We start from the raw sequence: 137,061 nt of genomic DNA, 5'->3' as shown, positions 1-137,061 counted from the left end.
TTTGTCTTGTCAGTTTTCTTGTATAGCACCTACTCTTCCTCCATGCTCCCTTTGACAACTGAAACATAATAAGTTAGTGACCCAGTAAGGCTGCACATATTAGACAGATGTCCAATAGCTGCACTTTTGAAAGACAAGCAGGAAAGTAATTTTAAAAAACAAATAACAAGTTTGCATGCTTCTGAAGCACTGAGTTTTTCTAAAGTGCTGAACAAAAAGGGCTTGCAATCAGAGTGGAGAGGGATGAGATGCCTAAACAAGTTCTGCCACACAGGTATCTGGGATACAGATTGGAGCTGACTGGAGGATTGAGGAGGGAGGAGAAGAACAAGCCCAATTACCTATTGGGCATACCATGAGTTCTTCAATGAACAACCAACCCACTGTTGCTTACTCACAAGATGGCTTAGAATGATCTGCAAACCCACCCTAAATATCTCCACTTTCAAACACACGTAAAATTTCAAGATTTTTCCCCTTTGTGTTGGAGAAGCCCCCTGTCTGTGAAGCATTAATTAGATCTGGGCAGATTACTTTTTTATTTCTATGCAGAAACTAATTTAATGTGTAGATTTAATATGGAAATACTTTATTTTACTGCAGAAGTTCCAAAGGAAGAATTAGTGGTAAAAACAAATGGTGAAATGAGAGCAGCAACTCCAGTTGGAGAAGAATCATCAGGTGAAATTGACAGTACTGAAAAAATTACACCAGAAAAGCTTTCTGCACCTAAGTTTATCCAGTTATTGCCCAAGCCTGATTTGATAAATGGTAAGATGTTCCAATTCAAAATTCAAAACACATTCTCCTATTTGGAGCAGAGCATAAAATAGTTTTAATTGAAGTCTGTTAAAGGTTTGTGAGAGTATACCAACATAATGACAAAGATGATGCACACAGAGAATGTGTATGCAAGAGTTTTAATGAAGTCCCAAAGTTGGTTTTTAATTAGTCATGACTTGCTGCTGCTTCCCAGTTGTACACTAAGCACAGCTTAACTATGAGAATTAAAGGGTTCCTTGAATGTCTTCTCATAAGACCTATCCATAAGCATGTTTATCCATAACAATTAAAAACAGGTTTTACCAGCTCCTGCTGAATATTACTAAACATATAGAAATTAACACTGATTCAAGTAAATGAGTTCAACATTACATTTGCAACTTGTTTTCACAGAGCCTGAAGACCTGGAAACAGAATTGTTAGAAGAAACTAAAGAAAATAAATGCAAAACAAATGAATTTCCTGTTACAACTGATGTTTGGATTAAAGAAGGAAAAGTAAAGGAACCAGTGTAAGTTATCCTTCTCCTATACTTTAGAAATCCATTTTTGAGAGTCTGATGCACACATATCCTATATAATTGTTCCTGGTTGTGATGATCTTTAACAGGTCACAAGATCATACTGACAGTAGCCAGTGTGACAACAAGGAAGATCATGCTGAAGGAGATGGAAATTCAAAGAAAACATCACTCAGTGATGAAGCAGCAGTAGGTCAGCAATTTAAAATGGAATTAGAAGTGTCTGGTGATTTTTTCCCCTTTTACTAATTTAGGAATATTTTGGCTGCATTCCTATACCCCACTGAAACCAAATGGAAGTAAACAATCTCAACACCAGTGAGACTTTAATGGCTGAGCTGATCTTTGAGAAAAATTATTACTTGCAGAAAACTTGACAAATTGCTATGAAACAAAAGTGTAACTTTCATGCCTAAAATACACATGATGGTGATAAATTTGTGTTCAAACCTGAATCTGCCCAAGTTCAAAAAAGGATGCAGGGTAAGGGCAAAAGAAGCGTAGGTTGGTTGCCTGCCACAATAGGTAACAGAATAAATGTGTTCGGATTTCTGTCATTTGGAACTGTGGATTCCACAGTGGGCCAACTTTTTATATGCATAGTCACACAGATTCTATAGATTTTCAGAGCATTTTTAATTTGAGGAGGGTGTTGGGTGAATTCAAATTTGCACAAAAATGTGCCTTAGTGCAAGTGTACACTTGTGATAATGTGTACTTCTGAGTAGAAGAAAGTCCATACATCCCGACTATAAATATGAGCCTTTACTGATTGTCTGTATTCCACTTGACACAAAGTCTGTACCTCAAATAGTAATGAAATTGATTTCTTTTTGTCCTCTCTGAAGCCCTGCTGCATCTTTGGAGAAGGAGCTAGCATGGCTCTTTCTGTAGCTCCTGCAAGGCAGGAGCTACAAGAAATCCAAAGTCCCCCAGTCAGTGTTCACAGGACAGTGTCCCTACTGTTGTGTGTATATTACAATCAATTTGATCCTTGTCACATATCTAGTAACACACAATGTGCTAGAAGGGTAAATAAGTTGGGTTTCATTGAAACAAATTGTGATATCTGCTCCCTTCTGCTTTTCACAGAGTTTGGGCTTCCAAAAAAGGCATTCTGAATCAATGCTATCTCTTCCAATGATCCTACTATATCTGAGGTCCTCCTTTTTCCCATCAGAAGTTGCTATCTCTGAGTGTGTGTGTTTAAATACACACCATACTATATGTACCACATACAGTATAGCCTACTGCCAGTATATTCTTTACATATCTATTCTGACCCCTTTCATAGATTTAAACAGTCCTGCAGTGCAAGCAAGGAAGGAAGGAGAGGCAGGTTTGTTCCAACAATATTTCCAGTTCTTCTGCCTCAGGAAGGTTAAGTTCCCAGTTGCTAGACTTGCCTTCTCTAAAAGGAGAAGCTGTATTGGTGCTTCTTGCAGTTTTTTAGTAATGCCTTGAACTTGAAGAGATGGCACACAACTGAACAAGAACCTGGAGAGAGAATGAATGAGAACACACACACACACACACACACACACACACACAGAGGCAGGTGAGCCTATTCAGAAAACTTTCAAATCTGCTTTAAGAACTGACACTTGATAGCAGTTAGATAACATTGCTAATATAATCCAAAACATTAAGTAATTTCTTTGATAATTTTTCAAATAATGTTTTCTATATTGATGACTTTATCAATAAAATTATTCTTTTTCATGCCAGAAATGAATGATTCTATGCAACCTGAGCCCTTTTTCCAAAAGGTAGGGCAGCATCAACCAAGATTAACAGCTTTTCCAGTTCTGTCAGCCCAGTCTTCTCTTGATGATTCTCTTCCAACAAGATCTCGCTCTGTATCACCAGAAAAAACAAAAGGCAAAAATTCACTGTTGATAGGTCTTTCTACTGGTCTCTTTGATGCAAACAATCCAAAGGCAAGTATACAAAACCTTCAGTGCAGTTTATAGATTAGCGGACAATAGAAATCTTAAGTTGGAAATGTAAACTTTTTGTTTTATGCATTTGACAAGTTATGCCACACACAATGCAACAAAAGTGTGGCTTCAATTATTGCTGTATACTGGCATGAAAAATGTTTCTAAGAAAGAAATGGTGCGCAGCCTATGTATAGATGATCACATATGATTATAATACCTGGATGTATTTGCTCTGCAAACTTGTAGTACTTAAGTAACTGTTGTATTCAACTGTCTACATAAGGATTATGTATTTGAACCTACATAGACTGCTCTTTGTACAAACATTTTTTAGGCTGAAAATGGACTAAAAATTTGGGATGTGCTAGTCTAGCAATAACTTTTATCAAGATGTAGGTTGTGAGCAGTCTGAAGATGTGTATGGTGTTAGTACTGTTATTGTTTGGAATGTGCACTGCAGTACATTTTATATCTTGAGGAAAATTTCATTATTTGAGCACAATGATTTATGAAAATTCTATCTATTCTTGTGCTTTTGTGTTCTAATTTCTTCTCCATCCCTCCACCTTAAATAATTAACAAACTGTTCCTTCTTGCAAGACTAAAAAATATTGCTTTTATTAGTATAGTTATGTGAAAATTAATTCCTTTAGTTAAAATATTTTAACTGGTTATGTAATTTAACATTTCTTTGCAGTTACTGAGAACCTGTTCACTCCCAGATCTTTCCAAGCTCTATAGAACATTAGTTGATGTTCCCAGTGTTGCTGATGTACAGAATCAACAGAATCTTGAAATAGAGGATATGGAAGATGAACCTGTCAAAGGAGAACAGTCTGATTCTGAAGACATGTGAGCAAACAAACAAACAAGCATTTTTTTTCAGTCTGATGCTCTCCAGATGGTTTTAGACTTCAACTTCTTTCAGTTCCAGCTCATCAGGAACCCTGGGCATTTTCATCCAAAACATCTGAAACAGAAAGGCTACCACAAATGCATTCTTTTATAAAATAAAATGCAGGGCAGTATCCCATACTGCTTCTGTGTATCCACTTAATGCCATTGTGCTAACAGAACCCATCACCAGTGTAACAGAGAGCTAGGTCTTTATAGGAACCCCAGAAATGAGTGGATAAGCAAAACACCTTTCTGCAAGTTCTGCTGACCTGTTCTGTTATGAAGCACTAACCCTAGGAGTACTTAAATCTTGTTGCTAAGCAATTCATATTTGCTTTGATACTTTCAACCCATTATCCTAGCCACAGACCCCTCAGAAAGTAGGTATTGGTCTCTAAGCTATTTTGCCACTGACAACTCTTTTCCTCCTCTGGTCTCTTTTAATGGCTTGTAAAGCAGTGGGACAAAGAACCCCTGTTTCACTTCTCCTTATCTGGTGCCTTGAAGTACTTCGTTGGGTTATCATTTCTAGCTTAAAAATGTATTAAGATTCTTTCTTCCAGTTGTCTCTTCATTTCCATCCTAACAGGCTAAAAATCCACTTCAGACCTGAAAACTAGTAGTTTCATATGCTCTGCAGAACAGATATCAAAATTGTTCCTTCTTACATGTTTTTTGAAAGAATATCACTCCATCAGACTGGACTCATAACTCTAGCGTGAAAAGTATGAATTAGTGCATGAAAAGCATGAAACAAAAGCATCAAAAGCATGAAACAAAAGCATGAATTAGTGAATTTTATTACCTGTAAAATGTTTAATATTTACCACAATAAAAGTACATCCAATCTGGATGTTATCTTCTGCAGTAAAGTTACTACTACAAAGCTGTTTGCTGCACATTAGCTCCCAGGTTGCGCTGGCAATTTATGTTTTAATTGCTTGGATAATTTGCATCCCAGTATAGTAGTGCTGACAGAGAGCAGTATTCTTGTGGCAAGTACACATATGATCAAAGCATCAGTGAGTTTCCTATACAACATGGTAACAGCCCATGGAGTATTTTGCTGCAGCAGCCACATGGGAAAGGGCCAACTCATGGTTCAGCCCTTGGAATATTTGGGTGATTTTGACCAGTGCTGAACTATTGTCCTTGGTAAAGATATGTTTTGCAATTTTAGTCTGGCCTTCTAAAGAACAGCCTCTCCTGTATTTGACCATGGCACACAAATGTTTTCTGTTGCAGTATGTTCGAAGAGGCAGATACTGATTTGCAGGAGCTTCAGGCTTCAATGGAGCAATTGCTTAGAGAGCAGCCCAGTGATGAGTTCAGTGAAGAGGAAGAAGCAACTTTAAAAGCTGAATGCCTAGCAAATGGTACTGAGGTGGATGACGATGATAACAATCCCAGTAGCGAAAGTGCTCTTAATGAAGAATGGCATTCAGGTATACTTCCATTCCAGTTAATAATTTGTTCTTATAAAGTGATGGCTCTAAATTGTTTTTGATCAGAGTTTATCTTGGCCTGTGGAGATTGAAACTGTAACACTGGCTTCCCAAAGGTTGGAAATAAAAACTACAGCAGGACCCCTGCATTCACTGGTTTGAGTTACTGCATTTTTACTTAACCACAGTCGACCCGAGTCCTAAAGAGAAGTCATAAAGTGCCAAAGAGAAATTGTAAACTGCTGTAAATTGCCAAAGAGCATAAAGTGCTTCCTTTAAGTGAAAATTCTTGATTGCATATGGAAAGAAAAAAAAAGTATTCTGAGGGTGCTAGGATGTGTGGTAAGAACAAATCATCTGTCTATGCAATTGTGAAAAAAGAAATGTGTATGTATAGTGTCCACTACTATCTGTGGTTTCAGGCATCTACTGAGGGGCTTGGAACCCAACCTCATGGAAACGGGTCCTGCTGTATATAAACAATGCAGTTACTGTCATATTAATTTAGTTTAAGCAAATCCAGTTAGCTTATATCTAATGTACAGTCATAGTTAATTTGCTTATGACATATCTAACTACAAAGCGTATGTTAAAAAGAAAGTAGGAACTGTGCTTTTGCAGATATAATATATGAATATGAGCATTCCTAAGCTAGATCAAGTCAAAGCTCTGTCTAAGCCTGTCCCTACATCTCCAAGATTTGCTGATTCCCCGGACTCTTGAAACAGTGTTTGCTAATTTTGCACATGTGCAATGCACTAGTCTACAGGCAGAGGGTAGCTTTGTACAATTTCTTCTTGAAAGCAGTAAGAAGGTGGAATCCCTAACATTGTATAAAATGTGGGAGGTTGAGGAGGAATTTCCAGGTTTTATAGTTTTAGCTTTTCATAGTTTATAGGATAACACAAACTTTTAATGAAATACTTATATTTCTGAAGCTTCCCTCATGCCATTTTTGTTAGGGCATTCTGTTAGAGATGTCTGCTTTATAGAGAGCTGCCCAGAAAAAAACGCCTTGCTTCTTACATGCTGCCATAGGCTCGCTCACTCACTTAGATTTCTGTGTCACCAAATTTCTTCCATGCAATTGTAGGTGAGCATGAGCTTGATACAAACACATGGAGGGCCTTTGGTAGCACTACTTGAAGCATGTCTTAACTAGCTGAAAAATTCTAGTTTACAGTAAAGCTTTTCTTTTACTTCTTATTTAAAAACAAATCCAGTATATTTTTCTGTTCCTTGGAATCTTTTGACTATTCAGGATGGGTTACAATGAACACCAGTGATACAAACCTAAGGTAGTTGCACGTGAATGAGCTATTTAATGAGATATAAAGCTACATTGATTTTTAAAGTTATACACTGCTTTGGGTTCTGTTGTATGAGTATGTATCAATGCCCTATTTCAAGTACATTTTTGGTTTGGAATTTATATGGATACTCTTGGAAATGCTCTTTATGTGCCTTCTGAGGGATGTTTCTGACAAATTGATGTGTACACAAGCAATTTCAGTTGCTAACAGAGCAATCCTAGGTTAGGTTTCCCTCCTAAAGCTGTACACACCCCATAACTTCAGAAAGAAAACTTCCTTCCAGTCCCTTCCCATACAACCGCCATGGAATGAACTGTGGCAGTAGCCCAGAAGCCTCCAGCGTCAGAGGCAGAACTGGGCTTCAGTTCCCATAAGCCCCTGTCAAGATGATCAATGGTCAGGAATGCTTCAAGTTGGAGTGCAAAACCTTTGGTTATCTATACTCTGCCCACTATTAGTCTAGCTGGTGGCAATCCAGTGAAATTGCTCCCTTACTATAGATAGCAAACTTAGAGGAATCTTACTTGAAATCTTGTTTTTTTTAAAAAAAATAGCTACAAGTGCAGGAGAAATGAATTTATATTTTCACCAGCAGTCCTCAGAAATAACTTAAATTAATGGAAGTATACTGAACCCAATAGATCTCCATAGTGCATTCTTTCCAAAACAGTGAGTTGGAACTAGTTGGAAACTCTCTGTATTGTATTATTTTAGCATCTAAGTACACAGTAAAAATGCACTGTCTCAGCACTAAAGTAGCATTTATAAGTAAAAATAATAGAGTAATAGGTATTAATATGAAAGAGAGACAATGCTAAAATGTATTCCTCTATTTCTTTTGTAGACAACAGTGATGGTGACAGTGCTAGTGAATGTGAAGAGTATGATAGTGTTTTTAATCATTTGGAAGAGCTGAGATGTAATCTGGAGCAGGAAATAGGCTTTGAAAAATTCATTGAAGTTTATGAGAAAATAAAGGTTGGTGAAATGTTTTATTTGAACACAATGGAAGGCTAATTATGAATTATGATCCATATTGACTGTGGGGGTGGGTTTCTGCTTTCCACCAAATTAGTTGTCCTTGTACAGTTTTACAGAAGATCACAACTAGTAAAAATAAGGAGGCAGGGGTTTTATTTCTTGGTAACTTTTGAATTGAATTGGTAACTTTTTATTATTTCAAATGGCATATCTCTATGCCTTTTATCTTAGGCTATACATGAAGATGAAGATGAAAACATTGATATTTGTTCAACAATAGTGCAGAATATTTTAGGAAATGAACACAAGCATCAATATGCCAAAATTCTCCATTTAGTAATGGCAGATGGAGCTTATCAGGAAGGTAAACTGTCTTATCCTCCCCCTCTTCTGTTTGTGTGTGTGAAGTGCTAACTTTTATAACTGCAAGTTGTCACTCTTTTGTTTGTGATTGTGGTTGATGGTTCCCATATGCATTGGGAAGTTACAACAGGAACTTCTATTTGCTAAAGAAATCCTTAAACAGGTGGAAACACTTGTTGCCAGAATAGGTCGATGGAGCTTCCTTCTGCAAATTCTTTTGACCTTCTCTGTTCTGGAAACAAGCATTTCTCCTTGTTTTAAATTACATCAGGATTAAGTTCCCATTGTTAATGTTGCCTGCATGCTAAAAATAGATCCAGTTAGTGTGCAGGCACCATTGAATACTGTCCACCTTATGTAATATAAATTTTATAATATGAATGGTTATGGTTGTTTATAAAAATGTAGTTATAATTTGACTTGTTGAAAACCTGTTGAAAAAAGTCTCTAGAGTTGAAGGACTTCACCTTACCTCTTCAAATTGTAAATTCCTTTCAAAACTAACCATGGTGCAATGTTTCACCTATATAACATTAATGCTAACTTTGTTATTTTTTACTGCCTTTAATACTGGTTTCAAATTCCAGCCTAAATCTGACCATAGTTATCATCAGTTTTAGATGGGTGCCACACTACATTATGGCTAGCTTCAAAAAAAGAAACTGAGAGGGAAATTTTCAAGAGGAAAGGGGAGGAGGTATGTGAGTGTGTTAAAATGTTGAGCCGTCTCCTAGAACTAGACCATTATCCATACATTAGTCTTCTTTCAGCACATAAAAGTATAAATCTCTGTAGCTTTAACACTAGAAAACCACATCATTTATAGCAGTTTATCATGTAAGGTTAAACTGAAGAAGCATTAACTGAAATGTAAATAGAAGATTTACTGTTAACTGAAAAGATACTCACACACTACTCGTATACGCTTAGTAAATTGTCATTACTTTGAGGGGAGATTTTCTTCTCTCTCTCACTCTCTCTCTCTCTCTCACATACACTCCCTGTTGAATCACTTGCTTTTAGAGTAGATATGTTTAATAAATTATTTCCATTATCCTAGTAAACATTTCTACATCTTCTTTCTTTGCAGACAATGATGAATAACATACCTTGGTGACATTCTGAGCAAAATGTAGGTGTATGGGTTCTGTTGAGCAGAATAACAAGGCACAAATGAAAAACAACAGTTTACCGAGGCAAGCTTTAAATCTTGTTGATTGTTTGGAGGTGGAAAAATTTACCCATCCCACTGAAAGGCTTTTTATAGATTCCCTTTGCCCTATAGGTTCATTTGTTCAAATGATAACTGTACATTTTGTTTAAAATGAATAGCAAAGAATAGAAGGGCTGACTCAGAAATTACTTTCTATTTGAGATCATGTGTGTGAATAAGCCCATGTCATATTAGCTACTGTTTGTATAAATCTAAGCAGTGAAAAAGAACAACCCAAACTAAAAAGAACTTTTAAAGTTATTTACATCAGTGGTTTAAAACACCCTAACTGATTTTACTGTTGGAAATGTTGGAGACTTGACTTTTTTTTTCTTCAAAGTACTTTGTCATTTCTCAGTAACAGTCTTCTTGATCTTCAACACACATTATGTGGAAGCACTTCTCATTAAAATCAGTGGTATATTTCCATAGGATGTATTTTTTTTTTTTTTTGCTCAAGGCACTTGAGTATTTCGTGTATATGTTTGTGTAAAAGAATAATCTTCAGAATTTGCAGTATTTTTGCCATGATCAATTACCATTTGTTCTGCCAATCAAAGCCACAGTGTATCATTTTCAAGACCTAATTTGATTTCTTTCAGTTCAGTTAAAGAATGAGCTTGCTGAGATTCTGCTGTTTTCTACTGTAAATCACAGCAGTTTTCAATGTGAATGCTTCTTTTACAGTACTGCGATGTACACGGTTAGTTTACTGCTCATTTTGGGCCTGTAATTGGGACCATCCTAGCAGTGATGGAGATCAGAGTTAATGTAAATATTGTACTGCTACTCTTTTGAAAACAAGATATGTATCTTGCAGCCAGATTGTCCAAAGGAAACAAGTATTTTATGCTTTCTGCCTCTTCCCTCTAAGAGAGGAAGGGGTACTTTATGGGGAATTAGACAAATTCCTATAAGATGTTGACTTAAAATATTTCTAGAGTGCAACAGGTAATATCAGCAAGCTAGCTGAATCAGCTGTATGTTTAACATCCAGTTTTTCTATTGAAAAAGTAGCTCTGTGTTCCCTGGCTAATAGCATGTCAGGCAGAAAATACATATGTGAACTCACAATTATTCTAACACTAAATTTTAAAGTTATGTTTCACTTCTAACAACACAAAATAAATGCTTGGCTTTTCTGTATGATTCTTTGGAATTCTTTTTATTTGACAAATACATTTCTTCCCACGGTCACCTTGAGAAAAAAGGAAGCAAACCTAAAACACTGTTCATATTTTGTTACACGTTAAACTAAGTTCAAAAAGTTGGTGCTTGCATGTTACCAAGTTGGGATATATACCTTGTTAAAAATTCCATTCTGTTCCGTAGCCCTTTTCATTCTCAGTGGTATATGTACAAGATGTATTACAGTCCATCTGAAAGACCCATAGCAAGTAATGCTATTATGCAAAATAAAATGCACTGTTCTTTTTCTTTGCCCGAATATAAGCTTTAAAAACAGGCCCCAGACAAACTGACAAATCACATGTAGCACTAGAGCTCAAAAGTAGTCAACCACTTGCTGGTTTTGGGGTTGGACCTTCTGGAAAACTCTGGAGGACCTGAGTTTCTATAAACCTGTTGTAAGGTCCGTCACAGAGAACAAGATGAAATAAACCTGTTCCTGAACTGAACCATTTAATACTGAAGGGAAGGCTCACATAATTGAATACTTCTCTGTGGAGAAAAAAGAAAACCTGTCAATCTGGTTTACACACTGATGCTTGTAGCATGCCCTGTGATTGTTATGTTGCTTAGTTAGAAAGGGGTTTCTTGGAGATAGCTTGTTCACTCCTCTGCTTTTGTCTGTATGTTGGACTTTTATGTCATCTTAGGACAAACATAGTTTTTAAGAGTTCAGTAAGACCAGAAATCTGTGGTTACATTTCTGTCTGAAAGATGCTGTCACTCTTTACCTACTGACACCACATTCCTCTGTCTTCTGGCACAGAACAGTTATTAATCAATTCCTAACTGCCTTCATATCTTAAGGAAAGAAGTGAAATTCATAATTTCTTTCTCTTCATTTAGACCACTTTCTGCACAGATCATTTTTCCCAGCGCAAGAAAAATGACTAAAAATATTGGGACATAGTTTATGCAAAAAGTTGAGAAGGTCTGTTAGGAGGAGCATAGCAATTCATATACCATCCTACATTTCTTATTGCTCCCAGATTAATCCTTACTCCCTTATCTGTTGCCTCTCAGAACAGTAGTCATCTTCTTCCTCACAAGCTGCTATCAACATTTCTGATAACTGTAATTTCTGGTTGCAGAATTTGAGAGCAGAGGATTATTTTAACAACTCCAAAATCTGATCTAAATACAGAAAGCAATCATTCAACTCTTTTGACTTTTAATAAAACATATTGACATGATTATTAATCAGTAAAATTGTGGCAATGCTAAAGTTGTAAAATCTGTTACATATATTAAGAAGGAATCATAATAGTTGAATTCTATTTTTAATTTAAACCAAAATATGTTTTATACTGCAAGGAATTCAGAGACTTGAGATATAGTGTCTTAAATTGTTCTTTGGAGAGGTGGAAATACTGTGGATAAATAAGGAACATGATAACATTTCTTTTGCTGTTTGCACTGTATACTGCAGAAAGCAAACTGAAATTGACTTGGTGTTATCAATTGTACTTTCATGGTCTGTTCCACATGCTAGTAGAGCAGCAAAGTGAAGCTAAAAGGTTGAATCAATTTTAATTTACTCTGTCCAGGAATATGTTCTTGTAACATGCCTGGGCAGGAATATATTGGACAGTTGTAGGTTTTTGCACTTGAGACTTCTTAAATGCTGCATAATAGCATGACATTAAAATTAATTCTAAAACTATTTCTACAGTCAAGTATTCTAAAAGTGAAGACAAGATATTCAAGCACCTTTTGCCCCCTTTGAACACACAGTGTAATGTTTGTAATCAGTCTGTTTGTGAAGAATATGAATATTATATTCAACATAGTTGAAATGGCAAATTTCCCCAGTATAAATAATAATGTGACATATTTGTTACTTAGTTTGTGGAAACTGGCCAGCTAAGGAGAACCATTATTTTTCCCATGCTATTCAAAACTGCCCTGGGCCACATGTATGCTTCATAATGAGAGTGCAGGATTCCTAATATAAATAAACCCTAACATATTCCTAATATGAATAAACCCTGTCTTGCTGTATGTAGCATATAATTTAAGTGATACAGTAAATATCTTTATGAAAAAGACTATACTGTCATTAGAATAAGAGAACCTTTGCCCCATTGTGGTGGTGGGGGGTCATTTGAGAGAATGAAATTACCACTGTAAAGCACAAGTGTCTGTTCTAGAGTTTCTCCCTTCAATGATTGCTTGTTGTGTTATGCAGCACAACCCATCATGCCTATCTTATGCAGACTACATTGGCTGCCACATGCCATGTGGGCCCAAGTGCTCATGATAACATAGAAAGCCCTAAGAGGTTTGGGGCCAGGCTTTCTGAGGGAGCACTTTCTCCATAGGTACATGCCTGATCACTGCAGTCATCATCTGAGGCCCTCCTCTGTGTTTCTCCCCATAGTGAGGTGAGCAGAGAGATAGCGAGGGCCTTTTCCATTAATAACACCCCGATTATGGAACCCTATCCTGCTAGAGATCAGGTTGGCGTCTTTATATTCTTTTAGATGCCAACTGAAGATGTTCCTGTTCCACAGTTATTTTGGTGGGTGAATCTGTTGGTTTGTGATTCCTGCAAAATCCACTGGATACTGCCTGGAGGAATGACAGGAAAGCAGGTTGGGGAGTGAGGAAAGTCACTATAGTGAGCCCAATCATCTGTCAGGCTTATCATGGCTGCTTGGCACTTCATGGCAACCTGCTGTGGTGATTTACCTTAATGGGTTGTGACATGCAGCCATCCCCAACCCCGACCCTCCCATATAGCAGAGATGGGAAACCCCTGGCCTTAGATCTGATTCACCATTATCCTAATGTAATTAGGTTTAGAACAAAAGTTCCATTCATGCTAATGGGAAGCTTTCTTCAAAGCCTAACTGTTGCATATGGGGGGACTGGCAATTCTCAGGTGGGGTGGCAAGTGGAGAGCCAGGCCTTAACCATTTTTCTCCCCCCATGTTATGATCACACAAATTCTTCCAATTACCAGTCATAAAGGCCTTTTCAGGGGACAGTGCGGGGTTTAACCTTCTAGCCCCAATATCATCACTACGCAAAATCCTCACCTTAGGGGTGTTTTTTAAGTCCCGTTAGCACTTTTTCCAAACCTACTTTTCATGTAGAGGGCAGGGGAGGATTCTCAGAGCAGCTGAAAAAGAAAATGTCACTTTTTTCTTCCCCATTTGCTACTGCTACCCCTAATAAGCAACACCCAAGAGATTTGCCCTGAGGGGATGTATCTCTCAAAATGCAACAAATAGGGCTAGTTTAATGTGTAAATGTCTAGAATGGTGGGCTCAGGAGCACCTGTCATGGGTTCTATGCTCAACTATTCATTCAACAGCTGAAACAAATGGAACAAATAATTTTCTCTTGTACAGTTGACAACACTGACCCGCGTGACCAGCAGGGTGTTAGCTTCTTTTTAAAATTATTAGTTGTGGGAAATTGCACATCAGTGCCTGTTCAGCAAATGGTGTGCATATGAGTGATTGCAATCACCATGTGTGGGTGATTGCAATCAGATCCATAGATGCAAATTTATCTTCTAGGACTCAAATGATCCATACAGTTAATGTATCAAAATCATGAAAGGGCTACAAATGTAATTCAAATAAGGTATTCAGTACATGGAGAGAGCAACAAAGATGGTCCTCAACTGAGGCGTCATTTGATTTAGACCTATCCCAGAGCCCATAATTGTAGAATAGAGAGAAGCATAGCCTAGTTCTAGAAAACAGGACTGGCACCTGTTAAAAGGCAACTACAATCTTAGCAAGTAAGTAATGCAAGGAACAGCAACAATAGCTTTATGAAAAGAGTTACGTTTATCAGTGAGGCCTGACAAGTAAGAAACCAGAAAACAGATTTTGGCTATGAAAAGAAATGACTATCAAATATCTCACTTGGAGAAGTAACGGTATGTTAATGATACTTGATTGTATCCTCCCAAAACACACACCCTGCTGCCTAGCAAACCACTTCTAGAATTTAGGGGAAGGTGGCTAGTACAGATTGTTGAGCAGCATGGGGGACTGCTTAAATAGCAAAAGTCCCACGGGATGTACATACTCTGCCATGTAGTTGTCTGGATTGTGGCCAAAGCTGACTTCTAAATTATACTGACAATCAGTACTCTGATTCCCCTAAGAGATGTTGCAAACTAAATATCACTGTTTTACCCAGTTTTTGCAGAAAACTACTAGAGTTTGCTAGAGTGTGACTTCCCTTCTTAGGCCAATTATGGAAATTAAGTATTCCACCCTTTTAGCCTGCTTAAGACATACTGTGTCCTTATCAAATGGTTTGCCATGATTTGAGGCCTGTTGCAACTTTTATTAAAGATAATGAAGAATAAAGAATAAAATTGCATTGACTTTGTGCTGCATAATTTCAGTATTACATCCTTAATTAATGCAGTCTATTTTTAAATGGTTAACATCACACTTCTATGCAGTTACACTAATATTATAACTGGAATAAAGATCTGTCTTTGAAGAGGGAAAGAAACACACACAAAAAAACTTCCTACAAGGATTTTTGCTTTCAACTGTATACTCTGATTAACCCAATATGTCATGCTATTCAGCAGTGAAATTTGAGAGGTTATGAAAATATTTTCCAAAAGTTAAAACTGGAAGCTTCTGTTGAAATCAAACTATATAAACAAACATGGGATTATTTTTATTTTTGTAAGATACTTTGCATTGTGGTATTAGATACTTGGTGATTTTAAATCTTATATATCACAATATGTACACTTCAACTTCGACATTATTTCTTCCTACTGCAATAGAAGTTATGATTATTTTGTGCTCATAAAAGGTACATTTGGTCAAGCATTGGCTACAGTGCTCCCTCCTGGAGTTTGTCCCACTCAATAAAGCTCTGCAGTATGCACTCACAAGATGTGCATGTATTGACACTAAACAAGTAGAAAACTCCAGGGCAAAGAAATCTGCTTTTCATAGGAGCAGTTGGATATGTCACAGAATGAAACATGATGATGATGTTCATGATCTTTTGCAAGTCATCTTTTTTGTTTCCAAGGTTAGTTTAATCTAAGGATTGCATTATCTTTCAGAGCAATAGGTCTATTAGCCACCACAGCCACTTTCACCCTTTTCTATTACTGCCCAGCTGGGCATACCTGGTAATTAAGCAGCAGATGAGTTGTGTTGAGTCTGGTTACAATTTTTCTTGTTCTCTGCTTATGCAATTTTTGCATAAGGTGATCATTAAAGGATTAAAATAAACTTCAGTACGAATGTATAAAAATTTATACATGATAATAACAACAACAACAATTGTCTTTTATCAGATTGGGCCAATAAAACTGTGAAGGAAGAGAAGGTTTATTTAAATATATACTTTAGCAGGGTTCAAAAATGAAACTATGTTGGTGCTTGCCTGACAAGAATGGTCAGAAATGGAGTTGATAACTTTAAAGCTCTATTCCAGGTTAACTCTAAACAGACTGCAGGTCGTTGAGGAAGCATTAAGAGTGCTACATCTGATGACTTCAGTAGCCAAACAGGCAGGTAAGGAAGAAGGCTCTCTCTCAGATATTCTGGTCCCAAGTTGTTTGGGGCCTTTTACAACAAAACCTTAAACCTAACCATGTAGCAAATAGCCACTGTAGTTCCCATGGTAGGGGTTTGAGACAGGGTCGAACGCGAATGCAATCCTGGCCATCCCCCCACTCGGGGGTGGAGAGATGGCCGCGATCATGCTGGTTGGGGGAGGGGGGATGGCCGAGATTGCACCCGTCTTTCCTGCAGGAGTGCGGCCATACCAGGATTTCTTTGAGAAGCACTGCCCCAACATAAATGTAACTAACAGAGTGTTGAATCTGATGAACAATAACGTGGTCTCTCATTTCCAGAGAGTTATGCAGCGCAGGAAAAAACAAGTGCCTATAGACAGATTTTTCACCAAAATTGACCCTGCAGCTATGACACAGAGAGAGGAAACCCCTGCAAGAGATCTCCCCAATGTCCTTGTGGAGGGGGACTCTCCCTCACAACAATAATCTCCCCTCCCCCACCTAGGTTAGTGTTCTCCACTGTATTGTATGTGGACCTCACCAAGGCTTTTGACACTGTGAGTCACGAAGGTCTGTGGCGCATCATGTCGAAGTTTGGGTGCCCTGACAGATTCATCCTTGATGGTACGTCAGTTCCACAACGACATGACAGCTCGTGTTTTGGATGACGGAGAAGCTTCAGAGGCCTTTCCTGTCACAAATGGCGTCAAGCAAGGGTGCATGCTTGCACCGAGCCTGTTCAGCATAATGTTTTCAGCCATGCTGACAGACACCTTTCAGAACAACTCCTTGGGAGTCAGCCTGAAATACAGGACCGATGGGAAGCTGTTCAACCTGCGAAGACTCCAGGCTGTCACCAAGAAAAAGGAGACTGCTACGAGACCTCCTTTTTGCTGACGACTGTGCCCTGAATGCTGGATCAGAGCAGGAAATGCAAGCCAGCATGGACAAATTTGCAGTAGCGTGCGACAACTTCGGCCTCCTCATCAACACAGAGAAAACCAAAGTGATGCATCAGCCAGCTCTGAAAGCCCAATACCAAGAGCCCACCATCACAGTGGAGGGATAAAAGCTGCAAGCAGTGGACCAATTTATATACCTGGGCAGCACCCTTTCCCACGCAGTGACAATTGACATCGAGGTCAACTGCAGAATCGCCAAGGCAAGCTCTGCATTCGGCAGACTGCAGACCAAAGTGTGGGACCGCCATGGAATAAGCCTTGTTACAAAGCTTAAAGTCTACCAAGCAGTAGTGTTAACTACCCTGATGTATGCCAGTGAGACTTGGACAGTATACAGGAGGCAAGCTAGGCAACTGAACCACTTCCACACGACTTGTCTTTGCAGACTTTTGAGGATCCGGTGGCAAGATAAGGTGCCAGACACAGAGGTCCTCTCCAGAGCAGGCCTGCCATCAGTACACACCCTGCTGATGAAAGCCCAGGCATGCTGGGCAGGCCATGTTGCAAGGATGCCAGATCACTGCATCCCCAGACAGCTCTTCTATGGTGGGCTGTCTCAAGGAAAGCGATCGCACAGGGGACAAAAGAAGCGATACAAAGACACGTTTAAAGCCTCTCTCAAGTCCCTGGTTATTGACACCACCTCCTGGGAGACCCTGGCACAAGACAGATCGACATGGCACACGCTGATCCACCAAGGCTGCTAAACTTCTGAAGCCAGAAGGACAACCATAACACAAGAGAAACAAGCACTCTGTAAAGCCAGATGTTGCAACAGTGGTGCCCACACATCTGCCTGACATGTGGCAGAACACTCCGTGCCCGTATTGGCCTTATCAGCCACCTGCGGACACACTGTGGACAACTCTCACCCCATTAGATGTCAAGGTCCTCATCGAAAAATGATGGACGAACATCACATTGTACAGTACTTTGTTACTTTGTTGTTCTTTGTCACTTTGTTTCAAAATTTCTGATTAAAAAATAAAGTTACAGAATGCATTAACCTTATTTACATTGAACCTTATGGGGAAATTTGACTTGGGTCACAACCAATTTGGGTCACAACCAGAGTCATGGAACGGATTCAGTTCGTGAACCAAGGTACTGGAAGTGGTTTCTGAAAACCCTAAATGAAAGAAGAAAAGAGAGAAGAACCCACTGAGAGAATAAAATAAATAATGGGATCAGTATGGTGAGTAAACAGCATAAAACCAGCACTTCTTAATGGACATTGGGTTTTTTGTCAGAACGAGACAGAACTGAATAGAACTACAACATGCAGTAGAATGGGTTTGTTCGTCAAAAATGCAACAATTCTGTTTGGCTCTTGATAGTCAACTAGTTTGGACTTCATTTCTTTCTACAGGTTACATACAGGATTAGAAATTTTTTAAAAAGTGCTTCTATTTTTGGATACTCTTTGTCATTTAGCATGATTTCAAATGGTTGCAACAGAAATTGTGATTTAGAGAACGATCTGATGGACTCTAAGACATTGGCTGGGGCAGTGTGATAATTCAGATTGAAAGCTCTGAGGTCGGACGCAAGAAACCTCAGAAAGGGGTTAAAGGAGGCAGTATTCCAGTCTTCCTGCCTCTTCGAAAGCATCCCAGCTAATGCAGAGTGGAGTGAGTGCGAGGCAACCAATGCCTCCACCACTACTCCTGCTCAGCATTGTATGCTCATTCTTCTAAATTCAGTAGTTTATGGACAACTGGATTATGACCTTAAGCACTGTACCTGCTTTAATGTCAGTTATAGATACACCGCCAGAGAAAGTATTAAACCTGCTAAAGCTCTTATAAGATACAGTGACTATAATACAATAGAGCAGCAAAGAAAGCAAAGTCAGTTCATATATTGACTAGAACAATTTGAACAAGGATAAGGAAATATTATTCAAGAATTGATGAGCTGCCATGTGAAATTCTATGTTCACGCACTGCGGGTTAAACATTTTCCATGTTTGAAAAAGAATGGCTTTAAATTGGACCTGGTTCAAAGAGCATTTGAAGTAGAAGAAGTACTGATATAACTGTCTAAGAGCAAAGGTTAAGAATCTAACTTTGTTCAGGCATCCAAGGTCTCACAAGACTTAGAGGGGGGACCCAGAATATACTAGCTGGCATCTCCTTCACTGCAAGCTATGCATATACAATACAGTAGGTTCATTGCAGATGTTCATTCTCTGATGCAGAGGGCAACAGGATTGGGTGGTACAAGTTGAGGCCACTTAGCACATCCCCCCTCTTCATCATGTGGAGTTTTGAACACCTACTTCTCTTCTGTTAGTTCAGAGGATTATCTAATAGAAACTTTGAGGCAGAAGAACAGCTTGGTCACACAGCCCAAAAAATCATAATTTGTACATTCACAATTAGAACTGAGCATTCTTTTCAACAGAGGGAACCACCTCATATGCAGATTGGAAAGTGTGCATAGGTTGGCTTTTTCCACTGAAATCAAGAAAAGCCATTCTTGAGTTCTGAGCAGGAAACCTCATAGGAATGGGAACCCTCCTAGAACAGGTGTGTGTGTGTGTGTGTACTTGTCTGTGTAATAGGATTTCAAATGAGGTTTACAGCTCTGGAACAGCTTCCTTTGAAACGTATTAAAATTATGGTCAGTTCAAATGTGCTGGAGAGGGGACCTATGGTTTGTATAATTAGTATTGTATTTGAATATTTCCACACAAGCTGCATTAGAAAAGAATGTATTTCAGAAAGATTGAGTGGTTAATATACTTTTTATGGTTAATACACTTTTGGTAATTTTGCATGTAACAAAATAACTGTCCAGGTTTCAGTCAAAGCTACATTGCATTATAAACCCATGTATATGGAAACAGCAGGTCATGTATTCTTCTAGAAACTTGTTACAATTTTATATTCTGAAGAGACTTACATTGTTGGAGGTGTGACATATAACGGTAAATCTGTTAATGTAGTGAATGTTAGCCTCATGGATTTTGATAACATTGCTAGCCAGGAATTAGATTTGTCATCTCTTGATATGCTTTCCCATAACATTTTGTGTATCCAGTATCATATGCTACACATGCCCTCACTTCCTGCTGCTACTATCAGTGTTTTGACATCTCATGTGCTTTTTTTGTTATCTAGTTAGTGATGTTAATCTTGCTGCAGATATTCAGTAAGATGAGTACTGCCAGATTTCAATCCAAGCTCTCAAGCTTTATAATTCTCTGAAAGACCAAAAACATTACCTTTTGTTTTTGTCAGTTTTAATGTACTAGTTTCATCCTTTACTTTAGATGGGAGTCGTTTTGATTAAGTAGTTACCTATATATATTGCTGTAATCTGAACCAGAGATTCATATGATCACATTTGCTGTGCACCAGTTTTTTAATATTTTATTAGGAAGAGTTTCCCTTTTATATAATACTCCATGCAACTGCATAATATTACAGAGCACCTTCTATCTTCTGTGAGACGAAACTCCTAGGAGGATTAAGATCTTATATCCCATTACAAAATCTGAGAGATGCAAATCCAATTCAGAACCTAAAAACCACACCACTGGGACTTAACTTCACTGGAAGGGCAAAAACAAACCAAAATCTTCCTTAAAGGAAAGGGGAGAGTGAGTGTGTGCATAGTCCTATCTTCCCAGCCCACCACACCATCAGTCCCTTCAGGATTCCACTCAGAGAGGTTGCCCGCCCTGCCTAATGTAGGGGTAAGTTCATATAGAGAGTTCCCATTAGTTATGGAGGTCTGAAACTTTGTAGAGCCTATACAAGTACAAACCTGCACTTTGATTAGCTCCCCCCATGGGTCTTATCACCATCTCTCATCAATTGATGCTTTCAGCTAAATGAACTGACTCCTCTGAAATGTGTTGTATCTGAGAGGAACCAGGATGGAATACCAAATTCTGTATGTGGAGCTTAATCCTTGCTTGCTTCACAGACATATATGCAGTCAACTGATGCAACTGTGAGAAGCAGCCACAGATTGGCAACGCACCCAGAGTTGTGACAACTCCAGGGAACTGTTCCTCAAATGAACAAATCACAACCTGAAATGATTAAACTCAGTTGTTTTAACTAACATTATCCATGGCTAACTAAATGAAGGGATGAACACTGGTTAAGCTTAATGCCAGGGCAGAAAGACCACTGTGCAAACTAACAATCACTCTCAGATGCATGCCAGTGGCCTTTCAAATACGCAGTGTATTCTCATGGCCATTTCAGTGGAAGTAGTGCAATTTCCAGTGGCCATTCAGGGGCATGTTTTTAAGCGTGTTTGGTCTCTTCAATTGCTTGCTATGCGTAGCAACGCAGTTCTTATGAGCACGATAAAGTCCTCTTCAGTCTTGGCTTTTTTTTTTTTTTACTGCGCTGTCTCTTTTTCCCAGGCTAAAAGAGCCGCCCAGAGTGCAGCTGCATTTTACCTGTCATTCCCTGCTTTGCTGTGCACCAGCAAGGGTCTTCGTTCCTGGGGCCTGTGCATTTCAAACTCTTCGCCGTTGTCAGCTGCTTGCTTATACTCATTCGCCCTGCTGCTAGTGCCTGTGGTGAGGGTGAAACATGCAAGTATCTGGCGATGGCGGTGGCGCTTTGCTTGGAGAAGAAGGCAGTGATTAAAGGTTTAGATGGTTCCAAACTAAAGGGACTCTGTGAAGGCTGGGAAGGAGAGCCGAGCCGGGGTGCCCGAGGGGAAAGAGTGGGCGGGTGGAGGGGCTGGATCCAGGCACCAGGCTGGAGTGGGATTATGGGCGGGAGCGAGGATGTTCTAAGGGGAGGGAGAGGCGGCTGGAAAGGCTGGTCTGCTCCTAAAGGGCGGGGAACGGAGCTCTTTAGGGAAGGCTGCCTGCGTGCTCTGCCATAAAAATCCCCCTCAGGGGCAGCGTGCGAGCGAGACAGCGAGCGCTCCGCCCGCCCGCCCGGGGAGGCCAGGAGTTCCAGGAAGCGACGGCTGGGCGTGCGTGCCTGCCCGCTCGCCCGAGCCTCCTGCTCGCAGCCCGCTCCTCCACCTCCGAGCCGGGCTCCTTCCTTGAGGCGGGGCGGCTTCCCGCGTCAGCCCCCTTTTGGCGAGGGAGGGAAGAACGGACGGAAGGAAGGAAGGAAGGAAGTGGGATGGGGGGAAGAGCAGGCGCGTAGCGAGGAGCGCCCTGGTGCCGCGTTGGGCGAGACTGAGCGCCGTGGCGGACGCGGCTCCTCCTCGCGGGAACAAAGAGGCGCGAAAGCGAGGTCTGCGCGGCAGAGGAGGGGCGCCCTTCCCGGCTCCGACGGACGCTGCGGAGATGGTGAGTTGAGGCGGTGGAGCGGGGCGGCGAGTGCCTGCTCCCGGCTCCAGCTGCGCTGCCTTCTTGCCCGGGGCCGCGGAGAGGGGAGGGAAGGGAAGGGAAGGGGAATGCTCCCGCTGATGGAACCTTGCCTCCCCGTATCAGCAGCCGCCGAGCCTCCGTGAGGAGGGTTCAGGCGAGCCCTCTGTTTGTCCACCTTTGGTAACGAGACACCGCCGGTGAAATCTCCATAGAGACCGCACTCGCCCTCCAGTGGTCTGCCGGTTAAGGGAACTGATGGCTTATGTACACAATGCATGTTTCCCAAGGCCAGCGACTGTCTTCTGTCTTCTCGTGTTTATGTGTTTGCGGATGGGCTTTTCTCTTCGTTGCATGGGCATCGCTATAACGTATCCCATGCACGTACTGGAAGCCATAATGCTTAATTTACGCCATCTAGATCTCCCAGGGAAGGCGTTGTGTCTGTCAAGTTCCGTTCCAGGGCTTTTTCCTCTCCACTCACTCACAACAAGAATCTTAAAGCCTTTCCCGTATTTCTTGGAAGCAAGCTGCCGTACTCCCCTCTGCTTCCCTTTCCCCCGCCTTGGAATTAACTTTTACTAAAGTCTCTTGTTTCTAATCAAATTAGATATCTTCTCATATTCTAATAGTTGGCCACTATAGTAGTCTTCTACTGGCTGCTTATTCAGACTTATTCTGAATGAAAATAGTTATGTAATATGTGTCAGTGCAATAAATATTGAAAAACCATATCTTGCTTGAAGAATAACCTTGCTTATAAGATTTTTTCCCCAACTCTTTTTGCTAGACTGCTGCAGAATTGAAACAATTTCAATGTTGCGTTTGTTCTTCCTGGCAAATAGATTGAATTTCAGGTCTTTGGAAGGCTGTTGATATATAAGATGTGGTCAGAACTGTCTTAAGAAATATATTTATGGTATCCATGATCATAAGATCTGCTGTAGTTCATCTTTTTTTCCCCCTGTGAAACACTTTAAAAGTTTGATGTCAAAGGATAGTTTTGAAGAGTATGAACTCTTAAAATATTTTATTGTACTCCAAAGAGCTGGTTAAGATGCACCCAGGGGTTTGGGCACACCCAGTGAGACTGAGTGTTTGAACAGCAGATACTACAGTGCTTTTTGTTTTGAAAGTTCCATCTTTTTTTTTTTAAAGGATTCTCCATCTTATAGGGTGAGGACTACTGTTCACAAAAACACAGACCTAGAGATCTCTTTTGGACAATAAATTAGTAGTACAGTTTGGGATCCTATCCATTGGGTCTTTGATTTTAAAAATGTTCAGGATAAAGCTTGAATTTTTACTGATAATTATTAACTGTTACATAGTAAGATACTTTTGAATACTTAGATCTCATTTTGTTTAGTATCATATATTGTTTACCTCCTGGAATTGTATTTCCTATCTAAATAAGATGACTTTCATTAATAAAGATTAACATTTGGAGACTTTTAAATCATTTGTTTATTTATTTATTTGCTTCCATCTGTCAATGGAAATGAAAGTGTCTTACATTTTGAAGTATCTTGAAAATGTTTTCAGGTTTATGGCAGCAGTAATTAAAGTGGACTATTTGTATTCTGTAACACTGGAAGTTTGAGGATTCTCTTAAGTTTAATAGTACTCTGCTCTTGGCCATGAGGGCTGACTTTCACCAGTGAAAGGCAATAAAGTTAGGGCAACTTCACCTAATAACTAGTACAATTATGTTGAACAATTCACTCAGAAGAAAGACCAGTTATCCTTGGAAGATAGAATTTTAAATTTTGGTTGCAGAAGCTGCTTTGATAAGGTCAGTTAATTTAATAAGTCCTGTCACATGCGACACTTCCTAACGTATTAAAAACAAAGGGAACTGGATTACATAATAAACATGAGCACTTCTAAGGGATTCATGTTTAGCAATTTTTTTAAGTGTTATTGATTTGTAAGAATTATGACATATGCAACTAACAAGAATTCTGCTGTTGAATCACCCTTATTCCATTTCCCATTATAACTAATGCAGCTCTCTTTCTTATGTCACAAATTTCAGAGAGAAGAGTGACAAGGCATGGATATAACATGAATCTCTTAATATGTTCAGAAAGGATGTACATTTTGTGAAATCTTATTCCTTATTCCTTATTCCTCAAAGATGGACGAGTCAGCCTTGTTGGATCTGTTGGAGTGTCCTGTCTGTTTAGAACGCCTTGATGCTTCTGCAAAAGTCCTGCCTTGTCAACATACATTTTGCAAACGGTGTCTATTAGGCATTGTAAGCTCCCGAAATGAGCTTCGATGTCCAGAATGCAGGACGTTAGTAGACTGTGGTGTTGAAGAACTTCCCAGTAATATTTTGCTGGTTCGACTACTGGACGGCATCAAACAGAGGCCTCGGAAACCTGGTAGTTTGGTGAGTTGCGCAAATTCATTAAGGGCCCAGACTAGCACTGTTGCTAACTGCATTCCAAAAGACCTTCAGAATGCTCAAAGTGGACAGCAGCAAAGAGTACAAGCACGGAGTCCTCCTGTTAGGGTAAGTGTCTAATATGCTAATTATATAAAAGACAAATGCTCATTCTGTTGCTAGCAGCCAGTTTGCTTTGATAATTCAAGAAAATTGGGTTTATTGTGTGATGAGTCAGCTGGAGATAATTTAAGTGGCTCAGCTGGGAAACACAGCAGTATGTTTAGCCTGGAAAAGAGAAAATGAATGGGAGACATAGTAGTAGTCTTCAAAAATCTGAAGGGCTGCCACACAGAAGATAGAGCAGACTTGATCTTTGTTGTTCCAAAAGGCGGGACTAGAACTAGTTGGTTGAAATTGCATGGAAGCAGATTCTTGCTAAGCTTTAGAAGACACTTTCTAATAGTATGAGCTATTCAAGAATAAAGTGGACTGCCTTGGGAGATGGTGAAGTGTCCTTCACTGGAGATATTTAAGCAAAGTCTGGACATCCATCTATCAGATGTTGCTGCTGTATCCTGTATTGTAGAACCTGTGCCGACAGAGGGTTTGCTTAGATGATAACTAAGGCTGTTTTCAGTGTCCAAACAGTGACCAGCCTTCTTTCAGAAGTTGCAGCTGGGGATCACTGCACTGCTGGGATGATCCCTATCCCAGCAGTTCAGCTTCAGGGTTGTCAAGAAGACTGGTTACTTGTTATTCTAACTAAAGGGTGGTGACACAGTTGCCATGATGAGCAAAAATGTGAAAGCCTGAGTATGATTAACATGAAACCTTTCAAGATTAATCATGAAGGGCTTACTTATTGAATGTATCTTTTGTTGTTCAAGGAAATGTTCTACTTTTTTCAATCTAAGGTTTTAATTGTTCAGTTCTTTGCATCTAGGTCATCAACATTCACTTTCTTATTCTCTATCAAGAGTGAGCAGATTTCCTGTATGCTAGATCTACTAGGGTTGTTTGTTTGCTTGTTTAACTTGAACTTTGGGATCTACCAGGTACAAAATAGTTGTGGGGTGGAACAAATTGAGGAACAAGATGTATCTGAGCAAATGCTCAAACCAAGATATTGTTTTAGTATGAGAAATGATCTCGTATCCTTTACAGACAAGTCAACCAATTTTATCAATTTCAGCAGCCTAAGGTTTTGGACTTTTGGTGGTGGTTGTGGGAAACCCTTGTCAATCTATTGCAGATGATCCGGAGATCTGTTAGTAGAGCCTAATCTAACTGCTGCCCACCCTTGCAGTAAATTGCAGATTAGTCCTAATCATTTTCTGAGTTTGGATATTTTCAAAACTTCCTCAACATTGTCAGTTGAACTGGTATCTCTCTTTAAAGGCACTGCTTTTTATTTGTTTTCTTGGCATTGATTCATTTTGTTAAATGTAGTAGTTACCAATCCTAGTAGTTAAATTTTAATTTTAATCCAGAACCTATAATTGAAAAGATAACTTTATAAAATGACTGACCTAATTTTGCTTTTGCCTAGTGGCAGGTCAGATTAGACTCCTTTAAAAGGCTTTGCTTCTGATCTAGTAATACTTCCATGTGCACTGCCTCTGGGTAAGGTTTGAATTTGTTGTGCAGTGATTAAGTGCTTCATCAGTTCTGAAGAATGCATTGTATTTAGACAGAGTAATAGTTCAGGCAATGTGGAGGAGTGAACAGAGGCTTTGAGGCATGCAAGCATTTAAAGTATTTTTTCATTTGATTACTTTCTGATATTCAGAATAAACAAAAGTATATCCTTTAGCCAAGATGGACTTCCCATGGAGACGTAACCAATTGCTGAGGGAAGTGTGTACTGTTCTATGCACCAGAAGCTAGCTACAGATTCTTTGTAATATTACAGAGACACTTATAATATAATTTACTTCTAATACATGCCAGGCTAAAGCTGGTAGGCATGTACTGTTCTGCAAAATTTTTTTGATTGCATTGAATGCTACATATTCATTTATAGCAATTTTTCTGTGCTTTTTAGGTATGTAAAATCATAAACTGTGTTTTTGATTTCTAAAACAAATAATGTGAAAAGTTCTTATTTGTTCTCTTTGTCTGAACCATTTAGACATGTGTGCATGTAAACACACTTTTTTCAGGCTTATATCCACAGATAGGTGGCCAGAGATAATTTAACATGCTCACAGAGAGAGGAACAGAGAGGGAGAGACAGAACTGAGACTGAATTCTAAGAAACATAATTTATGAAAAAGTTTGTCAGGAAGCAGTGCTATTCCTTATCTGATTGTCCCTGTTATAGGCTAGGGAAAAAATCTTCTACAAGTTGAAGTATAGTTGCTTTTAAAGGAATATTGACATGATTGCACTAAACTAAAATGTTTCTGAAGTTTTTCCAAAACTTTTAGGACAGTAATTAAATCCTAGATCATTCTGCTGTTTCAGTCCCATTCAGCAATGCTATTGTATATGTATTGTGCAACATTTGTTTCCATATCTTTTGCCAAACAGGAACAGTGATGTGATTAAGCAAACGTATTGAAAGATTGTCTGCCCCACATTACTGAATAAGAGCTGCAATACTACGTCATTTTATTATGTATGTGTCTTCAACTTGTGACCAGATTACTTCCTCATGCAGTTCTAACCTACTGTTCCCAGTGTGAAAAATTGCACCTTGTTCCTCATACATTGCTTATGGAATTCTAGTGCTGATGATTGACATGCTATAGATAAACTTTCAGCAGCATTCAAAGATGCTGCTGTGTTAGTCTATCACAGCAGAAGGAGCCTTATGGCATGTTTGAAAACTGAGATATTTATTACAGGATAAGCTTTAGTGGACTAGAGTCTACTTCTTCCAGTTTATGAATTGCTGATATGGATGGTGACTCCCAAAATATGTCACCATATTTTAATAAGATTAAAATTATTTCTGTGTCTCAAAGTAAAAAAATGCTAAAGTCAGATATTGTTAATAAATTTATTGAAGCATATTTGCTAGACTATTTGATTATCTTTTCCTGATTCTAATCCCTTGTCTTCCTGACATTTCCATTCTGGTTTTATATTTTATCTTTTTCTAGTTTTCTTCAGACTTGGCCCACGTCTGTTACCATTCTTCCATTTGACCATTCCTCTAGTCCTGCTAGTATTCTAAATGTTGCTTCACTCTCTAATTTTTGCTCCAAATATGTCAGTTAACATATTTCAGTGTTTGATTTGTTAGTCACTCTTAGCACAGTCATATTCACCTAACACTGTTTCATCACTTCATGTAAACAAAAACACAGTGATTATTTCTGGCTTTACTGTGGGAGACATTGTGCTGAATTCCTTAATGAAATTGCTGACATGTGAATTACCTGATTGTCTGCACGAATTCCTGAAGTAACAGTCTTTGATGGTATGAATATGGGAAGGATTATGATTTGAAGATAAAGAAGTAGCAGTAATAGGCTGAAGGAATGCAAATAAACTAACAGGGTGAGCTTATGGTGATCAGGAATTTGTTGCTTGGTGTGGGTGACTCCATCAATGTCCTGTCCACAACAGCCCTGCTCAGCATTTCTAAGTTCAAGGCTGTGGCTTCCCTTATGTGTTCAGTCAATCTCATGTTCTAGAATAGTGTTCTTAGTTATGGTATTCAGGAACAGGGGTTCATGATTTTTGCCCTTCGACCCAGTACATTATTTATGCTCACTGCATCTCTCCCAGTGCACAGAGAATAGAGAGAAGCTCTTGTTCTGTATGAAGCTTGGTTAAGACATAGAAGATACTCTGTATCTCAACTTGACATGGGATGAAGCTGATCTTTTTCATCAGGAATAGGTCAGGGTCATTAATTAAGCTTGAACTGGGCTGAAACACACTTAGAAATAGCAAGATAGTTCCTTGTTTCTTCTCTGCGACCCCACTAAGGAGAACATGAGTGAATGATCCTGTTCTTTCAGAGGACTGGTGGGGGTAGGAGCCAAGAATAAAACTTTTGCATCATACCAGGGCTGAATACAGTCAAAAGTAGAGAGAATCCCTCAACTGTTTCTGAGTGGCTCTGAAGCAGAACAAAAAGTGAAAGAGTGATTCCCCCCACAGCCCCTTTCCCAGAGGACAGATTTTTCCCTCACTTCACCCTGGGTTTGGAAGCTCTTTGAAAGCAGTGAGAATCTCACAGCTACAGAGCATGTCCCAGCCTGATGTTAAGAGGCTGACTCCTCCCCATCCCCAAGTTCTCTACCTGTGCGAAATAACTGAGGAATGGTCAGAATCTGTTTCTCCTGTCCAGGCAGGTTGAAAATAACAGTTCAAGGAAACAGCCTATCTTTACGTTTGTCCACAAATGCGGATCATCAGAAAAAAAAATCTTGCTTACAATGAACCAGTGAACACATTTGCAGAAGCCTGCTCAGAAAAATGACCAGCAGAAAATGCAACTGAGCTGAGATCTGGCTAATCCAGGCATGGGGATATGAATTTGAAGAGAAACAAAAATAAAAATGGAAAGATAGCTTAGAGGAAGATAATAGCATCAGGAACAACAGTACTGAAGACAAAATTGCTGTTTCCAAAATAGAAAATCAAATATAACCCCCCCTTCTCCCCTGAGAATTAGGAAATGAGTAGCCTTATTAACAGAGCAGAAGATTTCTGGAATAATGCAATTCAGCTACAGGGAAAACTAATGATGGCTGCTGTTACGTTGAATGAAATGAATGTAGATGAGTGCTGGTGCACTCACATGATCTGCCCTAAGGAAATAGTAAACCATTACGTGCCATTGTAGAAGGTGCTATGATTTCTTTTTCTGCTATATTCAAATTGTTTGAATGAGTTGCATAACTTTTCTGAATTGTGCTCACTTTGCAAAAGCCTGTTTTAACTCCATTGTAGCATCTTATTTTCGCATGTTGGCAATAGAAAAACCACACAATGTAGATTAACATTATATGTGTTACCACGCTCTCAGTCAACTGCAGCTTCAGGAACTGACTTTTTGACACCTTTGTCATCAGTATATAAATCTGATTTTCCTAAGCAAATGTATTAAAGCTTGAAATGAACCTAGCATAGAACTCTATACTAATTATACCAATTTATTCAATATTACATTCAGTTTTTAATTTCAATTCAGAATGTTTGTCTTGCATAACATACAATCTGTTGGTGTTGCATATTCCCATTGCCTGAAGCCTGTGTGTATGAGTTGGTTAAATTTCATCCTGCATTTCAACAAATGGAAGTTCATGCTGGCAAACAGATTGGCTGTGGATGCTGTTTGTGGCTGGACAGCACTGGATACTGCCCCATATGAGGATCTAATGAAGTTCTGTGATACTGCCCCATATGAGGTGCTGTGGCACAATTGGGTGGCATACAAATGTTTTAAATAAATAAATAATATACTAAGCTAGAATTTATGAGATGAACATTTTTCTGACTGGTTATATTCCTCCTGTGTTCTTTGTAATTTTACACATGCATGGAATCAGGAATAAGCTGCTATAGGGAAATGAGAATATTTAATATTTGTTAATAAAATGTGTAATTATTAAAGCATGTTTTAAATATTAATTTTTTAAATAATGGTATGTAGCAGCTACATAACAGTTTAGCCACAGTTTGCTTCTGACTACCTTATAATCCACAAAGCTTTTAAAGCTGACCCTGTGATATATATCTAAGATCATGGGGATACAGTTTCAAGTAAGAGGGTCACCTTGCTTTCCACCTTATTATGTTTCTTTCTCTGCCCACTGGTGCCCTAGTATAGCACAATAAACCCACATAATAGCATATATTCAGATTAGCTATATAAATGGAACATAGATTGCCGTTCTGCACACATTTACCCAGAAGGAAGTGCAATTGAAATCTGTTGGGGCTACTTCTACCAATACATATCCTCATTAAATATGTATAGATACAGATAGGCTTGCATTACTCCACTAATTCAGGTGATGTGGGTTTTTCGATTCCACTCATACAACTTTTTCAGTTTGCCTATATGAATAGTACCATTTTTGTGAATCGTAGTGAGAGAAACTTGCTTCTTGAAGTAGTCCATCTTGTTTAGCTTTATTTTTGTGACAAATCTGTAAATACTAAGGGTTTTTTGAAGTGGTGCAAGTTTAAAACAGAGTGGAACTGCAGGTGCAACAAACTGAAAAATGATAGATTCTTACATAGTTTACATATAGAAAATCATTGACCCTCTGTATTGCAGGGGGAAATGGTGTGAATGATATGGGCAACAGTAAAATAGATTTTTGAGCATATTACATTAAAGTGCAAGATATTATTGCATTACATGTATATCCTACCTTTTTCCTTTTGTGAGGATTAAATTGAACTTTTGGTGCCTCACAACAACCCTTTGAAGTAGGTTGTACTGAGAGTCTGTTACTGTCATGAGCTTGGGTTCTTCCCTTTGCACATTCAAAGTCACAGCCCTTTCTTCCAAAATGTTCTTTATTGAGCAAGGTGTTTTCCAGAAGCACAAACACCCAGAATGAATCTCTGAGCATGCACAGAATGGTTCATTGAACCCAATCTCATATTTACTTATAGGAACTCTCCTTATGAGTATGTTTGTGCCCCATCCTTTCAGGAGGGGTCTTCTGGAAACGAGCATGCCTCCTCTCTGCACACCAGTTCTCTATCTGGGCCACCCTCCTCTGCTGATATTGTGTCATGGGGTTGAGAGCCATACCTGCTTCATCTGTCTCTGAGAAACTCCCCTGCTCAAAACCTCCTGATAACTGTACATCTCGGTTATTCTCAGAGAGCCCTGCCCACCTGGGGAGGCTGGTCTTGGGATAAGCACCCCAGCTTCTCATCTCAACATCTGGAATTGGCCCATATTCTGAGATCTCCCCCTTCTCTTCTGAGTCTCAATCAGGGGGCCTTGGGAATGCACACTAAGAGCAACTGCCCTTCTATCAACCAACAGTCACTGACCCAAAGTTACCCAGTGGGGACTAAAAGGTGGATTTCCAGGGCGCCAGTCCTCTAACCAGCACACCACACTGGTTCTCATAATAAAATCCCAGCATATTCTTGAATTGGTTATGTATAAGTGTTTAGAGATACTCTGTTGCATTTTTCTCAAAATGTAAAAAATAGCAAGGTGAGTGTTCTGGTTTGTAATTAAGATTTGGCCCTCCATGGAGTTGACCCATTGAAAAAATTGAATTTAATTATATTTAAGTCCAGTTGATGTTAGTGGCTCTGTTGTGAGTGTAACTAAATCTGGATCCAATAACATGTGCTGTTTGTAAAAGTGCTTGATGCTTACACTTTATTAACATTATCTATTATAGACTTAGATTAGGAGTGGGCACCTTGTGACTCTCCAGATGTCTTGACCTGCAAAACCCATTATTCCTCACCTTTATGCCAGCTTGAAGTTGATGGGACTTGTAGTCCAAAACATCTGGAAAGTCACAATTTAGTGAGCATTGTGTAATACCATAGTGCTCAAACTGTATTGTTTGAAAACATCAAAATAACTTTGTTTGCTTCTTAGTTCAAATATTGATACTTGCTCAGAAAAAGTGTCTGTATCTCTTTGAATGGAACACAGTTTGAGTTAAATTAAGTTTTCATATGCATTTGAGTTCTGGATGACATGCTAAAACTGAATTTCCTTAGTGCTGTAGATAACCCATGAGTAACATGCTTCTAAACTACAACTTTCTGTTGTAGTTTAGAATTTAACATCAACTGGGGCTAGCAAAAGACCTCTTTTTTTCTCTGCATGAAAAGATTCTTCTGTACTTTTTTTTAACCAATGGAGTGGAATGCTAGAGAAAACAATTTATAATTCTTGTTTTGGGGCGATTAGCACAGCTATCCTTAATGGAATTACCTAAAAAAATGTTCTACCAATTTTTGTGTGATCTGTGTTAAGGCTACAGACCTAAGAACACCTGCTTGTGTGTAAACCTGATTGAATTCAGTAGAAAATTTGAGTATATAGGGCAGGGTTATAAGTGTATTTTCAAGTTTTGTACTGCTTTTCCCCCCCTCAGAAACTCAGTGCTTGAAATAGAGCAAAGCAGGGTATGTGCCCAAGGACCAGGATGCAACTTAATTATCCTTCAGCTTGCAAAGGCTTGTTTTTTGTTATATTTTACTAGATAGGAACGAACAACAGTGTAATGTACTTACTAAGAAACATGGTTGATTAAGAATGGTCATTTTATTACTGGAAATGCAATTGTACTGAACTGTCTGAAGTGCAATGGCGAAGGGGATTGGACAAAATAATGTAGGAAAAGGTTATCAGTGGCTACTAGTGCTGATGACTGTATGCTGCCTTCAGTATATCAGCTGTGAGAAAACATAAGCAGGAGGGTGCAGTTGCACTTATAGCCTGCTTATGTATTTCTTTTGGTTGACCACTATGTGAACAGAATGCTGGACTAGATAACCATGCTGGATCAGACCAAGAACCTATCTCATAAAGACTGTCATTCTTTTTTCTGAACATTTCCTAGTGCCAAAAATAAAGTGTTAAACAGACTGGATTTTCTGAAGTAGTTAAGAATATTGACAGGGTTTTGTGGAGTTTATATATTTTTATAATTTTATATTTCTTATAAAAACAACCTTTGTTCTGTGCCCTCAGTTTCTTTTAGGTAAGGTCATCCTATTATGGATATGTGCAAGCCATTCCTTTGGCATTCCATTTTGCATACTATCTAAAAGCAATGTTTGACAATAGCATATTTTCTGGATAGTAACCACAGTTATCTTTGTGAATAATAAATTGATGAATAGGATATATTGCTTTTTTAAAAGGCTGTTTCAGAAGAAGTATTCACACTGCAGAGGACTCTAGCTATTTGAGTAAAGGAAAAAGATTGCTCATCTTGCATAGAGTTTTGGTAAAAGAATACCAGTATTCCCATGCTTTCATTAAAAATAACATGATGTTCCTTCATAAGTGTTCATAGACCATTTTAACTTATAGATAGTTATGTATAAAAAAGTTAAAATTGCAGGTTATAATCCAGGCAAAAATGGACTAAACCTAATGATTTATCTGAAACAGTTAAGTATCTTCTATTGAAAATTATTAGAGAAGTGCTTTGGGTTGTGATCTCACAGTTTGTATTTTAATAGTATGCTTCTGAAACAAAGTTTTTAAAAACAGCCAGAACACTGTCTTGACTACTGCTGTTTTAAAGGAAAGAGAAGAACAGGTTTGTTTATTATGTTTATATCCTGCCTTTTTTTCTTCAAAGGAACTCAAGACTGCATACTTAATTTTCCCTTTCCTCTCAGTGTATCCTCACAACAACAACTCTGTGGGATAGGTTGGGCTGAGAGTATGAATAGCACAAAGTCTCCCAGTGAGCTTCATGGCTGAATGGGGACTAGAACCCATATCTCCCAAGTCCCTAGTCCAACACTCCAACTGCATTATATACTATTATAGTTGTGTTAATAGATACGGTGTTTAATAAAAGCATGATCTTGTTCTCCCCCTATATGCATCCAGTTGCTTTCAGCTTCCACTTTGTATACACTTTTATAAACAACTCCAGAAGACTTGTGAGCATGGAACCCTGGATTGCTGAGGAACAAACAAACCAGAAGTTTAATGCAGTCATGAACCATATGTTAAAAATCTGAATGTTCCTAGGTTGTTGATGAAAGTGGAGTCAGGTAGGAGACAGCTTACTGACTTCTGCATGGCTGCAACAACCCATGGTTTAAACAATTTGTAGGTGGTTGTTACATATGAACCAGATCATTATCTCTAAGGTCAGTATTTAAGATGATGGCTAACACTGGAAGCTGCAACCTTTGTTCCATAAGCACAGACTTCCTCTGGGCCCAGCTTCCTTTCTAAGACACGGCTGAACATGAGAGGAAGTCTGGGAATGCTAGAGGGATGGATTCTGTAGAGCTTTGTCGAAAACCCTTATTAGAATCAGTGCTTTTCAACCTATGTATATATGATCTGGAATAAGGAATAAACAGTGAAGTGGCTGAGTTTGTTGAAGACACCAAACTATTCAATGTGGTTAACACCAAAAGGGATTATAAGGATCTCCAAAACTCTCCAGGCTAGAAGAATGGGCATCAATATGGCAAATGCAGTTCAGTGTAATAAAGTTTAAAATGATTCAAATAATATTTCCCCCAAATAATATTGGGACAAAATTCTCATTTTCAAATATAAGCTGATGGAAGGCAATGGATCCAATGAGTTTGATTTAAATTTGAGCTCTGCTATGGACTTGTTTGACTTAAACAGATTACTGCTTCTCAGAAGCTGCAGTAGTGTTAACTAACCTTTTATTTGATGCCTTGTTCTGTAATGGTTAATGTTTAACTATAGACATTTACATTGCTTACACTTCAGTAACTTTTAAATGTAGAGATAAAGATGTATGATAGAAAACTCAAATTGTTCTGAATAAGTAGTATTTGAACTGTGGTTTTCCTCTGAGAAAGTATTTTGAAAGGTTTCAACTTGCGCAACTGTGGGGTTTTTTGTTTGTTACTAGGGATTAAAGAAAGGCAAAGATACATTTAATTACTAACTATTTGAAGTCTTTCAAATCCTAAAAGCAGTTTGGATTTCTTTACCCCTATTTTCCTGTGTGTTGTGTGGCAAGAAAGCTTGCAGGGAGGAAGTGGGTTGCACAAAGCAAGTGTCACTAATGGTACTTGAACAACATTTTGAAGTTGCCTTGTTTGCATTTCATTGCCCCAAAAATTGCTCCAAGTTCTTTCAGATTTTCAGATTGCTCCAAGTTCTACAGTGCAAAATCACTGTAGGATTTTTTTAATATGTAGAGAGAAATTGAATTTTTCAAAATAAAATGGGGTATTATTTCAAGACTAAAGCCAGTCTTGAGACTTTGTAAATTTGTTCAAGTTATATATTTATTGGTATGTATAAACTGCAGATACGCAGGTATCAAAATGGTATGCCCAAATCATAACACAAAAATATAAAATCAAAACATGGAATATATCATATGCATAAAAATATTGCAAATAGTGGGCTAAATTATACTAGGAAGCCGTGCATAAATAGATTCAGGATGTGCCTAAAAATCAGAATTGTTGATACATGTCCAGATTCAGGGAGAAGATGCTGCCTTGAGTTTCTTGAAGGAAAAAAGAATAGTATAAATATTTAAAAATACATGAATAAATAAGATTATTTCACATGTGGAGTTCCATCAAGCCAAATGTCCTGTTCTGAGCAACCTTAGAACAGGAACATACATTTAACTTCTCGGGAACCTGTATTTAACTTCTCATTATATAATAATGTAAGTAACAGTGCTATTCCTGAATAGTCTGCAAAAGCATTGTCCTACCCACAGAATACTATCTGTTCTGTTTAATTTGTGTATTCTGTGTGTGAATATTAGGCATTTATTAAATGCCTATACCCAAGTGAAGGAAGAAAAAAATAGATCAACAAGGGCAGGTTGCTACCTAAGATCAGAAAGTGACAAAGCCCTACCTTTGCAGTGTGGCTTGTTTTTCCAGGGGCTGACAATGTGCCCAAGACACCACTGGCCTTTTCCAGGAGAGATCCAGCAGAGATTCAGTTCATGCCCCTGGGAATGTCAAGGGAAGGGGACAAACCAGTGGCCAAATGCTTTTGAAAAGATCTCTCACCAAAATCTTCTAAGCAGACTTAGCAGATACGGGGTAAGAGGAGAGGTTCTATTATGAATAGATTCATTCTGTTATGAATAAGAATGATTACAGAAGAGAAAGAGTAGAAATAAATGGTCTTTTCTAGCAAACGAGAGATGTAAACAGTGGGATCTCCTAAAGACCTTTATTGGGACTGTCCTTTTAAATTTGTTCATAAACTATCAGAAATTAGAGGTGAACAATGAGGCTGCCTAGTTTGTTGATGATGCCAAATTATATAGGATGGTTAAAACAGAAAGTGACACATTTCTTTCTACTAGAACTATGCATTCCCTTCAGTATGCACTTTTCAGTAGCAGCTTCTAAGAAGCACAAGCAGGAAGATATTATTGCATTCATCTCCTACACTGGGCTTCCTGTATGCATCTGCTTTGCTGCTGTGGAAAAAGAATGTTGGACTCAATAGGTCTTTGGTCTGCTCCAGCATGATATTCCTTGTGCTCTTGCTAGTGAATGAAAGGGGCTTCACATGGTTGGAATAGTTCTTAATTTGATATAACAAAGTCTTCAGGTAATGCTACATAGCTATCAAAAATGAATATATTGTGCCCATTCCATCTGAGTGAAGCCATGCTCCCTAATGCTTGAGACATGATGGCTGCCATGGTGTATCCCTCCAGCCCCTGAGAGAGGGTGAATCCACAACATTTTCCTCAGAGGGGACTGTCCCATGAAAGTGGGGAGACAGCTGCTATATAATGATGTGACTCAGACTATTGTTTACGTATTTGTTATATTCTTCAAGGTGGCTTACATAATTCTCCTTCTCTTAATGTTATCCTCACAACAAACCTTGTGAGGTAGGTTGGGCTGAGAGTCAGTGACGGTCCCAAGGCCACCCAGTAAGCTCCATGGCTGACTACTTTCCTGTGTCTCATACTGTTGCATACAAAGCTATGTATGTGTGACTGAAAATGGTACTGCAAGCTTGAAACACATGGACACTCATTAATTGAACATACTGAGTTTTAAAAATAAAGTAACTAGAAGGTGCACGGCCCAAATTCTTCTTAACATGTACGCCAAGTTTCAGATGTATACCTTTCCCTGTATTAGTGCTATAGTACTGACAGACATGCATCCTCTTTTATTCTTAGAAACCCCAAGCTAAAAATGCCCAGAAATATTTTTAGCCTACAACACGCCCTAGCTCTGCCCTTGTATCTACTCAGTAATGTCAGCCAAAATATGAAGGGTTCATTCCTGCCAATGTGATATCTACTGTCTACCAGCAAGGCATATTTGCATTCTACATATGAAAAATGCTTAATCTATACATAAAAGAATAAATGGGTACATCTTGACCATTTCTGAGCAAAGAAACTTAAGGGGCAACTCCAGTTTGAAACAGCTGGATTTATCACATTCATTCTGCCATTTCTCGATTAAATAATGATAATGGCATCCTGTTCTACTACAGGTGTTAATTAACTTAGCAACATTAGGATGCATGTGAAACCATCAATTATTGCTGCTATAAATAGTTACCATGCTTATTTACATACATTTAAGCTTTAATATAATTTTCACAGACTACATCTTTTGCATTTAATTTCCATCTGACCTCACTGTTTTCACATTATTCCTCAGTACTTGTATGTCTGTGTAGCTGCTAATGTGCCAAAAAGCTCTGTTGTTACTGTAGGAGCATGAACCTTTTCCCAGTTTCCTCACAATTTGGCAAGATTTTTTTTTCCTCTAGAGAAATAAAAATAGTGGAAATGCAAAAAAATTTATACAAGCAGTATATAATAGGAGCCTGGAGGAATGTTGTCCATGAGGTCATGATGAGTTGGACATGACATCACAACTAACATAACATATAATACGAAGGCTACTTGTGTGATTTAGGTTCAGGAAAGGAGAATTTTCAAAAACATCATGCTAGAGTTAAGCAGAGCAGCAGTTTGATCCACTGATATTTATTTGCACAATAAACTTAAGTACTGTTATGCTAACTCTGATTTCACCAAAACAGCTCAGTCAGTGATACAATTAATGACTAGCGCGCACAGGTTTGAAATGGGTATAAGAGGACTCCAAAATTAGAATGGTTTAGCAAGAGTGGCTGTACAAAGGAAGAAGTAAGTTCTGTTAACATCATTTTGAAGACAAACTCTTAGTGTTAAAACATCAAACTGTACAGTAGTAGTAACTACTATAATAATATACAGTTTCTCATCTGCAACTCAAACATCCAGCCATTTATGCAAATTTTTGTTCCAGGAAGCCAGCTGTTGATAATTTAATTGAAGCATGCATGTAGGTCACATAATGCAGATCACAAAGAATTTCAATCAAATGATCATATAGGTAAAAGCTGTATAACCTAGTTCCAAACTTTTTGAGGCTTTGTAAGTTAATAGCATGTTGATCTGGATTCAGAAGTGTGTAGGCAACTAGAGGTGGAGCAAATTTCATGTACTAATTTCAGAATAAGTTTGCTTATCTGCATGTAGGCAGTTGCATTTTGCAGTAGCTGGAGCTTCTGAATAATTTTCAAAGGCAGACACATATAAAGCAAATTACAGTAATCCAGTTTGATGTTGACTAATTCATGGATAACTCAAGGCTAGTTTTGACTACTTTAGACAGGGCCTGAAATGGTGAACCAGCCCTAAGACTAATTAAAAAATACTCCTGGCCACTGCTTCCACCTGGGCTTTTCCAAATAGCAACTTGTAAAAGATCATCCCCAGTCTGTGCACATAATTCTTCACAGAAGTGCAGCTGCATCTTGTAGAATTTTGTCCCATTGCCTTGATACCTTCCCTTTAGCTTAAGTTGCCACACCAGAAAAAGATAGGATATTTTTAAACCATTGTGGGCAGTATAAGGTTAAAAGAACACCCTGCTTCTCTTTTGGCCTGATATTTCAAGCTACTATTGTGTTTCTGCATTCTTATTTCTTTCTAGATTACCCTTCTTCATGCTTTGATGACAGCAAATGGTATGGTGAGGGCAGATATGAGAAGGTGTATTATTGAGAGCACTGCTGTGATTCATAGGAAGCAGGCAGACTTTTACTGAGCAACATATATAGATATTGTACAGATTGCTCTGCTTTAAAGCTGTCTGCTGTAGGGTTATTTTTTCCCACAGTGCAGATAGTTTTAAGCAAGTCTATAGTGCAGATTGTGTTTATATAATGCCAGAGTTCCTGAAATGCATGTACTCTTGTGGTGTATATTTTATACTACTCTGTTGATTAGCTTACCAGGGCATCTCGAGAAGAGGCTAGTTATGACCAAGTATCTGATAAGGTTGCAGACATAAACTATGAATGAATGCCCTCCAGATTAAATTACCTCGCCAAAATAATATAAACAAAAACATGTAAATAAACTATTTACATAGTTCTGCTATCCTTTACATTGTTTTCTGAAACTCATGGCCAAATATCTTATGACCAAACTAAACATGATAGCATTTGCACAATTGGCAATTAGGCAAATAGGTATTTAAGCTTAAAGGACTAGTCTGGACCCTGCTTGGAGCTTTAAGTCTTTGTCACTCAGTGCAGTTCCATTCTGGATTAGCCCCTCATATCTACAATTTGTACTAAAGGGAAGGTCGGTCGGTCTCTCTCTCTCTCTCTCTCTCTCTCTCTCTCTCTCTCTCTCTCTCTGTGTGTGTGTGTGTGTGTGTGTGTGTGTGTGTGTGTGTGTAAGCTATATGTAGGTCTGTTGCCCATCCCAGTTCCACCCTAGACTGGCTTTCTTTTATTCACTATGTGTGTACAATGGGGGTGAAGGAGGATTTATGACTCGCTAGGGGGTTTTTTTGCCTACAATTCCCATTAGCCCTAACCATCATTCCCAGTTGAAGGGAGTTGCAGGGCTAAGCATCTGTAAGGCACACATGTTGCCCATCACTGATGTAGAAGAATCCCCACTTCCTCACTCCTGCTACCCTTTGCTGCTCCTGTTTGTCAAAATCTGTAAAACCACCAGCTATAGCTATAGTGCTTGAATTAGCAGATAAAATAAAACAGAACTGGCTGACAGCAGTGTATTGATTACCTCTCTTCCCACCATTTTATTTGAGTTTTCTCAAGGGCTTTTTAAGATATTAAATATTTCTGTGGGAACTTAAAGAATAATTCTCATGGGTCAAAGATGCAGCCATCTGGCTCTCCTCTTTGGAAGCAGCCACCCAGGAAAGACTGTATACAATTCTGAATTCAAACTAATTTAGCTCAGTGGCTATCACTTCAGTATCTCTATATACAGTACAGTTTAGTAAACAGCTTCATTTGACATATCCATTGGCTCTTGAAAGGAGAGATATGACTTGAGCCAACAATTTCATGAGCTTTACTGTATCTTAGTCTGGCATTTCTGACCCACCTTTTTCGTTCATCATCATTTGTTTATAGCTTCTGATAATACAGTACAAACAGGAAGATGAAGCAGATATAACTTACTGTAGTTTTGTGAGCATTTTGTAACTTTAACTTATTTATTTATATTCCTTTTTCTAGGCTCTTAGGGCTACAGAGTGGCTTATATGAGTAAAAGAATTACTCCCTTTCTATGCAATCTGACTCAAGCCAATTTCAAACACACCTCCTTATAAATTTCCTGGTTTTAATATGGGATTGCATTATTTTGTTTGGCTTAGGTAGGCAGGTGGAATTAAAAGACTAGAAATGAGCAATTGTTCAGCCCCATAATGCACAGAGAGTGGATCAGGGATTCCCAGTTCAGGGGCAGAAACACATACTCTCCTCTGCCAGATGGAAAGCATAGATTAAGAGTGGGCAGGGTATTCTTTTAATTTCATAATGTAATTATTTGATTGGAAATGGAAAGAGGCCTTTGGCTGCTAGTAAAATTTCTCATCTGTGTACCATGTACAGAGTGTTACTGTTGTAGTTATTTCTACTTCTCCTTTGCAGTCTCTGGGCATCATACCTATGGGACAGAGCCTCAACAAACTCCCATAGCTGAGAAGTTGTGGTGGCAACCCATTCCCCCTCATTTACTATTATTTATTTATTTATTTATTTAAAACATTTCTATGCTGCCCCCATCGCAACAAAGCCTCGGGGCGGCTCACAACAAAAAACAAAAGCATATAAAAATTATACAATAAAAATATTAAAACCCGGTGCATCTCGGCTTAAAAACTAAAAAAACCTACATAATAAATTAACAATTAAAATAAGTTTTAAATAAAAAGGTCTTAGCCTGGCACCGAAAAACAAATATTAGCAGGTTCCCACCTATTTCCTCTTTGACCACCCATTGTCGTGGGGTGGAAAATTTGCCTTGTTGGAAAATTTGCCATTTCTAATCAGAGAAAACACTGTCTTCTGAGATACTGTTTCTAACTTGATCTTTCCTGTACTTCTTCCCTTATTTTAGTGATCTTTGATTCCTCTTTCACCTCTGAGCTGTATGGCCTACAGGGCACCCTTTGGGAATAAAAATAAGTAAAAGTAAGCTTGTACTTACTGATCCTCACTCCCTCTGCTTGCTCTGCTTGGGAGAGGGCCATCTTGTAGGCTCCTGTCCAGGAGCAGGTCAACCCTTCACTAAACAGGCCAGAAGAAACAGTGTGGACAGACTGAAGGTGGTTCCTTGGAACAGAGCTCTGGAAACAGTGGAAACCCTCCACCACAAATGGAACCGCAGCAGTCAGCTTCACCAAAGGTGGTCACACAACCGGCTACACCAATAGTATTTAGACCACTGCGTTCACCTTCTTCTGTTGTCCTGGCTCTAAACATGGGCCTAGTGGACTTGCCAGCACCAGGCTGATCTTTGGTGGTTTCAGTGAGAAAGAAAATATCAGAACAGGCCCATTTCACTATCTTGTTGAACAGAGCCAAGAAGAAGGACTGTGCATCTCCTTTAGAGCAACCAGAAGAATTTCAACAGCGCTCTCTCCTGCTGGTTCCACTGTTATCTGATTCTCCACTTGCACTGATTGCAAGTGTTTTTCAGCATCCTCTATCTCCATTGCTGCATAGGGATTAGAGCTGACATGACTTGATCCTGAGTGGGGGAGGGGTGGAGGAATGTTCCCTTCATTTAGCACAGGAGCAGTGCAAACCAGGCTTGGCATAGTTCTCATGAGATAATTAGGATGCATTTCATTACATCCTCCTGTATTTCTGCCAGGAACCTCTATATCAGTGGGAATGGTGGGAAGATGTAAAACAGGCAGCTGGACAAGCAGAAGGGGAAGGCATCCTCTAAGTCCTTTCTGATCTCTGCTTGAGTGCAGTACAGCCAGCAGGCTGCATTCTCTGGGGTGGCAAAGAGGTCCAGATGAGCTACGCCTCATGCACAAAAGAGCTCTGACATGACATTGGGATTGAGCTACCATTCATGAGCTGAGGTCGTCTACCAACTATCGGACAACAGTGGTTGGACAAATAAAATAACAGCTAGCTGACATTCCTACCTAGATGTTACAGATATGAGCAATGTGTGTATTTGCCCTTGATTGTCCTGCCTGAAGCAAAAACTTCATGTCTTATACTGAGATACCTACTATTCTCCCAGCAGGAGTAAATGTGCAGTATGAGAAAGTAAGGCAATAATGAGTTGAATTGTGTTTCAAAATGATGAATGGCGTTCCAAAAAGAAACAAAGTAGGTGGTGGTGCAAAGGTCATTTCAACCCTGGACAGTAGCAGCTATTATGTCCAGAATATTAAATGCAATTGAGAGAACATTTTCTTGTATGATAAGAAAAGTAGTTTCCTCTCACTAAATAAATCTGGTTTAAAGGGAAATAAAAACTGTGCCAGTCAGTTCAAAATGGGAAAAGAGTATATATTATCGTTCTATTTTAAATACCATTGCTTATTTTTCAATGTGTCTTACATACTTAGGCCAAGCTTTGATATTAGGTGATCAGAAGAACTAACTATACATTTTTCCTCGTTTTCTTTCTAAGTAACAGATAGCTGATTTTAATTTTTTTCTAGTGGCAACTTTTCATACACTGATGACTGATATATTAATGTACAGATAATGACCAGAGTCACACATGCCTTAGTAACATCGTGCTGTATATGGAATTGCCCTTGTAAACTGTTTGGAAATTTCACCTGAATCAGAACGCAGTGGGTAAACTGTTGACTAGGGCAGATTGCAGGGAGCACATGGCTCTCTTGTGGCAATAACCTCACTAGTTACTAGTCTGTTTCTGCATACTATCCAAAGTGCTGGTGTCAGCTATAAAGCCCTATACAGGCTGAAAGTCTGTCTTCTCCTATTCAAGCTTGCCCAGTTTTTAAGATCAAGCATATTTGGTAGCAATGTGAGAGACTGGCTGCTCCCAGACTGTGGAAATCCAGCCATGGGAGCTTATGTTGGCACTTGGTTTCTCTGTCTCTGCCTGCTTCTCTGTCAGCGGACCAAGGCATTTTATTCAAGGAGGCCTTAAGTGAGTTTTTTGGGTTGGGTATTACATTTTTAATTATACTTCAATGCATTTGTTTTATTACTATTTTAATTATGTTGTACTTATGATTTTGATAAAGGTTTTGATAAAAGGGCAAATCAGACATTACATAGCTGACTGCAATTAATCTGCCTCTTTTTGTTTGTAGATCTAAGAATACATATTTGCCCTAAATTTATTTATAGTATCAGGCCAAAATATTACTATATTATATCAATAAGCAAGCTTTCAGAGTATCATAGCTCTGGACACATTTCCATTCTCATCCTGTATCACTTCAAGCAGCAATCCCTTTGCAAGGTCACAACTTATTAAACATGAGCTTCAAAGGTAATATATAGACTGTAGGGAGATGAAAGTTGGAGGGCATGTGCAGACTCTACGTTTACTAGAGTGACTTGCTTTACTTGTACCTATTGTATTTAACGTTGGTCAACCTGAAACACTGAGAGTCCTTTTAGGTGATACAGGAGCAGAAAAGCAGACCCCATTTTTAATATTTTATGTATTCTGATCTTTTAAAATGCTCCTAACTATTTTGAGTAGCAATGGTCAGGACAACATCATAAACTCCAAGCCCTTAACATTGTTAAGAGATACTGAATCAAGCCACAGGATTGAAACCTATGGTGAGTTACCCACAGTGGGTTGTAGCATCATACAGTCTTAGTCCCTGTCCTGGCACAGAAGAAATTGTTCCCCTCAACTTACATTGAACCTTAAAGAGGCTATTCATAATAAAGGCAAGTACCCACAACCTCTCAGTTCTGAACATTTGTTTGTTTTTTTAATCAGAGTGTTGCACTTCTCCTGTCATTGCTGTTTTAGGGGGTTTTTTTATTTTAGTGCATTATCATTTTAATTGTTTTTATCAGCAGTAGTTTTTAGTTTTATATGTTGCTTTGTAGATTTTAATAGGCAACTCAAAAATAAGAAAATAAATATAAGAAAGCATATTGAAAAAAATACCTTTGTTAATGTCAGCCATCAGTATTTATTTCTTTCCTTGCACTTTAATTTCTTTTTGTTCGTAAAGCTATGATAAATTGACAAGTTCCTATTCTGATTGTTTCAACATCTGGAGACCACATTTTGTCTGTCTTTTTGCAATGGCAGTTAAGAACATGTGGAAGAAAACCAGTAACTTTTGCTACTCGCCTTTTCTGGTGCATCATTTACAATAAAATTTGATTATTAAAAAAACGAATTTGGAAAAATCTTTGTGGGATGCAGTTTAGAATATATAAATAAATATCAAGGTAAGTACTTTGAATGATTCAATTTTTATTGCATGCAAGTATAAAAGAATTAATGACAAAGAAATAGATATTTAAAATACATAGTGCTATTACAGAGAATCTAAGTCAGGGGTTTCAAACTCAACTTACCTGGGGGCCGCTGTAAGTAGAGTCTGGGTGAGGCTGGGCCGCATCAAGTATTTCACAAAAAATGGATTTCAAGTATTCCAAAAAAAGTACAACTGATCCCATCTTCTCAATCTTTACTAATAATAATTCAGAACGTGAACGGTTCTTCAGAACATAGGCTTCTCTTACTTCCTCCTACTCCTTGCTGCCAGAGACCTGACAGCGCTTCCTCTTGCACAGGTGAGCCACATTTGGCTTGAGGGAGGAAGCAACTGAGACCCTCAGTATGGCTTGAAGATGCTCATCAGTAAGTTTGGACCTGAACTTTGACTTATTAAAGTTCATGGTGGAGAAGAGCTTTTCACACAGATAGGTGCTCCCAAAAAAGGCACATGGTCCGCTTGAACATCCTGGAAAGCTCAGGGAAGGTAAGGGGCAATTCTCTCAAAAATTGTCCAAGCTTGTCTGCTTTTCCACTCACCTCCCTGAACTTGGCTTTGAGTTCAGAATTGCACTGCAGGTCAATTAGCTCCATTTGAAGCACGGGGGGGCATCTTCCACATCGAAGGAGAAGGGGTCAACAAAAATTTGAAAAGTGGCTCTGTGTGTCTTGAAATCTGCAAACCTGTGATCAAATTCTTCCTGTAGCTTTACAATGGCATCAGCATACTTCTCACCGCTGAATGGTGTGCCAGAATCCATGAGTGCCTTGCATGCTGGGAAATGGCAGAGGTTTGTCTGAGAAAGCTGGGCTTTCCATAACACAAGTTTTGTGGAGAATGCTCTGACATTGTCATAGGCAGCACTGACAAGCTGCCCCTGGCCTTGTAATTTCTTGTTCAGTACATTCAGCTCCTGTGTGATGTCAACAAGAAACGCTAAGTCCATGAGCCATTTGGGATCACTTAGTACAGGAACAGCCATACCATCCTTCTCCATGAAGGTTTTCACCTCTGCTCTCAACTCAAAAAAACCTCTTCAAGACGTTTCCGCTTCTAAGCCAACGTACCTCAGTGTAGTAGAGCACATCCTCATATGCTGACTCTGTTTCCTCTAACTGATATGGTTGAAGCATTTCACAATGTCAGACATCACATTGTCAAACTTCAGGCATTTGCAGCAAAGGGCCTGCTGATGGATAATGCAGTGCAGAGCAATGGCCTCTTCCACAGCCTCTTCTTTCCATTTTCTTTGAACAAGTGCCATGACTCCATTTCTCCTCCCTGTCATTGATGGTGCGCCGTCAGTTATTATTCCAGCAAAACACTTCCATAGTAAGCTGGCATCTGCAATGGCATCACACAGCTGGCGGAATATCTCTTGAGCGGTGGTCTGGCCATGCATTGGAATCACTGTGAGTAACTCCTCCATCACTTCAAAATTGTCGTCAACACCATGGACATACATTGCGAGCTGCACAGTGTCAGTGATGTCTGTGCTCTCATCAAGAGCGACTGAGTATGCATGAAAATGTTTAGCTTTCTCACGCAGTTGATCGTAAATGTTACTTGGCAGGTCAAAAATGCACTCTGCCACTGTGTAGGCTGAGAGGCTGATGTTGCTAAACTGACCCTTTTTTTCCGGACAGACTATACTTGCAGCCTGTAACATGCACTTTTTGATGAACTCACCATCTTTAAATGGCTTTCCTGCCTTAGCAATCATCTCACTCACTACGTAGCTGGCTTCGACTGCTGCATCACTCTCTTTGCTTGCTTTCTTGAAAAAATCTTGTTGCCTCAGTAGACATGTTTTAAGTTTGGCGACACGGTCCTCTCTCTCATCTCCCTGGTATTTTGCATACTCCTCAGCATGTCTAGTTGAGTAATGACGTCTGATGTTGTACTCCTTGTGCACCACAACTTTCTCTGTGCATATAAGACACGTTGGGATGCCCCTGTGCTCAACAAAAAAATATTCTGTCTCCCACGTCTTCTGAAATTGTCTGTGCTCATCGCCAACCTTTCTCTTCACGGCAGGTTTTGAGAAAGACATGACGGGCTGGGTGACCAAAAAAACGTATTTGCACTGGGTGACAGGATATATTTTCCCTTCACTCGGTGACACTCCCAAATCACGTTTCAAGTGACTAACATTGTTAATTTGCGTTGCTGTCATGATCCTGAGCTATGGTAGCCCACAGGTGACAAAAAATATAAAACGCCCAGGCAGTGTTCCCTCTAAACTGCGCGCCAGGCCAGGTGGGGCACGGGGGAGGGGCCCTGCGGCCTTCAAAGTGCCGGCGGCACCCGGGCCGGCATCCGGGAGCGACATGGGATGAGCGGCCCACCACCGCCGCGGTGGTTGGCCTTGGGTTAGGGTTAGGGTAACGACTCACGCAGGTGCGTGTGAGAAAAACGCACGGGCTGCACTATCACTAAACTTTGATATCAAGTGGGGGCCACAAAATATCATTCTACGGGCCGCAATTGGCCCGCAGGCCACAAGTTTGAGACCCCTGATCTAAGTGGTCTTCTGTATTTCCAATTAGCTGAATCCATTATATTTAAAATGGGCCGGGTTTTTTCTATAAAAGTAGTATTAAATTTGAGATAAGCCGATTTGTGAACTTATCCAAAATTAATGTTGCCTAAATTTTGTCATACTCTCCTTGAATACTAATTGTTTGATTTTGCTGTAATTTGGAGCTTTACTGCTATTAAAAGGGTAATCTCTTTCTTTCTAATCTATTTCTTTCTAGTCCATAACACCAACAAGAATGTTATGTTCAAGTATCTGAAATAGCAAGGTATATGTATATACAATGTAAATATGCTTTAATATTATTTTACTTGCTATTCCTAACCCTACACCCATTCTGGACCCTGTACCTGTACTACACCTCACACCCATACAGAAGTGAACCTGATAGTAGGATTATGAAACACACAAAACTAGTTTGGACAGTGTACAATCAGAATGCAGTCCATCACTATCCCTACCCCAATGTTAACTGCTGCAGCAGGTTAGAATCTTGCAAAGGTGCCCCTTCACTGGCTTCTGCCAAAGAAGAGCTCTGTAGACAGAAAGCTGCAGATGGCAGTTCTCTCAGTAGCTGTAGAAATGAGTTCAGACCAATTTCATCATCAGTAATAATCTGGAGCTACTCTAAGTCTATTCCCCTCCTGCTCTGAAACTCTTTCATGAGGAAAAGGTGGGAGTAGGGTGGGGGGGGGGAACTACCCTTCCAATCGTCTTTTGCTCTGGCAAGGGCTATAGATGTGGCAGTATACCTTGTTGTTCTCCCTTGGCCTTTTTAAGGATTTGGCTGTTAATTCTTTGTCCAGTAATCCAAGACCCTGCTGTATATATAATATGCCAGAACAATGCTGCATATAATATTGCAATGTAGGGACTCTTACTGCTGCTTTTGTTTTGATCTTAGGTCTTCACTCCATTGGAGGAGACTGAGTACTATTACTTTTCACTGTCTTCCCCATTCTCCATTGTCTTTCTCAAATGTGCTGTGAACCTGACTTCAGTAAAGTTTACGCAATAAATTTCTGCCTGAATAGTGGGTTATTTCATATCTATCTATCCATATGGCTGCTATTTTGGTTGGTCTCCAGGAAATTTCAACTGACATACAGAATCAGTCAGTTAAAAGTCTTAAAAGTCAACCATGTCAGTCTATGAATAGTTAAACATCAAATGTGGTTTTAGAATACTCTTTAACTGGTATATAGCCTATATGAGGAATGGCCACTTTTGTCCACTGTTGACTTTGTCATTCCAGCTTTCAACCTACCAACAGTAAAATTTGACTTTTCCTTTGTTGCTGTTATATGTGACTCCAGCAATTCTTTACATATTTAGAGAGCAGGTGACATATTATAAGGCAGCAATAGATACAAATCGCAAACCTTTTACATTTGACAAATGCAAATTTAAAAACATAAACCCCAATATTTCATTGAAATTTCATTGAAATATTATACACCCAACATAAAGTCTGTCTGTACCATGCCTAGTTACGTATGATATGTTGTCCTCATATATATACCCAGTCATTCGCTCCTGCTGTAACTGAACTAGAAAATAAAAGGAGTGCAACCGTGATCTCTGCCATCTTCCCTCCCCCCCAGCAGGATCATGCCAGTCTCCCCCCAAGCATACCCGTGATTGTGCCCATCCCCCCCCCGTGTGCTGGGATGACAGGTGTGATCATAGTCATGCTGGGGGTGCGGGGAGATGGCCATGCTCGTGCTCAGGGTGGGGGGGGGGATGGCGGCAATCTTTCGTGTTCTTTGTCACTTTTCTTTACATTTTTCTGATTTAAAAAAATAGTTACAGAACGGATTAACCTTATTTACATTGAACCTTATGGGGAAATTTAACTTGGCTCACGACCAATTTGGGTCACAACCAGAGTCCTGGAATGGATTAAGTTTGTGAGCCAAGGTGCTGCTGTAGTTAGTCTGTGGCTTTAGGCATGTATCCATCTAGAATAGCAAATAGAACATGAGGGCAACACCTGTTTGTCTCCAGCCTCTAGGTGTGGAATATGTCAATATGGAGTGCCGATTTAACTATTTTGGCTGGTAATCAGGAGCTTGCTTGGCCAAAGCAGTTAGGAAGAGCTTTGCATTGATGGAACTGAATGGATATGTGGTAAGAGAATTGCTTGAACTTGTAATACCCACACTTCAGAAAGTACAAGCCACCAGTGGTTATTAACATGTTGTAGGACATGCAAAACTCAAAAATTATGAAGCTGCTTTATACCCACACAGACACTTGGTCTGTCTAACTAAACTCTAACAGAGATCTTTCACAGGCCTCCTGCTAGCTGAGAATGCTGGGTATTGAACCTGGAAACTTTTGTATGCAAAGTGTGTGTTCAGTCACTGAATTATGGCAGACACACAAAACCCCATGGATGGCATGTAAACCATTAGATAATCCTGTATATTACTGATTAGTATTTTCACTTATGTGTGTGGTTGACTGGAGAGTCAAAGGCAGAATTTCATATGTAATTGAATTTGCATGCTGTTCTTAAAATCTGTTTATGACAAGCAAACTGTGACATTGTAGAAACAGTGTTAGCATTTGCATGAAATACAGTCTTCTTGCCATAAAAGCTTACAAACCAATAAATGAGAACCTTTTAACAAGCACTCTTCTTGGCATAAAAATGAAGATCTAAGGCCTGGCATGTACACAGAAGAAGTAAAAGGGATTATCAGTTATTGTTGTACTGTGGAAAACTAGCTGCAGATTTGAAATGGGTTGTTGCTGTTGAATTGCAAGTTTTCAAGCATTTGCATTCTTATATAGGATACAGAAACAGAAATACTAAATACTAGTACAATCTGGTTCAGATCCCAACTGACTCATGGCCTTATGCAAGCCTCTGTTTGTCCCAGCCATTGTCTTCTGCCTGCAACAGAGAAGTGGCAGTAGTAATTTACCTTACCAGGGTCACTGAGATAGCATATGCAAAGTGTTTAGAACACTAGCAAACCTGTTTTTATGAGAAGCAAAGAAAGTGTCTGATTCACCTAATCAAAATAGAAAGGGCATTCAGGTCTCATTTAGCAACTCATTGGAGGTTGTTCAACGTTCAAAGGCTTGCAGTGTGTAATGCTAGGAAGTGGTAAAGTTGTATACATAAGTTGACTGAAGAAATATGGGAAAATAATATAGCTAAAATCCATAACTGGGCTATATATTGACTAAGACCAACCATAAAGCACAGAATTATGACTACAGACTTTCAAGAATGCAAGCTCTTGAAATCTCTTAATCAGGAAAAATCCTACACAGTGTGAGTGGATGGGGAGACTGATGATACTGAAATTAAATCTGCATGGTTAGAGAGTTTTAAAGGTACCATGAAGGAGGATGTGCAGACTTCTGTAGTTCCAGCTGTAACATGAAACTTGTACAACAACTAGTACAATGAATCCATTTATGTTTGCCTATTTTCCTACACTCCTTAAAACTGAACATGCAGACTGCATGACTTCAGCTGCTTCTTTGCACCTGCCACCCTCTTCCCTTCACCCCTTCATTCCTATTGTGTAACATATTGTCGGATAAAATCACCTGGAGATCTTGAAAGCATGCACCCAAAATTTTGTACTTTTTTTTACTGAGCTTTGCCTGACCAGGCATTTTGAAATTGGTCACAAAGACTAGACAAGCAATTGTTCTCTGACAAAATAAAGCGATCCTGTGAAAGGAAGTTGTAGATGGAAGTAAATATACATGCTGTCTTTTATATTGTTACATGGGCATCATTTCTTGCCGCGAGTACTGCCAAATAGGGCATTTTTTGTTCATTGTGAGTAGGATAAAATGATACCACCTGTTCTACCTGAAGCCCTGGACTTTTCATTCTCCCTTCATATGCATGTGTTGCACTATGATGCAGTTCTGTGTTGAGGAAGATACTGATTCTGTGCAGTATATCCATGATATCATCAGCTCAGCCCATATGTTCATGCTATTCACATAATCCATCCCTGTGGGACTTTATCATGGTGAAGCATGAGAGGATACATGAGGATACATGAGAGAGGAAATCACAGTGATAGGTGGAAATATGGATGAATTCTTCATCTTGATTGTTAGTTTTGTTTCAGCAAGAGAACTGGGCTCAAATTTACATAACTATATGCATTTAGATATGCATACATAATTTTTCTTGCTAAAAAGTTCATTCAGCTAAAAATCAGCGGACTCCTCCCTGCACTTCCCAACATCTAACTGGAATAAATGTTAATGATAACTCAGCAAATGTCCAAGTGTCTGTAAAGTGAAGAACAGTTGTAGGAAAAGTCAATGGTTTGGAATCCTTTTCTAAAACCCAAAGATCCTTAGCTGTGACTTGGCTCTGAGATCGTTTGGCGGAAGCAGTATGAGAACAGTAGCCACTGGATATATATTGCATCCAAAAGAATAGTACAGTGCAATCCATCCCAGTTGTTTTAGTTTCCATGCACCAAAGAAAGAAAACTTGCTTGCTTTTAAGTTTGATTCTGTGCATGCTGAGTATCTTTAGCTAGAACAAGTACATCATCTATGGAAATTAGTTATGTTGAAAACTATATTGTACAATCAAATGTATTTGCTGTGAATTATCATTTTAAGGTACTTGCATTGATTCTTTTTAATTTGTATGCTTATGATTAAAACTGTAATTGAAAATAAAAATAAAGGGAATAATTTCTTTGAATGCTCTGCATTGTTAATAGATCTAATACCGTTGTAGTCACATATTAATGAGAATACTGCAAAATCAGTGTAAAGACTTCATTTCAACATAGCAGTATAGTAAAATTAATTTATACTCTTATAGCAAGCATGGTTGGTGAATCTTCAATGACTGGCAAAATGCCCATCATTGACAGACTGAATTTGCTTATGTGTGAAGCAAGAATTCCTTCTGCAGATCTTTGCTATTAAGGTCGAGGACTATCAGTATTGAGAAAGGACAATAGGTCAGCATAACTGTGTTGTTCCATCACCATACCCACAGATTATAGTGGTTTACTCTCCACCACCAATATCATAGATAAAGAACAACAATTCACTCAGGAGAAAGTAAAAGTGTGCATATAGAGATATCATTGGAAAATGCGCTAAACATAATCCTCCCAGTGGTCTCAGTTGTTGAGACCCAAGCCTGTTCCTAAATTTTATCTTTCATTTTTGCATATTTCTCTTTTGGGTTGCTGTTTAGATTTAACTCTTCAGTGATAGTTAAACTCATGTTTTAGATTTACTACTTTAGTGTACATGTAAAGGAATTGCACTTTGTGCAAAACAATATACACTGGATGTAACAGCAACATCTGGCAGCAAGTTGTGCACTAATTAACTCTCAAATTGTGAGGACATATGCTGTACTGAATTTGAGTGTTGTTTTTGTGATCTACAAATAGAGGCACTTGTGTTGTTTGTGGGTTAAACAACCTCAAGTTAAACCAAAAGCCATGGAATCTTTAATGGAAACAGAAAGCAGCATCCCCATAATTTTTGCATTAATTAATCCACTGGATGCCTGCATTATGTCCAAATAGGGCCACTGAAGAGAGGTGTTGGGGAGAAGACTAGGGTTGGCAAGGATTTTCTTGCAGTTGTATCTCAACGAAACTCCTGAACAGTGTACTCAAGAACAGTTTGCAAGAAGGGCATTTTTGGTGTGTGTGTTGAGAGTGAGTGACTCTGAAGTATTCGTAAAATCAAACTCAAAAAAGTCTCTGACCCTCTTCGTTTTCCCAAGAAGAGTTCCCTTATTGTGGATACATTGTGGTTTCCCGGAAATCTTACTAATGAGAAGAGGTTAAAGCTCTTGTATAAGTAGAATATGTTAAGCTGCTCCAAGGAAATTGTGATAGTCTTAAAGCTGAAGTCAGGCACTGAGAAAATCGTGGTTTGCAGGAAATTGCCATTCTTTTTCAGTTTCCAGGCAATTTCTCAGCTTCTTTGTAAAATGGGAAATCCCACATGTTTGAACGGACAGAAGAGGCAGTAATGGGGCTGTTCTGCCTCTGTTGGTTCCGTTGCACTTTCAGAACCCACTTCTTGGGACTTTTAGTGCACCTAGATATAATCCTGGAAATAAAGGAGAAATGCTCATTTCTGGATAAGGACAGGTCAATGAAGTTAAATCCTACATGTTGCAGTGGCCTATACCCATTTCAAAACTAGTGTTTCCATTTGTTTCAGCTTATTTGAAATGTCCCATTGTATAAGTTATGGGTCTCATAAATTTACAAACATAATAGAAGACTACCCAAGGAATTCTAGGTGGCTAGAAATATTCCAGTGATTGTAAGAAAGGTTTCTTACAATCTGCATTATACTGTCATGATTTCCACAAAACATGGATTTTAGAAATAGCTCTTGAGGGCATTCAGTGTAAAGTATATAAGCGAGTGGGATATTCCATGTCTTTTCATGGCACATTCAGATGTTGTCCCATTTTATAGTTTGAAAGCTTTTACTTAATGACATTTTTAAAATGTATATTTCAGCATACCTGTTCTTATTTTCTGTGTGTGTGCCACAATAATATTTTACAAGTATTGGGTTAAAAAAATGCCTGAGATTAAATTTGTATGAGAAGTCTATAATTTATTATTTTTATTCTCTCTAGAAGTGAATTGTTATTGCTTCTGTTTGAATACATACACTGTTCTTTCACATTTTTGACCACACAATTTGGTTTGTTTGTTTGTTTTTCTTTCTCTAGGGTGTACCTCAGTTACCATGTGCCAAAGCATTACACAACTATGAGGGGAAAGAACCTGGAGATCTTAAATTCAGCAAAGGAGACATCATCATATTACGTCGACAAGTCGATGAAAATTGGTATCATGGAGAAGTTAATGGTGTCCATGGATTTTTTCCTACCAATTTTGTCCAGATTATTAAACCTTTACCTCAGCCTCCACCTCAGTGCAAAGCACTTTACGATTTTGAAGTTAAAGACAAGGAAGCAGACAAGGATTGTTTACCTTTCTCCAAGGTAAAATGTTTTGTTTTCTCATCTTAAGAATATAAAAACATGTTTAATGTACACATAGAAAGTCAGTTACTTCTACTTTAATTCTTGCATGTTCTTTTTCAGTCTTTTACTCTGATCTTCATTATTGGAGTTTGCTATTAACCTTGGAAATTAATGGCTTGATTTTTTCCTAAGGATTTTAAATAATTTAATCTTTATGCAGGATTGTATTACGTTTTTATTCTGCTCTTCTTCCCAAGGAACCCAGGAGAGCATTCATGCTTCTACCCATCCTGTATTTCATCTTCAGAACAACCCTATAAGGTTGGTTAGGTTAAGAGTTGCTCACATTCTCACAGTAAGGTCCATGGATGAGTAGCATTTTGAACCTTGGCTTTCTAGTTCAAGTCTGTGCATCAGGGATGGTGAACTTTGACAGATTGATGAGCCAATTACCCACACCCACATGTACAATCCAACAGACCTCACCACTGCTGATGAGATTGTCAGCTTTGCACTAACTCCTTTAAGGATGCACACCTTGTTAGGAAGCAAAATCTCACTCCTGGGAGGCTTACAGGAGCTTGGTCCTGCTTTCCAGCAAAACACACTCCCCATATGTCTTGTTTTAAGGGAAAACTGTTCCTTTTTTATTGCCACTCTTTTTTACTGCCAGTTCTGCCAGGGACACAAATAGGCTGGATGATAAGAGGCCTGCATTTTGTCAAACCCTGACTTCACTTCCTAACTTCATATTGCCTCTTGTGATTTTTTTTTTTCATTTTAACTGCTCTTCAAAGTGATTAATTTTATTCTCCACATATGCATATTTCCAATAATTAACAGTGCCTTGCTTGGCCTTCATGGCCCCTTCCAACTCTACTATTCTATGAGTCTATGAACTCTTTTACCAGACATCTAGTGTGCAGAGATATTTTTATATGAGGTAGTAATCATGTGTTAATTCATTCTGAAATGTTGAAGTCCAGGAACCATTTTACACTGAGCCTTTTGGAATCTATTCTGAAAGCTCAAGATTCTGCTGTTCTTCATACCATCTTTCTCCAATGGTCCTGCTGGGTGGAGCTTTATGAGCACTCGAGCCCTTTAGTTCTGAAAGCAACAGATTTGAAAGGCATCACTGCTGTATGCTGTTAGTAGTCATTTTGTGTCTTTATCAAGAGCCTGCCTGATTGGCATTTCCTGGTTTGTCATCTCTAAAAGAGTTATATGTATGGACAGCTTTTGAACAGCTTTGGTTCTCTTATAGTCATTCACAAGAAATAATGCAGAGAATGCAAATCAACTGGGAAGGAGCAGAAGTGTGAGATGTATTGAGAGGTGTTCGAATGCTAAGATTAGAAAAGGCTGATGTAATTGAATGGCTGTTACTCACAAAGCATTCAGTTAATGGATGACTGATTTCCTTCTGGGGCTCCTTTCAGAACTTCTCAATAATGGGAAAATACTGTTGAAAACTACTTTCATTTGAACAGCTGTACATCAGCTTCATAAAATATTTTCTTTGTCAGTAATTGTTCTGCATACAACACTTTGTTGGGGGAAAAGAAATTAAATGAATTGCCTAATTAGAACTGGGAAGGATAATTACTTCTTTCTTTTTTTAATGCAGGATGATATTCTGACTGTGATTCGCCGAGTAGATGAAAATTGGGCTGAAGGAATGTTGGCGGACAAAATAGGAATATTTCCTATTTCATATGTTGAGGTAAAGGATCCTTAAGAATCTTTAACAGAGAATACAATTGTGATAGAAAACCTATTTTACTGGTGCTCTTCTTCACTACCTCTAGTTCTCTGGGATGAAGAAACCCATTTATAGTGAGATGAAAGTGCAAGAGTAGGGAGTACAATAAGATATTTCTTATTGTATGTTAGCATGTCAGTCTTTGCAACCCTCAAATGCTGTCATTGTCATCACTTTGCATTTATAAACTGTCTTTTTTTATCTTGTGGGGATCCCAAAGTGGCTTACATAAATCCATTTTATTTTTTACAAATGCAACCTTGTGAGGTTGGTGAGGCTGAGATAACATGGCTGGCCCAAAGTCACCCAGTGAGCTTCATTGCCAAATGGACCTAGCTCCCCCATCCAACACTAACCACTGCACCACACTGCACTGGATCGCTAAGTAAATTATGTAGTGAGGGTTGTTGATAATACAACCTAAGGTGTACACAATAAATGATCAGACTCAACATGATCTCCTTCATCCTTGGTCCTTCAGCCAGTATTCCATTGTGGTTTGTGACAAAACCCATCTTGTCTTTCCTGCTGTTGTCATTTGGAACTCATTTTTTCATCTAACCTCATCAATTCCACCCTCATCTAATCAATTTCCTTGCATATTTCAGCTTTCAAAGGGAGTGTCAATGTGGATGAGGTAACATACTTAGAAATTGGCAATGCAAGACTGCATATAGACTAATTTGCATGCAGTTTCCTAGCTGTTGTACCAAAGCTAGGTCCCAAAGGGGGAACAATGTCTCCCCCTTAGAAATATGAACATCCATTTGATGGTTTTGAGGAAAAGTTGGAAACTTTTCTTTATGGTTTTTGTGCATCATAGGTAGAATCCCATTCTGGAAACTTCTGTATCTGAGGAATGTTTGGTTAAAACCCCGCCCCACATCTATGTGTGTCCATAGCAGATTCCCATCTGTTCCCTCAGTTTTCTTTCAGCTGTAATTGCAGTAGCCTGTCAGGGAACCTCTCCTACTGTATCTTTTCTGCCTGGGAGAAGAGCATCAATTGAAGGCCTGCATTCATTGTCCCACTATGTCCCACACAGTGGCCTTCATTACCCCACTATGGCACAAGTGTGAAAGAATACCCCCTTGGGACATCAGGTATGCCTTACTACTACTCACCCCTTGAGAGCTTTGGAGACTGATTCATCCCCTATTTGAGCCCTGAATTTAGGTTATACTGACTCACCCACATCTAGGCAGCTGTTGGGGCTTACGATAGCAGAAAAGTTAATACAAAAGTGCAACATTCCTCTTCAGAACTGAACAAAATGAAAGTAAAGAAGGCAACAGATCATACCAACAGTTCTACAAACCCCTCTGTCAATGCTGATTTCACCATACTGCATCAAGTCCAACTTAAGGAACAGGTGCTAGATACCAGTCCTATGCATGATCCTATACCAGTTGCATCTACATCAGATGATAATTTTTGAGGGAGATCTCATCACTACGGTTACCAGTCTCCTAGCCTCCAGATTCTGGGTACTCAAGCTCAAGGCTGGGAGAGCATACATCTTAGTTATATAAATGCCCATGATGCAGTTCCCAGTTGAAGCTTTTTGATTGGATTAGGCATTCAAGCTTTCACTGTCATGTTGATCCAAATTGTACTGGGATGAGCTGCACTCTGGGTTTGGAGGACTAACAGTGGATGAATGTTAGTTAGATAATCTTTGTCACCTTTTTGGTAGTTAAGGGCTGGTTAAGACAACCCTTCATGCCAAAGCGTTTAAAGACATACTTGGATACCCAGGGGCTTGAGGGGATTACCCATCCCAGGTGTGTTACAGAGACATTTTTATTGTTTTAGCTGTTTAATCTTGTTCTGATTTTGTGATATTTTTATTGTATTTTATTGTCCATTTAATGGATTGTTGTTAAACCATCCAGGTCGCTTCAGCTGTTGGCAGTATAGAAATGAAATCATCATCATCACCCTCACTATTCAAGCCTCATTTCCTCTCCATGAGTGCCAACGTTCACCATTACCAACAGTTTATTGGTTCTCCATAGCCCTTCTTTTTATTGTCAGCTTCTGAAGTGTTATTAAAATAGAATTTTTTCTTTTTTTTTTTTGAAAAATAAGCTTCAAATGGTCATTTTAACTTGAAAATTCATTCCAAATTAATTCAAAGTTCCATTCATAGACGAAGTTTAATCAGTTAAAATTCTGATGAGTTAATCAGTTTTCTTTGATGGTATGACAGCAGCAGTATCTATAAAGTGTGTTATTATTTTGCAGTTTAACACAACAGCAAAGCAACTGATAGAACTGGACAAACCCTCAGGTTCAGCAGTAGATTCTGGAGAAGGCACCTCTGGTGCATCCCACAGCAATTCAGTTCAAAAGCACACTGATACCAAGAAAAACACCAAAAAACGTCATTCCTTTACTTCCCTTACAATGTCCAACAAAGCCTCACAATCTTCTCAGAATCGTCACTCAATGGAAATCAGTCCTCCTGTCCTCATCAGTTCTAGTAACCCTACAGCTGCAGCCCGTATAAGTGAACTCACAGGCCTTTCCTGCAGTGCACCTTCTCAGGTAATTTGCTAGAATCAGAATATAGAGCATGCCATGTCCTTTCAAATGAACAGTTTAAATGGTTGTCAGAACAAATTGAATTGTGGATGATTCCTTCTGGAATAAGGGCAAGCGGTCATGAATTATATAAAGGGACAATTTTCATGCATTCTGAGGTACTGTAACTTGATGACACCTCGTCATCTTGCTCTTTCAATAACTCAAAATTCAGGTTGTATTTTGGTTTAAATTGCTTTTTGGTTAAAAAAGAAACATGAACAAATGCTTTTTAATGTTTTGTCTGAACTAAAAATACAACAGTTTGACTTGTTATATAAGATAGAAAATACCAGTAATTTTATCTCTGAGAATGTGATGTGGAGAGGTATTGGTGACCTTTGTATGTTTGGCAGGCTTACCTTAAAGATGAAACAACCAAGGATTGTGGTGCTTACCACTCCAGAGTTCCACTTTATGACCACTACAAGCAGTGGCCTAATACTACATGCAGTGGTTGGGCTGCTCTTAGCAACCGGTATTCCTTTTGCAGTTTGGGACAGAATGCCCTGTGGAAATGTAATGTTCTTCACAAGTGCTCTTGGTGAGGAGGAATGATGGCTGCTCTCATCATACATTTTAAATGTTTGTGTCCCAAATCAGGTGTTTCACTGCCTAATTACCAACACATGACTTGCTGGTCAAGAGAATGTCCTTTTTCCTTGGGCTTTTCTGCCACCCTTCCCCCTTTTGTCTGTTTTATGGTAATCAAAGTTTACTATAGTGTTTGAATCAGGAAAACTATGGTTAGCGTAAGCAGGACTGGTCTAAAAACAAAAAGAAAATCAGGATGTGGAGATGATTTGTGATTATTGCTAACCATTCTCAAGATTTGGATCTTGCAATTAATATACAGAAAGAAAGGAGACAGAATCTGTAGTTTGTATCTCTGATAATAAACGTTTCATTATTTTCTACAACAGCTATATCTGAAAAAGAGAGTTTAGCTGTGACATATGTGCAATTTTCACAATTGTAGGAGAAGGAAGCATATTGGTAGTAAAACTTATAAAATGCCATAAAGTACTAATTTAGCATCTGACAATATGTCTCTGGTCGTTATTTCGATTGCTTTTCCTATCTTCCCAATGCATTTGAAATCACTTATATCACACATGGAATGTTAAAAATGAACCACATGATTTAACACAACATGCTGTGTACATTTTAAAAATGGCAATTTCATTATTCTCTTTAAAATTATAGTCCATCTATTTACCCAAAACTACATCAAAAGCCTAACAACCACAGTAAAGTCTATAAAGTTAAAATGTGTAACACAATGAAGTTACTGATGGCAGTCATGATTTTATTTTCTGGTAAATATGTTAATTCTGTCTCATTTAACTTTTTGCATTTTAATAGGTTCATATTAGTACCACTGGGCTGATTGTGACCCCACCACCGAGTAGTCCAGTTACAACAGGCCCTTCTTTTACTTTTCCACCTGAAGTCACATACCAAGCTGCTCTTACTGTAAGTACCATTGACAGAAATTAAGATCTTTGATACAGCCTGATGTAATGTTATCAATTGGAATTTGCTTTTTTGCAAGCTGCCATGAGATTTTTTTTAAAAAAATAATGTTTACATAATACATTCTGACACAAACAAATGTCTTGATGCTAGGAATTCTGATATACTCCAGTGGTAGAGTGATGTACACACCTGTTTCCTGATACTTTTCAATAACAAATATGTAAATCATATTTCTTTACCATGGATAAATATGATTCTCCATGGTAAAATATTATTTCTAAGCTGTTTCAATTTGCATTGACAGGAAGAAATATTAATTTGGTTTGGTTGGGGTATTTATTTTCTTTATTTAATAAATTTATATCCTGCCTATTTTTTGCAAGGAACCCTGGGCAACTTATATAACCTCCCTTCTCTTTTCTTTCATTATATCCTCACAACAGCCCTGTGAAGTAGATTAGGTTGAGAGTTATCCAGTGAGCTTCATGGGCTACTGGGGACTAGAACCTGGATCTCTCAAGGCCGGTCCAGCACACCACATTATCTAATTAACTTTATGAACTTAATTTTTGCTAATCTGACCAGTCCTGGAAAGTGTTTGCTGTTTACAATGATGTACAATGTCATTTCCATGTTATATTATTTCAGAAGAAAACATACTTGGTAACTGATTAGACATTGTGACTTTATGTATGCTGGGTAAATTAAGCTAACTAGGTGGGTACTGCATGTAGCTATTCCTTACATGGAAAAGTGGACAGTCAAATCCAGGTATTTAACCATATGGCTAGATAATGGCAACACATAGTTTATAAATTATTGACTCAGTGCTTTTTGCTTTCAGAACCCATTATTGAGAATCTGGGCAATGTGTTCAGCAACAGTATCATAGAAGTCATATAAGTGATAAAGTGTTGTCACTCCTTTTCAGTTGTTTAGATGATCATCTGCGCATATTTATGGATGCTCTGCAAATTGTACCATGGTGTTCCTTGTATATTGCCTTTGCCTGGTTATAAGTCATTCTTCTGAGATGGACAGGGAATTGAAACATTTTGCCCATGGCAGGATTCAAGTCAGCGAACTCCTGAGTATATTTGTCATTTCTTTAACAAACAGCAATACAGGTGTCCCTGATTCCCTTCATTTCACATGGGTTGGAACGTGGTGACATGATGGTAGCTTGGCTGTCTTCATGTCCATGTAATGTGTGGACACCAATTCTGGGACTCCATTGTCAACTATGGCAACATTTCCAGAGACCCTGTGAATATGCCTAATTTCTATCCATTTTTCTTTTTCTGGATATTTTTCCACTCACCTTGAGGGCTGAGCATGCATTAGATATGGTAGCTGTTTGCTGTAGAATACCTATTTTCTGTGTGGATTGGATGGATGAAAATATATGATTTCAGCTCTTTACTTGTTGTATTTGTTTACTGGGAGCATTCATAGTCAAGCTCTAGAGAATGATCTGGAGTTTTATAGATGAAAAACTTACCAGTGGTTCCATAGGGTGATGTCATTGTTTAAAGGAATGCAACCTCAGGGCAGAGCAGAGCCCCATTAGAACTTGCTTGTTAAAAGATTATCATCTTCTGAAAGAATATCCATCTTAAGAATCCTGATTTTTAGAGTTTAATACTTAAAAAATAAGAAAAAGTAGTAACAATAGCATAGTAACTATGTTCTCCTTTGTAGCTGCATATCAAAAGGAATTTTGTTCCTAAAGGCATGATTTGAGAAGATTGTGCTGAAATTTGTTTCTTATTGTGGTTTAGCCTCTGGTTTCAAAAGCAGTCATGCACTGTAGTCCATTTCAAACCGTTGAGCTCTCCTTTGAAAAGCTTTTGGATTTTTGCCAAGAAATTAAATTGAAATGTTTATATATTAGAGTCATCCTTTGAGCTTTTTCAGTTTGTGGCTTAAGGTTTTGTTTTGGGAAAAAGAAATACAAGTCATTGTCCAGTAATTATATAAAGCATTGGCAAATCTACTTTATTGCTGGATGCAAGTCATTGGAGTGCACATGTGAATCTGTTTGCAGCTGAATACTGAAATCGATGTGTCACATCGCTTTTTTATCTATTTTATTTCTAGAATATGAATCCCCCTTTACCACCACCACCCCTCTTGTCTGCTACAATAATTGCCCCAACTTCTACTGGACTGCCTTCAGGAGGTGCTCAAAAATCTGCCTCAGGATCAACTGAGCAAATATCTCATTTGCGGTCACAAACAAGGCCAAGTGTGTGAGTGAAGTAGAAATGTTTTAATTATTAAAATGGTGTTGAAGATCAGAACTGATAAAAGAACAAGAATTGAAGTATTTCTGGAACAGGCTAGAAAATCTTTGATTTTCCTTATGGATTTAGAAACATCTGGTGTATGTAAGCAGAAGAGAGAACAAAATATTATTTGATAACACTGCCTCTCTTAGTAATTGATTCTGTGCCCCAAACGAAAACTTAAATTTCCAGATCCAAGCTTGGAAACAGAGGTCCAACCTTAGAATCTGTGCTTTGATCACCCTCCCCCTTGTAGCTGGCGCAGAAAGAACTGTGGTAGCGGCCTCTGAGGTTGGGAAAGGTAGGAGGCTGGGGTTGCCATCATAGGAGGTATCCCAAGAGGTAGACCAGCCTCTTTCCTTCCCATTCTGAAGCAACTCAGCTAATTGGCTGCAAATGACCATTTAGCTAAAATGCAGAGCTTGCCTCCATTGCACTTCCTGCTCTGCTCTGGATGTTCATAAAGCTTCAAGTCTGAGGGCTTATAAGCATCCAGAGCACAATGAGTAGGGCTGTGCACTTAGTTTATCAGATGCATTGCTCATACTGTTTACAGTTTTGATCTATAGTATGCTTCTGCATGTTTCTTCTGTGTATTCTATAGATGCGTAGAAACATTAGTCATTTCACAGGGAAATTATCTTCTCATGCTTGAAGAATTAAGGATTTTTGACCAAACACTGGCTGTGTTTGCTTGATATGACACTTCATTTATTTTATTTAAAAACTTTTCTACGTCATCCACCACTGACATCTCAAGATGGCTTACAATAAAGAACAATTAAATTAAACACAGCATTCAGCAAGTCAAGATTAAAAAGCCCAGTTAAAACCAGTTAAACATTAAAATAATGGGAAAATAAAAACGGTTTCACCTGACACTGAAAAGAATAAATCACTGCTATCAGCTCAGTATAGACTGCTTATCTTCTCAAAGGTAGATATAGCTCAAATGGGTATTCCGTAAAGTTACATCTTAGGTTTCCAATCTCTCTAGCTACTGGGTTCTTCAACCTACCTTTATCCACTTTTCTCAGTGATATGCAGACTATCCAGTGTAGGCTCCACTCATTTTAATGAGTCTTTTCTAAGGGAGGCTAACGTTGATTACAACTTCTGGATTACAATTCAAAACTGGTCTAAGATGCTAATTCAATAGGATTGCTACTCTTTAGATGGAATCTCCAGGATGGGAGCCCTCTGCATTTCCAGGCCCTGCAGGCAGAATAGGCAGAATTGTTAGACTGGCTTCTTGGCCTGTCTAGGTCACTTACATTGCTTTGAATTGGGACGGGTGATGTTGAGGCTTGTAGATGCAACAATATCAGAAGTCCCACTGTGTAGGGAGATTTCCACTCAGATTTCTCTTCTCTACCTGAGGAGGCAGCTGCATGTATAACATTAGTAGAATCTACATTATCCTCTGAGATGCTGTCCTAGTGAGCATAAGGTTGTTCTGCCAAGCATTTAAAGAAAAACAGTTATTCTTAACTACTCCAACCACTTCACCACACTGGAGAGCCAGTAAGTTAGAGCACTGAACTCAGGATATCTGGGTGCCCACTTTGCCATGAAGTTCATGGAGTGACTTTGTGCCAGTCACTGGCTCTTAGTCAACCTCACAGGATTGCTGTGAGGATAAAATGAAGATGATGAGGACCATGTGAGCTGCTTTGCATTCCTTCATAAGAAGAAAAAGTCTGGCTATAAATGTAATAATAAAAATAAATAGAACAAATAAAGACTATTTATTCAATTCAGTTTATTCAGAATAGGCAACTTTGTGGTTTCATTTGTTTTTCAAGTAATTATCAATGTTGACTCAGCCTGTCTAGACACTGAAGAACTGGTTTAAATTTGTATGCAGCTGGTAGGTTAAGATTCAGATAATATACAGCTTATACTACTTCTGTTCAATTCTCCTCTGTTCTACAGTGCAGAACATAGTGGGAATTACTTTCCAGTAAAACCATATAGCATTTTACTAAAAGAAAAGTGCAAGATCTAGCTGCCATAAATTATGGTTTGGTTACCTGGGCCAGTTAGAATTTGTGGTTTCCTGCATATATACATCAATATCAGTTATCAGGAGGATGGATAATCCCCAAGATATCGTTTAACCTCCTCCATAGGAAAAAGTCTCTTCTTTTGCAAACTAAGATATAAGAGTTTTTCTCAGGGACTCTTTGTTTTATCAGGGTAGGAGCTTAGCTGTGTGTGTAACTTTCACTGGCCATTTCACAAATGGGCTTCAAGATAGGCTTTTAAGAGGTAAATGAAAATTGCTGAAGGTGTATGAAATCAGGAAAGGATAGTACAGTGTTTGGGGTGATAATCTTTAATAACTATCACCAATTGTTGAACATTTTATCAGTAGGAGCTTGAGGAAGGCATGTATTGATTGATGATTGGGGTGTGAGACAGAACACTTTGGATTCCTCTTACTGTTTAAAGGCATTTCTGGGATAGACATTTCTGTGACTATAAAAATCACTCTGCAAATCAAATATATGATTTGTACTTTTTGATATTAATAAGTGAGTAAACAGATTCCTGACCATCCTCTACTTTAAAATGCAGATCCTAGTGATTGGTTTTTTCCCCTAGGTACATTGCTATTTATCCATACACTCCTAGAAAAGAAGATGAACTGGAACTGAGAAAAGGCGAGATGTTCTTGGTGTTTGAACGTTGTCAGGATGGCTGGTTCAAAGGAACTTCCATACATACAAGCAAAATTGGTGTATTTCCTGGCAATTATGTGGCACCAGTTACAAGGTACAGTTTTCAGTTGAATTTCCCTTTTAAAATGAAAAGCAAAACAATTCCACCTGACTATCCTGTTTTTCTGTGGTGATTTGTTTGTGTTGCTTTGCTGATTTAATAACGAATGCATAACATTTCCCATTACTTTTAACAGGGCAATGACAAGTGCCTCTCAAGCAAAAGTCCCTGTATCTACTGCTGGTCAGACAGGAAGGGTGGTGACCATGGTCAATGCTTCTACTGCTGGAGGAACATTGCAGAAAATTCAGGGAAATGGAGTAACAGTGAACGCCAGTGCAGTGCCAACTGCTGTGGTCTCTGCGGCACATATACAGACAAGTCCACAGACCAAGGTTCTTATGCACATGACTGGCCAAATGACTGTCAACCAGGCTCGCAATGCAGTCAGAACAGGTAAAACATTCTTCATTCCTTAACTTAGTACATAGTATGGTCAGGATACACATCTCTGAAACTCCAGAGATATTTTTAGTAGACTTGAACTAGGGAGACCAGAGTTACCATGTAATACACAGATGTTATTGCAAGAATAACAGGCTATTTCCATATAAAGTGTATTGTGATCTTGGAGGAAGAATGGGATATAGAAGAGATAACAAATGTGACCAATATGAAATTGGAAGATTTGCAGGTGTTCTCTGGTGTACATGTCTTGTGAAAATTTGACAAAGGCTTTATTTCCAGTCTTTTTAAATATACTTCTCCTTCTCATTGTAGTTGCAATACACAGCCAAGAAAGACCTACAGCCACCGTGACACCAATTCAAGCTCAAAGTTCAGCATGCCTTATTCCTGCTGCTGTAATTATTCCACACCATTCTGTTGCCTCTCAACAGCTCCAACCTCAGCTTTCAAATGCTGCTGCTTACATCACAGCTGTGAATATCAACCGGACAAATGTCCCATTGGCTTGTGCAACATCTTCATTAAGTTCTCCTGCCACCTCTGCATCTCTGGATGGAGAGGCAAACGGGAGAATTGTGACTGTTTACCCTGGAGCTCCAGCTTCTCCAGAGAATACATTAGCAGCTGGAGGGGTTATTACTGTCAGTAAACCAGATAGAGATGGCAAGGTAGGCATGGCATGTTGGTCCTTCATGGTCTCTGTAAAGTTTCACATTTAAGTTATTGCACTCATGTTTTTCTTTTAAAAGCTTTTACATTAATGTTAGTAAAAAAAACAATGGAAATGCCACAGATAGTTCACCTACTTCCAGTTAGCTGTAAATCCAGAGAGTGCCATTTGCTTGACTTCCCGGTACATTTTGGTGCCAAACAGTGGAAGGCTTAACTTATTAACATAAACAGTTAATTAGTATGGACAGTAATCAGGTTTCTGTTCCCTTAGGAAGGAGGCAAACCTAATGTGATACAAGTGCTGATGTTGCTAATATATCAGAAGTAGAAATTTACTTAATAAATGAGTGAATCTGGTTATATATCATAGCATCATTGTTGCTTTGGTTGGCCACACCATAGTCTTAGTGTCTTAGGCCCTATTGAACTGGGATCACTAACTGGTGGACAAATGAGAATACATTATAAGTTTTGACCACAGCTCACATAAAGTATTGTCATGCTTTAAGCAGTAAAGATACTTATATGTTTTAACATTGCTGCACCCTAGATTTTGCATATATGCTGTAGTATATGAGCATGTGTGCTTTGTAACTATGAAGCACTTCTTAGTAGATGCCACTAACTTTATTATTGTGTCTGACTACAGGTCAGGACACTAGCAAACCATCGATCAGCTTCTGAATAAATAATAGAGTGCTGCCCAAATGTAAAGCTTCTATAACTGAGGAATTTTTGGTGGAAAACCTTGCCCACCATATAATTAGAGGGTTCTTGCCAGTTCTCTCAGTTCCTCTTCAGCCACTGTTGTAGTTGTCTCATAGTGAGCTTTGTCCCTTCTCCTCAAGACAAAGTTCTATCCCCAGCTTGCTTTGCTAAGGTTTTCATTGAGCATTTCTTCTACAATTCTTCTAATTATTTGCTTTGTTGTTTTCATTATTTGTTTTACGAGTCTTCAGTCACTTCCTTCACCTGAGAGATGTATGGCCTTGAAGGCACCTTTTCAGAAGTGTAGGTGTTGTAGCCACAAACTTCCATAAATCCATTTTTAGATGCCTTTTGGTACAAGAATTCACACAGTGCAATATATTTTAGTGAATGTTTGGTAACTGATAGAGTTGCAACTATGGTATATGTAGGCCTGTTTGCATTTAAGTAATGTACTATATGCCCATATTAGAAACATGGAATGCAAAGGCATGCAATAAACATGAAGTTCTGGGTTGAGATCATAATACACACTTATCTTATAGGGATCTTGTAAGGATAACATCTAGATAATGCATGTAAAGCACTTCAAACACTTAAAAGTATTGATGACTTAATTGCCAAAATCTGTATTTGAGTTGAGATGGATGAAGGTATTTTTATATCATATTCATTTCCCAAATTGACAGAAATAGGTGGACCCTGTGTGTTTTGAACATACTGAAGAAATTTCTCGTTGCCTTATAAATATGTTTGTTTTAAAACTATACCAATACTTATTTCCAGAAAGAAAAAAAGGGGTTGCTGAAATTACTTTCAGGAGCATCTGCCAAGCGCAAACCTCGAACATCACCACCATCATCACCAACTCTAGAAGTTGAGCAGGCAGCTGCAGAGCTGGCTCTACAAGGTGCTGTAGGGCCAGAGGTCCCATCAACCTCAAGTCACGGAAGAGCTGAGTCTTGCTCCATGGACAGTGAATCACCTGTATCAGTGCAGGAGAATAGTCATCGGAAAACAAGTTCTTTGGATTCCAGTATTCCGATAGCTCCGCCTCCACGGCAGCCCTGCTCTTCATTGGCCCCAGTACTGAATGACTCTAGACCTGTAGTCTGTGAACGGTAAGCCATTTCCTCCAACTAGAGTGTGAGACATCCTTCACAACTCATCTATAAATGCTAAGTATTAAAAGTAATGGAAGTGAAACACTGATATATTTCCTAGGACAAGTCTTTGTTGATGCACCTGAACTTGAAGTTTTCAGTTATTTCTACAATGGCATCTTGATATCAATCAATAATCAGTTCAGTATGGCTTTTCAATAAGTCAGCTCCCATAATAGATTACTGTATTGTTGAAATTATGTACACAGTAGAACCAACCAATAATTCTAGATGGCTGGTCACTGCTAGAAAGAATGCTGAACTTTTATTTATTTGATGCAAGTTATACTGCTTTTCAGTAAGCATTTCCCATGCACTTCACACAGCTGTCCCACCCGGTTTTGTGTCATCTGCAGATTTGTTTAGCATTCCCTGCACTTCCTCATCTAAATTATTAATAAAAATATTGAAGAGCACTGGGCCCAGGTTTGAACCCCATGGTACCCCACTTGTTACCGCTTCCCAGTTTGAGAAGGTGCCATTGATGAGCAATTTTGGGGCCAATTCTGTAGCCAACTCTGGATCCAGCTTATAGTTGTTTGCTCTAGCCCACTTTGAGCAAGTTTGCTAATCAGGATATTGTGGGTCACTTTGTCAAAACTGGCAAGCAATGCTAGTGAGGTAATTAGGGAAGTTTGGCTGGCATGTGACCATCAAGCACATTTTCTCTCACTTTTTTGTTGTATTAAAATTAGCCAGTCAATCAGCCTCAATATTTACTACTCATAACATTGTATATATTAATGTTTTGTTTTAACAAAAATAGGTGCAATGGGAACAAAAAGAAAAAAGATACCTGTTGAAATCTAATTTCCATAGCAGCTAAACATTTTTAACATTGAAAAGAGGCCAGATGGACATCTGAGTACTCAAGCTTGTTTCCGTTCCTCATAAAAAGCGTTTTTCTTTCATTGCAATTTTGGCAATAAAATCTTTGGCACATGGTGGCTTCTCAGTTGGCAGGGATTGGATTTTCTCCTTGTTAAAGCATTCTGCTTCTGTAGATTATTTGATACAGCCTGTTCTGTATTGTATGGCACACAAAATCTTGTAATACTAATTTACCTTTGACATATCAGTGCTTTAAAGACATAACTCTCAAATATGCAAGAAAAATGCAATTTTACTTAATTGGCTGCAACCAGTCTTAGTCATCCATAGATTATGCCCAGTGAAACCTAATGGATTTATATTAGTCAAGACTAATGTAAGTCCCATTGTTTGACTGTGTCTGTTTGAACTATAGCAGGGTCCAAATCCAGCCCAATAAACACAAAAGCCCAGTTATTTTTTTAGTAATGTTCAACTTATCAATGACATTAAAGAAGATACTGTGTAATGAGTGGCTATACATAAGAATAGGGGGTAGGTGCTCTCTATGGTGCTGTATTTTCAATTGCATAGCTTCTAACTGCAGCATTGTGACAACAACTCTCTGGTCCTAAGCATCCTTCTGCCTGAGTTACTATGTGTGTTCCGGGCTCCCAAATGCTGTCCTCATGGGGAAAGTGCGAGTGGGTGAGTAGAAAAAGTACTATAGGCAGTTAGTTTAAAGAGGAGAAAGGAAGCAGGAAAAAGTATCCTTTGGCCTCTTGTTCCACACCCCCCCCCCAGCAGTATGATGGAGAGAATTAAGCCTCATGGGTTTATGTGAGGTTGCTTCAGTAATTTAGCTTGAAATACTGCATCTTTCAGAAAATGCCAGAAAAAGTTATCAATTAACGTGACAAAGGACAATAGGTGCTTGGAGGAAAAAAATCAACATGATATCTTCACTTTTGTAATAAAACTTATTGAACAAGGAATTCTAATAGACATCTTGCTGACTAAAAGTAGATTTCCCCTACATTTTGGATTTTTTACCAGAACACATAAATATTACAAACCATTTGAGAGTGAGAGCAAGGGAGGGCTGTTATAGTCATGCATGTGCCCCTCCCCCACACACAGTACTTATAATAGGTTAAAAGGATTAACCTATTATTAAAAGGAATGGAACTTGTTAGTGGTAACTCATTCAAGTCCTGCGGCTCATTTCAGAGGCTTTAGTTAAAGTAGGGCTTTTGTTAGTTTTTCATACACACATACTTGAGGAAGATGAGGAATAAGTCTTAATTTAGAAAGGAAAAACAGCTGAAGATGATTAAGTAAATAATAAATTAATGTAATCCTAAACCCATTTTTTGAAGAACTTACCTATTGGCAGTGAACTAAGTGGGGTTTACTTATAGACCAATCCTATGCAAGCTAAGCATGCACAGGATTTACCCTTAGAAGCCTTATAATAATACTCTGCTCTTATTGGCAGCATCTGTCCAGGGTCTTAAGCAGTCTTCTACTAATTTTTTGCCTGAACCTTTGATTTAACTGGAGACCTTGTCTATGCAAAACATGTGCTCTGTCACTGAGCTGTGGCCTCTCACCATGTTTCCAAGTAACTATGCAAAGGATTGCACTGCAAAAGTAAAATTAAAGGAATCTTTTCATATGTTCACTAACCTAGAAAAAAGGCTTGTAGACCTTTTCAACATTATATTTTCCCTGCTTTTGTATCTGATTTTTGGGCCATATATTTAATTTCCCAGTTGAGCTTTATCCTAAGCAAGACCATAGAACAATTATTTCAGTGCATATAACAAGGATATATATCTGCAAATATCTCTAGGTCCCTTGCTGCTCAAACCTACCAGTGCTGCTGCTTTGCAGCAAGGAAATGCCAGAGGGATTTCCCTTCTCAGATGGGTGGGGCAGGAAGGCATGCTTTGGGGGCTGTCTCTCTACCCTTTCAGTTCTTCTCTCTTTATGATAATATTTTGGAGGTCTTCCCTCTCTCCCCTTTCACCATTTCTCTTTCTAACATAACAATGATTTTCCACAGTATTTTTGTTAAATAATAGGTTTTATGGCGGTTCGTTCATACGTACAGGCTGTTCTTAACTTGGATGTTTATAAATCAGCTACTGCCTGTACACACATTTCTGTCCTACTATAATCTGTTGTCCAAACAAATTTGGCAGTTTTTTCAAACAATAGAAAAACCTGAAAAATGTCCTTACTATGTGAAAGGAGGATGAGTAATTACAATCAGCACATTTCTCTGACCATGTAACAGTCATTGTGATATATTTTTCTCTCATTATTTGGTCTTTTATGCAACTACTGTGTGGCAGAAATAAAATTCATTTGATAAGCATAAAATTGTATCACCAATTTGCATATCTTGCAATCATCTCAAAACTTCAGTGAAGGCAGCCTATGTACATTGCTCTTCATATTATTGTTTCAGCACACTTTCTGTCCAGTTAATACAATTTTCTTTAAATTATGAGATTGTAAACAGTTTTAGGCAGCAACCAGTTGCAGGTTGTATCTGGCAAATACCTGTTACTAATAATGTGTGTCTCTGTAATGGCATGATCTCAGATAAATAAATAAATAAATCTTGCTCTGCAGGTACAGGGTTGTGGTATCCTATCCCCCTCAGAGTGAAGCTGAGCTCGAGCTTAAAGAAGGAGATGTTGTTTTCGTACACAAAAAGCGTGAAGATGGCTGGTTTAAAGGCACACTGCAACGAAATGGAAAAACTGGACTTTTCCCTGGCAGCTTTGTGGAAAGTATTTGAGAAGCTTATTTCAAATGTTTCAAATCACATAGCACTATAAAATAGCACAAAGATTTTACAAGAGAGTGCAAATATAGAAGACTTTTAAATGACTGTAATATAAACAAAGTTATATTTATGTTTTTCAGTATCCCACAGCACAATTCTGCCAGCAAACAAAGATGAGATACTTGCTGGGGATTTTTTTAATCATTCTGAATTTTTAAGTGTAATGTGTGCCTTGTAATGTTTGATTTATTCTACAGAGGAAGTTTTTTTTTCCAAATATATAACACAAAAGAACAATTGTTTACAAGGCTGTAACTAATTTATTCTTGGTTTTCTAAACTTGAATTCTGTTTAATAGCTAAAGCTTGGTGATTATGATTAACAAGTTATTAATTTATGAAATAAGGTAAGGAGAAGCTGGATTCTCTCCTTTTACAAAGGCATAGTGTCTGAGAGATGGCTTTCTCCCACTGTGTGACAGTAAAGTGAGTTTGTTTTATACATTATTGTTGGCTGTAATGATGGTGATGTGGTGTCAAACTGAACCATGCAAACTGGGATAAAATGGAACTGTGGATTTTCTTATTTTGGTGAGAAATTGTCAATAGCAGGTCTAAATGTCCCAGACAGTGTAGCATTTCTGGAAGGCATATAACTGTGCAACAGAGTTAAATCTTAACATTCTCAAAGTGAGGATGAAAAATGGAAAAGATGCCAGAAATGGGGAGATCAGCTTCCTCTAGCTTCTGTTTGTTCAAGTGTTTTGGATATCTGTCAAGATTTAGCTTTGCAGATTTGGCTAGTTCTTTGGGCACATGGCACTCACAGAATATAAATGAGATTTTTAAAAATGTTAATCGCAAAACTCTGAGAATAGGGATATAGTAGTAGTGATTAGCTGCAATTGTTGGTAGTATTCAAAATTTAAATTCAAGTTGCACTCACTGTCTAAATATGCCAAGAAATGTTTGCTTCTTTTCCTTTTCAAAGTTACTTGCATGGCTGAGAGACAATTTTACAGTGTTTGAGCAATAGTGGTGGTAAGTGATACACTTGTGTTTTTAAAGTAAAGGCTGTAAGAACACTGTGAAACTTTTGCTAATTTTGTAACTATTGCTACTTTCATATGTCTTAACTTCTCATTGTCTTGCATGTACTACAAATTTTCATGGGCATACAAAACAGTGCATGATTTATAGATTGTATTCCAGAGTCCTTTTGTTGGTTACTCAGCTGTTAAATCAACCAGTTATCTGCTAGTACAGAAGCCACTGACCAAGACTAGTGAATGATTAAGTCCTAATTATGTAGGGAGTGCTCTAAATCCTCAACATCATTCCAGCCATGGATATCTGGAAGCATAAGAGACCTGGGAAGGATATCTGTCACCTAATTTCAGGGATGGAAGAACATTTTCCATCTTTGTTTCCCCCATGTTACCTTGCATTCTTACTTGTTAACCTTTAGAAATAAACTTTTTAATAATTAGTGATCAGAATGCACACTGCAATATCACTCCTTTGTTCTCCACATGGACAGATTTATTGGAAGGCATTCTTCAGCGCAGAGGGGAAAGAATATTATAGCCATGGCAAGGTTTAGCAACCTCTTGCCCACTGTGCTTTTTGTGGCCTTGGGTATGTGTGAAGATAAAAACTCCCAAGTCCCATGATAGGTGACAGAAAGATGGTGCTTTAACTCAGTTTGAGACTCTTGTTACACTTCTGTTCAGATAAGCTATAAAGCCCTGTTTGGAAACATGTTTTTTAATTGCTGCAGGAGAGGCCATTTTCTACATTTTCACTCCTTAGTAATCTGCTGGTATGTCCTGCCAGTATTCTTCCCCATTCCTCTCCACACTAATTAAAGTGTGCAAAGGGAGAACAACACATTAACTAGCTAGATTATAAAGGCAGGAAATTTGTAGTCTTCCAGATGTTTTGGCATATGACTCCCAACATCCGTCCCCTTAGCTGTGCTAGGCCAAAAATCTGGATGGCAATAAGTTGCCTACTACTGAGCTAAAAGAAGAATAACCCTCTTGTCACTTGTAAAGTCCACTGGCTCCCTTTCCTGGCTTGAAAGGAGTGGAAATGGAGGCAATTCTCCTTCCAATCCACTCTACCCTCAGCTTTTAAAGCAGCACCCTTGCTGACAAAAGTAATAGGATCATGTAGGAGAGACTCAGCCACTCTTGGGTATATCTATCTTTGCCTCTCATCTCTCCCAACAGTATCAAGTAACTGAGTTGGGAGCTCCAATGAGGCGAATTGGTGAATTTGACAGCCAGACCCTTGAGTGTCTGTGAACTGCCAATTGCTAATACCTAAATGGATCCTGTAAAGAATATGCTACTATTTCAAGGTTGTGGGTATCCTTTTAGTCTTCTTTTTTTATAGATTGTAAAAATTCAGCACTAGTGACTCATAATCTGTACACATTTGCTTGATTAAAGCAATCTTGTTAAACTCAGCTCAGCCTGCTCCTATGTCAGGTTTAGCTAGATGTTACCAGCTTTTATTCTGATAGGCTCCTGCTTCTTGAAGTGTGTGGCAGGTAAAATTCAGTGACCCTGAATACCATGGCATACATATACTGCCATGGCAAAGCTTCAACTGTTGAATTTTTGCCCATCATGCAGCTGCTAAAGACGGACAACTTAGTTATGAAGAACAATAGATTATCTTAAGTTCAGTACCTCTTCCCTACTATTAGACTTGGTGGAACTTGAATACTCTTATTCTTTACTAGAGTGGAAACTTGCATCATAATATGAATTTAAAGGAGATATATGCAATGTAAAGAAGAAAAAAATATAGACTTGCTGGTGATTTACAAATGATTTCATACGTAAAACACAACAGGTTTTTTTTACTTAAAAATGGTGAGGAACCAACTATTACCTGAAGGAATATTTTGCAAAATCAAGTAGTTTCATGATGGTCTTAATCTAAAGTATCTTGCTGAAACCGAAATCATTCCTAAATTAACACCTGTGTGAGACACTGTACAACTCAATTCTTGTGGAATTTAAAAAGATTAGTTTACTTGAATGTTCATATGATGTACAAGCTATTTGAAATGAACCTTAGTTAGAAAAATGCTGGCATCAGTTTTCATGAGTATAAATTGACACTAATGTGTCAACCTTATTTTCACATATTAGGGTTTTTTATATATTGAAGACTACTACAGAGAATTTTTTTCTCTTCTTCATAAGGTAGAATACTTGTGTGGCACAGGTACCTCTATTCATAGGGTTTTATTATGTAAAGTCTATCAAAATATAAATTAATATGATAGTGTTGTTAGATATAATACATTTTCTAATGACTTTTTTTAAAGAATCACTTTTAGTTTTAAGGGCTTGATACACATTGGTACAACAATATCAACAATTGCAGTTTTCCATGCCTTGTGACCTTTATAAAGTTGTGGGAGTTGGGTTGGGGATTTTTGGCTCATGTGTAATCCAGTGTAAGAACAAAAGAAACCCTTGCATTTTGGATATTTCCTTAAAGAACTTTTGTGGAAAATTTACTGTCTATATTTGAGCTCCAATGAATGTTACGTGTTTTTCTCTGTTAAATTTCATTCCTAATAAATATTTTCTTAGCAAACAGTTTAAATTCGAGGTTTGTGAAATGAACATAATTTTTTGAGGCAAGAAGTCAAGTTGTTGTTGTTTTTTTACTCATTATTTTTGTTTAGGCTAAACAAATGAAAGGTAGGCTGCATATGATGATAAGCAAGGACAGAAATCATATGTGGCTGTGAAGTAAATTGAGATGACTTGACTCATGAGCATCTCCATCTCTAATTCTATTAATATCTGTAGGTGGTAGTTCCTGTGCCAAGCTGCTCGTGCTTTATTAAATCAGTCTAAGTCTGCTGGCTGCATACCATCGGGTACTACAGAGCTGTTTATGCATAAAGAATATTTCTGTAAGGGGGTGCAATTGCATGGGATCCTTCCATTTGCATTAATAGATGTACTTTAACCAATTTTGTCATGGAAATCACATTGAAGAAAACCAGAAGGATACTGCAAAAGCTAACCTTTTAGATAAAACATGAAGCACAGCGAGTATATTAATCCAAACAATCAATATGGGATTCTTTGTGAAGAAAGCCTGTGTACACAAAACCTGGGCCACACTCTCCTATTTGAAGAGCCTGACTCAGGAAGTTTTCAGTGAAGAAATCCAGCTTGATAACAGGGGACTTGGTACCTTTGCTCGTTCACTGAAGGAGCCACGGAAGCCATGATGGGAGCAAGGGCAGCACCTGAAACAAAAATGAGCCCGCTTCTACCCCAAAGCCAGACTTCCAGTTCCAGATATTTGCTAATAAGTGGCATTCTGTAAAATATGTCTTGTTTTTATAGTTGACATTTTTCAACAAAAATTATGCAGAGTGGACACTTCTAGAAATAATGCTGCAGTCCTTTTAAAGAAAAGAGCAAACTTTAGTACAAAGCTCAACAAAGTAGCATCTTTATACAAGCTGTGATACTCTTTCTCTTTTAAAGAAAATGGATAGAAGATGCAAAGGTGTAGAAACCCAAATTCAGCATATACAATAAAACAACCTTATTTTGTATAACTGTTATTGCATAATATTTGACATGTTTGTACAAACCTGAATATAGCTTAGTAGGGACTACTGAGTGATGATGGTCAAGATGTATGGGAAAGTCCACAAAAATGTTCATTCCCCAGAACACGGCAAAGCAGACTAAGTGAACAGTTCTATGGCCCCTGGACATTGGCTAGGTTCATACAACAAGGCAAACCACCTTGTGTTGTGTCCATTACTTGGGGCAGCTCAGGATTTCATGGACTCTATGACAACCATGGGGCTGTCCCAACATGGCCTTAGCCCAACACATGTAGCAGGGCACATATTTCTTTTTTGCAGCCAGGCATGGCATTAGTGATCTGAAAATGGGAGACATTGAATTGATCTCTCAGTCATGGTCAGATCACTACATGCTGAAATTCGCAGTAATAGCAACTTTTCCTCTCTCGAGTGGTGGCGTACCCATTAAGATGGTCTGTCTCCAGATGTTGATGAATCCAGATGGTTTCCAGAGGGCTTGTGGGGTACTTTCTAGTTGATATGGCTGGTGGCCCTCTTGAATCCCTGGTAGGTCTCAGGAACACAGGAATGATCCAGGCAGTTAACATGATTACTGCTGAGATCCCTTTCCGTAGTAGACTCATATACCCCAGAGCTAGAAGTTAGAAGTTGGCTTGAATGAAGATGGAAGAAATCTAAAGGATACACTTGAGCCCTGGTATGTGCCAGGGAAAGAGATCCTTTTGGGTATGCCTCATCATGACCATACCTTGCAGTTCTGTTGACTATGAACTCATTTAAATTAGCTGCTGGATGTGTCAGAAACACCCATGGCAGATCCTGTGCAGCGTGATATCCCATTACAAAGGTTTTGATATCTATAACAGGCTCTGCTTTATACTAGACTCTGTATTCACAGTTTATCTTAAGTCTTATGTTGCAAATCAAAGCAGCACTAAAAGACAAACCCTGTACAGATACAAACTGCACAAATATATTCCAAATAACCACATGGAACATACATTTTCATTCATTCACAAATGCATTTCGAACTGGTTCCAAATACTCCTAGGGTTCTTCATTATTTCTAGCTGCAGAAGTGAGTCTGAGTTTGGAAGCAGTAACACAGACCCAATTTATTGGTTCTTTTTCATTGCAGTAGCTTCAAGATGATTGAGCTGATAGTACTCTTTACCAGTGTTTCTCAGTTCTCCCTGATAATTCAGCTGGGATGACTATGATTCTGATCTTTGATGATATAAATACTGTCCAAAATCTGTGACTATGGCCTTAAAAACAAAAAAGAGAAAAAAGAAAGAAAAAGAACACTACTTAGTATGCCAACATGACAGCTGTCACAAGCATGGAAGTTAGATGCTTATTATACCATTTTCTTTGCATTGGAATAAAAGAAATTAAAGGGTTGTGCTTTTTTTAAATAGCTTGTTCTTAGAAATCCTTGTTTGTTCATCCTCCCATCTCTTTCTCTCCCCACCCCCTGTGTATTTGACAATTGTTCTGGATCCACATCATATTTACATAATTTGAGCATGAGCAGCATGCTGCACCACATTAGTTCAAATGATGAATAAGCCAAACTAATTGGGGCATGCAGTAGACAGGCACAGAATAGGGTTCACTTGGCATGTATGGTATAATCAACTGCAGATTCTTAGGAAAAAAAATAAAGGTTTGGGGGGAGAAGTCATTTGTATCTTGTTCCACCAAATGAAACATGGAATTAAGCATCTAAATGGATTTTTTTATTCCTTTCTATTACATTTAAAAGTTAAAAACAAAAAGCAAAGTCCTGCTGTGTAATCTTATGTAGGGAGCACATCTGGTTTGTTGCTGCTTAGAAATTTAAATTCTGCTTCCTCCTTCCCCCACTGCAAAAAGCAAAATGCCAGGCTGAAACTCCTTCCTTCTCCTTCTCCTTCTCTTGTGGCATATAATATATTTCAGAGAGGACATGAAGAAGTAGTTTTGTAGTAGGGGAGGCAAATTTTATATTGTAAGGGAATTGTAAAAGTAAAGACTTACTGACCTAGCTATGAGTTTAACTCTCAGCCTGGAAGCCAAAAGCTCAGTATAGCTGGTGAACAGTGGATGCTTCTCCTGCTTCTTAGTGGGATACTCTGAGACCTGCATAATCTGCCCAGCTGGTGGAATCCAAAGAAAAGCTGCGCTGCTAGTCCACATATCTACCAACACATGCTTTGTTTATATTTTATATTTCCTACCAGTCTCGCTGATGTAAAAGTGACACCAGTTTTCTCCCAAGCATACATGCACTTACGTATTAATCATAAACAGGCATGTGTATGGAATAAGCACCCCTAAGGTGCATAAGGGAGGCAACCTATTTACATAAAGCACCAGCATAAAGCAGGTAAGAGGAAGTGTTTATGCTCCCAGCATCATGTTTAAATTGATCTTTAGCAGGCCATTTCTAAGGCAACATGAGGCTTCAAAACCATGGGACATGATAACCTTGACAATGACCTGGTTCAGATGACTGGGCAGCCCTCCCATTTGTGAACACAAAAGCCCCAGGCAGGGGTTACCATTGCAGCCACAGGCAGGTAGTGGTGTTATCTGAGTGTTAAATCTGGCATAACCCAGTTTGTTTTAGGTTAAACCCTGGTTTAATCCTGAAATACCTCCTGCCATTAGGGGTCAAATAAAGGAACAAGTCATGGCAACCCCTGGCCAGGGCTTACATATTCGTAATAGTGGCTGACACACAGCACAAGTCTGTGCAGCTAAATAAACCTTCCATAGGCTATCGTGTCATACAGACTAGCCCCATGGCATTCTTTTGTATAGATGCCTATTTGGAAGCAGGACATTTTCCTTCTAGTGGTAGTAGCCTTAAACAGAAAGGGCAAGGGGCATAATAGAGAAGTTCCAACTCATTCAAGAGGTCAGCCCTATTATTGTGATTGTTGCAAGGCAATGATCTGCTCAGGAGTCAACACATTACATTTGCAGGTTCAGTATATGTATTGATCATGCAAAGCAGATTTGAAGTGCCTGTTCTGTACCTAATCAAATACTTGAGTTAATCCATTCCACATTCATTAGGAAGCACCATACCCTCTATAGACAATTCAGAAGCATTCTGACATACAAATGGTACCTTGTATATATGAATGAGGTGATGCACCCTCCAACATTTCACAGGTGGAAGCAGGGACATGTGAGCCCTTAGAATATCCTTGGTTTTACATCAACAATCTATCCCAACAAGCATACATGTGTGCATGCACAGAATTTGTTTTGTCGTTTAGTTGCAAAGTCATGCCCGACCCATCACAACCCCACGGACAACATTCCTCCAGGATCTCCTGTCCTCCACCATCCCTCGGAGTCCACCCAGTGGTGTGCCCCAGTGACTCCTCCAGCCATCTTATCCTCTGTCATCCCCTCCTTCTTTTGCCGTCAATGCCAAGAATTACATACTTCTGAACATTCTTGTCTGCTTGCTGTATTAAATTACTTTGTAACATAATACACAGTTAAGAGCACACTTGACAAATTTTAAAAACCATCCTGAAAATGTCCTGCAAAAGCAAGATATATGCACATGTATCAGGGACAGGTAAAATAGGTAAATAGGGACATCTGGACTATGTGTAGATCATACAAAAATGCATATTTGGAGGGAAAAGATGGTGATGGGTAATCATATTTAAATATTACATGTTTATCATATATGGTAAAGTTTAAAAGGTACAGGGGACATTCATATTTGAAAATTTATTTATGTTGGTTGATGCACCATCATACTAATTTGCCTAGAATGTATTGTATCTTTTTTTAATATCCCTGATTTGAGGAAATTTTCTACCTTCTTGAGTAGAAGTTTGCTCTTAAAGCATAATTCCTCCTATGTAGCACGCATGCTTGCTAGGCTTTTAAGAAAGAACTGCTGAGCTATGTATGCTTGTGTACAGTGTTCTATGGTGTTGGTTGTATTAGCCCCAGGTCTGGAGCTAAATTGTGACAATGGGCACTACTGGTATATATACTGTGGTGGGGATGGGGTGGGCGTCAGGGAAGGTTACTCCTCCTGCCCAAAATAAAGCAAGAGAAGTGCATTCATTAAGGAATGAAACATATATCCTTCAAAGAAAATACAATTACGTATGCTGAAAGAAATGGTGGGGCATTGCTCAAATTGCCCTTTTCTCCCCCTACCCACCTTTTAAATGATTGCTTCTGTACAACTGCCTTGCAGAAGGCAAATGGAAATGCTATCTGGAGGAAGAATAGCATTTAACCAGCGACCTCCCACTGAGGTGTGAATTATAGGTTTCCCACAGCAGCAGCAGCAACAGCAACAGCAACAGCAGCACAACCTGGAAAGAAGAGATTGTATGCCCTGTAACCAAAAGATTACGGGGGTGTACTTCATTTTCTCAATAAGAACAGTCTGTGCACAACTCATTTAAGCAAATGAGCAGTTTTAAGACTGAAATGGTTTGTTTTCTTCCAGGTTGCTGGCATTCAGTCCTCGTTATCCATTCCCTTCTACCCCTTTTGATCCTGCCAACATTTGGAGGCTCCTGTAACTGGTTTTGCGGCCCACCATCACAGGGCCTGCCTTCTACACTGCCTTGTCAACCAGGAGTAGGGTAGAAAATTCAGGGCTTTCCATTCATCGCTACTCTTGCCTGAGAAGGGAGAGGAAGATGGTTTTGTGGTGCTGGCTTGTCATTTGATCACCATCACCACCCCACACCCAGCAGGGAAGGAGATGGGAGGCACCTTTGGAGCCTTGGCTTGTCCGCTCTCAAGTGAGACTGATGGCCTCAGGAATGATTTCCCAGGTTTACTTTTTTCATGTAGAGAAGTGAATCAAGGTAGTGATAGATCATATACTGTGACTTTTCACAGGACTAGTTCAAGACATTTTACCACCTGAAGCAAATATAACTACCACAGTGACCAGAGGTAATGGCCAGAGTGGCACTATGACCTGTAATATTGCATACACTTCTGGCATAATCCCTCCTGAAAGGAAAGATTCTGTATAGAGCCAGAAAAGGTACAGAAATGTTCATCAAATTTCCAAAAGGTTATAATCCCTATGAGGAAAGGTTATAACATGCTTTGATTTTTCAGCCTTTCCTTGCTTGGTATTAGTATTTAGTTTTCATCAGTCCCAGCTACTATAACCAATGGTCAGTTATGCTGGGAACTGTAGTACAATGCATATGAAGAGCATCAGATTGGGGAAGGCTGAACTAGAGAAACAGCAACTAAAGTAGGGCATGATAGAGGTGTATCCAGCATGATGTGGAAAAATTAATGAGAGGAAGATTTCCTCTCCCTCCCTAGGTACTACTGCTCAGCACATAGTTAAAACTTTGCAATTCACTGCTACTCAGTATGGTGAGGGGCCCCAACCTGGGAAGCTTGAAAAGAGGATTGCAGGAATTCATGGAAGGGAAGGCTATCAGCGGTTCCTGGTCATGATGGCTCTTATGTTCCTCCCAGTACTGGAGGTGACAAGCCTCTCAATACCAGTTACTATGGGCCATGAATATGAGGGTGCCTTTCCTGTAGCCTTCCCACAGATCTGAATGACCACTGTAAGAAAAGAATATTGGTCCAGATGGACCCACTTTCTGATCTAACACAGCCATGATCTTCATCTTATTTCAACACTGGCAGGGGGCAGCATCCTCCACTGCACCTGGGGCCAGCAAGCTAGCTAATGATGTCCAGGACAAGCCTCACAGCACACACAAGCGAATAGCCACAGGGCTTAGAAGGACCAAGGGGGGCAGGAAGTTCTGCCACTGCACCTACATGCATCTCATCATCACCTGACTCCTGAAACAGCTGCTAGGGCTGGCCCTACACATGCAGGTTCCAAATACTTTTTTTTAATGAAATAAAACGTCTCTGAGGGGGAAAACATTCTGCTAGGAAGACCAGGCCTTTTTCTGAGAGAACTGTGGAAAGGTGGGATTCCAAATCTCGAGTCATCAACATTCATCTCTTGGCATATGAAATGCTTCGGATTGGTGTCGAAAGCAAACTAAGCATGGAGGATCTCTCCCTCCTGCCCTCCTTTATAGATTCCATGAAGGGATAACACAGAGCATTTCTGCTTGCTCAGATGTTTATACCTTCTGCCAACCTTTCAGACTTTACACAAAGGGAGAGGGAAGCAGACAATACTGAAAAGAGAAAAGCTACACTAGATACACAAAAGGTCCATGTCATCCATTGTGCTAAGCAGGATGCACTAGTGCTAAACAATTATTCACACGCACACTTGTCCCAAATAGAGTTTTAGGAGTGGTGATTCTCTGAATACAAGCTATCCTTTTCCCTTCCACCTTCCTATTCAGGCCTGGCAGAAGACATTTCGTTATCTGAGGATGATACCCAACACCACCACTTCTTCTTCATTGTCTAGACTCCCTCCAGTCTTCAGCAAACAGAAACTGGGTTAAACCTCTGCTGTGGACCAGACACCACAGGAGTGCAGCTTTTCCCACCTTGGCAAAACAGGCCATATAAAGCAAAGGCCAATCCTTCCACTCAGTCTGCCCCCTGAAACAAGGGCCCCATAAGAGACTACATGCTTCCTATTACACTAGATAGCTACAAACCAAACCAGACCAAATTGGGGAAGTGCGACTTCTTTTCTGTCAGGTTTCTTACTGGTTTATACCATGGACACTACACTGAGAGCCAAGCTACATATTACAAACAATACATGCAGTGTCTTTTTTCTTAGATCCTGGTATGCTGCTTTTAAAACAAAATCAGCTTCCAAGCCTGCACATTAAATTGGAGAAACGGAAGAGCCTGCCTAATTCATTCCCTTCTGGGTATTTTCCCATCCCAGCTGCCAGTTGCTACGTAGGGAGAAAGAGACAGGTGCCTGTCTCTTTATAACCATCAGGAGAAAATGTTGATCAGCTTCACACCTATTCCTTTACAGAAATGAGCAACACCAGAGTTCACCTTTGTTTTTTGTTGTTGTTGTTGTTGGTTTTTTTTGTTTTTGCTTAATTTCTTTAGAAAAGGGATTTGCAGCCCTCATGCCCAGTTCTACGACAGTGCTTTGAAACTTCCAGCTTCTGAATAATGTTCATCAAACTTCCTATACCTTGGGCCTTAAGTAAGTATCCAAAGATGCTTGGGCAAAGCTGCATACATGCCAGCTGCTGCTGTGGGCCAGGTTAGCAACTTGACCAAGTAGGATAAGCACTTTCTCCAAAGGTCATAGGTGGCTGTCACTCTAAGCTTCAGCTGCAAGAGATAAGGGAGCAGAAGAGAGAGATTATTTCATTCCAGAATCCATCTTACTTCTTCCTTGGAGGCAGGAGGGGCTACAAAGTTGTATACTGTAGGTTGTAAGTAAAACCATAATTGCCATAAGTTAAAGATGCTGCTATCCAAGTGTTAATTGCTGCTGTGGAACTTTGAGGTCCCTACTCTCTTATCATTCTTCATTTTTAAAACAAGCTTGGACTTTTTTGATGGCCTGTTTTACTTCTAAATGGACAGCTACTCAACCACCTAAGTTCATATTAGAAAGAATTATCATATCTGGGCTTCTGCACAACTTTAACTTGGCTGCAAATTCATTGATCTCAATAAAATTGATTTCAAAGACAATGCCTTCTGGATCACACCACACCTCTTGCTACATGAACACACACACATATATGTACACAAGGAAGCCAAAGAAACTAGTAGAATGAATGGGGCCGGGAGAGATGAGATATTTAATTTCAGTCTGCTATCTGCTCTGAAGACCCATGTTTGTCCTAAAATAACTGTATTTAGCAATGTTCAAGAGCTCATGAGAGACTCGGTCACTTTTCAGTTAAAACCATATATTTGCTGTGTTCCAGATTGCAGGCTGTAATTTGGCTTTTTGAGGAAGCTCTCTTGTGGTTTACTACTGCAAGGTTTTCTCACGGCCTAGCAGTACATGGGACAGGAGATGAGTCAGCAGCTGAATCACTTTAAAGTGGTCATCAACAGGACAGCCTGGGTCAAACGGTTTATTTCAGCTGGCTGGGATTGTTGATACAACTGAAGGACCTTAAACCAAGAAGTTTACTTAAATAAAAGAGGCTGGCTAAAAAGCAGTTTCCCTCTCAATGCCAGGCAATCTGGATCCTTTTCTTAAGACAGAAGTAAATTACTAGTGGGCCTGTCACTTGCCCAGTTGCAAATGTATTGGCCTGTGTATATTGATTTTCAATATCTAGGCACTGCAATCCCTTTCCAATTGGCTAATTAACTCGTATGGATTTGTCCCATTATATGTCAGTTCCAATGGTTCATTTAAAGCATGCAAACCTTTCCTACTCAGAAGTAAGTCCTATTAAATAAAGCAGGATTCTCAAGTGAGAGAATATAAGATAGCAGCCTTAATCTCAGATTAGGTGGGGCAGGCAGCAGTTATTCAGCAGAAATGAAAATACATTTTTACATGCATTGTTTATTTCTTGGGGAATAGGATTCAGCCTTGGCTAATCCAAGCCATTTTCTATATACCAGCCTTGAGCAACTGGGTGCTGTCCAAGTGCACTGGACTACAACTTGCATCCTCGGACAACATGAGATTTGTAGTTCAACACATCTAGAGGGCCCAAAATTAGGCAAGGCTGCACTGTATCTCCTACAGGAGGCATATTGTATATCCTTTCTTCTTCTCCTTTCAGGATTCCGGGTAATAGAAGAAATAAATATTCTAGGTGTGGAGGTGGAGAATGAGTGGATTTAACCTAGTGTTCCTTTAAAGTCTGTCCAACCTAAGTTGAATGCCCTTTATTGGGAAATCTCATGAACCAGGACTTCCTATTTCAGATCCCAGCATAATAAATCCAGCAGTCAGATGAGCAATGCAGACTGTTGTAGCCTCAGAATCAATCTCTCTCTCTCTCTCTCTCTCTCTCTCTCTCTCTCTCTCTCTGTGTGTGTGTGTGTGTGTGTTCGTTCATGCATGTGCCACTTTCTTTCATGCAAACTGAAGTGAAGACAGCCTAGGGCTGCTTAGAAAGCCAGCCTGTGTGGGTGCCATCATCCAAAAGTGCACAAACATCAAATAATCTGAAAGCTTAGTTGAAAGGTGTATCATAGTCACTCCCTTGTTAAACACCTGGCACCCTAGAAAAACCCAGAGTGTTTGTGGCTGAGGCACTGCTGAATCTGAAATTTGGGCTATGGGTTTTCCCATGACTCAGGAGAGATTAACAGGATTATGCATAAACTTTACCTGGCAATTGGTACTGAATCTGTATGTATGTATTTATTTCATTTTTATACTGCCCCGTAGCTGAGGTGGTAATAGAAAGGAATCCTCTTTATTCTTTATTCTTCAGGTACAATCAGTGTTAAGAGGGTGAACCATATTTGAATGGGTGATATATTACTGATACTTCAGCCAGAGGATATACCTAGATTAGATATAGCTTAGTAAACTTGCTGATCCAAAAGGGATCTGTATCTGGTCAGTCCCTGGGTGAAGGGTGGGAGGAGGGAAGGACCTGCTGGGGAAATTCAACACTGGCCTCCTTGAATTCCAGGGAAGAAAGAAAGGTGAGTATAGTAATAATGGGTTGGGATGTAACTGATTGAGCTAAAGCAGGCATAACATTGATTCACCTCTTAGCAGCATGAGTTAGCCAAGACTTGCAGGATTGAACACTCCCTTTTTGCTCATCTCGTGCTATATCTGGGGTAAGCATTACAGAGACTCTGATGCTGTCTGTGCTACTGTTACAGACTGCTTTAGCCAAGCTCCAGAGCCCAGCTGAAAGGTCTAGTTTTCCAGGAACCCTGGTTTAACCACTGCATGACACTTCACCCAGGTCTCCTCCTTACATTCAAACTCCTCAGTGACCTTGCTCTCAACCTAAAATTCCTTCCTTGCTTCCTTCAAAGGACATATTCCCTGGGAAGTGATCTATCAGGATGGTGCTGGTGGATGGACCAGATGTGAAGAGGGCAGCCCCTTCATTCCTCCCTCCCTCATCTCTCTCTGCCATCCCTTCTCTCTCTTACCCCTGAGAGGTAAGTTAGGTTGAGAGTCAATGACTATCCCAAAGACCAGTGAGTTTCATGGCTGAGCAGGGGCTTGAACCCTGGTCTCCTGATTCCCAGTTGAATGCTCTGACTGCTACACCACACTGACTCACCACACATTTAGGGTTTTACAGCTAAGAACCAGAACTCTGCATTGATTTCAAAACAAACAGGCTGCCAGTGTAGTTCATGGAACACTGAATAATATGCTCAGGGCATCCCAAGCACAAGAAGCTGGCCGCAGAATTGTTCACCAATTGAAAGTTTTTGGGCACTTTACAAGCACCGTCTCACCCAGAGCTTGTTACAACAATTAAGACTAGAGGTTACCAGGGCATGGAGAACTGTGGCCAGCCTCAGCATCTCTAGGAAGGAGTACAGCAAGCATATGAGCTGCAAACCCCCACTGTAAAAAAACAGTGATCAGACAGAAAGAGTCCCCTTCCTTGGAAAGCAGCTCAGGGATGCCAGCCAGTTGGTTGCTACACTGTGCCCTGGGTTACTTAGCTAGCACAGTGAGAGCTGAATGCTAAAACAGACTGAAGGGAATCTTGGCAATGCCAGACCATGAATTTGATCAGCTTGTGCCTGCCTGAGATTAATGACGCATAGTAGCCTGTGGTGAGGTTGGAAAGCTGTCAGAAGCTGCTTGAAAAGGCATGGTGAAAATTGTTGCTGCAGAGGCTACTGCCCCAGTTCCAGTTTAAGAAAAGTGTGACAATTTAAAATGCATGTTAGGAAAGCATATCTAATTTGAATACATCAATCTCAGGAACACAGGCTAAGAAACAGGGATAATTAGTCTAAGCTTGTAAATTAAGGAAGCCACTGAAAGCAAAGAGCGGTGGAGTCCTAAGTTCCAGCTTTGTTAAAATACAGAACTGGTGTCTTTGAACTCTGACTATTGCTCTATTCGAGCATTTGGAGCCTGTGGGTAGTAACTGCATGGAGAGGAAAGCCAGCCCTGCCACCTAGATGCCAATTTTTTTCTTAGATCATTTTAAATCAGCCAGTGATCACTTTTCTCCAGAGGTATAAAAAACACCAAAAACATAAAATACAATATAAAAGAATCTAAAAGTACTACGCAATTTCAAAAATGCCAATGAAAATAAAAACAACTTCATCAAAACAGACTGTAACCTACGGGTCTGGCAAGCCTGTCCTTCCTTCTACTGCCAGGACACCACCACTGACAAGTCTCTCTCTCTCTGGTAGCCATCCATCTCAGCTCCTCTGGCTGTGCATGCTGAATGGTCCATGTTTAGTATTCGCTTGAAGAACAGCAAATACAGCACTCTGCACCCTCAAGGCAGGATTCCTGTTCCTGCAGAGAGCCCTGCATGTATATACATTACCCACTTTACACTAATGCCAAACATGTTCTAAGGGATGTGCAATATATGCACTAGCATCTAGGCAGCAAGGAGAACCCAAGTCTTCTTAGAAGCCCCTTTTACATGTTTGGTACCCACTGACACCAACTGGACAGGTTTTGATCTTTTCTAGTGAACCAGCACCGTAGCCATCATTTTTAATATTTCTACTTAATGGTCTTTCTAGTCATTCCTTAGTGCTGTAGGTTCTGTGCTAGTGTAGGTTTTAAAATATATACAAAGTTTGCACTCACGTACCCCTTTGTGTCAAAAATAGGTGCTGCTCTTTTAGGCCATATTGATTTTATCATTAAATAGATATTTGCTTGGCTGAGTTCTTGTGAATGCTGCCTTGCTGAGCAAGTGTCTTTTGGCTCAATCAAATAGGGCAGAACAGACCAAGAAAGATGATTTTTGCATTGGTTCTTCCATCCTTAGAGCATGCCGTCTCAATCAGAAGCAGAATTACTCCCTGATGGCATACCAGATTAGTTAACTCAGAGAAATTTATTTCAAAACTCCCTGCTGGGATGCAAAATACCAGATGTCTGGGAGGGAGGGGAGAGGGATGGAAGCAATTTACTTAGTAAATGTCCTTAAGGGCTCTGTTTGTGTGTGTGAGTGTGTGTGAGTGAGAGAGAGAGAGGGAGAGCAAGAGAGAGACAGAGAGAGACATATGCATGTATTATATACGGAAGCGTATACAAGTAATTTCCTTTCAGTGACTGGATTATGTCAATAGCAGGCCCTTTCATCATTCTCTTTTAGCACTAATAAACAGGCTGTATTAACAGGACCTTAGAAGAAGCTAAGTTTGCTTTTAGAATCATCATGTTTCCAAGATCTACAGTATAGTATTTCTAATCAAAAAACAAAACAAAACAAAAACAAAAAAAGCCCTGCAATCAATAAGATTCCAATCCTGCAAAGGAACATGATTCATACAGCATTCACAGACAAACCTATTTCATCTTCTGATTAACTCATCATAGGCAAGATCTCCCACTGACAGATACTTCTTTTTGTGTTGAAAAAGTGGTCACTGAGTCAGTCTGGGACTGGCACCAGCACCTGGCATGTTTGGGCAGTAGCCAGGGCTCAGGCAGGACCAGCAGCCAACATCTTCTCTAGGTCACATATTCTTTTTAAAATCTGGCCAGATACTCTAGGACCTAGATGCAATGTAAACATTTTCATAATGCCCCTACCCTATAGCCTCACTCTGGGGCTTCATAGAAAATGGAAATGATGCAGCCACCCTTCTGCCTCTCCAAGCTTTGCTATTGCTGTCTGTTTTTGCTACAAGGTAAGCAAGTAGGAAGTATTTTGATTAGGACCCCCTCAAACATAGACCCAGCCCTGCATCAGCCAATAAATGATAGAAATTTTTAACTGGGAAAACATGTTTGCAGAATTGTATTCCTTTCTACAGCATATTTCACTGGTTTATTCTGAGAATTTTCCACATTGCAAAATCCTTATATAAAATGCATTTTCATGTAGGTGTTAGTATGAACCCGCACACAGCTCATTATCATACCTGATGATCTTACAAGCTGGAGACAGTCATTTGTAAGAGCACTGAAAATGACCTGGGAGAGGCACTGCTTCCCAAGATGCATGCACACATTTCTTTTGTCTTCTTTTCACCACTGGCCAAATGGAATTTTTAAGCACTCCAAACCTTGCTCACCAAGGCAACGGGGGAATGAGTAGGTCAAGCAGGTACACCAATCCCTCTTCCAAGCCAACTTCACATTATCTAGGTCACACTATCACTGCAGCCCACCAAGGCTTGTGGAGGGGACCCACTGACGAGATGCCAGGACTTGCTCCTCTTCTTCACCTTCGCAGTCTGCCTGTTCACCTGTCTCTTGCTCTGGCTCAGACAATGGTGCTGGTGAAGAGGACACTGTAGACTGTCCTGTAGAAGGATACTGTAGACAATACCATCTGCAGGCTTTTCAGGGTCCCTGGGCAAGGCACCCTCAATGAGCCCCCTCCCTCAATGAAGCTACCTTCCCATCAGCATTATCAACAACTTCTCCACCTCCTCTTTCCCATCGTTGCTACAACATGTTGTGGGAGAGGCCAAGCGCCAGACAGCAAGTAGGCAAACATCTACTTCTTGCTTCCCTTGACACAACCAGTGTCTGGGCCCAAGCAAGTGAACAGGTGAGGGGGAGGCTTATATTGCAGAGCTGGCAGAATCAAAAAGATCAATGAGATAGAGTGACTCACCTACAAAGGTCTTTTAGTTTAGAAAAGGGGTGAGCAATGGGGAGCAGGGTGGAGGGTTATGAAATGATCACACAATGTGGATCAGGAGAGGAAGATGTATCTTCCTCCTCTCATAATGTAGGAAGTCAGACTCATCCAGTGACTATGTGGTGGCTCAGCACAGACCAAAGAAGCACTTTGTGATGCAGCACACATTTAAACTATGGAATTTACTCCAAAAGATGTGGTTTGGCCATAAACTCAGGTAGCTTTAAAAGGGGATTAGACAAATTCATGGGGAATTCTGTGGCTACTAGACACCATGGTTATTATATCCTTTCTCCAGGTTCAGAGGCTGCATGACTCTGAATATCAGTTGCAAGCAAACAATGCTGGGGAGAAGATTTTTTTCTTCCTTTCTTGCTTGTGGATTTCCCATAGGCTTCACAATGAGAAAGACTGCTGAACTAGAGGCCTTTGGTGTGCTCCTCCAAGGCTTTTCTTATTTTCCAAAGTGTATATATAATGTAACAAAACAACAGCACTTATGATAATGGCTGGCATTAAGCCTGGGCAGGCTGGTCACACCTCCAACCATGATCAGTGAAACTGGAGCCATGCATGTGGCCAGGAATTGAGAAATCCCTCACCAGAGCTCCCAGCCCAACTCCCAGGTAGCATGGGAACCACCTGTATTTGAATGTACCAATCAGTGCCTGTGGTGGGAATTTAGAAGCAATGGTCACCTGTCATCACTACCTGGTCAGCAAAGGTATAAAAGGGGACTCCACCATGTGCTCCAGGTCAATTGTCATGTTGCTGTGATCAAATTTATTCTTGAGAATCAAACATAGTTTTGCTCCTCTCATTCTTGTCATGCTTAATTGGATGAAGTATGCCAAGTTCAGTGTGGTGGTCTACAAGGGTGCTAAATTTCAGCAAGCAAGTGTTTTTATCCATGCAGGAACTTTGTAACATACATAGCAGCCCTCATAGCAATTTGGATCTATGGTCTGGGTCAAACTCTTACAGACTCAGAAGAGGGATGTCTTTATCTGTGGATGGAATATTGCTTTAGAGAAGTCCCCCCCCCGCCCCGCAAAGGATTGCTTACAGGTTGCCACCTGTCAGAATGAAAATCCTGACATGACATAGCCTGGCCAGCTGTTTGTGGAGTTTCTAGGCTCTGTGGTTAAGGATCCCTTCCTTCAAATCAGGTTTAGGGAAAAATGCTAAATTGAAAAGTGTTTTGAATTTCCCTGCTCAAAGCCCAGAAACACAGAAATCTGTCAAAATTTATGAAAATCTAAGAGTAAAAAAGAATTTTTGTAATTGTGGAGTCCTTTGTATGGAAAATAATGTTCTTTTAGAACAATATAGCCAAATGTTCCAATGTAAAGAGGATTTTTTTGAAGACGAATGAAAAACAAAGAAGGAGCAGGCAATGGGGGCAACAGGTTTTCTCACACAAAGGATTACAAGCAAAACCAAAACATCAATGCAACTTGGATAGTTAGATGTTACCTGAGTAGGGAACATTCCCTGGCCAGCTAAGTTGTTGGATATGTATTGGAGAAATACAAGAGTTCCTAGCATGGAGCCAATTTACCAGACACCACTGTGGTGGTATTGAATATAAGGGTTTGTCACAGGACCATGGTTTGATCCTATTTCAAACTGAGCAGAATTTCCCCACATTTAGACATAATAGGAAAGTCTGGTTACTTGAAAAGAAGTAGATGCTTCCAACCTCATCTTTGCAGCCAGGCCAGAGGAGAACAGGAATGCAAGCACAAGCCTGAGGTTTGAGCAGGCTTGCACACATAGTGCTGAGCTATAGTTTTAGGTTACATCTACAGGACTTTACCTTTGCCTCACACTGGTTGTGAAGCCAAATATATCTTACTTTGTGTAGGTGTGTGCAGTCTTACCTTATACTCAAAGGTTATAATTGCTAGGTGAATGCTTTTTGTTGTTGTTAACTGACGTGTGGTTTCCATTTTCTCACACACACACACACACACACACACACAGGAATGCATGCACAAAGTTAAAGCTCCCAACAGGCTATTCTTATATTGACCATTCTGTCCAGGGGATGCAAGTCCATTGAGTGTTTCTATTGGAACAGATTGTTTGTGAAAGAGCAGCCCTGGCTCTGGATAATAATTTAGTCAGGCAAATGAGAATGGTTTTGTGTATATAAAAGTTTTACATTCCAAAGACATTGCAGAAATGCTCAGCGATTCCATGCAGAAGCTTGATGCCAGCAATTAAAGGCTGGCTGGAATATGACGTATGTGTGATATAACAATAGTGACTCAATGGAAAGCACTCCAGGTGTTCAAATACAGGAGGACACTTTCCATTAAACTTGGATAGCTGCAAAGGCCACGAGGAGATAGATTTGCAGAAAAAGGCAGTGAATGGCACAAGATCATATATTCTAAATTCATCCTGCCACCTTTAGTTTTCTGCATAAATGCTTGTGGTTAACAGTTGCCCAAACTGTTCAGTGGATTATATAATATGCTTGATAGCATTATGTAATTTCAGACCAACATTTAGCTGTCTTCTCTCCACTCTCCAGGGGGAAATGTTTTGTTAACATCAATTATTTTGATGATTTTTGTTATGTAACTCAAATTAGTTACGGTCACTGTTCACAGTGTTTCCAATCAAAGTAAGAAAAACTTTTGGATTGCTTCAAAAATGTACCTAAAGTGAATTTGCAATATACTATTAGTAGACTTGGTGTGATAAATTGAGATAAAACTAATTTATTATTTGTTTCATTTATAGCCAACCATTCTTTCAAGGATCCCAACACAGTGTAACTCACTCAAGTCCAAGTCCAACAGCCCAACCACTGCATCACATTGAAATCCTTCAGTGAACACAATCCCTATGAATAACAATGCAGATTATTTTATGGCTTAATTGTTATCCATTATATTACATGCAGGTGTGAAGCCACCCTACCATTCAGCATTTGAAAATTTGGAACAGCATAATACTTTCTTTCTGGTCCAGCTACAAAGCAGCCCATCTTCTGATGTTCAGGGAGACAGTGTTGCCTACAATTCTACTAAATCTATGGATGGGACAGATGTACATACATTTTGGTGTGAATCCCCCATGGCTCAGCAGTCACTCCATTTGGACAGCATACAACCTTCCAGACAGGTGCAAATCCAGAAGCAATTCCATGTTACCCGAAGTTGGTTGTGCAGGAAGGGTGATGACTGATGAGCAGTGGGTTCACTGGTAGGAGCTGGAAAATACAAACACAAAAATACTTTTAAAAAAAGCAGCCATTCCCCTGTCCCCTCCTCCCCAAGCTATACTTGTAGTCCTGGCACATACAAACTGGTTTGCCCTTCTTTCCTTTCTATCAGGAGACCTTATTCCCCTTCTATCAAGTTTGCTCCATTAGTCTCTGAATACATCTGATAGAGTCTTCTGGAACTGCCACTTTGCTTACATAGCTTTTGCACTCAGCACTTATTGAGTTCTGTCAGACAGGATGGATAGTAACCCAGTTAGTATTAACAATGAATAGATGTACAGATAATGACCACAGTCTGACAACAGAAGGCAGATTTTCTGGTAGTGGAGTGATGAGAAGGAAGCTGGATCTCCCATTTTCAGACCATGGTTTGAAGGGGCCTAATGGTATGTCTGTTCTGAATTATTGCTCAACTGAATATCAAATTACAGAAAGTATTTACTCTGGCAAAACCTTAAAACATTGGGTACAGAACCGTTGCTGCTCTCAATAAATCCCCCCAGACTGTATAACTACTCAGACATACAAATTTGGGGCATTAATGAGGAAACACAGCTCTTTCCTTTCTGTCCAACAACTCAAAATCTGCACACTCATATTCCAACAGATATTTGTTATACAAATCATGCAATATTTATATTAACTATTCTGTTCAAGTAAAATATTTTCATACATTCTCCCATTATAGAAGCTCTCATCAAAATTAATAGCCCAGAGTAAGGATGCCAAGCTCACTTGATTCTGTATTGCAGTCCTAATTTACAACTAACTAATGTGTAATGCCTTCTATCCCTGACCTTTAGTATCTAGAGGAAGCGTATAAACATCCTCATTAGTTGAACCAACCAAGAGGTTAAGTCCTGCAGAGCAGTGCTGGCTAAGTGAGAAGATGTGATTGCACTGAACTGCACATCCTATTTCAAGATTATGCAAAACACTGAAGTTTGTTTCATAAGCCATCTGTACTGTAGAACAGATTGTAAATAAGGAATTAAAACATGATCCATAAAGTGGCATATTAATGCACCAGTTAAGAGGATACAACATTACTTTGCAAGCTTCCAAGGTGCTTGTTGCTCACACATACATGGTGGGGTAATGAAAAGATGCGAACCTCTTTCAAGTGAACTGGACAGTAGCAGAGAAAGGAACAAAATATCGTGGGTAATGGAATATGGAATTGAGCAGCCTGTCCTCAAAGTTTCAGCGATCTCACATGTAGAACAAACCTCTTGAAATACATTTCTGTATACAATATACTGGATTTCCTAGAAATGTAAACTTCCTTATTAATTCATATCATTCGATGCACTGTAGAATAGTCATTTATTGTATTGGGGGTTTTAATGTATGGTTGACTTTTTTGATGTTGTGAGCCGCCCCGAGGCTTATTGCGATGGGGCGGCATAGAAATGTTTTAAATAAATAAATTAATAAATTTATTGAATCTGGACTAATACAGATGGTCCTAATACAGGTTCCGGTGGGACACCACTATTTGTATTTGGTGGCCCTCAAGTCTTCTGGGAAAAGACAAGGTGAACTCTATGAGACTGAAGTCTGCCCATGCTAGTGTTAAAGTCACCTTGCCACCCAAGGTTCTAAAGAAATCACCAATACTTTGAATTTTGCTCAGAAATGAAAGCCACTCTTAGCTGATGACCAGAACAAAAAGCTTATGACAAAGAGAATATCAGAATTTAAAATCTGTATTTTAAGAGTGGGAGGGCACAATTGAATTCATGTCTAGCTTGTGAGTTTCCCATAGACAACCGGTTGGCCATCATGAGAACAGAATGCTGAACAAATACCTCTGCTCTGATCCAGCAGAACAGAGTTCTTATGTTCCTCCTAAGGCATTGTCCATGAGCATGTTACAGATTCTCACTTTCAGTTCTTCATATGATTCTCAAAAAGCAGTAATTTTCAGACTGTCTGCTTTTACGGGATACTTTCCATGTTGAGTTGTCTGCTGAGAAAGTCCAGGGTGTTTGCCGTTCAACCCTTGTATACTGTAGTGACTTCTGGGGCTCATTCTAGAGCACATGATTACTCCACCCAGGGAACTGACTGGACTTGTTTGGCTTTGTGACAACTTGTGCGAATGAGAATGGAGGATCAGACTTTTCTGATTCTGAATGCTCAGACTTTTCCTGTACCCAACATTTTTTTTGCTGCAGCATTCTCAGCGCCAGTGCAAGGAAGGTCAGTAAGAGTAGGCAAAGGTCTTGAAGGACATAATGTCTATCTTGATTAATGGTTTCCCTGAGGAACTGCAAATAAGCTTTCAGTGATCTACAAGAACCCAAGCATGACCATTCAAAACTATTCACATTATTTTAAAAAAACTGTAACCAAAAATATTGTGGGGATGTGGCTCAAGTGGTCAAACTTAAGCCAAGTATGTTGGGTCAATTACAAGAGACGTTTTGAGATTCCTCTCCTGAGCTGAGCTTAATGCTTTCCTGTTTCTAGGGCCATGTCTTCCTTTCCTTCACTCTTCTAGTTCGGTGCGATTCCATCCCTGCCTTCTCTGTAGATGTGGCTTTCCATTTTTGTTCCCTGAAAACTGTGCTCTTTCCATCATTGGTAGTTCATCTTGCCTTGCGATTGGATAGTATTTTTAAAATTCTATTATTTATTTATTTGTTTGTTATAACATTTTTATGCCGCCCCATTCGCTGAAGCCTCGGGGCGGCTTACAACAATAAGTTAAAAAATAATTATGACATTAAAATAAAAAATATAAACATCAAGTTAAAAATACAAAAATACCAATATAAAATAAGTCGCCCTTTTAATTATGGTATTAAAAACATGAGAGGCATTGTTATATCTTTGATTTTGGCACCAGAGATCCCCATAGCCCCTTGAATTATGGCAGGTTAACAAATCCCCATAGCCCCTTGAATTATGGCAGGTTATATTTGGTTTCAGTGGGATTAAACCACACACTAATATACCTCCCTGTTAAACATGATCATACATGGATCTAAAATATGTCTCAAAAGGATAGTATTATCATAAAAAGCGTTGTCATGTTTGAAATGTCCCTGAGGAGTGAATATTCACAGTAATAAGTAAATTAAAAAATCATTCAAGCAATCATTTCAAAATGTCACTTCTTATCTTGAACAACTTGCTGCCTACCTCATTAAACTAAATGATGGGATGTTATTTTAAGAGAATAACGATCACACTTTACTACTTGACTACCACTTAACTGTTAGTAGAGTGGAACAACAATAATAAAAGGTTATTTTGTCATATTGGGCTGTCCTTGGGTAACTGAACATGAGAAAAAGGCGTTTAGCCACAGATTTGCTGTAAAATATAAAAAGATTTATTTCCAGTGAGGAAATCTGATAGAGAAAATTGATTTCTTGGAAGTGAGGTCTGTCATACTTCCCCCAAGGGTCACAGCACCAGGCTGCGAACTCAATAACAACAGGTAACAAAATTGCACTTGCCACTTCATATAAACTTGGGGCAGATAAAGGGAGGAGAGCCATTTCTGAGATGTGAGTGATTGCTTCTCTGTTACTCTTTTCCTACAAATGTTTATATTCTTTTTTAAAATTTTCTTTACTTTGGGCATTACTTATACATTGAAACATGTTTTCTGCACCAGGTAGTATCTGTAATCTTTGAACCTGGCTGGGTTCACTTCAGTATTTAATTTGAAGGAGAGATCCCATTAATCTGGCTAAAGATTAAGATATTTAATCTTTATTAAACATTAATAAAGATTACTGCAAAAATGGCAGTTTGTATATAAGCAGGCTCCTGTACTCTCCTTCCTAAGCTGCCATTTGTTTTGTTTTGTTTTTTTGCATTTTTATCCTGGTCTTTAGCCAATGTAACTCCAAAAGTAGCTTACGAAGATAATAAATAAGACAGACCCTGCTCAGTATAAAAGGCATGTCACAAAAGAAAAGGCGAGTTAGAGAGAGGAGGAAAATAGCAAATTCAGGTGCTCGTGTGCACAGTACAAGGGCAGCTACTTCCTCTGTCTCCGATGGCCTCTGCACTGGAGGTTGGTTGCTGGAGAGAGGGGGCTCTTGGCTGGACAAAATCTTTTCTCCCTGTACATCCATGTGACCTGCTAGAAAACAAAGTGCAGTGCATGCTTAATTCATACTTTAATTGATTCTGCTGTTACTGATAGCTAATTACAGATCCAAAATCCAGTCTACAGCTATTGACTCAGAAGGCTCAAGAGTTTTATACAGGAAATTAAGCATTTAAAATTTTGAAAAGCAGGTGTGGAAGCTGCACTAGGTGGTGAAGCAAATTAATCCATTCTTCTCATATCCTCCCCCACATCCACACCTGACTGAAATTGCACCCTCCCTCAAATATATTAGCCCCAGCAGGAGAGAAAACAATTGGAAATTGTATTGCACCCAAAGAACAAAGGGTTGGATTCAGATTTACTCTGGATAAACTGCACTGGTGGAAGTGGATTTTCCTTCCTCTTCCTTCCCATAGCAGCCCCTCCAGCACCCCGAAAATGCTATTCTGGAAAAGTCAGGAGACTTTGCCAAATGGAGTGAGCTGTTTTGCATCTGAATTGCATCTGAATTCTTTCACATTGGAAAGAATAACCTTTCACCAGCAGAGTCCTTCCTCAAGGAAGATCCTGGATCTAACCCAAAGAATCTTGTAGCACTCTTAGATGTTTTTGCTGCAAGACATTAACACCATTAACCCTTTGCATATTGTACCTGTTTCCCCCCACAGAGGACTATGATGAGAACAGTACTACGGAAAGAAAAGAACCTACCCCCGTGCCGTTGGCACATCTACAATCCAATTCCAACCACTCCCATCTCTGTTCATCATGTGTAGTTTGGTCCTCATGTGGAGCCTGAATCCCAGGAAGGTCTGGGAATTTTTGCCTGTGCTGACTTTTACATACAGTGATCTATGCCACAATAATTCACACTTCTAAGATGAAACAGCACTCTTTGCTACAAGAGACAGACACACCACAATCTTCTGGCATGTCTTCTTCCATATGAAAGTATTCCAGCCTTCCCTCGCCAACTTCCCTTTAAATGTTTTGGACTGCAATTCCCATCAGTCCCAGGCAGCAGGTCCAATACTCAGGGATGATGAGTGTTGCATCACATGGCTTCAAGTTAGGAAAGGGTGGATTCATAATACAGAGAATTGAATACTTTCTCCTTCCTGGGACAGAAATACAATCAGAACATTCTGTGAATATGTGTGCTGTTCCATTCCCAGGCTAGGGAAAGGGCTTCCAAACAGAATTGTACCGGTCATCTGTCTTCTAAAGGAAAATAACGATCCTAACTAAGGGAGAAAAAGGGAAGATACTCTTTCTGGACTCCTTGCAGTCATGAATGCATAACATTCAACAGGGGAACATTTATTCTTTTAATGGAAGGCTGCCACTTCCCTGTCATCTAATGACAGAGGAGTGAAAACCACATTGGAGATCATTCAGTTAGATGTGCACTCTCTTGATCTAGAGTCCTTTTAAAGATTCAGATTAGGGACATTTAGGTACCTGGCTTTTTTCCTTTTAGTAGGCAGTATCTGAGTCTTAGGAATGATTGTTTTGATGGTATTGTGACAGTTTTTGCATCCTTGCACTTAAAGAAAGAATGGATTGCTGGTATTCCACTATCTACATATCAATGTAGCTGTCATATATATACATATATATATATATATATATATATATAGAGAGAGAGAGAGAGAGAGAGAGAGAGAGAGAGAGAGAGCGCGCGCGCGCGCACAAGGACAAAAATAACAACTGCAATTAACGATAGGGTAGGTGTGAGAATGGATATGAAGAAAAGAGAAAATATGAGTGGGCAGCTTTAAATATTGCAGTGCATGGACTGAAGTTATTTGATAGCTGGCTAATGTGAGCTGCCATAAAGAAGGAGCAGGAGCAATACATCAAACCTCTCATTTTCCAGATTTCACGATGCACCATATAAGCAGCAATCTTAAATGCTTCACTACCTTCTTGGATTTTAACCAAATTATACACAAAATGAATTCAATTAAAGAGAACACCCTTTAATGTTTCATAAGCTGCTACTCTCATGTATATTTACTTGGGAGTAATCTATCACTGAACTTCATGGGAGTTATTTTCAAGTAAATATGCATAGAACAGTGAGGTTGGTTACCAGCTGCTCACAGTTTCTACTGAGGCAAAATGCACTGTACAATTATGTATACTCTGCAGCCCAGAAATGAGGGGAAGGTTAAAATCATGCCAATTCTGATGTTACTAATCAGTTCTGCTGGCAGATTTAACGATATGCTTCAGTATTAGGAGGTGTAAATCTCCAGCAGGATTGAACACAGGCTACATAAAGAACGCAGCTCTTGTGAGGTTTATGTGTGTGCTATGAAAAAGGCAAATTCTGCATTGCGTATAAGAAAGGAACTGAAAATAAAACTGCCAATAACATACCATCCTATACAAAATTACTGTGCAGCCACATTGGGAATACATATACACTTTGGGTCACTGAAGGCAAACAGGATATTGTAATGTTGGAAGAGGTGCAAAAAGGAGCAACCACAATGATCAGAGGGCTAAAGCAACTCCTCTGTGAAGAAGGTTATAATGTCTGGGACTGTTTAAGAAAATGGCAAGAGGCAACATGACAAGTGTATAAAATTATGTATTGTGTAGAGACAATGGAAGAGGGACATTTTCCTCCTCCTTGCATAATACTAGAATCAGTGGTTGGGAGATAGATTCAGGACAAAAAAAGGAAGTACTTCTTCACACAGTGCATACTTAAACTCTGGAATTTGCTACCAAGAGATGTAATGATGGCTAGTAGCTCAGATGGCTTCAAAATGGGATTAGACATGTTCAGGGAAGGGACTATCTCTGGCTGCTCATCATGATGGTTGTATGTTGGCTCCAGTATTGGAGGCAGTATGCCCATGCATGCCAGTTGCTGGGGGCACATGAGCAGAGCAGGCATCTGGCTGGCCACTATGAACAGACTCCTGGACTAGAGAGAGTCCTGGTCTGATCCAGCGTGGCTCTCATGCTTGCACGCTCTATTTCCACCCTTCCCAAGCAGGTGCCCTCCAGATGTGTTGGGCTAAAACTCCAAGCATCTAGGAGTTGTGGTCCAACACATCTGGAGGGCACCAATTTGGAGAAGGCACAAACTCAGCGACAATCTCGTGTCTTAAAACTGAGCTTAACGACAAGACAAGGCAGTGGCTAGGGTGAAATGTTTAGATTGGTAGGAAGAGAACTGGTTAATAGACTTGCCTTTCATGTGGCTGCTGGTTGGAGTAGGTGCTCAGCTTCTATTCAAAAGGGCCACCTCTGGGTGAGAGTAAAGAAGAGGAGGAAGTGGTGGTAATGCCAATTTTGTGCTTGATAGCTGCATCCAAAGTAGATACCCATGGCACCTGCCCAAGTATTCTGGATACTGTGGGTAGGCCTGCTCACTGTTGTACTTCTTTAAGACTCAAGTAAAGAAAGGTATGCAAAGAGTATCACTCGATAAAGAGTCTTTGCCTTGCCATGTAGGCACCATCTAGTTTGTTTTGCAACACTGAAGGACAAGGAAGCTGATATTCTCAGAATGGCAAAATTACACATCAAACTTTATATGTTACATCAGCTTGCCCCCCCTTAGTGACATGGGAAGAAGAAAATACAAAAGTGACAATGAACCAATTGTGCTCAGACTGACAGCAGCTTTTAGAGTAAAAGCTAAAATCTGAAAAACTGCAGAGCTTCTAAAACTAAAAATTTGAAACAGTGGGAAATAGCTATGGCAGAAAAATAGATGCACCACCTGAAATTAGCTAAAGGCAAAGTCAATGACTGATTTTTACAAAATGGATTTTATTGTACATACAAACTCATAGACACATCCAGCAATATTTGTCAAAACCCTTTCTCAGATTCTGGAAAAAAGGGTAATATCACAATTGATGCATATTTACGTAGAAGTAAAACACATTGAGTCTTAGGTAAGGGTGCATAGGATTGCAGTCTAAATACAATCCATCACTGTGAAAAACCATAAAGGAAACCTTCAAGCAGCCAATGGATCTATATTTTTGTCTAAAAACACAGAAATATTTTTATTATTACACGGCATTTACATCCTGCCTTTTCCCCCTCTTGTAAGGAAACCAAGGTGTCTTACATAGTCCTCTACTCATTTTATCCTCACAAGAAACCTGTGAAGTGAGGAAGGTTGAGAGTGAGTGACTGGCTCAAAGTCATCCAGTCATTCACAGTTCTAGTGGGGCCTATAACCCAAATCTTCCAGGTCCCTAGTGCAGCATTCTACCACACTGGGCCTCAATACATTTCTCTGTACTACTCTGCAAAGTATAAAAAAGTGAGTGAAATATAGTCTTCATACATTCAGAGGCACTTTTCTGCCTGCAAAATTTCAGATAGTTCTGATTTTGCTAATTATTTGGTACACGCATTCCCTGCAGGGGATGGAGATGGCTGCGATCATTCACAGGTTGAGGTCAGGCTGGAAAGTTCCTATGCATGAACATGCACAGAAGAAAACAAATACACTGGCGTGCTGAAACATAAAATAATATGTAACAATCACATGTATGCTCACCCTAGCTGCACCAACTCCAGAATCCATCAGTAGTTCTCAGTTCTTTCCAGTACTGAATTCTGACCTTACATAAAGTTATGTACCACATATTTTTCTTTATTTCTGGGTGGCTGGGTAAGACTTACTTATTAAATGGGGCCTCATGCATGAAAAAACCTGCACAGAGAGATGAGTGAATAAACGGCACTGAAAGCCTCCAACACTTTATACTCCTAAAACTTGGTATGAATTGTCACACAGTGAGACAAGAAGTTAACCACGGCTCCCTCTGCTGTTCCTAAACACAGTTCTTGCCTGTCACAGGCCTTCCATTAATAGTGCAAGGCATTTTTCTCCCATGGGCTGATTGAGCTGCCTCCTTGATGTTCCCAGTCTCTGTTGGATCAAGAACAAGTACACAAGCTGAACTCTGATCCCCTGTAATGGCAGCGGTGTTCAGATAGACAGTTTGGCACATTATTAAATCACCAGAAGTACAGCAATGCCAACTGAAGGCTAAAACTGTTATCTTTAATTCCTTTCTCCCTGTGGATCAACATAGCAAGAGAAAATGAGATGTGATTGTTCAAGGAAGACTGTATGTACCATTTTGCCACTGCTAGGTACAAAATGTTCCTTGAGGATCATGCTGGATTTTGGGGTGGAATTCTAAATGTGCCAACTTCCATAGTGGGGACCATTCAGAATGTATACATTACTTTACCAGCCATCACAATGCTTTGCAGTTTGGCCATCCTTTTATTCTCCAAATGGCAAATTGTACTGCAAAGCATTCGCTTTCCATCTTGGAGAAAATCTCAGGGGACCCATTTCAGTGGTGGAAGGGGGGTGGGCAGGAGCAAAGCAGGAAGGTCCAAAATATCAACTCACCCAAGCCACACATGATCTGGTTTCACTTGAAACCAGAGAGGGGAGATAGTGAAAAAAACTTGCTAACTTAGTGCTACTGACTGCCTTATTTTCCTCCAAGTGATGGTTAAATTAAAGGCCTTTCAGAAACTGCTTGTGTCATCCCTAAGAGACAGGGGACCACTGGCAACCCAGCCCAAGTAAAGACAGGTGAGCTCAGGTAAAACCAAATTATTAAGATCAATTTGCTGTGGGCTGGCCCTATTTATATTTGTCTAGAACTATGTCTTAGTGAGTATATTGGAAATTCCTCCTGAAGGTTAGGTTACAAATTTGCAATCTTAGGTGTACTTGTGAGTAACTAAGGACTGGAGTGCATGACTGCAATCTTAAATTCTTGAGGCCGTCTTGAGACCTTTGGTACAGATGGGGTACAAATGTGTTAAGTAAATAAACAAACTCACTTACCTTGGATTTAATTTTAGCCCCATTTAACTGAGTGGTACATATTTCAGAGTAAACATGTTTAGCATCAGGTTGATAAGTGCACCAAACTTTATCTGAATTACACCTACAGTATATATCTGAATCACAGTAATGTGGAGCATTTGCATATGATCATGTTAATTAAAACTTCAATTACTGGGTTATTTTGTAATAATTAACATGCGAATATCTTCAGACACTACATTTTGTCCAGTAAGACAGCTCTGAATTGTGTAAAATAGTAACTGTTGTATTGCAAAAGGGATTTACATTTCAGTTATTTAAAACTGTGTTTATTCCCTTATTCTTTGCCTTATTTTAGTTAGGTAAGCACTTGTTAAAAAAGATAAAATAATCCTTTTTATTTTGTAATAGTTCAATTGCTACAGGGAACAATATCATTTTAAGACAGTCTCCAAGCATTTCGCAGTTTTGCATATAAGGCTCACAAAGCATGTGACAGAGGATAATTAAACTGTAATTATGTAACTTTGCTTAAGGTTTTGCCTGCTAGTTGTCCTAGGGTCTATTATTATTGCCCACAAGCATTAGTAAATTAGCCATATCTTTTCCCAGCAGGGATTGAATCTGTTCCTTGAAGTCATCTTGCTTCTGCCTCTTTTGATTGAATGAAAGCTTCTTCTTCCAGCCAAATTGTTTAAGTGGTGGCAAAAACCCCACTGAACTTGGCAGAATTACTGGCAGTATGCTTATCGGATCACAGCAGTGCATGATTCCTGAGCAGAATACATTTTTGAGACATTATTCAGACAAATAGTGACAGCTCTTTAAACATTTGCATTACTCCAATCACTGACAAGTTTATGAGACAGCCGATATTTAGATTCTCTTTTGATGTGATTCTGCCTCCATGTGGATGGATAGTGAGTCACCCTGGAACCTAACATGCAGATAAGAATTGAGTGGCATTCTGATTTACTGAGAAACTCATTTGTTAAGAACTTTGAGACAGGAAGAAATTTAATTTGTGTGCTTCCTTTCCTTGTTAGAGGTATAGAGGAAGTAGTACTGTGTTTCTTGGGATTTTTTTTAAAGATAAACTTGTTTGGAAAAACTCAGCAAGCTATGCAAGCAATCTAAAGCTGGTATGTTTATAATGGCTGGCTTGTTTCTCTGAGCTTATTTGATTCTGTTGAGTAATTTTAGCATGTTAGTTTAAGCCACTCTGAGTGCCAGTTTTGGTAGAGGGCAGGGCACAAATCAAATCAGTCAATCAAACAAACAATAAACAAACATCTCTGTAGAGGAGGTACTCTCTAGGATTGAATTACCAAAGAAGACAATCCCATTCCATGCTGTTAACACCTTTTGCACCCTGTGCACTAAGGTCATGGGGTGAGTTACAGTTTAGCTGTATACCCATTTCTACTCTATCATAACTTGGTGAAGCAGTATCATGATGAAGGGAGATTTCTCCTTGCTACATACAGCTGTGATCAGACTTTATAGTAAAAACAGTACCCAATATATTCCCCTCCATAATTTATAGAGTATGGATAAGGGTTGCAAAGAAAAAGTCAAAGACGATTCATTCAACTCCAAATATGGAAACACCAGTGATGAACACTTGGATAATCATGGGAATGCTTTAAATAATGTTATAACCATTGTTCCTTCCAAAGGGGGAAATAGAAATGTGATGGATAGGAAGCACACATCTTCATTCTCATCCTTACAGGCCATAACTTATTATCTCTTAGATATGAAATTCTCCACTTTTTATTTAATGTAATTAGATACTAAGAGACAAAACAAGTACCTTTGTGGGTACTTGTGCGTAATGAACATTGCATATAAATATAACTGTGATTCTCTCCACTGATGATTATCTACTTTGGTAGATCCAGTATTTCAAAAAGGACCTCTGGAAATATAACTGTAACAGTCTTCTGCTGCAGCTTTGAAATTATAAATCTGGTTTCTCCTTCTAAAGCTCTGGGATGAAAAGATCTATTATTAAGGAGGAGCAGGGTCTATTCAGAAAAAAGGGGGCATGTCAGACTAGTCTTTTGTGCTACATGACTTAGGGCACAAGTCTATGAATATTTACAAGAACTACAACTCTCAGCAGTCCTCAGCCAGTATGGCTGCCTGGGGAGGGCTTGGATTGTAGGATTTATTTTTATCTAAACATGTATAAGATCACTCCCATACAGTGCAATCATATGTATGTCTACTCAGAGATAAGTCCTATTACATTCAGCAAGGCTTATCCCAGGCAAGTCAGTATAGGATCGCAGCTCTGGTTTATTTATTTGCACAAATAAACATTTCTTTGTGGCCTTCATCCATTTTCATTTAGCTTCTCCTTTAGCAAATAGAGGATGGCTATGGCAAAAGTTGGCTATAATCACGAATTGATAGAATGCTTATGAAGACTAACATCATAATAACAATATGCTAATAGTTGTTGGTTCTGGTAATACTTTAAGCAACACACACACAGTGATATTTTGGCACAATTTAAAAAATAGTCATATTAAATTCCACCCATAAATTCCTTATGTCATGCTGACACCATCACAGCACTTACTCATTGTCCTGAGAAAATCTAAGCCCATACACAAATCTTTAAGCAGCTCGCTTAAGATGCAAACGTGAGCAAATTTAGATAGAAAAAAGCCCCACAACTCCCAGCGTTCTCTAGCCAACATAGGAGTTGTAGGCCGTTTTGCATAGGACTGACCCCCTTTTGAGTAACCAATAAAGCACTAGCATTTCGTCTGGCATCCCAATTACTGGTAATGTAAAATTAATGCCACCTGCCCTAGCCTTCCCCCAAAGAGTAACCATCCTGCCCTTTCAACTTCTCTTTCCCTTGCGCCACTTCCTCCATGGAAAAGGGGTCCGGCTTCCAATTTCCTCCCTCTCATGTCAAGGAGACGTCTTTTTCCCTCCCTCTCCAGAGCCTGACTGAAGACTGACGGAAGCACCACTCCTATTGCATTTAAACCCATTGAACTGAAAGGATAGATTCTACAAGGTAGATTCTTCTTCGAATATGACTAACTCAAGTCTCATTCAATGGTGCATGTTTAGATCCTGGACATAATGATACTTGTATTGGTTTTTATCATGTTTTATTGTGTTTTTATTTTGCGGTTGTGAGCCGCCCCGAGGTGCTATGGCATAATTGGGCGGCTTATAAATGTTTTAAATAAATAAATATTATTGCAGGCGTAGCTTTAGACATCCCTTGTGATACTCGAGTAGCGCGACGCACAAGTAACATTTCTCTTCTTGCTAATTTGTTAGAACAGGGACAACGAAAACTGTTTGCCATCTGGGAACGGGCTGCCTTGCATTTTTAACTCCCTTAAACTAGTCCAATATCACGGTAATAGCAATAAAGCGGCGTTTGCTTCTGCTGCTCTCAGTACCTGGCGCTCTCTGGGTGTTTATTTGGGGAGGAACAAGTCCCTTCTCAGTAGCACCGCTATTCCAAATAGGTCTAGCGCTGGATTAAACCCGTGGATACTCAAGCAATGTGCTCCAAACGCTGGATTTTACACTGTGTGACAGCGCACGCTCATCCTACTTCGCTTTGCGCCTGGTCGCGCGTGCGCTCTATTCAACTTACGCTCCTCCTCCTCCTCCTCCTCCTCCAGGAATGCCTTCATCCGCGCATACAGCGGTAGGTAGGCCTTTAGTTGTCTGCAACTGCTGGCGGCCGTGCTTGCGCGTGGAAAAGTCGCTCGTTTGTCCATGAGGTGGCCAAGGGTACTTCTTTTGTTCTCTTGCTGCGGGGTTCTGGAAAAGCCTCTCTCGGCGCCCACACTCGTGTGGCGCTGCAGGAACCGGGCTCTTCGAATGCAGTACCCCCAACCAGCCGCATTGGGAAACTGTAAAGCCGGGTAGTTTCTTTTCGACGCGAAGAGCAAGCAAACAAGCAAGCGCACCCTGTAAATAAGGGTGCAAACGCATGCACGGTTAGACTTTCAAACATTCCTTCAGTTCTGAGGAATGCTGGGAGTTGTAGAAATGCTTTGGTTTGCTTGTTTGGCTGTCAGCGTACACAGGTGCCGTAGGTAAGCAAGTAACGGAGCAGCGAACTTTTCACCCCCGAAAATCTACAACGACCGGATCCGCTACTATTCTTACATTTCATTCTCCTAAGACTTATAGTTACAGATTAGGAAACAGGTGTCTCCGGCGTCTTTCGGCCCGCGGAAGGCTGGTTAGGAGGATGGTCATCTGTCCCCACCCCCCCAAAAAACCAACCCCTAGTTTCCCACTGCTGATATAAAGTAAGCCCCGTGAATTTACAGGACTTCCTTCATGGTAAATGGGGATTAGGATTGTGCTGTTCGCTAATCAGCCTTCCTAAACCTGCTGCTTTCTAGTTGTGTTGGACTACAGTGGCCATAATCACTTGACAGCATTGCTGGCATTTGGAGAGTATCAGATTGTGGAGGCTCGTGGCTGTATCTTTCCCATAGTGTTTTTTTCCTCTCCCCCTTTAAAACTACTGTTCTTTGGTAGACTGGGGAAAGAAACCCATTTCCATAGCATCTTCACAGTAACAACATAATTGCAAAAGAATGATTTTTAAGCCTTGCAACACTGTGTGCTTATTTACTGAACACTTTTAATATCTGCACTTTCCTTTTCTTTAAGGGAGCAATCCTATCACCCATAGATGCTGTCTGAGGAGCCATAGTGCTGGAGGATTATGCCCTATGAGGTCAGCCCTCTGACATCGGAAGGGGGGGTTGCAGATTTGATTCCCTTTGCAGCTGGAACATCACCTGCTGACCTCCAAGGTCAGGAAATTAATCTTGGAGATGGGGAAACCATGGTATTTCAATGGGCAGGGAGGGGAGAAGACTGGAAAGGGCAGCATATGAGTTGTCCTGAGGCCTTCCAGCCACTTTTCTTCTTGCTTCAGTGCCCCACCACTAATGTTCCTAACATGTACTGGGTGATCAGAAGCCTGAGGCATGGGGCATCCGATCATTGAGTGTTCAGCTGATAGAACTGTGGGGTTTTTGTTAAATTTATGATCTGGTTGGTTGGTTTTGAAAATATTGTTTAAATATAAATTTACAAAGTTGACTATACTTGAATTTGATAGCAGTGGGAATCATGACAACTTCTGGGGGCCACTTTGAGGATTATGTATTTAAATTAGAAGCCCTTTTTGCTTCATACGTTGAAACTGGTTAGCAGTGGTGCTATAGTAGTATAAGCATGTAGATAAGGTTAATCTGGTATATGCTGTCTACTCGGACACTCAAAAAGTTTGTGAGAAAGTTCCTCACCAAATACTCCAAAGGGACCTTAGCAGTTATGGCATAAGAGGACAGGGCCTTTTATAGCTTGGTAACTGTTAAATGACAGATAGTAGCATAAGAATAAATGGACCTCCAAAAGAAGGAATATAAGATGGGTCCCTCAAGAACATGTATTGCAACCGGGGCTTTGTTGTTCATAAATGATCTGGAATTGGGGGTAAACAGTAAGGTTGTCAGGTTTACTGAATTATTTTTGAAAGATAGATTTAAAGCAGTATGGGACATTATAGAAATACTGTGTAGCCGTGCAGTTTTTCTAATGAATTAAAATTGATTTTTAATAAAAGCAAGAGTTTAGTAAAATGCCAAACACCATCTTCTACTGGAACTGTACATGTGAGATTGAGGAATTTTGTGCCTGCAGTGTGCAGAAACTTCTCAAGATGATGTAAATGATCAGATCCTGAATGATCTAGAATTAGACGTGTACGGGGGCTGAGGTGGCCAATATTTTGGATAGCACCAAATGATTAAGGGTAGTAAACCAGAGAAGGGTGGTAAACCACATGGCATTCCAAAGAGATCTCTTCCAAATGGGTGTTTGGATGTTAAAATGGCAAATTTAGTTCAGTGCAAACATACAACGATGCATTGTGAAACAAAAAATCCTTACTTCACATTTACACTGATGTGCTCTGTCTGAGCTGTTGGTGACTGACTATGAAAGGGAACTTGTGCAGAGTATGAATAGTTACTGTGGTTGGCTTAATAAAAACATGAACCCAGAGTGTGACATCTGTGAAAAATGATAGCCATCTTAGGGCTCAATAGGAAAGGGTCTGAATGGAAAAAAACCCACCAATATTACAATGCCATTATATAAATCCATTGTCTGACCACACCTGGAAAACCATGCATTGTTGTTTCACTGCAGCTCAGAAGGGATATTGTAGTGCTGAAACATTTGCACAAACAGGCAACCAAAGTGATCAGAGGGCAGAAAAAAAATTAGGAATAAAAGCTAAAACATGCAGTTTTCTACTTTAGAAAAAGCAGTATGTAAAGGTAGGACAGGATAACATCATATAAAATTATTCATGTTGTGAAGGAATAGGATAAACAGAATTTTTAATTCCTCTCTTATAAAACTCAGACTCAGTGTCACCTGATGAAGCTGAATAGTTGTCTTCTGCTAATGTTCTCCAGTGGCTGCTGTTCGGAGGACTCTGATCCTAAATACCCATCATGATTAGAATCATACAGTTGTTATGACTCATAGCCTTAACTTCATTAATTTGTGTAATTCCCTTTCAAGATGATGACCATCACTCCATCGTGCGGCCACAGATTTCATATTTTAAGTATGCTGTGTGCATAGCCATTTTGTCTGTTTTCAATCTCCCACTATTTCCTTCATGTGCAGCTTGTGAGCTTTCCAGAGGTATCTCATTGGCCACTGTGGGAAACAGGATGTTTACGTAGGTAGCCTTTTGGTCTGATCCAGCAGAGTCCTTATGGCCCTATTAACTGTTGCTTCTAGATCAGTGACAGGGATGATTTGCACAACCACAGTTTAAGAATTACCACTAATACTATTGACATTTCAATCACTTTAGGTTATAGTATCCTGACTTTTTCCTGAATTCTGATATTTTCAGATCTGAATAAAAGTGATTTTGATTTCCTTACAATATTTTTTATGTGACAGATTTATTTCATTAAAAAAACTTAGAAAAATAGATGTGCACTTGGAAGTTATTGTCATCTTCTGCTTGTCAAGAACAGCTGACAATCAGTGTACTTTGGCATAAAGATAAGCATAGTTTAATGTTTACATATTTGCATTGATTACCCTATTCTTATTTGTAAAGTCAATTCAAGAATGATTTGTTAAGTACTAAGAATATAAAAGCAATGTCACAGAGAAGAAGGCCTAGACAGGACTTACCATTTTAGAACAATTCATCTCCATGTGGGTTGTGGTTACACTGTGTTTACACTTCAGAGGATAGTGCCAACAGAATTATAAAATAGCCTGATTGTAGTGCACTGATTTGAACTTGAAGGGTCTAAATATATGAGAAAAGTGTAGATAATATTAACAATAAGTCTGGCATGGGCTTTGCAATTGTTGACTTGGCTCATATGGTAAAATAACCCGCTGTAGGTGTCTAGCCATGAGGCTAGCTTATTTTTTTGGGAACAAACCGGTTTCACAAGTGATGGCATGCTCTAGGGTTTGTTGGATCCATGGTAGGTTATCATCTTTTTTGAACTTGGGAGAGCAATTTCATCATGGGGTGTAAGAATCCGTTAGCAGAACACTGCGAGAGTGGTAGAAATCACTGCTGCTCATTGCAGTTTTGCCCTCTCCACAGCTGCCAGTGGCAGCCCCTCCACTAATGCCCAAGTGTACTTTATAATCATTACTGGTTTGTCACTACTGGGTTTTTTTTTTTTGGTCCCCCAAAATGTGCAAATGTGCATATTTTTTATGTTTCATTTTGTTGGACTTTCACAGATACGTTCTTACACTATCCACTATGTATGAAGGTTTTTAGTCAACTTCCTCTTATAGTTCAGCTATCAAAGGCAGCTATGAAATGGAGTAAATAATGGCTATGGAAACTGATAAGGTGACACTGCATACAGGTTAATTTGTACGTATTTGCCAGAGGCCAATTGCCGAACTGCTAACTAAAAAACACTGATGAAGGGGAGAAAGTTGCAAAAGTAGGTGCACGGAAAGAGGGGAAGACCATTATTTCCCTCTAAGAAATGTGATCCAGTAAGGTTGACCTAACAGTTTTCCTCCAGGTCTTGAACACTTCCATACTCTCCAGCTACTTCAGAAAGGGGAGCTACTGGCTCCCTTTACCTTCCATAATTTCTTTTTTGGAGAACTTCCTGTGAATTCCTGACAGTTAAAAATAAAACCGAGAAGGTAGCTGAAGGGAACAAAATCAATGGGGCCCCATGTGGGGCAAGTATAAGTACTGCTGATGCCCCTTTTGTGTCCTCTAAGTGTGTCACTTCTACAAAGATGGTTTTAAAAACTTTCTGGAATATTTGTGCAGTTTTTTTTGAACTAGAAAATAGATGAACATTTAATCACTGTGAAGTAAATGGAGAAGAATTCTACATAAATTCAAGGTTGGAGAATTAAATGAAGAGGAAATTTTCATACTTGCAGTAATGGAACAGTTAATGCAGATGCAGAAATTTCCCCTTCATTTACATCCCAGCCAAAACATTTGTGTATTTTTCTGCACTGTTTTTATAGCAGTGAGTGACCTGCAGTAGGCACTGAGGAAAGGGTGGGTGGAGTGAATATCTCTCCTTTCTGGAGCAGCTGGAGAGTCAGTGAAGTGTTGAATTGACACATCTCAGTGGCTCCACCTTTTCAACACTTTAGAGCAAAATGATCTCATTGCCGGGGGAGATATTTTCATCCCCCCTTTTGACAAAGGCAAGACCAATTGGATACCATCTGTCAGTGTTATCAATTAATTGTCAATTATTCTTTGGAGATGTCAAAGATCTGTGCTATTTTTGGAGGATCCCGTGGAATCGGTCAGGCTGTTGCCCAACTGCTGGCTCAGAAAGGATATTGCCTAGCTGTTGTTGCAAGAAATTTGGACTTAGCTCAGTCTACTGCAAAAAGCTTGGGAGGTATGTATTCTTTGTCATTTTGCTTATATATACAACTTAAATTTATAAAATGTGTCCAACTATTACCATAACACATTTGTGTTAAAATAACTTTCTAATCTTGAGTAAAGCAGCAGAATAATTTTACATTCAAACATGCCTGGAAATCTGCTGGTTCACCTTGTCTCATGATACAGTTCATGTCAGTGGGAATGCATGTCAGTGGGAATCTATCATTTTCAGTTTTTTTCCTGACAAAGAGTACCATACAATTTTTAAAAATATACTCTGTCTGAAGCAGACATTGCTTCAATAAAAAAAACCCTCATTTATTTTGGTTATTGTTTTCAGCAGCCACATGCTAACAACTCTTTATGACCCATTTCATGCCTCATGACAATCCATAGTTAATGAACTGGGTTATTGAGTAGACCAGCAAATGCAAGCATGCAAGCTTGTTCCCATTTGTCTGCTTTAGGGATTGGGCCCATTCCTCCTTTAAAACTGCCATCAGAAATCAGAATCAGATTCTGGTTCAGAGAAGAAGGGGAAGCCAGAATCTGCAGCTAAAATGCCAAGGCCCACAGACCCAGAGACAAGCCAGGCAGTAGCTGACAATCAGATGATGTCAAGTTCTTTGGGAAAATTTAGTGAGCAAACTGATATGGAGGAGTCAGATTCAAGATCATGAATCGGATACAGCAGCATGATAAAAGACTGGTTGAGAAGCTTTAGATACTCCAGGCAATTGGCTCTTGAACAGGAGGACCCACCTTAAAGGTGTGGTTTTCTCTTTTCAGTGTGGAATGGAGGAGCAGTTGGGAATCAGCTACTTATCATTGAGCCAAATGTCCTTAATGGCCAGTATTCTAACTTGGCTCTTTTCTTCTTTTATTGACTTCTGCAATGCTCTGCTTTTGTAATATAAAGCCAGCCTAGCTGGTCAGCTTTAGCATAATAAAGCCTTTTAGTTTGAAAGCCCTTGTTCTGGTGTACATGGAAGAAGTGGGAAAAGAATGGCCAGGACATGTGCCTTTTTGTGCTGCAATAAACAACCCTGGGTTGCTTCTATAATGTCTAAACCCAGAATCCTGGGTTCTTGAGGGATGAACAATCCAGAGTTTGAACAGTGAGTTTATTGTAGCAGGAGTGGAGAACAAGCAGGAACCCATAGGTATATTTGCAGGAACCTATAGGTATATTTGCTCCTGCATAGCTACTGGACACCTGGTTTGTTAATTGTAGTTGTCATGACATCTGAACCCAGCTTCTGATTTGTTTATTTACAGTTGTGGTCTCTGAACTTCTTGAAGATTGTGTATCTCATTGAGGATTTTATTTTCACACAGCAGGTCATTTAGCATTTAGTTGTGATGTTGCCAAAGAAGAAGACATCCAGAATACGTTTAATGAAATTGAGAAGAGTTTAGGTCATATACAGTATCTTGTTAATGCTGCAGGTATTAGCAGGTTAGTTTCAAATTTAAATTGTGCTCAAAATTATGCTTTAGAAAATATCTAACATTAAATATGCATGTAAAAAAACCCCAGAAACTAACATGATTTATTTGCCTGTTTATTTGAGAGTGTTCAAATGCAACGTCTTTAAAATGTCTAAGAGCTTGTGGAAGAAATATTTATAAAATTTGGTCCTTCTTTGGCTTAAGATACTTAACCTTCCATTATTCTGAAAGAACTCTTTCATTTGAGTTAGTCTTTCTGAAGTGATCAAAGGGTGAATAGGATTTTGCGGGTTCTTTATCTCTATTTCATTTTAACGGACTTGTTTAAACAGTAGTACAATCAGTATCTTGTCTAAGCCTCGAGGGAATGTAAACATTAACTCATTTATAGCAAGGAAAGGTGTATAGATAAAATATTTTGGGGTACCCTGCTCAAGACAAAGCTTGCTAGTTAGCTTTAAGAAACAGTATTGGTAAACAGTTGAATTTTATATTGAAATTATTATAATTTACACTTTGGCACCTCTTTAGGCTTAAACAGTAATGCATTTTAACAAATTGGCTGACATGAACCTATTTGTAATTGTTTTCCATATTGTTGAATGTATTGTGAAGAATTTTGCTTGAACAAACTGTCTAATTTCTTTCTTGAGTGAAATGAGCAGTATTTCCCCAAGAATTCATGTTAATCTCTGTCATTTTTGACTAGGGATGGCTTGTTGTTGCGAACCAAGACTGATGATATGGCATACCACCTGCAGACCAATCTTTTGGGAACAATGTTGACTTGCAAAGCTGCTGTGAAGAGTATGATTCAACTGCAGGGTGGTGCTATTGTTAACATAGGTGTGTCTGCCTAAGCAACTATGCTTATACTAATATTTTCAAGAAACAGTGCAAGCTGTGTTAAGTTGTCTCTTGCACAAATGCACATGTTTGAAAGTTATGATCAAAGCTGGATGCATTTTGAGTCAGGTTGATCACCTCTGGTTGGTATTCTTGAGGGAATAGCAGTTGGTGGGTATTTGGTCAATGGATGCATCCAGAGTGTTCTTTCCCAGGCCTATAGGCAGTTGGAGCGTTTATTGCTGATCGTGATTGGGATGAGAATCTCTTGCATCACTTCCCGGCAAATGGGGTGCAGTGCCTCAATGGGCCTTCATCCCCTTGTGGAGGGGAAAAGGCATTGCATTCATGCCTTCTGCTCTCTGCTCCCAAATAATCACTAATACTCCAATTCAACTTATATGTCATCATTAGCTTTATGTTTTAAGATGACTTGGGGGCTGATAATGGGAAGGTGGGGCATAAATATTGCTAAAATTTCTCTAACAGAAAATGCCTGTGATGTCATAATAACATCACAGAAGCCATTGGAAACATACTGCAATGTATTTATTTTTAAATTCATAAGCAGAAGGATACATTACATCAGTTGGATTATTGAGATGTTTGGTCCCATTTTCTTTATAGATTGCCTTCATGTTAGTATTTTTCATACAAGAAACAGGTAAGTATAGACTGTGTAAACAGAAAGTGGAATATTATACTTTTTATCCCACATAGTTGTCAGGTTCTATATGTAAAATTACTTTCTCTTGATTTTCTAGATTTAAATCTTCAACAATATATTCTAGTCTTGACAGTTCTACTTGTGTGCTGAATCAAATGAAAATCATGAAGTGAAATCCATTTGTGTCCATCTACCAAGATATTTGTCAGTGGAACGGATTCTCATCATCCCTCCACTGCAGCCTTTATCCAATCTGCTGTACCCTCCAGTTTTTGGAGTGCAAGGGAAAGGAGAGGACAGGACATTTCTATTGCTTAACTAGAAAGTTTCTCATGTGGTGTTGTACATTGCCCATTGTTCATTTTGTTTATCCTTTTATTTGTGCAATAGATAAATAGTAAACACATAATATAAGTACAGAATTTGAATATTCAGGCCACAGTCATGGCTTGTCATTTCATACTAACTCATGGTTTGATCTGGGGTTATGCAAGGGTTGTTTAACTCTCACGTTACCTACATTCTGTGGGTTTGAATGACATGGCAAGTTACAGTATTTAAAAACCACCTGGCACATGGCTTAAAAAAGCATGGAGGGTATCTGTCTGAAGGAATATTGGAAGAAGCAAAGGATCAGTTTGGGTTTAGGGAAGGAGGAAATTTCCCACGCTGCCAGTGTCCTGCCTCTCTCTCTTGCCCTCTCTACCCATTGAAAGTGTTTTTGGGTTCCTGCTTGGATTTTTATACAGCAGACTTAACCTGCATCTGAAATACATCTTCTTGCATGCAGTCTTGCTTCTTCACCCTTTATGTTTATTAAGTAAGTAATATAAGGGTGTTTTTATTAATTTTCTGAAAAGTTCCAAATGTATCAAGATAGAGTTATAGTTATTGTAAAAATGAACCTTCTTTGACTTAAAATTTGTAAGCTGTGAATGCCTTTCTGCTTGGTTTATTTTAGGAAGTATTGTTGGATTGAAAGGCAATTCTGGGCAGAGTGCATATAGTGCCAGCAAAGCAGGTCTGGTTGGATTTTCACGCTCTCTTGCTAAAGAAGTTGCAAGAAAGAACATTCGAGTTAATATGGTTGCTCCAGGTTAGTCTTGAGTTCAGTCACTTCTTTCTTTCACTTGGGATTCAGCAGGTTAGTGAGATGTGGTGACAAAACATGAACACTATCAGCTCTTTAGGTACAAAATGTAGAACATGGTGATTTCTCCAAGCTTTCAGATTTTAGAATTAGTCCCACAATTACATCAACTATATATACAAGATAGCAGAGGGATAAGAAACATTGCAATCATTACTGTTTTCAAGGCAATCTGCACTAAAATTATATAACAATGGAGACTAAGAGACACTTGCTCTTCCTTCTGCCTTTTTCAATAGTTCTGCTGTCACGTTTGCAGCCTCGAAATCCTGTTAGGCAATTAAGGTGAGCCAAGTGACTTTTTTAGGTGGGAAGTAGGTGGGGATTCTCTTTCTCCAGCTACTGTTGCTGAAGTGGGTTTTCCCTGTTTTTCCTGCCTTTCATAAACATCTTGCTGTCACTTTGTAGGCTATAACGTATATGTTGCAGCAGAGCTTTAAAAAAGGGAAAAGGAAATCTCAAATGCAATCTTTTTCTGAAGTAGCTGCTAGAGAAGCTAGATTGCATTATCATAATCCTGACAACCAACAGAAGGTTGTTGTCTCTTTAGGACTGTGTTTTTTTCAGCCAACATTGAAGTATTTCCAATGAACATATGACAAAGACAACAGTTATTCTAGTAACAGATTAAATAATTGTTGACATACTACTGGGAGTTTTGTCCAGTGTTAGTCTAACTTGAGCCTTATTTATTTCAGTAGGTATACTTTAAGTAAGATAAACTACAGATGCAACCTTAAATTTTAATATATGGAGAAACTGTTAATAAGCAATAGTGTGACTTTCTTTAACTTAGTTAAAGTTCATGTACCTCTTCCTTGAAAGACCAGCCTCAAGTTAAAACTTTCATAAATATTTTAAACACCCTCTTTTAGAGTCTTTTGGATTTGGTACCGATTACAGTTTAAGAATTATTATTATAAAAAAGAGGAACATGTGGGCCAGTGTGGTGTATAACATAGAAAAGAGGAGAACTTTGTAAAATGCCTGGGTGCTCTGCAAAAGGAAGAAAGGTGGGGTATAAATGTAATAATAGCAATAAGAATAGTCATTCAGCTGCCTCTGTAGGGTATAGCTGTGTTTAAGGACACTAGCCCCCTGTACTTTTTGCTAGTCGTTCTTTAGTATATAAGAAAATAAGTGTAACTTACAAGTTTTGTGAGAGTAACCACAAGAAGCATCTACTTTGAGCCCTGTTAGTTAAGGAAATATTTGAGATCTTCATATATTTCTTTTGCTTTTGTGAATAAATTCTTTCATGCAGAAATATTTTTCCCATCTTTTTCTGCTTTAGTAATAGCAAGCCATTTTTTTCTGCTTGTCTAAAGCAGAACTGTACAGTGACTGTCTGGCTGAAAAGATGAGTAGAAAAAAAGCAAATAGTAATCATCATTTTATGTATGCACACAAACAAAATAATTAGCTATTACATAAACATTGTCCCTTATTTTTAATAATTCCATTGGGACTTCTCCACTAGCCACAGTAAGCGTTGGATCAAACATTAATAGCTTCTGACATCCCAGTCAACCGCTAGCCATATGCTGAATAACACCAACAAAAGTGCCTGATACGGGAATTCAACCTCCAATCTCCTAACTCAAGGCATAAATGCACTTGTCATGAATTGTCTTTGCTCATTTTGCTCTATTCTGATGTCCCTTGATCTTATGCTGATGCCCTTTGATCTTACTCTGCAATCCTACACTTTCCAGTCATAGGCCCACTGAAATCTATGGGACTTCCTTCTGAATAGGCACAAATGCATTTGCAATGTGAGACTCTCAGTGCAATGGCTTTCTGCTTATTTTATTGTGAAATGCAGCTTTTCTTAATTGAAATGTTCCAGTTTGTTGTGGAACAGGCAAAACTTCCTTCTGGGCTTGTCCAGGTGTGACTTCCTCTTCAGACCTTTATACACACATAAAGACATAGATGCATACAGGGAGATTCTGCAGTTATTTGAACACAGGATTTCTCTGTCCTGGAATGTAGAACTCCCATTGTATCCTCCCAGGATAGCTGTAGCCTTCTGCAAATCCTGAGCAGGGGAACTATGAGACCTGCTTGGCAGAAGGACAGCATATTAGACGTATTAGACAGCCTCTCCTGCTTGAATGGGTACCCTGTCTAAGTATAGTCTTTTAAAAAAGGCCATTTGCATCTATAGCTGTAAGTCAGCAAACATAAATTTTATGTGCTTTTTGTTGAGGCATTTTCTCTCGTCTTGGGATCATGCAAAGTGGCCGCTCTGGTGTGTGGGTTGTGCAAGGCTGAGTCCGGCTTCCTGTCTCACCACACATAGTTGTTCAGGGGAGTGAAGGAGAAAACTGACATCTGAAGTCAGAAAAAAATATGAATTTACCGTCAGAAGGCAAAGCTTTGTGTAGAACTTGACAATGTGAAAATTGCTATGTAATTTCATCAACTGCTGATTTTATCTGGATTGATGGCCCCAGCTTCAGAAAGCTTCAGGAAAGATTGAACAAAGGATTTAGAAAAAATTGATTCTCAGTTGTGGAGCTGCCCTGGGTTTTGACTGATGTGTGATTCTGAATCCCACAAGACCACACTGATCTGTAAACAGGAATTATTAATAGGAATTAGGTCAGCATTTTACTAGATTTTATTTAATTATCATCTTTCCCCTTTCCCTCTGTTAGGCTTCATTCATACAAATATGACAGCACATCTGAAGGAAGAACAGTGGAAGAAAACTATTCCCCTTGGAAGATTTGGGGAGCCTTGTGAAGTTGCCAGAGCGGTTGTATTTCTCCTAGAGTCTCCTTATGTAACAGGCCATGTTCTAGCTGTAGATGGAGGTTTGCAACTTCTCTTTTAAAACTGTGAAAGATAGTCTTGTTTTATGGAAACAGCCAAGAAGTGAACTGGGATGATACCTGTTTTGCAGCATTTTAAATCTGTATGTAGCCTTGAGCCATTTTCATTGTTGAAGACAGCACATTTTTATTGTAAATCTTCAGAAAAAAGCCTCCCTCATATCTATAAGCATGTATCAGACCTTTGAATCAAGTTTTCTCATTTTATGTCATGCATCAAAATTTGATTACCTGCATCAATAATACAGTTGTCTGTTTAGATTTGTAAGCTGAATTGGTAGAAACACAAAGATAACAGAAAAATACACAAAGCAAAAAAAAAAAAAAAAAAAAAAAATTCAGGCCTGCTATAACTCTGGGAATGTAGTCTCGAAACACTGAATTTATATGAAAAGTTGATTTTCACATAGGCTTGATCCAACAGGAATAAGAGAAGTAAGTTTAGTGTTTGGAAAATGATATGTATGTGGCTGGAATGAATGCCCCTTGACATTATCAGGAGTTTTAGTTCATGAACAGATCTTCTTTTCACCTCTTGAGGTCAGTATAACTTAAGGGATAGTGGTTCATCAAGACAAGTTTCATAGAATGGGTGTGGCGTTTCATATTGTAATACATTTAGTGTCATCTATCTTCAATTTATTTTTGATTTGAATTTTCAGAATTAATACATGCTGTTAGGCCCCATGTTTTCATTGCCTTTCGTGAAACTGAAAGATAATTTAAAAATCCAGATTTTAAATAATGACATTGTATTATTTGTCTATGTAAACATGTATTCACATGGTACTTGATGAGATTTAGAAAGCAACTTTCCCACACATGGCTTGAAAACAAATGTTTCTTTCTTTATATCAAGATATTTAATGAAGTTTAAATGATGGTGCTGAATTCAAGGGACATAAGATCTCTTAACTTCAGGTTGCAGTATGGTGAAAACATTGGTATGACCGTATGACACAATCAGAGTTGTAAGTATGATCCAACCAAATTAAGCTAGTTGAAATCCCATTGATCAAAATGGGAAAATTTTAAGTATGAAATGAATGGGTCTTGGGTGTTTAGCTTTGTTTGACTTGTGCAACCCAAATATTCAAATAAAGTTGAATCCAAAGACATGCAGGGCACAGCTTATCTTTAATTTCCTATCTTGATTGTGGAGAAAAAGTTGCATCTGTTTGGTTGTGACTGTTAAATCTTCATGATGCTTTAGGTGTCCATGGTCAGAGCTGAATATCTTTGATTTCTACACCCAGTGGTCTGCACTTTTAAGTATATATTGAATTATAGCTGAAGTTGGTACCTGACTTCAGAGAACCCAAAACTTATTTTGTGTTTCACCATGGCATACAATTCCATTTCAGCTGTTTTTAGATTTGAAAGAATGAAATCTGTTGGCATGAATAAGTGGATTTAAATGTAGTCAGCCTTATTTGCTGGAACTACACTAAAATATTTATAACAAGTGAATATAATGTTTCTTCATTCGCTTAGGGACCCTGCTAACAAACAATAGTATTTGGGATTCATGAGATTTAGAAAGCAGCTTTCCCACACTGAATTTTGTGCTCTGCATGCTATTTAGCTGCCAATCTGGCTAGTCCCTTGCATTTTTGACAGCTGAAAATAAATGCCTAATAAATACTTATGTGATCATTTGTGTTTCCAGGAAAAAGAAGGTGGTTATTATTTAAACTATATCTTGCACATTTGAAATATTTGTGTTGCGCCTACCCAACTGAAATAATGTTAAATCTCTCCTCCCACAGCCTCTGAAAATTTTACTAGATTGTCACTGCATCTTTGGATGAATCAGTAGGTCTCATCTGACATCTTAAAGATTGACAAATATTGGGAGTGTTATATTTATGGGATCCTTTCTCTGTGATTTAGTATGACAGCAAGTACTATGAAATCTAATTATTTTCTACTTTTTCAGTTCTCTGCTTCAACATCCCACATGTTTTCTTCTACTTGTGCTATGCTGAGTGTTCTGCAGTTTGTTAAACCATCACGGTCTCATTCTAACAATGTGCTCAAGTATTTGTTTTTATAGCAACAGCCTTTTAAAGAACAAGCAAAGCTGTTATTTTATATTTGAGGCCTGAGTCACCTCTGCTGTGATCATGAATATATTGAACATAATGCAGACAGCTGTTTTCTTCTGTTTGACAAGCAAAATGTTTCCATAAATTATTGGTTCTTTTTATGGCACACTAGTGACAAAATTAACCACAAGGACACATCATCCAACAAAGAAAGCATTCTTCTAAAGTTACTTTGCTGGCAAGAGCCATCTCAAGTGTGCTTATTGAACCCATACACAGGTTTGAAGGTAGCAGCTATTCTATTCATTTTTATTACAGTTTGCCAGCAGAGACCAGGTGTGATGCAGTTCAGTTTATTTCATTTGCAGGGCTATTGGATGAATCAGTAGGTAGATGTTTCATTTTTAAGGACAGTTTTTAAAGTTCGTAATACTATTATCTTCTAAACAACTTACTTTTCCAGAGAGAGAAGCTAAAGGGAGAAGAAATGTGTAAACATTAGTCATTTCAAACTTAAGCACTTGTGTGATTGTTTTGCTTCTGATTGTCACTTGTTTAGGTTGACATGCCAAAGGCTTAACCTTTAATGGTCCAATCCAGGCATCTCCAGCCTGAACTTAAGCTGAAGTATAACTGAAGTCAGAGGTCCCAATTCAGCATTATTCATAGGCAGCATTGACTGCTGTGTGCACCACTTCTACTGCTTACCATCTGGGGCTATGCGCAAAAACTACATTCCAGTTACCGGTTGTAGTTCCAGTTAGGTATTGGGTGGATGTGAAATCTTACCTGCAACTGAACATGAAAAATCTGAATGAGGTTGTACTGCATAGTTTTAGTTGCTAGATAGGGATATTGAATGTTGTGAATGATGCATGCAGTGCTTATTTGTGCCTCTTAGCTAGAGATATGAAGGAAAACTTGTAGCTGTATCCAAGCGGAAAGAGTTCAGGATTGTAACTAGCAAAGTCTATAAAATGTCCAACTGTAATTCCCAGAGATTGGCTGATTCTGTTCAAAATTCCGTTTCTCTTGTTTCTCCATGGAGAGAACAACTCTAACAGTTTTCAAGGTCAGGTTTAAAGAAGGCAATATGTGTGATGGTGCTCTAAAATTTAACTTCCCTCCTTAATTAGTCCTTCCACTGTATCTGAAGGCAAATGGCTTTGATAGCAATTTATGTTGGGGTGGAAGCCAATTTAGTCATACCTAGAGGAACCCCCTGATAACAACATGACTTCATTTAAATTTATTTCGATGGGCTTACTTAGATAGGACTTAAGAATTGATACCAGATTTCTGTTCGAGCATGTGCACTGACAGAAATGACTTCTATGTTCCCTAATTCTTGCAGCAGCCCCTGTAGCATCCAGATCCTGCAAAACTGCATGTAAGACAGATCCAACAGTCTCTTGATCCAACCCAAAAAACTTATTTATTTCTTAGTGATGTCTTCTGGGAAGAGCTACTGCTGTTCAGAGTTGTGACATATAATGGGATGCATTAAGAAGCTTGAACGCCATATTTACAAGCTCTTAAGTACCAATCAGCAACTCAAAACAATGAAGGAATTTGTTTTGCATTCATATAGGCTGACTTGTTTTGCATATAAGAATAACCATGGCTTAAACCTGTGTTTTATGCTTTAATGCTTTTGTAATTACTAAGGAAGTGGCAGAGTTCTTGATTAGGGCTGCATGGGAGTGTTTCAGTGGTTTGTAAAACAACCTGTGTCACACTAACCTGAAACACTGGTTTGCTGAGGGGAAGCAACCCACAGTTTTAACCCAACAACACACTGTGTTGGTTTGTGAACTGGAAGCAAAGCAGTAAAGGGGCAGGTGGCACTGCATTTGCTAGCTCTTTTGCAGCCTTAACAGCCACTTGGTTAATCCATGTCATCAGCACAGCTGGACTGGACCAATGCCTTAGTGGTGCAGAAGTATTAAACCGTGACATTATGCATGTTTGAAACTGATCAAACACAGACTGCAGATGAGATGAACCAGCATATGCTTTGGCAAGGTCAGACAGCTGCTTGATCTGAAACTGCTCCTTCACAGAGGATGCCATTGTGAGGCGTTCCATCCACTGCATTTGTTAATGATCACAGGGTGATCACTGGTTAGACCTCCACTAACCTGGCTACTAGTTAATGGTTTGGGGTTTTTTTTTTCCTCAGGAGCCCCACAAACACAGGCCACTCTTCCAGCAAGTTCACATTATCTTTCAAATGCAATGGCAAAAACAGGTGGACCACTTGTCAGCAAACTTGATTTGCTATTAATACATGTGATACAGCAGGTGGCCCACTTGGCAATAAAAGTTTATTTTAATGAGATTGGCATAAAAGTACTTATAAGAAATTGTAACTCTACTGTGGGATCCCAGGCATGAAACTCAGCCGTAAGTCAAGTTGAATTGGGTTTTAATTTTGAAGCCCTGTTAAACGTTAGCTATTTTTTAGCCAGAAAAAAACACAAATTATTGATCTGTGTAGTATTTATTGAAGTTAAACCCACATGATATCAGCACAACAATCCAAAGTAGTATGATTGTACATTTTTATAAATACAAATAAAAAGAAGCAAAATGCTACTAGCTGAAGCTAAACAAAAAGTAGATTAGGAAATCACATTGGAGAATAATTTGGTAAGTGAATGGTATGACATTCTTGGCTGGAAGGCTACAGTAGGTGAGTTCCATTTGACAGGTTGTGTATGACAATACAGATATGTAAGAAATTGCTATAACAGTTTTAACCCTTTGCAGCAGTTTGCATAGAAAAGTAACTAACTATCTGCTGTGCTATATGCTTTTATTAGCAATTAACAACCTGATTTGTGTGCTTAACAATGAGGTGCAAAGCAATACATGTATAGCTGTAATGCAAAATATATGGTGTGGTAAATAATACAAAACTTTTTTTAAAAAAAAGTACTGCACTTGAATAACTGAGTTGAGATAAAAGATTCAACATTTTTATTATAAATAAAGTACTATAAATGTGCTTCATATAAGGAATACAGTGTTTTCCTTTTGTAGCAAAGTACTTTTGTACCATTAAACCACATTTTATTTCTGTCAGGGCCAATGGAAATGTTCTTCCATGGCCTCCCAATTAAAATGAAATTATTTTAAATCAAAATGACATAATACTATCTAAGTGAAGTCTAATTAGATGTAGAACTAGTCTACATTCTGGAAAATCAACTTTTTTAACCTTCTTCACAAAGTCCCAGCCATAGGCAGGGTTATTCATGTTGCAGTAGGCAAGAACACAAAAATTTAACATCTAGTACACAAGCATGCAGTGTTTAACATGTAACACCATTTCATTATCATTCTGCATTCCCCATATCTACTCATCTATTCTCTATGGTATGTGCTTATTATTTAAACCATTATTGCAGACTCACTCCTTCCTCCACTTACTCTACACTAATTATCCTCACTTGTGTCATCTAGGTTCTGGTCAGTCAAACCTCCAGCATAAAAAAGCATTCGGGTAACGATGGAATTCCAGAGGGATGAAATGTAATGCTTTTCCTGTATTTTCACCCTCTGAGGAAGGTCTGGCCTTCAGCCCCCGTTTCATCCCACTGTTACAAATCTAACACTGTAAAACCATTCCAACAATTCCATCATAACGTTCATGTTTTAAATTATGTTATGATTGATTTAGCCTGGCAGTACATCTGTGGTTAGCCACTTTTTAGTTAACGAAAGTCAAATGATTCCTCCTTGCCCATATTAAGCACAATTAAGGCAAGCAGCTCTTTTGAGAGCAGAAAGCCATTTACAGAGTTAAATTTCACTTCAATCTCTCTTCCTTTTCCCATCTTGTTTTACTCTATTGCACATTCTCACTGTCATATCAGAATGCATTGTGGATACATTTGCAGTTGCCTTGGGGCCCAATAAATTGGCTAGCATTACTTGTTATGTTTTAATAGCACCTACAGCTTGCAAAGGCACTAGGTGATAAGTTCTGCACTGTGTGTGTGTTCAAAAAAATCATATTCACTTTAGCACTTGGCAGTTGTGAAAAGGATTATTCAAAATAGTAAGGCCCATGTAGTAATAATAAAAGGTTATGGCAAAGGTGATTTTTGTGTGTGTGGGCTGTACATTTCTACTGAATAACCACTCTCTATGCTAATTTGTATACCGAGCAAAAAATACGTGATTAAGGTGTTCTTTATCTTTTGCACACAAAGTGACTGCCTTTCACAAAGTGGCATAAGTTATAATTGGTCAAGACAATGGCTTTCAGTGTTTTCACTTTGAAAGAAAATGTTAGGTTTGAATGTGAAGATTTACAGATCATCGCTTTCTACCAATCCAGATTGCAGTGTCAGATGTCCTGGGTTGGCCTCTGGCTGAAATGCAGCTTTGATGTCTAGTCCTTGGTCAGAAAGTGCTGCATATCGACTCGCTGAGGGACGCACCTTCTTTGGCTTGGTGGTTTGGGGCTGTTGTTGCCACTGAGCTGCACAGAAAGGAAAGAGTTTGCTAATACAACACAGGAACTACACAGTCTTAACATATATTACGTGACTGGTACAATTTGTGGGCAGAATCCTGTTTATATCTGGCAGTACTGTGAATGAAGCTGAAAAAAGCACAGTATTGATCTGGATATGCATCTACATCACAGCTCTCATCTGGGCTTCCCTGGAATTTGTGGAAATGCATCAATGAGTTTGGATGTCACCATCACAAAAACATGGGCTAAAAATGGGTTAAAACCTTGAGTTCCAGGTTCGGACATCACAGCGGACAACCTGGGAGTGGGGCATTTTGGGGTTTTGGAATCTGGAAGGGCAAGCAGCTATGGGGCTTCTGTTCACCTCTGAGAACCCATGGATTATGCCCAAACTGAGCCAGATAGTCAAGCATCTCCTTTGAATGTAGTGAACAATGCACAGGGCAAGGAAGATTGCCAAACACCAGGTGGAAAGACCTCCTGCAAACAGCCATTCCTCCAGCAAGGCAGACCTGAATCCAACCTAGAATTTTAAACTATACATTTTCACCTATTCTGAGTGAATTCTTAAAGATCCTTGACTTGCTTTCATATTAACTTTCTTCAGCATAAGGCATACAACCTCCTTTAATGTTGTTAGCTTTGGTTAAAAGGAGTTCCCTTGGCAACATATCATAGGAAATTTTTGACCCAGCATGCTTGCTTTCCCATTTAATTTTAAAGAAGTGCTAGCAGAACATTCAAGCCTAGAAATAACTATCTTCTAGGCAGCTTGAAGGAAAGGCATCTTTCCTTCCCTCATAATGTGAACAATCCCAACTTCTAGTGTCACGGTAGTAACACATGGGTTATTCCACTCTTACTCCTTTTTTATGCCTTTATTTTCCCCTCTACTCTTCCTTGGTGAACATAGTAACAGCACAAATATTCATTTCCACCAATAAAGACATTAAGGTCTTTCAAAACCATCACCAGGAAGCAAATACAAGTTTGCAAGAAAGAGTGACTGCATCATTATAATAGCAAGTTTTGCTCACAAATTACTGTTTTTAATTAACAACTTAAGCATCCTTTATGCTAAAAATATACCGTGCAATTCTGTCATGAGGGAATGGGAATATCAACAGACTGGAAAAACTATGATAACTTCACACCTTTGGATCTAGGGAAAGTAGAACTAATGGATTGGAGTGCATGCTGATTTCCCCATGAAATACTGCAGGTGAGAACAAACATTTGGAACTCCTGGTTTTGGCTACCTGTGGACAGGTGCAAGGATTCTTATATCACACAGATAGGCCTGATCTAAAGTACAAGCTTGAGATAAATAGGGTTTAAATATTCTGTAAAGAGCAGCTATAAATTTGACCCAGTATGGAAACAACCCAAAGCATACATTACCATAAACATCCAGCCTTGCTGTGCAGGACACAATTCCAGCCTCATTTTTTGCTGACACCGTATACCAGCCAGCATCTTCCTTTGTAGCCCCCTGAACAAGCAGGCAGATGTAACCGTGATTATCCTGGTGCATGCTAAAAGGAGGATAAAAAGAAAAACAGTGGTAAAGCTGCACACATATAAGATGAGACACTGAAAAACCATGTGATGTAGTGGTTATAGTGTTGGACTGGGGTTTGGGAAAGTCAGGTTTTAGTCTCCACTCAGTCATGAAGCTCACTGGGTGACTCTAGGCCAGGCGTTGATGCTCACCCTGATCTTCTTTACAGGGTAGTTGTGAAGACAAAATGGAGAAGAGGAGAAGGATCATGCTTACTACTTTGTGCTCCTTAGAGAAAAGCTATGTAATTCAAACATACATTTTCAGTTGATCCATATGTTCAGATTTTGAATGAGGAAACAAAGGCTACAGTTTCTAGACTTAAAAGGTTTTCTGCTTTGACTTCTGTAATTCCCAGTGAGGTTATATGCTTTAAATAAACCATAGCTAGTTTCACATTGTCACTTGATTCAGTATAATGTTTTTGTGTGTGGAAACCTTATAGAGGTAGGCCTGGAGATAATTAATTTGCATTAATTAACAAAACAGTATTCACCAGAGACATTCAGGAATTAACATTAAATGAGACTAACCTCACTCTGTCAGTATTGTATGTGAGCGACTCATTCTCTTTTTTCCAGAAGATCTGAGGGTGCGGCACCCCTGAAACCCTGCATTCCAGTCGCACAGGATAACCCTCAGCTACTCCTGTGTTTTGCAGTTTTTCTATAAATACAGGTGGCTTGTGTGCTTCCTTAGCTGTAAGAAAGAGAAATAACCCTTTCCTCTTTTTGCACCAATAAAAGATTTAATATTTATTTGTCCATATCACCAGGAGCCCATGGCATAAGACAGCATGGGGAAAGCTGGACTTTTCTTCATTTTCTGCTGCCCCTGTCCCAAAAGGGCAATGCTGAAAGAACCCCACATGATTATAACTTACAGGGAATTCAGACCTGTTGGAATAAATGGCTCCTTCTTGTGTAACCACACATGGAGCAGTTACCTGCGACAATCAGTTCCAGGCTGAAAGTGTTCTGACCAGCTCGATTGGTGGCAATGCACGTATAGATGCCAGCATCCTTTGCAGTGACAGGCTCTATGATCAGGGAGTGTACACCATTTTCACGTACAAGCATTTTGTGTGAGCTATCGGAACGTATTACTCTTCCATTAACTTGCCAGTTGATATCTGGAGTTGGCAAGCCACTGACCTAAACAGGACACAGTAGAATTCAATGAGACAAAAAGCATGCAGAGGACATAGCAGAGATGCTGTGCATCAAAAAGCAAAAATGAATCAAAGCCTGGCACCTCTTTTCTTTCTGTTCTCCAAAGCAACTGCATGAAGCCAAGCATGCCAAAACTGTGCCCTCATCCCACTGCAGCCAGCACAGGAAGAAGCACGGGCTGCATCTTCAAGGACACAGCCTTGGAGAGAAGGAACGGGAGCATGAGAGGGGTGGGAATGGGAGGGACTGAAATGGTGACTCTTCCCCACCCCCCATGCTGCTTCTTCCAGACGGCTGAAAATGGCTCTCGAGATGAAAGGGCAGCTTGCTCCATGGATCGGACACACAGGCAGCTCCAGCTTGGGTGACTTATGTGCCCCAAGCACGGAGGGTGCTGAATTGGTGCAGTCAGCAATGCACCTAAAGGTGCAGTCAGCAATGCTAAATACGGAAGCCGAATGGCAAATGGGGCTGGTTAGAAATCAATCAATCAATCAATCAATCAATCAATGTATTAGGAGGAGTTCAGACTGAGTATCATTTATGATTTAAAATAGCCATTTCAGTTATATCCCATTCCAGAACTGATTTCTACATTGATTCACTATCAGCCAAGTGAATTACAGCCCAGTTGCAGAATTTGTTTGATTGCCTATGAGGCTTGTGGAATGATCTCATTGCCATGTTAACACAATGTCACAAAGTATGGCACTTTGCCAGCTTTGTAGTTGAAGAGTTTGTGAGGTTTGCAAGGAAGCATCAGAGTAAGCTGTCAAACGATATTCAGCCATTTGTTTACGTTTTATTTTTAGTCTGCCCACTCCAAATGTACTGCAAATAAACTAAATCCATTAATCAAAAATGCATTCTTAAATGCATGCAAAATGATTGCAATTATTGGGCATGTCAAATAGTATAAAGGGTGACAGTCTGGTGATAGCAATCCCCAAGGAAAGAATGTTTGCTTAATATTTGTTGAACAGGACAAACATAAATTATTCTGTATGCGTTGAACAGTGATGTGACATTAGTACACATACATAGCAAATGTCCCTATTTTAAAACCAAGCAGAATGTAGAAAGATGGAAAACAAACAATATTTCTTGCACAATGACATGATCCCAACACACTGCTTTGGTTCACACATTGTCAACCATGTTTTAGTTTCATGTGCATGAACCTCAGAGAGAAGAAGTGAAACTTGAAATCTTAAGGACATGCCTCTCTTTTCTTTCTCCCATGGAGGTGGGAGGAAGAACAAACATGATTCAGTTCCATATTCACAGTGAGTGGAAATGAGGTACCACAGTTTAAACTAAACTCTAATCAACTGTTAAGCAAGTTAGCTTCAAACTATAGGTTATAAATCAATCTTGTTTAACAAACTAAAGTTTATTTTAAATCAAGATTCCTGGTACACAGGTGACAACAATGAATCAGGGAAAGTGAAACTGAATTATATCTTATTCCTCCCTCTTGGATATGCAGAAGGGGAAGAGAGTGAGTCCAGCATGCATGCATATAAGAAATCATGGTTTAGTGTTATGTGCAAATATTTGTTTTTTATGTCCCTTGTATTTCCTGGAATGTATTTTTGCACAACTTTTAAAAACAGAAGACCAACATCCAGTATAATACTTAAGACTGAATGAAGGCATGAGAGCCAAACACTTCAAAATATTTTAAAATTTTCCTACCTATTTAATATATCAAATAGAAATAGGACAAATACACCTGATCTCTCTTGCACATTTTCTTTCCCCCTCCCTACTGCTTTTATTCTCACAGCAATTTCTGCACTAATTTACAGGGCAACCCTCTATGTGTTCACGCAGAATTAAGCCCTACGGGGTACATGTCTCATGGTGGACAACCATATAGAGCAGCCTTAAAACACCATTTTGGAAATTCAGTGCCACCAGAGGGAGCACATTCCCCCACCTCTAATTCCTATTAAGAGAAAAAAAAGTTAACATTGTTAACTTTTACAATGTTAATGTTCATGTATTACATATCTCTGGGTTAAAAACTTTCAGTGTCTGACTTAAAATGCAGAACTGAAACTCAGTTGTACATTTATGAAGTGATCTGATCAACAATCAGTTCAAAAATAAATATATCTTCTATTCAAAAATTAAAGTACAGCTTTAAAACTTACCTTGCAGTCCATTCTGCAAAGTTTTCCCTCTTGAACTATCAGGTCTCCTGGGGCCTGCAGGAAATGAGGTCGGAAGAAGCGTTCCTGGATTGGCTCATTTTCATCTCCACTATCCCTTGACCGAGACCGAGGTCTGCAGAGAATATGCAAAATAAATAAGCCCAGCTAAACCCAATGAGGCTTACTTCTGACCACACATGTATAGAACTGCAGTGCGAATTCTCCTAAGACTCTGCCATGCACTAGTTCTGTACAATGTTCCTAGACAGTCCAGTGGCAAACTATTTCCAGCTTAGCAGCACTGATCTATAGCAGCATACCAGCACTGTCCCAGATATGCTCATAATGCTAGCCCAACATCACTTTTTGAGAGATTGCACAGATGCAATACTCCTTCAGCCTATCCTGATTACTTACCAATGCTTACAGGACTGATCTAGAAGTAGTTATTTATTTTACAACCGCCTCCAAGAGCCACTAGAGGGAGCAGTGATAGAGTGCCTGCTTTGTACACAGAAGCTCCTAGGTCCAATGTCTGGCATCTTCAAGTAGGGAACAACTCTTGCCTGAAAACTACTGGAGAACTGCTGCCAGTCAGTGTTGACAATACTGGGCCTTGGTTCAAGGACCAAGATGGACCAACAGAGTTTCCTCTATTCTGAGATTTACTTCTAGATGTGGCCCAAGTACTTCTGAAGACATGATGAGTGGGCCACCTCAGATGGTGGAACAATTCTTATCATCTCCTCTCATCTACAGAAGTGGTGGGATGATATATGGATATGTCAAATATTAAGTACATTGCATGCAGCCTAGCTTCACTTTCTATTTTACTAGCAAGTGTGCACTGGGACTACTGCATTTGGCAACATGTTTCCCCAAATTTTCCTCCAGCCTGTGAAGGGGCTAAAAAAGGGGGAAACCCTCCACTTGCACCAGGGGAGATTCTACATATGCGGAAGTGTGTGTGAAGGGTCTCTTCAATACTGTCATTGTACACAAAATTGCTATTCTAAATCATAAATCTAAGCTCTTCACAAAAGGATGAATGTTCATGACCAAGAAAACAGACTGGATGTTGAACAATGCTCTCTGATAATTCACCTCGGAGCACTGGATGTCTCCTGAACTTTATTTTCAGACTAGGCTTTGAATGGGATGAAGCTGGTGGGATTTACTTGGATGCCCTAAGAAAATTCTTGAGTTTTGCCAAAAGTGCAGTGTGGCAGGGATAAGAGGGTTCGAACTACAATACATTACTTTCATTTGCAATGAAATGAGAAGGGAGAATGCAAAAGGCAACCTTTACATGCTTACTAGAGTAGCCATTTAAATGAAGGTTTGCTTTTTATGAGTCACGTATGGTTTGCTATGCTAGACACATATTCAAAAATGAAACTTGACAGAAGCTTGAAAATATATGAAGTGCCAGATGTTAGCAATACCATCATGTTTCAGTTAATTTTGGATGTATTCCACACACACACACCCCACAAGATAGTCAGTAAGGCCTACCAAGTGATCTCTCCCTAGACCAAAATGTATCACACAGTCGGGGGTGGGGGTGGGGTGGGGGGAGAAACATATACTGGGCAGATTCTGCCAAAGCCCAGTTGCTCTTGGCAGGGGAGATTTAAGAGAATGCACAGCTCTTCACCCAAACTGGACAAAATTCTTGTTTTGTTTTGATCACACTATGCTCAGTGCTACTTAGATAGGAGTCAAGATGGAAAAATACTATTATTTCTCATGACCTTTGAAAATTGGCAGCATGGACACCCATTTACTTGCCTCTAAAATGCAAAGGTGCTATTATGGGAAAGACTTGAAGGGAAACAAATGTCTGTTTTCTTATGGCAGAATTCTAAATCGGGGGTTTTGTCAAGAGATAGATTTATCACATTTCTATCCTGCCCAATAACCAAGGTTCTCTGAGCAGTTCACAAAAACAGAAGACTTTTACTTTGGCTATATGCAGGTGGCCGGGGGGCGGGGGGAGGCTGCACCAGAATGTTTTGCCTTAATGAACTCCAGGACAAGGCTGCTAAGAGTTGCTTTACCCTTTTCATAGCAACTGAATTCTATCATTATTTGTCCTGTTAAGCATGAAAAGTGTCTAGGGATTGTGCATGTTATCTCTGTTTATCACAGCAAGTCCCAGTGGCTGCATATAAACCTTAAGATCCCTTACAAAATGGTTTTAGCAATACAGGAGTTTTAACCCTTTGAGCTATAAATGCCTATGGACTTGAAAATCTAAAGGTCTGCATTCTCCCATAGAAAAATCTGTCTACCAACTGAGTTATTTTTTCAAGCCCTTCTGTGGATGCTCTCACCTTTTTAGGTTAGGTGCTACCAGAGAGGAATTCTTTTCAGAGGTACCCCACTATCTGTAATACTCCCCTCCTAGACATACATGCTTGGGGAATCATTACCAGCATTCGGATGCCAAGCCATGTTTTCCTGCACCTTAAATGGCTGGCTTGCCATAATGTCAGAGAGCTATTTAAATGCCTTCTGCTATTAGTGATGCTTTACCTTATTCTTGCACTGCTAGGATTATCCTTTTTATCTGCTGCTTTTCAAAAACAGCTGGCTTATTTGTGTAAGTTTGTTACTGTAAACTACCTTAAGACCACTGGAAAGTAGAAGAGATAGAAATCTCTTGAACAAATAAATAAATAATAAAAGCCACAAATAATGTAAAAGTTGAAAAGCACCATTATCATCAGTATCAAATAATTAATCTTAATCTCTATAAGAGCTTCCAGTCATTGAAGACATTGTTAACATATGGACATAAAGGTCATGAAGGTTCAGACCAGTAATCTGATCTGCAATAGCTTTCTATTATTACAATGGTTAACCAGATCTAAGGGCACTGATCTACATTTTATATGTCTATATCAACCTGGTGTCCTACAGATGTCTTGGAATTCAACTACCATCAGCCGTAGTCAGCATGGTCAATGATCAGGAAAGCTAGGCGTGATATCCAAAAGCAAATGGATGGCACTGGGTTTGGAAAGGTTGATCTATATATTATTATGTTACCACACTAGCAATAAGGTTAATGATGTGAGATTGATGTTCTGGGCATTATATGAACAGAAGTGAACTTGCCAATCATCAAGCTTTCTATGAAGTTCTTCCTGCTCACTGTGTCAAAAATCCTGCCAATCAAAGCAAGATTTATGGGAATAAACAGGTAAGTATTTGTATCAGTATTGAAGCCATAAAATTCTTCTGTGTCTAGAAATCTTGAGTACAGTTCATGTGGCTATGATACCTTCTGACATGGGGTTGGTTAGGAGGTGTCCGGGGACTGCGTCCTCTCTGATTGACTGCTTGCACCATCAGCCTTCCTGTACAGCTTACTCTGCCCTAGGAATCATTGGAAAGAAAAAAATTGAGAAACTATACATTTGAAAAAATATGCAAAACAGAATTATTAACATACATTAAGACTATCCATGATCACTGCCACCAAATGTTTTTAAAAGCAAAACACTCATGAGATGATCCTTATTTCAGTTATTATATTTCACACTGCAGTTATATTTTGCCTTTTATCCTCTTGTGAGGAATGCAAAGTTACTTACATAGCTCCATTTTATCCTCATAACAACAAGCCTGTGAGGTATATTAGGCCAAGTCACCCAATGAGCCTCATGCCTGAGTAGGGACATGAACCCAGGTCTTCCAGCTCCCCAGTCCAACACTCTAACCATCACACTGCACTGGCTTTGGTGTTCAGCAGCCATCAATCACATCTTCAAGGTCTGATGGACTCTTGAGCGAGATGGTTACAGCAGAAATCATCTCACTACCACCACAGAAACCATCCATTCACTTGCCTTCTCTTTCTCAACCTGATCTATGCTCCCATCCAGAGGGAATGGGTAAGCTGAACAGCAACTGCTGCTCCTTGTTCATGTTCCATTGTTTCTGAGGCAGAGTGAATAAGACTACAACAGCATGGAAGAGCTTCTGTCTGTCAGAGATCAACCTCCTAGGTCATGGGCGTAGGCAAGGGCCTGATGGCAATAATCCTTGATATCCAGTTTGGCAACTGTAGCAATGCTCCATCACAAACATAGACCATCTCAGCTCTGGAGGTAATCACTAGCAACCAGAAACAAGCACTGTATCCCCACAGGTGGAAACGGCAGGGAATTTCCTCAGCACTGTTAAGGTGATGAGAGGTGAAGTGAATGGACCAATTAAGTAATGTCCAATATTCCCACCATCTCTCTCTCAAGCAGTGGGAGCCACTTGGAGGGTGGAATCAGGATCTTCCTGAAAGGGAGGGAAGGAGGGAATGTTTTGATTTGGATTCAACTCCTCACATGGGCAGATCTCAAAGGGATCGTTACTTTGACTTATGCTGTTTCCAACCTGTACAGCTCAGATAAAGGAATGTACTTCAGTCTGCTGGAGACAGAAAATGGAAGGGAGAGATGCTCTCAACACACAAATCTCTACTTTGGGGAGAGAGAATAAGAGTAAAGGGCCAGCAGCAGTCACATGAGAAATACACTCCCACAATGCTGCAGAACTTTTGAAGGAACAGGCATCATTTCCAGGTGAGGACCTGACATTCCAAGGTGAAATCTGGAGGAAAATTACATGCGTTTAAATCCCACTGAAATATAGCTGGATTCAAGTATACTTAATTGGATGCTGGCCTGGAGCCTGTGTTTGCAAAATATATTAGGAATAACACTGATGCTGTAGAACTGTTTAGTAGATATACCTTGACAGAAAATGCAAGCTCAGTGATGTTGCAATCCCAATGTCAGAAAAACTCAATTTAAAGCTTTACGGATGAGGTCTCCCTAAATAAGCTCTTGGAAGCTGAACACTCATTTCATCCCACATGTGGCTAGAACGGCAGAGCACTTGTGAAACCATTTTTGGCATAACAGCATCTTTAGCCTTATGACTTCACAAGCATGAGCAACAAAGGGCAACTAGTGCACACAGAACTGTTTGCAAGCTGAAATTACATTCGTGTGAATTGGTCACTCAATAAGAGCATTTCGGCTACTGGGGTGATAGCAATGATGGTTACTCAAGACCCAAGTAGACACCCGAGTTTCCAATGCCCTGGCCAATTTCAACTGCCAAACACCCACGTTAAGGTAAATTACTGTCCATGCCCTAGAAATGGGTTCTGAAATAAAGGTTTTTTTTTTTTTTTAAACTTTGTTCAGGAACATCTGAACTGTTTCTGTACTCAATAGAAAACAAGAGCAATTAACAACAACACTTTCATCATCTCTATAAATTATCCCTAAGTAGCAAAAGACTCACTTCTTCTAAATTTACTATCTTCACTAAGGAAGTAAATAAAAATTATTTTCTGGGCAATTAAGATCAGTCAGGGTTAGGGTTAGAAGAATAGTGGGATCAAAATGGTGGTTGCTAGCTCCACTCTCAGCCCAGAACACCCACTGGCTGTTTGCACTATTGTGGGGCCTTGAATAGGCCATTCTGATCAGGAGGACCAAGCCTATGCCCATGCCATAGGCATGCACATAGGTTCCTCCAGATCTGAAAAAGGAGTGAAGCCTTCTCATGAGCAGCTGTTCCCTGCTAAATTCAACAGCACTGATGCACATTTATTTGACTGGGATGCACAAGGCAGCATTCAATTAATCTGCCCCATCCATGATCAAGGTACATTGCCAGGCTTTGAGCAGTTGCCTGAACTATGCTAAAGCTTATTAGCCAGGGGTGAGTCACTTGGGGCTGCTCATCCATATTTAAAGGTATGTACTTGATGGGCTTCTGACATCCTACTTGTCCTGGCTTAGCCTTTTTAGATTCTACTACTGTAGCAATTTACCTGGAGGAGCCTGATTCTGCAAAGGTACTAAGACTTCAGATCTAAATCATATTCACGCTCAGGATTTTCATATATTTTACCATGTGGAGTCAAATACACACAGCTAGCAAAACTAAACATACATACGTTGAAAATACCCTTTTATTGTTACTATTACATAAATTAGGTTTGGCAGC

General features: G+C 39.3%; 4 protein-coding genes across 25 annotated transcripts in view; 3 read left to right on the top strand and 1 right to left on the bottom strand.

Annotated features, from left to right (window-relative positions):
- The window catches only part of NEK1 (NIMA related kinase 1), a 39,613-nt gene extending 29,009 nt beyond the window's left edge, over positions 1 to 10,604 (top strand). For 6 of the 10 annotated variants that reach the window (XM_044430899.1, XM_044430897.1, XM_044430894.1 and 3 more), the window contains 9 exons: positions 604 to 771; positions 1,177 to 1,294; positions 1,393 to 1,496; positions 3,032 to 3,243; positions 3,944 to 4,098; positions 5,389 to 5,588; positions 7,746 to 7,879; positions 8,114 to 8,246; positions 8,860 to 9,319. In XM_044430899.1, the coding sequence (XP_044286834.1) occupies positions 604 to 771; positions 1,177 to 1,294; positions 1,393 to 1,496; positions 3,032 to 3,243; positions 3,944 to 4,098; positions 5,389 to 5,588; positions 7,746 to 7,879; positions 8,114 to 8,246; positions 8,860 to 9,071 (1,436 nt within the window). In that variant the 3' untranslated portion in view covers positions 9,072 to 9,319. The other 4 variants (XM_044430901.1, XM_044430903.1, XM_044430900.1 and 1 more) reach the window with 3 other exon arrangements.
- Positions 10,605 to 22,104: 11,500 nt separating this feature from the next.
- Positions 22,105 to 75,871, top strand: SH3RF1 (SH3 domain containing ring finger 1). Of its 2 annotated transcripts, none has more exons than XM_044430755.1 (12): positions 22,105 to 22,407; positions 24,566 to 24,946; positions 54,529 to 54,804; positions 56,417 to 56,512; positions 58,799 to 59,101; positions 60,503 to 60,613; positions 62,717 to 62,868; positions 65,512 to 65,682; positions 65,825 to 66,084; positions 66,409 to 66,764; positions 68,263 to 68,597; positions 72,093 to 75,871. In XM_044430755.1, exons 1-12 carry the CDS (start codon positions 22,405 to 22,407, stop codon positions 72,259 to 72,261), a joined length of 2,613 nt encoding a protein of 870 aa, XP_044286690.1. In that variant the 5' UTR covers positions 22,105 to 22,404; the 3' UTR covers positions 72,262 to 75,871. The 2 variants fall into 2 exon arrangements, with proteins under 2 accessions (XP_044286690.1, XP_044286692.1); XM_044430757.1 differs by having other exon boundaries at positions 24,464 to 24,946.
- Positions 75,872 to 107,321: 31,450 nt separating this feature from the next.
- On the top strand, positions 107,322 to 120,721 carry CBR4 (carbonyl reductase 4). 6 transcript variants are annotated; one of them, XM_044430717.1, is made up of 7 exons: positions 107,322 to 107,388; positions 108,372 to 108,517; positions 112,547 to 112,660; positions 113,989 to 114,109; positions 114,812 to 114,948; positions 116,577 to 116,711; positions 119,429 to 120,721. In XM_044430717.1, exons 2-7 carry the CDS (start codon positions 108,427 to 108,429, stop codon positions 119,605 to 119,607), a joined length of 777 nt encoding a protein of 258 aa, XP_044286652.1. In that variant the 5' UTR covers positions 107,322 to 107,388; positions 108,372 to 108,426; the 3' UTR covers positions 119,608 to 120,721. The 6 variants fall into 6 exon arrangements, with proteins under 6 accessions (XP_044286652.1, XP_044286655.1, XP_044286654.1 ...); XM_044430720.1 differs by having other exon boundaries at positions 107,331 to 107,388; positions 108,372 to 108,438; positions 112,519 to 112,660; positions 113,992 to 114,109; XM_044430719.1 differs by having other exon boundaries at positions 107,333 to 107,388; positions 108,372 to 108,438; positions 112,519 to 112,660.
- A 3,419-nt stretch (positions 120,722 to 124,140) lies between these two features.
- PALLD (palladin, cytoskeletal associated protein) overlaps positions 124,141 to 137,061 on the bottom strand; it is a 265,196-nt gene continuing 252,275 nt past the window's right edge. For all 7 annotated transcript variants that reach the window (XM_044430707.1, XM_044430706.1, XM_044430709.1 and 4 more), the window contains 6 exons: positions 134,324 to 134,418; positions 131,035 to 131,167; positions 128,650 to 128,857; positions 128,237 to 128,402; positions 127,544 to 127,677; positions 124,141 to 126,145 (listed from right to left, as the gene is read on the bottom strand). In XM_044430707.1, the coding sequence (XP_044286642.1) occupies positions 125,973 to 126,145; positions 127,544 to 127,677; positions 128,237 to 128,402; positions 128,650 to 128,857; positions 131,035 to 131,167; positions 134,324 to 134,418 (909 nt within the window). In that variant the 3' untranslated portion in view covers positions 124,141 to 125,972. The remainder of the gene's footprint in view (positions 126,146 to 127,543; positions 127,678 to 128,236; positions 128,403 to 128,649; positions 128,858 to 131,034; positions 131,168 to 134,323; positions 134,419 to 137,061) is intronic.

Source organism: Varanus komodoensis, unplaced genomic scaffold (genome assembly GCF_004798865.1).
Source record: "Varanus komodoensis strain SLA01 unplaced genomic scaffold, ASM479886v1 scaffold21, whole genome shotgun sequence".
NCBI lineage: Eukaryota > Metazoa > Chordata > Lepidosauria > Squamata > Varanidae > Varanus > Varanus komodoensis.
The sequence above is the reverse complement of the archived record's forward strand: the minus strand, read 5'-3'. Positions and strand labels throughout refer to the sequence as shown.

Excerpts from the sequence above, each read along its gene's own strand:
- SH3RF1 (XM_044430755.1), top strand. Across the intron at positions 66,085-66,408 it reads TCGCAATGCAGTCAGAACAG|TTGCAATACACAGCCAAGAA; the intron begins GTAAAACATTCT and ends TTCTCATTGTAG. Across the intron at positions 66,765-68,262 it reads AACCAGATAGAGATGGCAAG|AAAGAAAAAAAGGGGTTGCT; the intron begins GTAGGCATGGCA and ends ACTTATTTCCAG.
- CBR4 (XM_044430717.1), top strand. The coding sequence starts at position 108,427 with ATGCCCTATGAGGTCAGCCCTCTGACATCGGAAGGGGGGGTTGCAGAT. Across the intron at positions 108,518-112,546 it reads ATCACCTGCTGACCTCCAAG|GATCCCGTGGAATCGGTCAG; the intron begins GTCAGGAAATTA and ends CTATTTTTGGAG. Across the intron at positions 112,661-113,988 it reads TACTGCAAAAAGCTTGGGAG|CAGGTCATTTAGCATTTAGT; the intron begins GTATGTATTCTT and ends ATTTTCACACAG.